A 138,712-nucleotide genomic window follows, 5' to 3' on the forward strand; every position below is an offset into this window, starting at 1 on the left:
CTTGAGGCACTTTTCTTTCAAAATATTAAATTTCTACTTGAGACTTGTCCCTTTCCATTCCCTGCTTCAGGCCTCATGTCAAGTGTTCCTGATACTAAAGCTGTCAGCTGCAAGAGCCCCACGGTTTCCATGAGGGGACACTCTCAGCTTCCAGGCCAGGTCTCTCCCTTGGGTGCCCTTGGTTTTCTGCTGTTTCCAACTTGGCTCAAAAAGGCTCGGTGACTATAACCAGTCCACATCTTCCACATGCAGGGCAAGACTACATAACAGAGCTTTTCCCAAATCCTGTTCCGTGGGTGCTTAGAACAATAAGGTTTCCATGGCCTTTGTCTCCATTAAAAGCAGTAGGCCTTTAGTTTTAGAAACTATGGCCAAGAGAAGAGTGGGACCAGAGAGGAGGATGGAAGAAGAGGAACGTGACAGGGCTAAGAAAGTGCCACATGTCCAGCTTGGAGTATTGGAAGCCCCTTGCTGGTGGAGGCAGAGACAAAAAGTACTAGAATGATTCAAGGTAGATTTGTGTGGTTCTGAACTCAAACAGGGCCGTTTGGAATCTCTGTTTCAGGGTGTGTGAAGAGGCCACCTTATCCTGCTGCTTAGAACCCAACACTGTTGTTGACCCTCCAAGGAGTGGAAGCTTCCAAGACATGACAATGGCTTTTTGGCAGAAGATTAGGCAGCTTAGTAGTGTTACTCTTGAGGTTCCATAATTTATTCCCCATGTCACTCAATGAAGTAAGCCATTTTGATGACCATGAGTTTGCAGAATAAAAATGGAAATCCTGAGAACCCTGCCCATACCCTCTCATGACACAGATACACAGAATCTCAGCAGGGCAACCTAAGAGACCACCTGGCTTAGGCTCCATTGCCACTTTTCACTCCTCACTAGCATGGCTTGATCACTGAATTCCACCCAAGCCAAACTCGTATGTCTTCTGCACCTCAAATCAGCCTGAGGCCTCTGCACATGGTGGTAACTGCATAATTGGGACTACAATTTCAGCAGAACTGACTTAAACAACATTGTCAAGAGCTGTAGCACAAGCAAGGTTTACAAATAAGACAATAGCCATTGGGGTTTAGGTTTGGATTCCGTTGTGTGACCTGAGGAGACACTCCCCTCTGTGTGTGCATACTGGTACAGCCTCCTTCCTCACCTCTCCTAGGACTTTCTGAGTCCTGCCCTCACTGCTATTTAATGCAAGTTTCAGACTGTGGCAACTCCTCTAAGGACACTTCCCATCCTAACAACCATCAGCAATACTTCCGAGGGCTGCTCCCTGTGGTCCATACAGGCTGGAAAAGCCACTGTCTCTGGGCTCTGGGAAGCTGTGCTGCCAGTTCTAACCATTCGGTCATGCCACTGCTCTCCTAAGGATGGGCTCTTCATCCTCAAGATCCCCAACAGCAGATGGTAGCAGCAAGGTCTCCGACAGGATTGTTCCCCAGGTTTCTAGTTCACGCATCCATCTGACCCTTCAAGGTAACCCTAGGCCTCTTCTCCAGGAGTGTTCAGTGACATGAGAAAGGAGAAGAAAAGGACACCCTAGCAGCCTTCACAGCCTGGTCGCTGCTCTGTGCTCTACCCTGGGATATGCTTTATGCCATGGAGTGTAATAAGAAAAAACAGCAAATTGTTTCAATGTTGAAGTAGTAAGAGAGTGATTGAATTATAATTAATTTCACTATTTTTATTTGCTTTCATGTATATATTATTACTATGTATGTGCTATTAATATTAGATTTTAATTTATTATAATTAATCAAATTGTAATGCATCTATCCTATGCAATGCAGCAGTTAAAAAGAATGAAGGAAATCACTATGTGCTTTTGGAAAACCTCTCCCAGACATATTAATATATGGTTTATTACAAGAATCGGAGCATTCAGTTTGTGTATTACAATCTCATTTAATAGTTTAATGTGTGTGTGCTGATTGTTTATGTATATATGTGTGTGTGTGAGTGTGACTGTATATATATGTGCGTGCATGAGTATGTGCAGGGGTGTGTGTGTTTATGTGTCTGTATACATATGATTGTGTGAGGGTGTGTATATATGTGTGTGGTGTATGAGTGCACAGGTATGCATTTCTTTGCACGAGACACAGCTGGAAAGGAAATGCCCCTCACTACTAAGAATGGTTCTCTCTGAAGAGTGGGGGAAAGGGCTGAAGGAGCAGAAACTTCCACATTGATATTCACTTCTTACTTGTAAGTGTTCGGATCACATGTGACTTTTACTTACATCTTTGTGTTTTTCAGTATTTTCAAGGGTTAGGGTCCAACAAAACAAAGCAATCCACATATCTCTGCAGCACTGGCATGGAAGAAAAGAGTGAAAGTGATTGGGCCTGGATAGCTAAAGCCAAGGGTACAAGTCCAAGATAGATAAACAAGAACCCAGAAGCATACTTTCATTCATAGAGTGATCAAGGGAGGACAAAGGGGCTTTTGAGAAGGTTAAGCATGTGGAGAGTGGGAGACTGGGCTGGGTCACAGGAGGGTTTTGATCTCAAGCTGTTGGGGCTCCTGTCTGGAAGGAGGCTGGTCACCCTGGCCTCTGCCAGTCCCTCCAGCTGGGCTCCTGAAACCATAAATGGGAAGAGGTCTGAGGGGAGAAACCTAGGCTGGGCTGGGTTCCATCAGCAGAGGGCTTCACACAGGAACTTATTGTGGGTTTGGGGGCAGGGCCAGCAGTTGGGAGAGGACCAAGGGGTGGGTTACCCAGGGAAGAAGATTTTGTGACCATCTACTTGGAAGTGAGGAGTGGACACATTGCTCTCTAGGGCCGTGTCCGGCTCAAAGACTTCAAATGCAAGTGACTGGGAAACAAAAATCGCCACCACCATCTATGTCAAGCAAAGCTACCATCAAAATTGGCTTTCTGGTTTCAATTGGCCCCACACTGAGCCTCAGCAGTTCCTGTAGAAATGCTGTGTCCTGAAGAAGTAAGCTCATTTAGGTGACAACCCCATTCCCACAGGGCCCTTAACGCATTAATTTTCAATTTGCTGAATCTCTAAAATCTTTAGAAACTTTTTTCTATTTATCTGTGACGGAAGGTGGCACAAGAAAAAATTAGAGGCTGAAAATAAGGTTACCTGCTTGTAACTTAGGTCCTTTCAAGGGAAGGAAGAAGCAAGGGTCCCCAAAATCTGGGAAGCAAATCAACCAGAGGTGTGGCCTGTTCCACTCCTCATTGTCCTAGACCTCTCCTGACTGTCCTGGTCATTCCTACCGTGCAACCTGGCCCAGCCCTTTTCTCTCTGCTCTTCTCACTCTATGCCTGACCCGAGACAAGTATTAATTAAACAAATATTTATCTACGCTCCTAACAGGTGCCAGCCACTGTGTGAGAGGCAGACTACTGAAGTAGACAGAGAAATAAGGATTTACAGAACTTGCTGGGCACAGTGGCACACGCCCGTAATCCCAGCAGCTCAGGATGCTGCAGCAGGAGGATTGTGAGTTCAAAACCAGCCTCAGCAACATAGCAAAGCCCTAAGCAACTTAGTGAGGCCCAGTCTGCAAATTAACAAAGGGCTGCAGATGGAACTCGGTAGTTAAGCACCCCTGGATTCAAACCCAATATTTACAAAAAGGATTACAGAACTTGGTGATAATAAAACATGATTGGGGAAGCCCAGTACTGTGGGACTAACCCAGCTAAGCAAACGGAGAGGCCAGAGGAGGTGTCCAGAAGGAGATGGCACACAAAATGAAGGCCTCCCCTGCAATCAAAGACCTCAAATAGACGAGAGGCAGCAGTTACCGCAAGTTATATGTGTCCTTCCTTTCTAGCGTACTGTTCACAGCCTGTCAGCAGCAAGAATCTTGGGAGTTTGGGAGTGGTAGTAAGGAAAGGATGATATAGCTAATGCATAAAGTCAAAAGTGTCTAAGATTAGCTCACCAGACCTTCCTTCCTACAGGAATTTCCTACAGCGATGTCAGTGACCCTGCAGGCCCAGTCTCCATTTAAACCTACTGATTACATCAACCGCAGCCTCTTGCTCCCACCCCAGACAATTCTGCAAAATGTAGAACAGCTCTGATAGAAACAGTGTCATTGGTCTATGGAAAACAGCTTCATATTTAGAATTCACTCATCTTGGTTCATGATCGTAATAAGTCAGCAGGTGAACCAAAGTGACCTCACCTCAGCAGTTCTTCATTCTCCATGAGGAGTGGGCAGAACTTGAAGCTAACAGAATGAAAGCAAGGGCTAAGCCTGGAAACCCTGGCTGCACTCCCATCCATGGAAAGAGCTCCATAGCATCCCACGGCTTGGAGAATTGCTAGAAAGCTGTGGCCCAGGAATTCCACAAAGGAGAATATAGGATGGACCCATTGCAGAAAAATCACACCTTAAGCTCTGAGTTTATTATCTTGGGCTTTGGGGACCTGGAAGAACTGAAAATTCTCTTTTTTGTACTCTTCCTAGCCATGCACCTCATCACCCTAGCAGGACACACAACTATAGTGCTCATCACCCTCATTGACACCTGCCTCCAGACCCCCATGTATTTCTTCCTCCGGAACCTGTCAACCATTGAAATTGGTTATATATTAGTCATTGTCCCCAACATGCTGGCCAATTTCCTGTCCAGGAACCAGCGGATTCCCTTCCTGGGCTGTGCCTTGCAAATGCACCTCTTCATCGCCCTGGGTGGAGCAGAGTGTTTCCTGCTGGCTGTGATGGCCTATGACCGCTTTGTGGCCATCTGCAACCCACTGCGCTACACACTCATCATCACGAGGGCTCTCTGCCTGCAGATGCTGCTTCTCGCATGTATCAGTGGCTTTGCACTCTCACTCACCCTTACCACACTAATATTCCTCCTGCCCTTTTGTCAGTCCCATGTGATCAATCATTTCTTCTGTGACATTCCTGCTGTGCTCTTCCTGGCCTGCTCTGACACGCGGGCCAATGAGATTGCAGTCTTTCTTGTCTGCATGCTCATCCTACTGATTCCCTTCCTGCTGATTCTGCTCTCCTATGGATTCATTATTGCTGCCATCCTCAGAATCCACTCTGCTGAAGGCAGGAGCAAAGCCTTCTCCACCTGTGCTGGCCACCTCTTGGTGTCTCTTCTGCACTATGGCTGTGCAATATTCATTTACATTCGCCCCAAGTCCTGCTACACCCCAGAACAGGACAAAATTGTGTCCTTAATCTACACCAATGTAACCCCCATGCTCTACCCTATGATCTATAGCCTGAGGAACAAGGAAGTCAAGGGTGCCCTGAAGAGACTCCTGGAGAGCCCCAACCGATGAAGCAACAGCCCATCAAGTGGAAGGGGATGGTGTGGACTACCAGGATTAACATAGCCCCTTTTCAAGCATCCAGTCATCCCCCTATGCGCCTATGTGGGATTCTCCATTGTTCTCACTGTCCCATTTTCTGTGGTCAGAAACAAGGGACAGAGCCTAAGGTTTTCTGAGACATAGCAGTACTGCAGTTTGTAGATGTTTTTCTGCCCCCTCATGCAGGATTCCATTCATCATCTAGAGCACTGTCAAAGATGTGGACGCTGGCAAGCAGAAGGTCACAGGAGGACCCAAACAAAACTTCTTTGGCCACAGAGCCAGGAGAGATAGAAATCGAAGGAGCTCCCAGAACCAAATAAGGTAAAGTGAAGCAGAAAGGCAAAACCAGCTCAGTCATGGAATTTCTGCATCACCAGAAAATGACCTCAAGATTACTTGAAATACAATGGTGCAAATCGAAGCAGCAGTAGCTATGCCATCACCATCCTAGGCAATTTCAGGATTGCCCTCACTTCTACTTCTGAGCCAGCTGACTCGACTGCCCCTCCCATGTGGCCTCATGTGCATCATTTAGTGCTGAAATGGCTTTTCTGCCTGCTTACTGTCCTAGAAGCCCCTTGAAAGTGAGAACTATGATTGTCGGTCACCCCAGTGTATGCCACTTAAATAAATGCTTAATAAATGATCATTGAACTGAACTATCAATCCCTATGAGTGATTCAGGGACAAGGGTCAGGTGTTCTGATCCAAAAAAAGAGTTTATTGACTCTACTCCACTCCACAGATTGGACTAGGTGTCTTGAATTCCTGTGTTTCCCTCCACCATAGTACTTAGCAGAAAATACTTCTTGAATAAATGAATGAGCACCTCAGGTACACCTGGTACTGGGCTTGATGCTGGGTATACAGAAAATGTTAACACAAGATCTCTGTTCTCAAGGAGCTCACAGATTAATCTGAGTTACTAGACACTAACATGATTCATTTTAGTACAATAATTACTTTTTATTCCTTCACAGAAAGGGATGAATCATCCATATCACCAAATCTGGGAAGTCCTACATGCTGTTAAAAGGGTCAAGAAACATGGAGCCTAGGTCCTAGATGGGTCTTTCATCTAGAAAATAAAACACTACCAAGGCACCTTCCTCTGGACTTTGTTTTCAGTCAACAAAAATTTCCTTATGGATTGAACCAAAAAAATTCCTAAATCAGGCACGAAACAAAATGCCATAAACATCAGCAGTTTCCAACTTTCTTGCTCTCCCCAATTTACCACTCCTACTACTTCCACCATCATACCTAACTGATGACCCTGCCCTCAGAGCCACCGCTCAGGATAGAGCAGGGCAATGCTGCAGCCTGGGGTGGACAGGGGTAGCAAAAGGGGCACTAATGTGAAGTGCTTTCAGGGAAATTAGATGACAATTTCGGGTTGATCAAAGGAAGTCCAAGTGTTAGCCAAATTAAATCCGTGTGACTTTGGAGGGAGAAAAATAAAATGAGAGAACAAGAAAAGAAAAAAAGAAATGCGAGAACAAGATAGAGATCAAAACAGTTGCTGCCTAGTGCTGACAACACCCCACTTCAGCTCCACATGGTCTGGGCTTCAGGGCCATGAGAAGCCCTGGTAGTATGCAGTGGACACTCCTTCCTTTGAGCAAGTTTAGGTGGGTGTTCCTCCTTCTGTCACCTCAAGAAATATTAGCTCCCTCTGCTAACATCCCTAAATCCTCCCCCAATTTTAAAATGAGCCAGTAAAATTTTGTCAACTATTGAAGATTTATGAAGGGTAATTTTTTTCTCTTGGTACTGGGGATTGAACCCAGGGGGTCTTAACCACTGAACCATATTCTCAGCCCTTGTTTTTTATTGTTGGGGGGGACCAGGGATTGAACTCAGGGCACTTGACCACTGAGCCACATGCCCAACCCTATTTCATATTTTATTTAGAGACAGGGTCTCACTGATTTGCTGAGTGCCTCACTTTGGCTGATGCTGACTTTGAACTCACACTCCTCCTGCCTCAACCTCTCGAGTCACTGGAATTACAGGTGTCCGCCACTGTGCCTGTCTCCTTTTTTATATTTTATTCAGGGACAGGGTCTTTCTGAGTTACTGAAGCTGACTTTGAACTCGTGATGCTTCTGCCTCAGACTCTTGAGCTGCTGGGATTGCAGGCATGTGCCACAGCACCCAGCAAGGGAAGATTTTTTAAAATATTTTCTCTACTTTTGTCTAGATATCTGATTTTCATAACAAAAAGTTTTGAAAGTTAAAGACTATTGACTAGTCCCTTTTGCTCAGGCAGTCCACTTGCATAGAATACCCTTGCCTTCTCTCTCTTTCTCTCTCTCTCTCTCTCTCTCTCTCTCTCACACACACACACACACACACACACACACACACACACACACACTCACACCCAGTCTTTTGAGAAGGACAGACTGAGAGTCAGGTGGTCTGGCAGCAGTTAGTAGGAATAGGCCCCCTCCAGTCAGAAGCATGGCATAGATTGGGCTGTGGGGTGAGAAGGGAATGGACACCATCAAAAGAGCCATCAATGGCAGGTGGCCTCCTGGTCTGGATGGAAGCACCTGGAACACCAGCTGGGCTGCTCAAAGCAGAGTGCACCCCACCCCCACTATTCCCAGATGAGTGGGTCCTGGCCCCTCAGAGCAGCTTTTCACTGCCCCCAAACTGTGAGAGGAGGGTTCAGAGAAGACCAAGGATGCAAGACCCACAGTGTGGTGGTGGGGGGCTTCCCACCAGGATCCCACCCGTGTCCTGGGTCCAGCACAAGAGCCCTCAGGAGGCTGGAGGCCTTCAGTGGCCTCCAAGAGGAAGGGCAAGGCCGGGCCCACCAGCCCTGGTAGGTAGGGCTGGCCCCTCCCGTGGTCCATATTGTGTGGGCCAATGCCAGTCCCATCCCCCTCCCAAGAGGGACAGTCGCACTCAGGCATTATTTCTAAGAAAGGGACCCAGGAATGTGTGCAAAAGAGGGGAGACACTGTTCTCAACAAACAGGTGAGAAATAGTCCCAACCTGAGCTCGGGTGGCCTAGGGAGGGTGAATAAGACACATTGAGAGGAATTGATTAGATGAAAGTCGAGATGAGCGATGAGGAGGCTGTGGAAATGCCTGTCACCAAGACAGAGAATGATGAAGGAGAAGGAAACATTTAGGGAGTGGGTAACAATGAGTTTCGTTAGGTGTTGGTCAACCCTCTAGGTGTGCAGATGCAACCAACGTCAGGTCAAAAGTATTGAAAAAAATCATATCTGTACTAAACATGTACAGATTTTTTTTTATTATTCCCTAAGCAACACAGTTGCTGTTTCTATAGTATTTTTATTGTATTCAAAATCATAAGTAATCCGGAGATCATTTAAAATATACAGGAGGAGAAGCACAGGTTACAGTCAAATATGATGCCATTTTAATATGAGGATTTTAGTATCTTGGGGGGGCCTGAGAACCCATCCCCTATGGAAAGTGCGGCATGATTACATTGGTTTGAAGCTGAGGAATTCAAGATCTTGAGGATCTGGTAAAAAACTAACTGCTTATTGATCACTTTTCTTGAATTTATACACCCTGACCCTGCTACCTCTTAGGCTTAATCATTTCAGACTCTGCCTGATGTGTTTCAAAATGTATTTATTACATTCTGAACAAGTCACCTCTGATTTCAAAACACGAAAGATGTGATTGCCAGAATGTTTAGGTTAGGACTTGTGCTGTGGAGAGGAGGAGCCATCTTTTGCTGAGTACTTCCTGTTGAGAGTGAGGGGTTCAAACAACAGTATACTGAGTACTTGGAATGGATGAAAGGAAAACATCTCATTGTGTAATGTTGATGAAATGCTGATGAAGCAAACTACTGCTCTCTAGAGGAATGACTTTCAAGACAGAAGTTAGGAAGCAACTCAAAGCCACAGAGACAGAGCTGTGCAGCAGTGGCCCCACACTGTCTAACCTTGGCCCCAAGCTTCAGTGACTTCAGAGACTTCATCATAGCATAGTATTCCTCATTGCATTAAGAAGAGATGCCAATTAAAAAAACTATCAGAGGAAAAATTCGGCCCCCAATGAATTGTACAGGATAACTAAAACTTCCGTCAAGTATTTCACTTGGGAACTAATTAAAAGTTTTTCTCAACAATTAAATAACTTTCTTGATGTGTTTTTTATTTGTTTGTTTGCTTGCAAATGTAACACATGTTCATTATTTTTAGAAAAAGAAGGAAGAAAATATAGGCAAATTTGGAAAATAAAATAAAAATCAACCAATCTCACCACTAAAGATAACCACAATGAAAAAGTTGTGTATTTCTGGAAAAATGAGCTAATTCCTGTTTAGTGTGCAGAACAGTGACTGGAACATAATAACCACTAATAAATGTTACTGGTTATTATCATTATTCCTTGGCAAGTAGGCTTAGGAAAGCCTTTCTCCATTCAAAAATTTAATAAAGTCCATCTGAACTTTTTTTTTGTATTTTTAGTTTAATTTGTATGTATCAGGTGAACACACTTGAATTATAAACAATTCATATGATATGGAAATGTTGCTGTATATGATATTCTTTCACACATTTCTTTCCTATGGTTCTACTGAGAGATATAGCAACAGCTTAAAAAGCCAGTGCCCATTTGGCCACTCCTGTTTCCACTCATTTATTTCATTTCACCCATGCACGTCACTTGGAGCTCAGATTTGCGCCCCAAAGGGTAAGGGACTGAGGCATTTATGAAGTGACAATTGGCCAATTCAGTGGAGGGTTGTGTTCAGGGATGCAAACTCTCCTGTACTCCCAAGTCACCAGGCTCAGTGAGGCACAGAAACAAGGGAGATGTGCCAGGAGCTAGAGAAAGGGTAGTGTCCCTTTACATGGTCCTGGTCCTGCAGACGCTTTGAGAGGTTTGTTGTTACCAGAAACTGACCAAGCTTCTCATCTCGAAGTTGCCTTTCCAGAGGTTGGTGAGAGAGAGAGACCAGGATTTCAAGACCAATGAGGTTTCAGAGTGCAGCCATTGGTACCCTTCAGGTAAGGGGACAGGCTTGGTAGTATGGGGGAGGACTGCATGGCTTCTCCAGGAAGGAAGTTAATAGCGTGGCTCTTGTCAACAGGAGGCTAGTGAAGCGTACCTAGTGGTTTATTTGAAGATACTAATCTGTGTGCCATCCACGCCAAGAGTCACCACCATGACCAAAGACATCTTGGTGGCTCGCCAAAAACGGGGAGAGAGAGCTTAAGTGAAGGCAGTTTTTATGTCATTTTGTAGTGAATTCTGTAAAATACTTTGCTTTAATTTGTGACTTTTTTAAGAAATTGTTTATAATATGTTGCATTTGTGCTTCAGTCATTCCATCTTTCGCTCAGGATGAATGCTCAGTCTGTTCACAGACTTCAGTGATGCTCATGAGTGACAAGTTGCCCATGTGCAGAAGGGATGGGTGATACTTCTTGCTTCTCACAATGCGTGTTTCTGTATGTTGGCTTGTTGGGACTAGAATCAACAGATGGCAATAAAAGTGGTCACGTCTTAATCCAAGTGTTTAACAATTGGAGCTCTTAAGTCTGACTGTACGTCACTATAATATATAAAAGAGCTATTATAGGAGCTGTGGGTGCACGCGCGTATGCGGAGCCGCAGCTATAGCTCCAGCTCCAGCCCGCTGGGCACCCGGGGGCGCGCACGTCGCTCCCCGCCCGCCGCCCGCCGCCCGCCGCCCGCTGCCCTCCGCCCTCGGTCGGTTCTCTCGTTCGTCCGCAGTCGCCTGTGGAGCTACCCGCCCTTGTTTCCAAGCTTGCGACTCACGGACAGGCGTTCTCTGCTCAAAGAGGCCAGACTAGGAGTCGTCTTCTGAGGTGCCTCCCCGCATTTTATTTTGAGACAGGATCTTGCCAAATTTTGGAGGCTGGCCTCAAACTTGTGATCTTCCTGCTTCAACCTCCTGAGTAGCTGGGATTACAGCTTTTCATCTGGGAAGTTCAAGTTACTTTGTAGAACTTCGTCACACGGGCCGTGCATTTTGCAGCACATTTGTAAGTTATGGCGGCCATCAGGAAGAAATTGGTGATTGTTGGTCATGGAGCATGTGGCAAGACATGCTTGCTCATAGTTTTCAGCAAGGACCAGTTCCCAGAAGTACATGTGCCCACAGTGTTTGAGAACTATGTGGCAGATATTGAGGTAGATGGAAAGCAGGTAGAGTTGGCTTTGTGCGACACAGGCAGGAAGATCATGATCGCCTGAGGCCCCTCTCCTACCCAGACACTGATGTTATACTGATGTGTTTCTCCATCGACAGCCCTGATAGTTTAGAAAACATCCCAGAAAAAAACGGACCCCAGAAGTCAAGCATTTCTGTCCCAACGTACCCATCATCCTGGTTGGGAATAAGAAGGATCTTCGTAATGATGAGCACACAAGGCGGGAGTTAATCAAGATGAAGCAGGAGCCAGTAAAACCTGAAGAAGGCAGAGAGACGGCAAACAGGATTGGTGCCTTTGGGTACATGGAGTGTTCAGCAAAGACCAAAGATGGAGTGAGGGAGGTTTTTGAAATGGCCATGAGAGCTGCTCTTCAAGCCAGATGTGGGAAGAAAAAATCTGGGTGCCTTGTGTTGTGAAAACTTGCTGCAGGCACAGCCCTCATGCGGTTAATTTTGAAGTGCTGTTTATTAATCTTAGTGTATGATTTCTGGCCTTTTTCATTTTTCTATAATTTACCTAAGATTACAAATCAGAAGTCATCTTGCTACCAGTATTAAGAAGCCAACCATGATTATTAATAATGTCCAACCCGTCTGATCTGCCAGGGTCCTTCTGACACTGCTCTAACAGCCCTCTCTGCACTCCACCTGACACACCAGGCGCTAATTCAAGGAATTTCTTAACTTCTTGCTTCTTTCTAGAAAGAGAAATAGTAACTTTTGTGAATTAGGCTGTAACTACTTTATAACTAACATGTCCTGCCTATTATCTGTCAGCTGCTTTACTTCTCAGCAGATTTCATTTCCTAGCTCTGGGGTGGGCATCCAGTTTTTTGAAATGTACCCAGCCAGGAAGGCCCTAGTCCATGCAGCTGTGGCAGAGTTACAGTTCTGTGGTTTCATGTTAGTTACCTTATAGTTACTGTGTAATTAGTGCCACTTAATGTATGTTACCAAAAATAAATGTATCTATTCCAGACTAGATTTAGTATTTTTTGTATAATTGGATTTCCTAATACTGATATTTGTCATCCCACAGAAAAGTGTATTGGTATTTTTTAAAAAGAAAGTGTATTTGGAAATAAAGTCAGATGGAAAATTCATTTTTAAAATTCCCATTTTGTCACTTTCTGTGATTAAAAAAAAAAAAAGGCCACATCACCCTTTTTCGACCCCTCATATCCCAGTACCCTCCTCCAGAGCTGGGCTAAGGAAATAGGGATTTGGTTTCATGCCTGAGGCAATTAGACTGCAGGGACTGGCTCCTTTCTTCTCACTGTATCCAGGTTCCCTCCCAAAAGAGCCACTTGTTCTCATGGGCGGCACTCAGTTTTTCTCTTCTCTCCACCTGACTAAACTTTTTTTCTGTACCAGTTACTTTTTCCAACTAATAGAATAAAGGCAGTTTAAAAAAAAAAAAACTGCCAGGTTCACTTTTTTCTTTAGGAAACTGTAAGATACACTGTGTGAACATTTTTAAATTAAGTTTGTTTTACATTCCACGTGGTGGGAAGTCTTGTCTTATGGCGTGTGTAATTTAGAGTCCAGTTGGTTTTCATCTAACTAGAGGCTGCACTTGTTTTCACAGTAGTAAAATGCTAGGCACAACATACCTCGCAGAAGTCCTCATTCTACCACATGTTCACTAACCCTCTAGCTGATAACACAAACACTAACTGGGTGATTTTATTTATAAAGACTCTAAAATAAACTAACAAGTTATTCATCTTCTATGTCAGTCTCACCTCAATAACAAGAAAAATGAAAAGGAAAGACTTTTTTCAGGCATACAAAAGCTAAGATAATTTGTAGTGAGCAGAAAACCTGCAGCACTACACAAAATGTTAAAGGTGATACCAGAGGGAAACTTGGACCTAAACAAAGCAATAAAGAGTTCCAATATGGAAAATCTGTAAATAAATGTAAATTTTTTTCTCATTTTAATTTTTCTTTAAAACTCCATAGACCATTTAAAGCAAGAATAACAATATGTTGTGGGGTTTATAATTGGAAGTGTTGTTAGAATGTTCTTATATTATATGTGAAATTGTTTAAAATTATTTGGAGGCCATTAACAATGAAATAAAATGTATATTGCAAACCCCAGATGCAATAAAAGGCATAGTAAGATACAATGAAATGCTTTTTAAAAATAGCCTAGGACTGGGGATATAGCTCAGTTGGTAGAGTGCTTGCCTTGCAAGCATAAGGCCCTGGGTTCAATCCCCAGCACCGCAAAAAAAAAAAAAAAATAACCTAAAAGAGGTCATGAAATGGTGGACAAATAATAAAGAACAAAAGGGAAAAATACGAAATAATAAGCAATATAGTAAATTCAAACTTGACCGTGTTACTAATTGCATTAACTGTAAATGGTCTAAATGCTTTAATTAAAAAGCAAATTGTCAGACTGAAGAAAAAGCAAAACAAAACTATATGCTAAGCATCAGAAATTCACTTTAAAAGGCTGGGGATCAAGCAACAATAGGTGTTGGCGAGGATGTGGGGGAAAAGGTACACTCATACATTGCTGGTGGGGCTGCAAATTAGTGCAGCCACTCTGGAAAGCAGTGTGGAGATTCCTTAGAAAACTTGGAATGGACCCTCCATTTGACCCAGCTATCCCACTCCTTGGCCTATACCCAAAGGACTTAAAATCAGCATACTACAGAGATACAGCCACATCAATGTTCATAGCGGCTCAATTCACAATAGCCAGACTGTGGAACCAACCTAGATGCCCTTCAATTGATGAGTGGATAAAGAAACTGTGGTATATATATACAATGGAATATTACTCAGCTATAAAGAATAATAAAATTATGGCATTTGCAGGCAAATGGATGAAATTGAAGAATATCATGTTAAGTGAGATAAGCCAATCTCAAAAATCCAAAAGAGGAATGATCTCACTGATAAGCGGATGATGACACTTATTGGGGGATGGGAGGGGGACAAGAATGGAGGAAGGAGGGACTGTATAGAGGGAAAAGAGAGGTGGGAGGGGTGGGGGGAAGGGAAAAAATAACAAAATGAATCAAACAACATTACTCTATATAAATGTATGAATATGCAAATGGTATGCTGTTACTCCATGTACAAACTGAAACAACATGTATCCCATTTGTTTACAATAAAAATAAACTTAAAAAAAGGCTGGGGATATAATCCTGTGATAGAGTTCTTGCCTAGCATATACAAGGCCCTGTGTTCCATCCCCAGTACTGCAAACAAAAATAAAAAGGAAGAAAGAAAGAAAGAAAGAAAAGAAACTCATTCTAAATATAAAGACATAGGTATGGTAAAAGGAAAGAGATGGACTATGCAAACTCTAATCATAAGAAAGCTTGAGTGGCTATATTAATAGTCAAAGTACATTTCAGGACAAAAAAATAGGATGGAGGATATTTGCTAAAGATAAAAAAGTCAATTCATGAAGAAAACAGTAACTTTAAATATGTATGCACTACATACAACAGAGTTTCAAAATACATGGATCAAAACTCACAGAAAAGACAGAAGAAATAGATACACAATCACAGACACTTTTCACTTAGTAATAATATTGATAGGTTAGTATTGCAGAAAATCACATATAGAACAACAAATTAAAAATTCACCATGTAAGTAAGAACAAAATGAATAAAATTAAAATAGACAAAGAATACAGAATCATCCATGAATCTGCAAGTTTTTGGTTTTTTGTTTTGTTTTTTGTTTTTGGTGTTTTTTATTTTGGGGTGCTGGGGCTTGAACCCAGATGGCCTTGTGCATGGGAGGCAAGCACTCTGCGAACTGAGCTATATTCCCAGCCTCCAAAAGTTTTATTAATGCCAACAAAATTGATATAAAGAGTAACCAGCAAGCCAGGTGCAGTGACACATGCCTGTCATCCTAGCAGCTCAGGAGGCTGAGGCAGAGGATTGAGAGTTCAAAGCCAGCCTCAGCAAAAGCGAGGCACTAAGCAACTCAGTGAGACCCTGTCTGTAAATTTAAAAATACAAAATAGGGCTGGGGATGTTGCTCAGTGGTCAAGTGCCCCTGAGTTCAATCCCTGGTACCCCCACCAAAAAAAAAAAAAAAAGAGTAACCAGCAAATATTAGAAATAATATTTATAAATAAGTCTGCCAATTTAGATGAAATGAACAAATTCCTTGAATGACACAAATGGCCAAAACTGACCTATGAAAAAGTAAAAAATAAAACCTGAGTAGCCCTAAATCTAAGAAAGATGTTGAACATGCTTAGATCCACATGACTTTACGAAAAATATTATCTACTCTTTAAAGGAGAAATATTATCAATCCTATACAAATTCTTTCAGAAAGTAGAGGAGGGGTAAACACTTCCCAAATCATTTTATGAGGCTAGTATTACATAATACATTACAAGAAAATAAGACCACAGACCATCTGGATATAAAGTTCAGTGGGAGAACACTTGTCTAGCATACACAAGGCCATGGGTTCAATTCCCAGCACCACAAAGAAGGCTCCAAACCAAGATCCCTCATGAAATCGTAGTATATGCAAAAAATCTTAATAAATTTAGCAACCTGAATCCAGCAATTTATAAATAGGTTGATGTATCATTACCAAATGTAATTTATTCCCAAAATTAGAGATTAATTTTGTATTTAAAAAATCAAGTCAGGCATGGTGGCATACACCTATAATCCCAGTGGCTTGAAGGCTTAGGCAGGAGGATCATGAATTCAAAGCCAACCTCAACAACTTAGAACATAGCAAGGCCCTGTCTCTAAATAAAATAAAAAATATAAAGGGCTGAGGATGTGGCTCAGTGGTTAAAAGCTCTTAGGTTCAATCCCTGGTGCCAAAAATAAATAAATAAATATCATGAACAATGTTAAGGAAATAAAGGAAAAATATAATCATTTCAATACATGTAGAAAAAGCATTTGACAACATTCTATCAATATTCGTGGTTTTTTAAAAATTCTTAGAAATCAAGGAACAGAAGGGAACTTTCTAGACATAATAAAGGGAATCTGCAAAAATCTCACAATTAACTTCACACTTAGTGAAAGGCAGAATTTCCTCCCCAAATTGGGGAACAAAGCATGTATGATCACTTCCAGCACTTGTATTCAATGTTGTTCTAGAGATCCTAGACAATGCACTAGATAAGAAGGAAAATAAAATTTTTACAGTTTGGAAAAAATAAATAGAACCATCTTTTCTCTGGGAGACGACATGTCCATGTATGTAAAATTCTTTTTTTTTTCCTAATGAGGATTGAACTCAGAGGCACTTAACCACTGAGCCACATCCTCAGTCCTTTTTTGCATTTTATTTAGAGACAGGGTCTCACTGAGTTGCTTAGGGCCTCCCATTGCTAAGGCTGGCATTGAACTCATGATCCTCCTGTCTCAGCCTCCTGAGCCGCTGGGATTACAGGTGTGTGCCACTGTTCCTGGCGCATATGAAATTCTTAAGTAATCTGCAAAAGAAGAAAAAAAGTGAAATTTTAAAAACCAGTAATACTTACAATAGTATCCCCAAACATAAACCACTTAGGGAAGCATTTGATAAAATATGGGCAAAACCTTTACAGTGAAAACTACAAACTGTTGAAAAGAGAAACTGAAAAACACTTACAGAAATGAAGAAAAATATAGTTTGCATAGATTGAAAGACCCAGTCTTAAAGTGCTCACACTCATCACATTATCTATAGATGAGTGCAATCCCCCAAATCTTGATCCTATAGAAATTAACAAGGTGATTCCAAAATGGATAGGTCAACCACACTTGAAAATGAAGAATAAAACTTGGAAAATATAAGAATGGCTAAAAGAGGATATAGATAAGATGGAAAACTCGTACATGACTAGCAGAAATGTAGATTGGTACAAACATATTGGAAAACAGTTCGTTGGTTTGTCTTATGAAGTTAAATTTACATACTTATCTTATGACCCAGCAATCCCACTTTGTCATTTACTTAAGAGAATTGAAAAAGACCTTTATATAAAATTCCATATCAGATTGATTGATAAGAACTGCAACTTGGAGATAACCCAAATTTCCATCAACAGGTGAATAAATACAAATGCAAAAGATGGTCGAAGGCTCCCACACAGCTCAGTCTCACTCCACAAGCAGCGCAGATTCTCCCTCAGGGCCATGTTCTGACTGTCGCTCTCTCCATCTCAGGGACTCACCTTTCTTGGTGTCTGCATGGGTTCCTTACCCATTGCCCCTCCTCACCGCTCTAGTGCCCTGTGAGCAACCCTGCTTGGGTGTTCATTGGGGCAGAAGGAGAATCTGCACACTTATTCCCCCACCCCAGGGAGACCTCCTCTCTTTGTTTTCCTGCAGGATTCTGTGCATGACTTCAGGGAGTAAATGAGAAGCACAATGAATGGAAGAAACACCTTTGGGATGGAGGATGCGAGAGATGAGCCAGATAAAGAATGCCCTGGGCAACTTGGAGAATGAGGCCTCAGATGAGAGATGAATACAGTGGGTAGAGGGGGTCCAGGTCCCAGGTGATTTCAATTTCTCAGATAAGTGGTGATTAAGAGGCAGCTCAAGTTAAGGAAGGGCCACCCTCTGGACACAAGCCCCTCTGAGGGTCTCCCTGAAGCACCTGTAACACTTCTACCTTAGGCCACTGATGAGCAATTCTACCTGACAGTTGTTGTTCTGCTTCTTGATATTTGCTACCTGGATTTTATACTCCAGTGTCCATAAACTCGAGTACACAAGTCAGCTGCTCAGACAGTTTTAAATTGTCTGGATTCCAGCTGTAATGTAGCTGGATTTCTGAACCAGCCCAGCAGAGGATCAAGCCCGGGGGTATGGTAAACACACTGGGTGCTGCTTCCTGGGGTGGGCACATGCTGGACTTGTGAACAGTTTTGACTGAGCCTCCCCATTTTACCATGAGTCCAACTCCTCTAACCACATGACAACCACTGTGCAAATTTGAGAGGACAGAAGCAAAGGTGACTCATAAGTGTTTGCCTTAGAATTATAGAATATGAGGGTTAGAAGGAACCATTAAAAACATTGTGCTAGTCACCTTTTCATCGCTGGAAAACAATATCTGAGAAAAACAACTTAGGATGAAAGATTTTTGCATTGCATTTTCAGAGGTTTCAGTCCATGGTTGGCTCATTCCAAGACAGAAACATCATGGTGGAAGGGTGTGGTAGAGGAAAGTTGCTCAGTGCATGGCAGCTATGAAGAAGAGAAAGAGGTAGAAGGAAAGAAAGGGGCTGGGGACAAGACCTACTCTTCGAGGGCATCCCCTGCTCCATGACCTACTTTCTTCAACCGTACCCCACTGCATACAGTTTCCACCACTTCCAAGTGCATTCGGCTATCAGTATGTTCATGAGGCATGTTAATAGCCACATGGTTCATTATACCTACTGGGTGAGTGAGCCTAAGAAAAGAACTTAGAGGAGGGAAGATTTATATTGGTTCACAGTTTCAAAGTTTTCAGTCTTTAGTCAGCTGACTCCAATGCTTTGCCTAAGGTGAGACAGAGCATCATGAAGAAAGAACATGATTGAACAAAGTTTCTCAGGTCATGGCAGCCAGGAAGCACAAAGAGAGAGGGGAGAATGTGTCAGGGACAAGATATAACTCTCCAAGGTATGCCACCACTGACCTACCTCCTCCAACTAGGTCACATCTCCTATAGTTTCCACCATCTTCCAATAATCCATTCAAATTATTAATCCATCAATGGATCAATTTGCCTATAAGAATTGATCATGAGTCTTCATGATCCAATAACTGCCCAAAAGCCCCACCACTGAACATTGTTTCATTGGTGACCAAATCTTCAGAACATTAGCTCTTAAGGGACAGTCTGGATCCAAACATCTTCATCTGAGGCTTGAATTCTTCCATCACAAGCCTTGACAAATGCTCCCACCATCTGTGCCTGATACCTAAAGAGATACCTGGAGAGCTTATTTGTTTCCCAAGGAATCATGCTGGCACAACAGAAAGGCCTTGGTGACATTGCTCTTTCTCTTTCAATGTTCATTTGCACACCTCAGGCTGAAACAGTAAGTCCACTTTCTGCCCTTTGTGTAGTCAACAAGCACCAACTCCAGCTCATCATCTTGTCTCAGCTTTCATCTGTTTCTCACCCTGACTGAAACTCTGGTATCTCCTAGAACACCACTGGCCCACCAGAAAAGGAAGCTGCTCATTTCCTACACCTTGGGGAGGTTGGATTGGCACTCCCCTGCTTCCACTGGGACTTCCAGACCAAGTTCCACTTCTCCTATGGAAACTCTCCTCTGAGATAGGACTGACTTCAGCGCTGCCTGGCTCTGAGACACCCTCACTCCCTCTTCGCCAAGCTCTTTCACATGAGAGCTAGATGCCTATATAAACAGCTCAGCTGAAGAGGTATTTACCACAAAAAGACAACCACATAGACACTGATGTCAGGCAACTAAGCAGTCTACAGAGCTAATACACCCCTTGCCAGCCTCTCCTGCAGCTGGAGGTGACCATGTGACATGGTTCTAGTAAGAGTTTTGTTTTGTTTCGTTTTGTTTTGTTTTTTGGTACAGGGGATTAAATCCAGAGCTTTACCACTGAGCCACATTCTTAGCCCTTTTTATCTTTTATCTTGAGTCAGGGTCTCACTAAGTTGCTGAGGCTAGCCTCAAACTTGTGAACTTCCTGCCTCAGTCTCCCATTACTGGGATTACAGGTGTGCACCACTGCACCTGGCACAACCTAATCAACTCTTAAAGTTCCCACCACCTCCAAATCCATTACAGTGGGAATCAAATTTCAACATGAGGAGAAGGGAGACAAGTCACATCCAAACAATAGTAGCAACCCAAGCATACTATGACAATATTGTGATTTTTTTCCTGATTAAAAAATATCTTTCTTTTAGTTTCATTATGGTCATAGAACATACTATGATTTCAATCCTTTTAAATTAGTTGAAACATGTTTTATGACCCAGAATATAGTCCACCATGATGAAGGGTGCATGTGCACTTGAAAAGAAGGTATATTCTATCATTGTTGTTGCTATTGGGTGGAGTATTCTACAAACTGTGAATGGGGCGAGTTGATTGACAGTGCTGGGCATAGTGGCATACACCTATAATCCCAGTGACTCAGAAGGCTGAGGATCACAAGTTTCAAGGCCAGCTTCAACAACTTAGTGATACCCAGTCTCAAAAAATAAAAATGTACCTCAGTCATACAGGACCCCTGGGTTCAATACTAGGTACCACAAGAAATAGTTGATTGATGGTGTTGTTCAGATCATCTGCATCTTCACTGATTTTCTGTCTACTTGTTTCATCAGTTAGAGAAAAGTGTTGACAACTCATTAGGGCATTATAAGCAAATGTTTCAGGAAGAAATCAATCTCTCTAGCTGTGTAGAGACTAGACTGAGGGGATGAGCAGAAAAGCAGGGAGATTAATGAGGAGCCTGTTGTAATGACTTGTGCAAGTATTGATGATGGTTTGGGTGAGTCCAGTGGTAGTATTCGGGGCATTATGAACTGGTTGGTTATGTATATACTTTGAAGATATAACAAACAGGACTGAGGAATTAGGACTTGAGATAATACCAAGGGTTCTGGCCTGAGCAACTGGGGGGATGGAGCTGCTCTCATTATGATGAGGAAGATAATGCAGAGCACGTTTGGATGGGTGGAAATAAAAGCAGATCATGTTTTGGGAGTTTGTGTGAACATTTTTATTGAAAAAAATAAGACAAGACACAGGCACAAGTTTCCTAAAAGCATCCAATGTTGATGGAGATGTCTCTTAACCTCAGGGTCTGCTCTTAGCTCAGTCCACTGATGCCACTGGATGTTAAAATGTATCCCCATGACACACTGGAATGACCTATGGGCATTTTGCATTTTAGAGGGAGTCTCTTGGGATAATCTCAATTTCATTTTATCATCAGCTCTTTGTTTGCCAGGTCTTTATCTGACAGAGTGGAAGGTATGTTTAACATATACTATGCACCCTGGGTGGTGCAGCTTAGGGTGAGTGGGTAGGGAATAGGGACCCTCCAATGAAACTCTGCTAACATCACTTACCTTAAACCACTCCTGGCAAGAATCTTGACATCAGCTTGATAATACGTAGAGCTCTTAGAATCAAAATTTCTGAACTTGAGATGTGGTAATACCATTGAATAATACATACTTTTTATAACTTTATTGAATAATACATAAATTATTTACACAAGCAATGACATGGAGATAATGTTACAATTAGTAGGAACTAGGAAGAAATCAAAATCCTACAAATTAGTTTATCTGTAAAAGGAATAGGTTAGAGAAGGTGATCACCAGGGTCCCTTCTGGCTTTATTAAGTGTTGATTCCAAATTCTAGCCTGTATATAAATATGATCAATAATTTGAACTCAGTATTTATTTTAAAGCATATATTTTAATGAATACATGTTTTAAGTTTTTTCAGGTTTACTATAAATTACATTATGCAATTACTCAATACTCTTATTACTGAATACGGAATAAAGCATATTGTCCTTGGAGATGTTAACTTGAAATATCTATTTTCCATCCAAATAGAGATATTTAGGTGGTAATTAGATATAAAAATCTGAAGTTTCCATATGGACTGGAGATAGATCTTTGGAAGTTATCAGCACATATAGATTCCAATTAAAGCCTGTAGCTTGGGGCTGGGAATGTAGCTCAATGATAGGGTGATTGCCTAGCATGCACAAGACCCTAGGTTCAACCCATAAATCATAAAAAAAATTTCACTACTTTATATGGGCTCACCAAGGGAGGGAGTCAGTGGATGTAGAGGGTAAGGCAACCTAACCACTGGCACCTAAGTCCTCCTTGCTATTTATATTCTAACTACCTATTTATCTAACTCCAACCCATCATCTCCATTTGGAAATAAATGTGTTCACCCAGGGATATTGTCAAACTCATGTTCATTCTTCTCTGGCCCCCCTTCAGCCCATTCTTAGTGTGGGAGCAGAGAAATGTTAAGATAAAGTCAGATAACGTCCCCAAAAATGATCAAAACCCTCTAATGGAGCTGGGGTTGTGGCTCAGTGATAGAGCACTTGCCTGGCATGTGTGAGGTCCTGGGTTGGATCCTCAGCACCGTAGATAAATAAAATAAAAGATCCATTGGCAACTAAAAAATATTTTTTTAAAAACCCTCTAATGGCTTTCGTTGCATCCAAACTACTTAAGACCTTGCAGCTCCTTACTGGTGGAGCTGTGACTCCCATTCTGGTGCACCTATCTAAGCCTTACACCCCACACCTGTTAAGAGAGATGCAGGTGGGGAGAAGGAAGGATGCGATTTTAAATATAGTGGCTGAAAAGTTTCTTTCCTTAATGCTATTGTCTAGTAATAAGCATTCGTCACAGCAGAGGTGGCTCAGTCCAGGCCGTCATTGTGCTTATCTCCACATGTTCATTCGGCAGGACTGTATTACAAAACAGTTTGTGCCATAGTCCATACAGATGCCCGTGACTTGCTTTTATCTCTTTCTATACTAGTACCAACCAACTGCCTTGCTCTTTCTCTAACTGCTGTGTAATAATATTCCATCAGAACAGTCATACCATTACCTACTTCATCCTTCCAAAGCTGGTGTGCATTTTCACCCTTCCAGTTTTTTAAAGTGAGGGTGTAATTAACATCCTGCCTCATGTGCATAAGCAAGAACTTCTCTGTGATAGACTCCCAGATGGATTTTACTACCACTCCCACTGACAGTATATGAGAGTCTCAGTGTCCAAATACAACCTTGCCAAACACTGGAGTGTCAATTATGCTAATCCTACCTTAAAATCTGCTCTGATACTAGTTAGAAAATCCTAAAAGCCAGAATCAAAAGGATCAAACTGATTCCAAGTAACATTAACAGCATTTCAGGACAAAACTCAAGATACTTTTAGAAACAGAGAAATAGCCAGAACTCAACATTCACAATGTCGCTGGGTGCAGTGGTGCACACCTCCAATCCCAGCACCCAAGAGGCTGAGGCAGGAGGATCACAAGTTCAAAGTCAGCCTCAGCAACTTAGTGAGGCCCTAAGCAAATCTGTCTCAAAGTAAAAAAATAAAAATAAAAAGGGCTGGGGATGGGACTCAGTGGTTAAGAGCCCCTGGGTTCAATCCGTGGTACCAAAAAAAATAAAATAAGCTCACAAAATAAGTCCAGCATTCAATGTAAAATTACTAAGTATGCCAAGAACCAGTAAAATCCAACCCACTCTGAGGGAAACCAATCAATATAAGGTATTGACTGGAAAGGAAGAAATCAAGCTGTCTTTCTTGACAGCCAACTGTGTATCTAGAAAATCCAACCAAATCTATGAAAGACCTATAAGACTAATTAGTGAGTTTAAGAAGGTTGCAGGAAGCCGGGCTCAGTGGCACATGCCTGTAATCCCAGTGGCTCAGGAGGCTGAGGCTGAGGCAGAAGGAGTGCAAGTTCAAAGCCAGCCTCAGCAAATTACTGGAGCCCTAAGCAACTCAGTGAGAACCTGTCTCTAAATAAAATATAAAAAAGTGCTGGGGATGTGGCTCAGTGGTTAAGTGCCTCTGGGTTCAATCTCCAGTACAGCAGGGGGTAAGGTTCAAGGATATTTTACAGGGAGCTAATCTCTCACCCCACACTCTGAACCAATCATTCCAGCACTTTTCTTCTATATCTGAAACTAGGCCAATAAGTTAAAAATTCCTACTCTCATATTTTAGGGGTTTTACATTTATTATATAAATGCAACTAAAATACTAAGAAAATATTCTTAGTACTAAGAATTTCTTAATACTAAGAAAATCTTGACAGGAGTTAAAACTGAATGATAAGACCCAATTGATTATTTTTCTTCTGTTTCCTAAATTGTCTTTGATTACTCTGTACTACTATAATATCTGAATCCCAGAACCTCCCTTAAAACCTGAGAACAATGGCAAGAATATCTGGAGGTTCTGGAACTTAAAAGAAACAAAGACATCGGAATAGCACCTCAGGTTTATTTTGTGGCATAACAAATATTTGGTTACTAAACAAAACAGATAGACCCTGAAGCCCAGGGGTCAAATATAAGAAAAACATTAGGCTCCCAAAGCAAAGTAACAAATACTGTAGGACTCATCAGCCGAGGGAAGGGTTTACTGCCTAAGATGGTGCTGAAGGTAAAGCTCAGTCCCACTATCCCTGCTGAGGCTTAGTGAAAAATGGGGGCATGAAGCACTGCAGGGTCTGCACCACCAGGGAAAGACAGTTAAGACAGAACGAAATGGAAGTCTGAAGTTGGCCAGGACCTTCAGCAGTTAATCATCTAAAAGAGAAAGAGAAAATCAAGTGAGGGAAGTCAGGGAGCAGGAGGGGCACTTTCCTTGTTCTTCCTCCCCACACAGGTGCAGAGCGCCACAACCTTTATTTAGACATCATTATATCTGCTGTCTACCACCTCCTACCTGATACCCTTAGGCCACCCTGGACAGCATCATTCTTCGTTCCCTGACTCCCTCTGGGCTGATTTTCCCCATCACCACCTCCTTCTGCCCAGGCCATGCCCTGCCCAAACCCTACAGCTACAGTTCCCTCCTGCCCCTCTCTCAGTCATCACCTGCCTGAGGCAACCCACTCCAACTGCCCCTGGCCTGTCCCCTAGTTGCCCGGACCACTGGGGGGGCACTGAAATAGGATATAACTGAATCAGTCGGTTACCTGGACCTCCAGCAGCTGGCGCGGCATCTCCGCCAGGCCCTGGCGCATGTGGAAGGACACCAACTGCAGCATCTGCCTCTCCTGCGACACCAGGCCCTCCAGGGTCACCTGGGCCACCAGGGTCACCAGGGTCATCAGGATCACCAGGATTCCCAGGACCACCTGGGCCACCAGGACCTCCTAGGCCACCAGGACCTCCTGGGCCGCCACGACCTCCAGGACCTCCAGGACCTCCAGGATCTTCAGGACCACCAGGACCTTCAAGACCGCCAGGGCCAACCGGCCCAACCTGGCCGGCAGCACCACCCACTGCAACCACTGCAACACCTGCACCTTCTTCCGCTGCCTGCATAGCCCCTCCTTCATCAGCCTTGGGGCCCCATCTAAATTATTCCCGCCTTTTCCACCGGAAGCTGCGTTTCTTAGCACGCAAAGCAACTCGGGATACCCAGAACGCCTGCGCAAACACACCGCTGGCAAGGCCTCCTGTCCCATAATTGGTTCGCACCAACACAACCTGGAAAAATCGCTATCTTTTCTAACCAATGAGTTCTCCCTCATGAAGCTCCGCCCTTCAGAGCAGGGGGCGGGGTAGACCTAGTGCGACTGCGCAAACAGATCCCCATAGGCTGTTTCTGCAAAGTGGGTACTACCTGCATAGTGAGTGGACTTCCAAATGGTGCTGTGTCCATTAGTACATAGCACCAGTTCCCTAGTGCACATGCCCAAACACTAACCCCTGAGACTGCTAAGCACATGACTGGTCCCCTTCAAGCTTACCCCAACCCAAGCATGCCCGGGAGTCCTGGAAGATGCTGCCTGATGCCTGCAGGGACAACCTTACCTATTACCACCCTGCTGACTGGTACCATGTCTTTCAGTTCTGTGAGTGAGGCAGGCTCCTCCAGGCCAAACTGGTCCTGTCTCCCACATGTGGTCCAGTCGTGGGGACACACGACCAGGTATGTAGAGCAGCCACTCCTGGAGTCTACCTGTCCCCATCCTGGGGAAGCACCTAGGCAAGTCCTTGGAGCTAGGGTGGGCCTTACTCCTTCAGCGTGACCAGAGGCTCATACAGGGAGAATCTACCACCTCTTGTGCACTGGTCTCTTTCTGTGTGTGGAAGGGGTCAAATCAACAGGAAAGGTACAGCTGGAGGTTAGTGGGGTGGGCACAGCATTGCCTGTGAGGCATGTGTCTGCAGGGGACACTATTACAACAGAAGGTAACTGACCAGGACCAGGACTAGGGTCTAGGGGCGGGGGGCAGGAGGAGTTCCTTAAAATACGAGGCTGTTGTCTAAAAACACAACAGGATGTTCAATGACAAAAAAGGTAGAAGTGAAAAATCCCCTGAAAACTTGAAACCTCTGTTCTCTAAAAGTTTTGAGACTGGTAATGGGCAAGATCAACAGCTTAAAGAAAAGACAGCTTTTACCAACAACCTGTTCAACAAAATCCTCATTGTCATCCTTGTCCTCATGCTCTTATTCATTTCTGCATCTTTATCCTCATCTTCTTTTTCTTGTTTTTTGGGTTTTTTTGTTTTGTTTTTGTTTCTGATGCTGGGGATTGAACCCAGGGCCTTGTGCATGCGAGGCAAGCACTCTACCAACTGAGCTATCTCCCCAGCCCCTTTTTCTTGTTTTTTTCAGTCACAAAAGTTCCATTATTTTTACATCACGTTTCTGTTGGGGGTTTACAGGACAATGTCATTCTAGATTTTTCTCCATCTCTCTCTCTCCCATCAGCTCATTGTTCCCAGTTTGTGTAGCATGTCCATGGAGAGGGAAGGATGCTGTCCTGGGCTAGAGTGTGGTGCTCAGAACAAAGGAAATGGTCAAAGGACTATTGAAATCAGTGCTATAGTGGGGAAAGTTCACTGTTGAAGACAAAGACAAAAGGGGCTCCCAATTGCAGAGGTTCAGGCATGGATCTTGATTTGTAAATAGCATGCTTCTGTAAACACAGCTCATTAGAGAAATGACCAATTCCAGAGTAGGGCAGAGAATGCACAAGATGAACTGGAATATCTTGTCCCAGAAAAATAAGGAAGTGCTCTACAAATAACAGGGACAAATTTAACAGGACTAAGGGACAAAAAAAAAAAAAAAAAAAAAAAAAAAAAAAAGAAAGAAAGAAAACACAAATCAAAGAAGAGGCACATTACTAATGACCTTACATAAATAGAAGTATGCGTGGAAACCAGGAACCATATATGATGTCCTTTATTTCCCTCTCCTCCTGTACCTCTGAGTCAATTAAGAATTAGGAGCAAACAAGATGCAGTGGCATATACCTGTAATCTCAGCAACTTGGGAGCCTGAGGCAGGAGGATCATGAGTTCAAAGCCAGCCTCAGCAACTTAGCAAGATCCTGTCTCAAAACAAACAAAAAAAAGAGCCGGGGTGGTTGGAGTTGTAGCTCAGTGGTAGAGTGCTTGCCTAGCATGTGTGAGGCACTGGGTTCTATTCTCAGTGCCACATATATATAAATAAATAAAATAAGATCCATCAACAACTTAAAAAGTATTTTAAAAAAGAACTTTGCAAGCACAAGGCCCTGGGTTGAATCTCCAGCACCAAAAAAAAAAAAAAAAAAAAAAAACCTTGGTGGATACAATTCTCAATTATTCTCAATTTTGTCATTCTGTTATCAAACATATTAATAAAATACTCTAAAAAAGCAACCTGTGCCATGAATAGTGGCACACACTTGTAATCCCAGGAGCTCGAAAGGCTGAGGCAAGAAGATCACAAGTTCCAGGCCAGCCTCAGCAACTGATTGATCCTGTCTCAAAATAAATAAATAAAAAGGGCTAGGGATGTAGCTCAGTGGTTAAGCACCTCTGGGTTCAATCCCCTGGTACAAAATATCTTTCGTCCATAGGACACTACTGCACTCAAGAGGATCATTCTCTCCCAGTACCCTCACCTGAGAGGCTCACCCTTAGGCTCAAGGGTTTTGGAAGATGAGGAGGACAGGAGTGAGGGGTGGAGGCAGGAGGGACGAGAAGGAAAACTGGCAGGAAGATCCATTATTATTTTTGGTGCTCCCATATGCTTATCCAGCAACCTCCTTGCTTGGAGGTTCTAGCAGGGAAGCGCATCTATTTGCATACCCTTGAGTGAAGAACAAGGGTAGGTCATCCTCTTTGAGCACACAGCTTCAAGAGGGATGCACATGGAAAAATGGGAAAGAGGACACCCACCTAGGCAGCTAGATCAGCCGAATCAACCCTGGAGAGCATGGGATGACAGATGTCACAGTCAGATTGTTCTCACGCCCTCCAATGACAAATTTAGGTGCATCCTCCTGAAAAAACCCCAAGGTCTTTGATAGTTCACCTTTCTAAGAGGATGTCTCAGGTTTACTATGAGCACCTCATACTTGAAATAAGCCATTACTCCAGAGAGCCCTGGTTTCCCTCAGTGGGAACACTTCAAGACCACAGTCTTGATGCCACCTGCTATGGGGTTATCATTGCTTCCAGGCCATTTCAGGAGATAAAGAAAGGAAATCTATATTTTTTAGAAAGATAAAAATAAAATGAGTTCACAGTGACAGTTCCAATTCAGATTTAACACCTTGGATTTGTTGCTTGCTATAGTTTCCTATTCTCTGCAGGTGTTTCCAAACCTTTTTTTTTTCCTTTAAACTTGTTCATTTATTCTGTCATAAGTGTCCCATGACACCAGCATCTTCAGTTTTTCTCATGACACCTTCCTTGATCATAGCACCCTTTCTCCTTGTGTTGTTTTTGCTTTGGCTTTGGTATTCTGTATACTACTTGTTCAGCAATGCTTTTTTAGGGTGGACACACAGCCATGCACCGTGTCCATACCCCCTACATGCAGGGAAAAGCTTTTTTCCAGGTGTAGTAGACGTCTGTGCACGGTGGCTCTGCCAGGCTGAGAAACCAAATCTCCCTTCACCAGGCCTGGGCATTCAGCCAGTCCCCGTGCTTCCTGACTGGCAGTTGTTTCTCTGGGGAACAGTAACAGCCATCAATTACCTGCCCCTACAGGTACACACACTCCCACTTGAGGGGCTTTGCCTCTGCATGAAACAGAGAAAGTAGCCTCGGCCCAAGAGCAAAAGAGCTGCCAGTCTTCTGGTTGATACCAACCCTGGCTGTCTGGGGAAAGGGCAGAGTGGTATCACTCAGCTTCACCAGAGGAAGTCAGACAATCCCCCACTCTCCACCTCCAATTCTTCTGCCCTTCTAGTTAGTGGAACAGAACCAAGAGTCCATTAAAAGGTCATCTGTCAAACAGCTTTAGGAGATGTAAATGTTGGTCTTTATTTCTGGGTCTTCATTTTCATTTTCATGGGAGACTTATAGGAAGCTAAATAGGGCTTTTAGATGACTTTTTTGGTTTTGGTACTGGGAACTGAACCCAGGGCCTCACACATACTAGGCAAGTGTACTACCACTGAGTTATATCACCAGCCCTTTTGATTTTTACTTTGAGACAGGGTCTCACTAAGTTGCTGAGGCTGGCCTCCAACTTGGCATCCTCCTGCCTCAGCCTCCTGAGCAGCTGGGATTACTGGTATGTCACCACCAATGCCCAACTGACATTTTTCAATACCAGCTTTATTGAGGTTAATCAATATACTATACAACTCACCCATCTGAAGTGTACAATTCAATAGCATATTCATAGATAATTGCCAACTATCACCATGATCAATTTCAGAACATGCTCATCACCCCAAAAATAAACACTGTATCCATTAGCAGTCACTCCATTTGCCCCCAAATCCTCTGGCACTAGGCAATCACCAACTTTCCTTACACAACATTTGAAACCTCTACAGAAATAACAACCTAATGGAAAATCGTTTGGGGAACCACCTCAACTAGAGTGGCTTTCACAGTTCTCCCTTTTATCTTGGGTCGGGCCCTGCCCTAGGTGCATTCCATTGCCTCTTCAGTAGCTCTGCAGCATACAGACGGCAAGTATCCGGCCTGTTTTCAACTGAGGGACCAAGGCTCAGAGAGGTTAAGGGAGGGGCAGTGTGGGACGTGTCCATGTGGTCTCAGATTGTGTCTTCTTGCCTATTCAATGTTTATAAGAAGTCCCCCCCAAAGTAGTCATCCCAATGCCTAAAATTGGTTTTCAGTGCTATAGTTTCTATCGTATTAATGTAGTAAATTCCACCAACCACCCTTTATGGTGACAGGTGATGTCCACAAAAATATTAACAGAGCAATACTGATGAACTGTGAGAAAAGCTCATGCCATCAGTAAATATGCACGATCACTCTGTGCTGAGCACTGTTCTAGGGATTTTGCCACACTAGGATGGATGAGGCCTCTAATGGGGGAGAGCAGAAACAAAACAGAAAAACAGGTCAGTTTAACTGTCTGGCAGAGAATTAAACCAGGGCAATGTGATCTAGGATGGAAACTTCAGATGAAGGAGGTGATGTTTACACTCAGAGCTGAATGACGAAAAGTAGGCAGTCATACAAAGATTAGGGGGAAGAGTCTTCCTGGCAGAGAGGACAACAGGTACAAAGGCCTTAAGACACAGAAGTGTTGTTGTGTTTGAGGAAAGGGGAAAAAAAGGACAGCATGGTATGACTGGGCCAGCAGGAGAGGGACATGAATTGAGGTCAAAATAGCATAAGGCTAGGAATGGAACCTAGGTCTCAAGAGTAAGAGAAAGCTACTCAGGAGGCTGAGGCAAGAGGATGGCAAGTTCAAGGCCAGTCTCGGCAACTTAGCAGACCTTGTCTCAAAATTTAAAAAATAATAAAAAGGGGCTGTGGATGTGGCTCAGTGGTAGAACAACCCTGGGTTCAACCTTCTAGTACCAAAAAGAGGAGTAACACAAAGCCACTGGATTATTAAGCAAAGTAGAAATACAGGTTTACCAGATCACCCTGGTCACTGTGTAAGGAACAGACTGGAGAGCCTGCAGTGTCATGTGAAATCTGTGAGGGCTTCACCATAATAGTCCAGGAAAAAGATGAAGGGACTCAGGAGGATCTCACACTGAGCCTGGCTGAAGCCAAAGTGGACTTCGAAGCCCTCCCCTAAATCTGATCTTCCCTTTCCCTTGTCCCAGTCTTGGCAGATGGCCCAGCATACCCAGATGCGTAAACCAGAAGTCCAGGAGTCACCCTGAATTCCTCGTCCTCCCCTCCACAGCCAGTTGTCATTCATCTTGTTGGCTGCAGCTCCATACTCAGGCCTCTCATGTTGCTCTGGCCTGAGTCTCCCTTCCAACAAAGTCACCTTTGCAGATTGGCACAGAGCTCAGCTCTTTCCCCTATTGTCACGACTTTAATGACTGTCTGCCCATCTCCTTGACACTTGTATCCCTATAGAGAGGACACTGACACAAAGGGAGAACATGTAACAACAGGGAGTGACTGGGGAAGAAAACCTTTTCGTTACTGGTGAGTCCACTACTACATTCATCCAAAGACAGCAGGATGCACGCTTGGAGTTTTTGCTGCATTTCACACATTGTACATAACTTTGTCCCCTGGCCTTTCCACACCAACATACTACAGAGGACAGCCCGTGTGCAAGATGTTCAAAATGCTGGCTCTACCGGCCACTGGTAGCCACAGACCATGGTGCCACAAGAACCTCTCTAATGCACAAGATGTTGTCTTAGGGTGAGGAAGGCTAAGGATGCTTTCCAAGGGCTTGCTTCATCTCACCAAACATCCCCCTCATACGGACTGCCACCACAAGGCCCATCACACCTTTTCAGCAAGGCCTTATACACACAACTGCATCTGTTGCTATTGTGATACCATTTTTGCTTACTATTTGTGCCCATGTTGTTTGGCTACTAGTACAGAGGAATACTCTTGTACTCTGCTTACTGGTCATCTGGATTTCCCTTGGACTTTGGCAAGAGAGGAGGGGACACATGCCTAAGCAACAGGGTAATGACATGGGTACTAGGTGGAACATATTTCTAGCTATCTGGATGTATGGGCCTCAGCTAATAAGGCAGGCTGGTTCCCTCATGGGAGGAACACAAACAGTTGTTCCAAAAGCTCAACCTAAGTAAGGCTAGATAGATAAGAAGAAAGTAAAATGCCCTATGTCTGGGCAAATACTGGGATTCAAAACCCTTGGTGTCTAATGTGTGGCTAAACCTGCACAGCACTAAGGGGTGTCAGGTAACAAGGGCACTCAGCCTCTGAGAAAAGTACTGAGTCCCAACCAATGCCTGGTCCCATTCTGATTCTGACTCAACCCGTCCAGGGGGCCCAGGCCAGGGTGTTTTTCAAGCTTGCAGGTAACTGCTGTGCAACCCATGCTGAAAAGTTCCTCAGTGCCCCTGGGTCTCACCTTCTTTCTAAGCCCCTTTCACAAGAGGGTGCTCATCAGGGAGGGGCTCCTACACACCTCCGTTCACCTTCCCAAGAGGCATGAAACCCATCCTTACACAGTTAGTGGCAACCACCCCGGGCACAGATGGTCCTACTGCAACCTACCTTACCTGCCTCTCCCAGCCATACCTGCTGGCCCTGGCCATGGTGTCCACCTGGAGACAAGATGTCCCCATAGCTGATCCACACCAAATTCTACAGCCTGGTGGCTACCCCCACCCTGGGGACCAAGTCCTGCTAGCAGACCTGCAGGTCTTAGAGTTACCTGCCTTTGGGCTGATTTGCCCTAATCTATGAGCTCTGAATCAGATATTCCCATACTGGGTTGAATGGTGACTCCAAAAAGGTTAAGTACAAGTCCAAATTCCAGTAACTTGTGAACATAACCTTACTTGGGAAAGGGGTCTTTACAGGTGTAGTGAAAGTAGGGATGTCAAGATGAGGAGATCATCCTGGATTATCCAGATGGACCCCACCTACAATATCTGGTATACTTAAAACAGAAAACACAGAGGATACCATGTGACATGGAGGCAGAGATGGGAGCAATGGGTGTACAAGCCAAGAAATGTCATCAACTACCAGAAGCTAGGAGACAGGCCCAGAACCTATTCCCAGAGTTCCAGAAAAAACAGCTTGACTTCAGGCATCTGGCTTCCAAGAAATGAAAGAATGAGTTTTGTTGTTTTAATGCCACCAAGTTTGTGGTGATTTGTTACAGTAACCACCGGAAACTCATGCCCCACTCCAAAATAAAATGAAACAAAATAGTGCTCTTATAGAAAAATTATAGGAGTAGGATTTAAGTGCAGTACCCATGAGCAGAGAACCTGTCTATGCCTTTAACATTTCCCCAAAGTACTGTGTAATAGACATGTGTGCTTTAGGAAAGTCCATCCCCTGTAGATGCTGAGAAAGTTCCCAGCTCAGGCTAAGTTTTAAAAGATATTTTTAGTTGTTAAACAGATCTTTTATTTTATATATTTCTATGTGGTGCTGAGTATCAAACCCAGGGCCTCACACATGCCAGGCAAGTGCTCTACCACTGAGCCACAACTCCAGCCCCTCAGGTTAATTTTTTAAAGTCCTAATATCCTAGTTCTAGCCATTCTTCTCACTGTCAAAGAGCAGAATACCCTGTGAAAAAGCCCAGGAATAGAACTACATCTTGTTCCTAACCAGGGAGCTTGGAGGGCTCTTGGAAGGAGGGCCCAGGCCTGAGGAGTGAGTGATGCACAGATTCTGAAGTCTTTCTCAATTTCCAACTTCCTGTCCTTTACTAGAATTGCAGAGTTAGTTCCTATGGCTTTGACATCCTAGAAAATATCCAGAACCTTACAAAACAAATGTTCTTCCTCATCTGCCAATCATTGTCAACTGGCTTCCATCTGTAAGGCCAAGGAATCTGGGGCTGATGTAGGACATGGCATCAGACACTTCTAGAATGTGATGAACCACAACCACCATCATTTACACTGGGGAATAACTGCTTGGCAAAGACAAGAGCACACTTTGGTGTTAGAAAGTATATGAAAGTATATGTGTGTGAAGCATCCATCAGACCACAAAGTGCTCACAACTTCAAACCCAAAACAGTGAAAGGGGGAAAAGGATAATGTGACAATGTAAAATAAAAAAACATTCAAGGCCAGAACACAACAGTGGCAAAATCAAAGGGGAAAAGAAACATGCACTTTCTGTCACAGACAAGAGCTAATCTTGCTAATGACAAAAGAGCTCCTAAAACATGAGGAACAAAAAGTGAAAATCCAGTAGGAAAACTGATAAAAGACATGCACAGCCCATTCACAGAAGAGGAATTTTAAAAGGTCCATAACCTTTGGAAAATATGCTTAAGCTCACTCTTAGTGGAGAGCAGCATGCCCAGCAGGTGGCAGAAACACAAAGGACTGCCCAACCACTCCCTGGCCAAGACACACGTGATTAGTACACAAGCATTTTCACCACACCAGAAAAAACCCACACGCCACCAACAGCAACTGGTTAAACCAACCCTGGTACAGCTGCAAAGTGGAGTATCACAAGGCCCAGGAAGAGAGGCTGGAGCACAGAGTCAGCAAGTCAGTAGCCAATGTAAGGAAAAGTGGTTCTCCCTGAGAGCCCCTGGCCCACTCTAACCTCTCTGCAGTGATGGGAAAGGAAGGAGGGATTAGCTACCAGAGACAAGCAGTTCAGGCAGATAGGACAGAAGGAAAAGGGCAGAGAATAAGGCCTGACTCAGGCTCCATCTTCCCTCAAAGAGGTGAACCTGCAGAACAAATGGCTTCAGCAATAGCTCTGCAGCTAGCTCTTAGGACCTGGTCTTTATCCATCAAGCCCTTGATTCTGAATTAGGCAGGGGGGAGAGGAAAGCACATGTTGCATTGTCCTGGGCATGGCATCTGCAGGCAGTCTTGCATCCACTGGCCCTACTCAATGCACTCCATGACGTGTATCTGTAGGGTGTCCATATCAGGAGCCTGATACTGGCACTTGGGACAACAGAAGTCAGGTGGTTCCTCAGGGGGGCTTCTCCTCTGGTTGGACAGGGCCAAGTGAAAGGAGTGGTGAGCTGAGAAAAGAAAAGAGGCACTGGGAAGTGGGTTTTGTGTACAAGCTGGGTACCACTCAGAGGCAAGGGGAGGTTGACAAGGTACCAAGACCTAATAGGACTGCCATGTTTAACCATTAGGATCAACACCACTGTGTGACCAGGAGCCAGCACTACCACTGCATTCCTCCCTTGGCCTAAAGGAGCCCACCTTCAGGGCTCCGGAGAACAGCAGGCATGCCTTCTTCTGGGGCGGTGCACTGCCCTCCCCACCCACCTCCTGCAGCCCAATGCTCACTCACTCACCTGGGGTAGGGGGTAAAGGGGGCTGGGAGGCCTCTACATGCCGCTTCCTCATATCCTCAATCCTTTGAAAACAGAAACCGTCCAATCAATGCATGCCATTTTTGAGGCTCCTACCTGGACCAGCAGGAAATGCCATTGGAAGGACAGGGCAGAGGGAGAGGAGAGGGAAGTACAGGGAACCTAATCTGAAAGCCAGGAGTCATTAGTGTCCCGCAATTACTACTGGTCACCACCGAGTGCTACACCCACTCCTCACGTGGCCACTCTCGGGGGCCTACCTGGCTGATTCTTGGCAGCTGGCCTTCAGCTTGCTATACTCCCGCTGCAGCTGCTCCAGCTGCTCCTGTAGATGCTCTTTCTTCTCGGCCAGCTTCTCCCGGGCCTGCCTCTCAGCCTGGAAGTCTGCCTTGTAGATATCCGCCTGGCCAATTCAAGAGAGGGACATGCCCACTACCCACTGGGCACATCAAGATAGGCCTGCAGTAACAAAGCAAAGCCTCCTCCTCCTGCCCTCTGTGAACCTCTAGCAACACAGAGGGAGCAGATCCATCAGCAAGTAACCCCAAGGGTACTAAAAGGTCAAGGAAGACTGCAAGAAGGAGAGACCTCACCTGGGCCTTCAGGACTGGTACAGTCTCCATCACAATCTTGTGCTGCTCGGCCTCCTCCTTTAGTTTGTCAATCACTTCCTGCTTGGCCACCAGGGCCTCCTCAGCCTGCTGGAGCTGCTGCCTGAGATCCTCCAGTTGCATTCCCTAGAGATTGGCAAGGGGCACTGACAGGGCCTCCCAGCCCAGGGCAGGGCAGAGCCATAACCAACATAGGCCACTGCTCTGAATGAGAATTGAGAAGGACAAAAGGGAGCCCTAGTTGGTCAAAGCCAGAACAATGCCAGCTCCTTAGACTTCAGGGCCAAACACAAGTGTATGCAAACAGGAGGCTGCATCCATATGTAAGATCTCAGGACTGAGGAGAACTCAGGTCATCTGGTTCAGCCTCCCACCAAGGCACTCATTCCCTTCACAGAATCCTCCAGTCCTTCAAGGACAAGAGCCACCCTCCCTCCTGAGGCTGCCCACTCTACATACTCCCAACTACATACCCACCATGTGCACACCTAAGCCTCAACCCATCAGTCCTTCCACTCGGCCACCTGATCAAAGGTCTGCTCATCCCAGACACCCCTCCCCATAAACACATACACACGCACACACACAAGAGAGTGCATGCACACACACACACTCTCTCTCTCCCTGCCAGGACTTCACTCTGGAGATTAAGTGGCCATTTTTGTAACCTAACTTTTCCTCAGGTGACCTGGTTTCAGGCTTAATCCTTATAAATCTCCTCAGGGTACATCTGTGGTTGACAATATCCTTCTTAAAATGTGATTGCTAAAACTGCACCCAGTTTAGGTCTTGTGAGGACAAACTAGAAAAGAGCTTTGGTTCTCTTTCCACGCTGAGATAGAGTCATTACTAGAGCTTATCCTGACCCAGGGAAAATTTAGCCAGGAACCACACAGCCCAGGTGAGGGCTGAATGTGTCCTAGCCCCATGGAGAGAGCAACCGTGGCTCTGGCCCAGCCCACCCTGGGGCCTGGCAATGAGCCCCATCTCCCTGAACTGTCATAGCAGCCTGATGAAGGTCTAGGGAAAGTCAAGTGTCCCTCCCAAAATCTAATTCTTTCAGGTCTCAAGAATTGTAATCTTCTCTGTCCTCAGGGAGACAGGAAGCAGGGAGACCTCTCCAGACAGCCCAGGCTGGCCATACTCACTCGCTTTCGCTCGCTGCTCACCATGCTACTCTTGATGTGGTTGTCATATTCTTGGAAGAGCTGGTGATAGGCTACCTGCAATTGGGCAAGTTTCCTCCTGCAAAAAAAGGAGTTGTCACTGAAGAAACCACCTTTTCCCAGCCCAGTCATGACTTCCCTGCCTCCAGCTCTACCCTCTACATTCTTGTCATATCACAAACCTGGAATGGGGCCTTCCAAGAGTACCTCTGGACTTCTAAGGTAATCAACTCTGAGGCAGGCTTTGCTGACAACAAACATCTACTGCAACTGACTCAGTTACTCAATAGTTCCTGCCAGTTTCCTTAAAGCCAACAATTTTAAATGTTTGTAATAAGGATTAGGGGTGTAGCTCAGTGGTAGAGTGCCTTTCTAGCATGTGCAAGGCCCTGGGTTCCATCCCCAGTATTGCAAAACAATAAAAAATAGGTAAAATGTTCGTCATAAAGTGGAACTATCCTGTATTCTTCAAAATTGTCAACTTCATGAAAAGCAGAGAAAGGCAGAGAGGACATTCCAGACTAAAGGAGACTCAAAAGGTGTACGGGCATGCCAAGGAAAGGAACATGGGATCCTGGACCAGATGGCAGTAGAAGGGCTAACAAGAACATGTGGAGGATACAAAGGGAAATATGAATGTGGACTGGACCAAAGATAATATTCTTGCCTTGGCCAGGCGTGGTGGTGCACACCTATAATCCCACTGAGTCAGGAGGCTGAGGCAGGAGAATGGCAAGTCTGAAGCCAGCCTCAGCAAATTAGCAAGACCCTGTGTCAAAATAAAAAATATGGGAGTTTCAACATGGCGGCCTAGAGGGTGGCTGCATTTCATGTTGCTCCAGGACTCAGGATTCAAAAGAGGAGATATTGAGACACTTGGGACCAACTCAAAGCAGCCGGGTGACTCTCACCCCCTGGGGAGGCATCCCGGATGGGACGGTGGTCCCGGAACGCAGGGAACTTTGTGAAGTAGAGCTGCCGGCGAGACGCCCCTCCCCCCGCTGGAGCAGTGAGCTCGGACAACTGGGAGCCCCGTAAAGGAGGCCGCTCGGCACAGCCCTGGGACTCGGAGCAACCACTGGGGCTCCGGCGGCTACCCAGGGGAGGAGTGGCGAGGAGAGCTGTGTGGACTCAGGACACCGGAGCCTGCCCTGAGGAGGAGGAGGAGGAGCGCGGCCACTTGGATTCGGAGTGACTGCACCGGAGCTACAGGCGGTTGCCAGAGGAGGGGCTGCGTGGCGAGCTGTTTGGACTCAGACCACTTCTGAACACCGGGGCCTGCACGGAGGAGGAGGAGGAGGAGGAGGAGGAGGAGGAGGAGGAGGAGGAGGAGGAGGAGGAGGAGCGCGGCGGGTCATGTGGACTCGCAGTGACTGCATTAGCGCTCCAGGCGGCTGCTCAGAGGAGAAGGCGAGTGGTGAGTTGTTTGGACTTAAAGTGACAGCTCCTGAACACAGGGGGGCTGCCTGGAGGAGGAGCGTGGTGGGTCGCTTGGTCTTGAGTGGACACACCAGAGCTCCGGGCGGTTACCCAGAGGACCCGTGCAGCGGGTCACGTGGATTCAGAGCCACTCAGAGCAACCGCTCCTGAACACCCGGGGGGTTATCTGGAGAAGGAGGATGAACGGGGAGGGTCACTTCGACTCGGAGTGATTGATTGCCCAGGGCTACGGGTGGTTGGTGGGAGGTGGAGGCACGCAGTGAGTTTCTTGGACTCCTAGTGACCGCACCGGAATACTGGGCGGCTGTCTGGAGGAAGAGGCATGTGGCGGGTCTCTGGGACTCAGAGCGATTGTACAGGGCCACAGGTGGCTGCTCAGAGGAGGGGACGCATAGCCAGGCGATTAGGTGCAGAGCAGGGTCCCAGGATCTAGGAGGCTTCTTGGTGGAAGAGCGGCACAGAGACAGGCTTAGGGCGGAGCGAAGGTTCCAGGCCTGCGGGCAGATTCTCTGAGGAGGGGCAGCCTAAGGAGATTCATCTGCGAAGGGTGAGGCTCCCAGGCCCAGGAGGTAGGGCCGGGCCCCTGGGAACTTTGCAGAGGAAGGCAGCCCAGCCCAGGCGGTAGCTGTAAATTGAGGGGAACCTCTAGGAGGGAACTGACCAGCGAGACCTCCCCACCGGGTGAGTCTTCCCTGCTGGGTGAGGTTTCCCCACAAGGACGGTAAAACCAGAGACACAGGCCCAAACAGGCCTTGCCTCAGCCCACAGCCTAGTTGCCTTTGGATGACCATTGGTCAACAAGTGGAGGCACCTCTGCCCACTAGCAGGAATTATACCCCACCTGAAGGCCACCACTCCTAGAGAGGCAGCTTCCTTGTGGAGCACCGCATTATCAACTTCCTCCAAGACTTCAGCCTACTGAAGGCTAAGGGGGGATATATATAGAAATCTTCAGGGACATTGTAAGTCAATAGAGGAAATCTGCAATATCTCAGCGGTCCTCTGATACCTGAACAATATGAGAAAACAAGGAAAGAAAATGCTGCAAACAAACCTAGATGTTACATCAATAAAACCCAATGACAGCATGGCAGAAGAAATAACAGAAAAGGAGTTCAGAATGTACATAATTAAAATGATCAGAGAAGCAAACGATGAGATGAAAGAGCAAATGCAAGCATTGAATGATCGCACCAATCGACAGTTAAAAGAGCAAATACAGGAAGCAAAAGATCATTTCAATAAAGAGTTAGAGATATTGAAAAAAAACCAAACAGAAATCCTTGACATGAAGGAAACAATAAACCAAATTAAGAACTCCATAGAAAGCATATCCAATAGGATACAACACCTGGAAGACAGAACCTCAGACATTGAAGACAAAATATTTAACCTTGAAAACAAAGTTGAACAAACAGAGAAGATGGTAAGAAATCATGAACAGAATCTACAAGAACTATGGGATATCATGAAAAGGCCAAATTTAAGAATTATTGGGATTGAGGAAGGCCTAGAGAAACAAGCCAAAGGAATGAACAACCTATTCAATGAAATAATATCAGAAAATTTCCCAAATCAGAAGAATGAAATGGAAAATCAAGTTCAAGAGGCTTATAGGACTCCAAATACACAAAATTACAACAGACCCACACCAAGGCACATTATAATGAAAATACCTAACATACAAAATAAAGACGGAATTTTAAAGGCTGTGAGAGAAAAGAACCAAATTACATTCAGGGGGAAACCAATACGGATATCAGCAGATTTTTCAATCCAGACCCTAAAGGCTAGAAGGGCCTGGAACAACATTTTTCAAGCCCGGAAAGAAAATGGATGCCAACCAAGAATCTTATACCCAGCAAAACTTACCTTCAAATTTGACGATGAAATAAAATCCTTCCATGATAAACAAAAGCTAAAAGAATTTACAAAAAGAAAGCCAGCATTACAGAACATTCTCAGCAAAATATTCCATGAGGAAGAGATGAAAAACAAAGAAGCAAATCAGCAAAGGGAGGAATTATCCTAAAGGAATTGTCAAATAAAGGAGGAAACAAGTTGTGTCAAACAAATAAATAAATAAAATTTAAAAAATGAACCAAATGACCGGGAAACCAAATCATTTCTCTATAATAACCCTGAATGTTAATGGCCTGAATTCATCAATCAAAAGACATAGACTGGCAGATTGGATTAAAAAGAAAGATCCAACAATATGTTGCCTGCAAGAGACTCACCTCATAGAAAAAGATACCCATAGACTAAAGGTGAAAGGATGGGGAAAAACATACCATGCACATGGACTCAGCAAAAAAGCTGGAGTATCCATCCTCATTTCCGATAATGTGGACTTCAAGCCAAAGTTAGTCAGAAGGGATAAAGAAGGTCATTTCATACTGCTTAAGGGAAGCATAAATCAGCAAGATATAACAATCATAAACGTCTATGCCCCAAACAGTGGCTCATCCATGTATGTCAAACAAATCCTTCTCAATTTCAGAAACCAAATAGACCATAACACAATAATACTAGGTGATTTTAACACGCCTCTCTCACCACTGGACAGATCTTCCAGACAAAAATTGAACAAAGAAACCATAGATCTCAATAACACAATCAATAATTTAGACTTAACGGACATTTATAGAATATACCATCCAACCAAGAGCAAATAAAATACACTTTCTTCTCAGCAGCACATGGATCCTTCTCTAAAATAGACCATACATTATGTCACAAAGCTAATGTTAGCAAATACAAGAAGATAGAGACACTACCATGTATTCTATCAGATCATAATGGATTGAAGTTAGAAATAAGTGAAAGAGTAAAACACAGAAACTATTCCAACATCTGGAGATTAAACAATATGCTATTATATGATGAATGGATAACAGAAGATATTAGGAAGGAAATTAAAAAATTCTTAGAGGTAAATGAGAACAAAGAAACATCATATCAAAATCTCTGGGACACTATGAAAGCAGTACTTAGAGGGAAATTTATTTCATGGAGCGCATTTAATAAAAGAAGTAAAACTCAACAAATAAACGACCTAACACTACAGCTCAAAGCCCTAGAAAAAGAAGAACAGAACAGCACCAAAAGTAGTAGAAGACAGGAAATAGTTAAACTCAGAGCTGAAATCAATGAAATTGAAACAAAAGAAACAATACAAAAAATTGAAAAAATAAATAGTTGGTTCTTCGAAAAAATAAACAAAATTGATAAACCTTTAGCCACACTAACAAAGAGAAGACGAGAGAAAACCCAAATCATTAAAATTCGGAATGAACAAGGAAATATCACAACAGACAGGATTGAAATACAAAACATAATTAGAAGCTATTTTGAAAATCTATACTCCAACAAAATAGAAAATTTCGAAGGCATCAACAGGTTTCTAGAGACATATGAATTGCCTAAACTGAACGAGGAGGACATAAACAATTTAAATAGACCAATTTCAAGTACTGAAATAGAAGAAGTCATCAAAAGCCTACCAACAAAGAAAAGTCCGGGACCAGATGGGTTCTCAGCCGAGTTCTACAAAACCTTTAAAGAAGAGCTCATTCCAATACTTCTCAAAGTATTCCATAAAATAGAAGAGGAGGGAACCCTCCCAAACTCATTCTATGAAGCCAATATCACACTGATACCTAAACCAGACAGAGACTCATCAAGGAAAGAAAATTTTAGACCAATATCCTTAATGAACATCAACGCAAAAATTCTCAACAAAATTTTAGCAAATCACATACAAAAACATATTAAAAAGATAGTGCACCATGATCAAGTGGGTTTCATCCCAGGGATGCAAGGTTGGTTCAACATCAGGAAATCAATAAATGTCATTCACCATATCAATAGAATTAAAGTCAAGAATCACATGATTATTTCAATAGATGCAGAAAAAGCATTTGATAAAATACAGCAACCCTTCATGCTCAAAACACTAGAAAAAACAGGGATAGTGGGAACATTCCTTAACATTGTAAAGGCCATTTATGCTAAGCCCATGGCTAATATCATTCTAAATGGTGAAAAACTGAAAGCATTCCCCCTAAAAACTGGAACAAGGCAGGGATGCCCTCTTTCACCACTTCTATTCAACATCGTTCTTGAGACTCTGGCCAGAGCAATTAGACAAACCAAAGAAATTAAAGGGATACGAATTGGAAAAGAAGAACTCAAACTATCCCTGTTCGCTGATGACACGATTATATATTTAGAGGAACCTGGAAATTCCACCAGAAAACTCTTAGAACTCATAAGTGAATTCAGTAAAGTAGCAGGTTACAAGATCAATGCTCATGAATCCAACGCATTTTTATACATAAGTGATGAATCTTCAGAAAGAGAAATTAGGAAAACTACCCCATTCACAATAGCCTCGAAAAAAATAAAATACTTGGGAATCAATCTCACAAAAGAGGTGAAAGACCTGTACAATGAGAACTATACAACACTAAAGAAAGAAATTAAAGAACACCTTAGAAGATGGAAAGATCTTCCATGTTCTTGGATAGGAAGAATTAATATTGTCAAAATGGCCATACTACCTAAAGTGCTATACAAATTCAATGCAATTCCAAATAAAATCCCAATGATGTACCTTACAGAAATAGAGCAAGCAATTATGAAATTCATCTGGAAGAATAAGAAACCCAGAATAGCTAAAGCAATCCTTAGCAGGAAGAGTGAAACAGGGGGTATTGCAATACCAGATCTTCAACTCTACTACAAAGCAATAGTAACAAAAACGGCATGGTATTGGTACCAAAATAGAAAGGTAGATCAATGGTACAGAATAGAGGACACGGACACAAACCCAAATAAATACAATTTTCTCATACTAGACAAAGGTGCCAAAAATATGCAATGGAGAAAAGATAGCCTCTTCAACAAATGGTGCTTGAGAATTGGAAATCCATATGCAACAGAATGAAACTAAACCCATATCTCTCAGCATGCACGAAACTAAACTCAAAATGGATTAAGGACCTCAGAATCAGACCAGAGACCCTGCAGATTATAGAAGAAAAAGTAGGTCCAAATTTTCACCTTGTTGGTCTAGGATCAGACTTCCTTAACAGGACTCCCATAGCACAAGAAATAAAAGCTAGAATCAACCACTGGGATAGATTCAAACTAAAAAGCTTTCTCTCAGCAAAGGAAACTATCAGCAATGCGAAGAAAGAGCCTACAGAATGGGAGAATATCTTTGCTAATCATACTTCAGATAGAGCACTAATCTCCAGAATCTATAAAGAACTCAAAAAACTCTACTCCAAGAATTCAAATAATCCAGTCGACAAATGGGCTAAGGAAATGAATAGACACTTCACAGAAGAAGATCTACAAGCAATCAACAAACATATGGAAAAATGTTCAACATCTCTAGTAATAAGAGAAATGCAAATCAAAACCACCCTAAGATTCCATCTCACCCCAATTAGAATGGCGATTATCAAGAATACGAGCAACAACAGGTGTTGGCGAGGATGTGGGGAGAAAGGTACACTCATACATTGCTGGTGGGGCTGCAAATTAGTGCAGCCACTCTGGAAAGCAGTGTGGAGATTCCTTAGAAAACTTGGAATGGAACCACCATTTGACCCAGCTATCCCACTCCTTGGCCTATACCCAAAGGACTTAAAATCAGCATACTACAGAGATACAGCCACATCAATGTTCATAGCTGCTCAATTCACAATAGCCAGACTGTGGAACCAACCTAGATGCCCTTCAATTGACGAGTGGATAAAGAAACTGTGGTATATATATACAATGGAATATTACTCAGCCATAAAGAATGATAAAATTATGGCATTTGCAGGCAAATGGATGAAATTGGAGAATATCATGCTAAGTGAGATAAGCCAATCTCAAAAAGCCAAAGGACGAATGATATCGCTAATAAGTGGAGGATGACACATAATGGGGGGGAGGGAAGGGTTAGTGTTAGGGTTAGAGTTAGGGTTAGGGAGGGGGGCAAGTATGGAGGAAGGAAGGACTGTATAGAGGGTAAAGAGGGGTGGGAGGGGTGGGGGGAAGGGAAAAAATAACAGAATGAATCAAACAACATTACTCTATGTAAATTTATGATTACACAAATGGTATGCCTTTACGCCATGTACAAACAGAGAAACAACATGTATCCCATTTGTTTACAATAAAAAAAAAATATGAAAAAGGACTGGGGATGTAGATCAGTGATAAAGCACCCTTGGGTTCAATCCCCATTACCAAAGGAAAAAAAATTCTTGTCTCAGAGATTATTTGACTGTGGTAACAGTGGACTCCACTATTACCAAAGCTAAGGGAGAAAGTCAAACCTCACCCACAGCCAGTCTCCTGATAAGGGTTCTCCAGAAGGCAGAAAAAGCCACAGACCCACTGGTAATCTCCAGTACCACCCCTCCACACCCACTCACTTCTCCTCCGAGGCAGCCTGGCGCTCCATGCGCAGGGCGGCCTCCACACTCTGGCTCTGCATGCGCAGCTGGTCCACCTGCACACTGTGCTGCTGCTGCAGTGCCTCCCGCTCACTCTCCAGCTGCCTGGCCTGCTCACTGGCCGCCCGCACCCTGGCACAGAGAGAAAGAACACACTGAGGGGACAGCAAGCAAGACAGCACGGGCAAGGGGTCAGGTTCCAAACACCCTCGGACTACAAGTTGACTCTGGGTGGCAGAGTGGAGGCACTGCCACGAAAAATGGGAAAAAGACTAGGGGTGAGGTGGGGAGCAGATGATAAGCAACTCCACCTGAGATGCACTTGCTTCAGTGCAAGGGCCCAGCAGGCAACCAAGTGCAGATGGCAAGGAGACCAGAAGCCAAGGGAGGAGGTAAACTGAGAAGATGGGTCACTGCATCCCAAGCTGTCCACTACAACAATGTGAGAGGAACCCCAGGAAGGTGCTGGGACCTCAACAAGAGCAGTCTCAGGGGAGGGGTGTAGGACAGACTATTCTAGAAAAAACAAGGAGACTGCCCACCTGGGAATGCAAACACTGAGCTCAACAGCAGACCAGGGCTCAGCTCCAGCCCTGCTGCTGCCCACAGCTCAGCTAGAGTCCCAGCTGTTTACAGGCTCAGTTCCCACACCTAGATCATAGGGAGTTGTAGGACAGGACAGGACATCAATGGCCCTGGTAGGGAATCCCTCTCTCCATCTATTTTAACAGCTCAGGCTGTCTCACCTGGATCACCCCATAATCCCCAATCCTCTGATCTGAGCCTCACAGCTCCCTTAATCTCCAGTTTCCAGGCTCCAGCCTCATTATCCTGCTGCCTCAGGGCCTTTAATAGCTGATACTCTGGCACAGTAGCATGTGTCTATAATCACAGCAATTTGGAAGACTGAGGCAGGAGGATCTGAAGTACAAGGCCAGCCTCAGCAACTTGCCTCAGCAACTTAGCAAGACCCTGTCTCAAAATAAAAGATAAAAAGGGCTGGAGATTTAGCTCAAACCCCAGTATCTCAAAAAAATAAATAAATAGCCCCCACTGCAGGCACAATGGTGGGTGTTTCTGTGTGGTCCTGTGGTGGCCTCCAGCTGCAGGTCACCAGAACTCTGACAAGGCAGGCCTAAACTGCTAGGCCCTCTCCACTTCTGCCTTTGCTCATGCTTCCTACTCACCACCACCAACTCTCTCTGTGAAATGGAGCTCAGTTCCCCTCTTCTGCAGGAAGGTTTCCCTGACAACTGCCCCATGTGCACAATGACCACCTTAATACTGTGCTAAGAGGGCTGGGGCTACCGGTAGGCTGCACCCATGTGTATGAGAACCACAGCACCATCCCTGCACTTTGACCCAATGATCCCACTTACGATGACCAAACTCACTTTGCAAAGGAGTGATAGGCAGGCCTGAGGCTGCTAGTTTGAAAGGTTGACCCTCAACTGGTGCAAGTTCCCTGCACTGTGCGGATACTTTCCCTGCTGATAAGGGTGGTTCCTGTGCCCAAACTGTTTGTAGAAACAATATGCACTAGGTTAAGCATGCACTCATTCTGCCAGGAGTTGGGAATTTTAGTGTGTGCCTGGCAGAGGGTGCCAACGTGAGTAGCCCCCAGCAGAAACCCAGGGTGCTGTCTCTATCAGGCAGACATGGGAAGTGTGAGGGAAGAGTAGGGAGAGTCTGAGGCAGGCTTCTCCAGTCTTCACCCATGGATCCTATATTAGGGGATCCCACCATGCACCCTTCCCCTGTGATAAACCTCAGCCTGGAAGGCAACTATGTGCTGGGTCCTTGGAGTGCTTCCAGAGAATCACCTATCAGAGTGTGGCATTAGGGGCCCATGAAAAGCCTCCAAAGGAAATAATACAAACTCCAGCAAAGGGTCGGAAAGCCTAGAAGCTACAGCTGGGACCCAGGTCTTTGATACGTGGATCAGAGCTGTCATAAAGCTGCCACAACAGGCATCCGTCCTCTCATAGAGGAATCCCCGGAGGCTTCTACACCCTCCTCATTTGAAACCATGGAAGTGGCCTCCAGGACTGGCTTTCCCTCCCTACTCACCTGCCCTCCAAAGCCTGCCGTTCCTTGGTGGCAGCCTCCAAGCGACTCTGGCTCTCTTGGAGCTCCCCCAGCAAGGATGTCACCTGGGCTTTCACAGAGGCCTTGTCCTCAGCCATCTGCTATAGGAGAAAAGGTCACCTCCTGTTAGTGCTACTTTCTGTTCAGCTTCCCAAGCCCCGAGGCAACCTGAGTGACTGAGGCATGTGCACCCTGAGAGCTCCTCTCCTGCCCTCATTACCCTCCAAACCCAGACACCCCAGGGCCTCATGAGCACGATGGCCACCTGACCTTTCCCCAGTGGCCCACCTTGACCCTTGCTGCTGGCTGAGATGTATTTCCCAGGCTCCCCCCATGCCTCCCCAACTCATCTCATCCCTCACCTCCAGCAGCTACCCAACCCTAGCAAGGCACTGAGGCAATGTGAAGGGATGGAGTCCCACGAGTCCATGCCTCCTAGTCCTTCCCTCCTCATTCCTGTGGATAGGGCAACACAAGATCTCAGAGACACAGGAGTAGAGAAGTGCCTGGAGTCTTGGGTGGCTCCTGACAGCTCAGCTATTGCCCTGGCCACCAGACCATAAGGGCTGAACCTGGAGGCCATGTGGTTGTGGCCCCAGCAGGTAAGCTCTTATCTTTGAGAGTCAATGCTAAAGGAGGCAAAACTCAAACAGCAACAAAAACACAAGCCTAGTCTGCAGGCCTACAGCCCCTAGAAGGTGGGAGGATTCACAAAGCAAGAGTGGATACTGAATCTTTTTAAATACCAAGAAGAAAAACTCTGTGCACCAGGAACAGTGGTACATGCCTGTAATCCCAGCAACTTGGGAAGCTGATGCAGAAGGAAGGCAAGTTCAAGGCCAGCCTCAGCAACTTAGCAAGACTACAGATAAAAAATGAAAAGATCTGGGGATGTAGTTTGGTGAGGGGAGGGTCTCTGCAAATACTCTATTCAAACCCTGCATTTAAGAAACTTAACCCAACTAGGAAAGCTGAGGTAGGAGGATATTCAAGGAGTTCAAGGCTAGACTGGGCAACTTAGTGAGACCCTGTCTCAAAATAAAATACAATAAAATGACTAGGAATATAGCTCAATGGTGCACTGGATTCAATTCTGAGAAAGAGACAGACAGACACACAGACAGACAGACACACTTGACCAAACTTTAATAGGACTTTCAGCAACCTAAGGCCATGCTAATAAGATGCACCAAGCTGCTTCCAAGACCCTGTCTGGAAATGCTCAGAGCTGTTAAAAGAACTGTCTAGTCTGGCCAACACCTAACATAGGCCACTGACCTTTCTTGGACCTTTTACTAAAAGAACTATCGACTATGAGTCAGTCCTTCCTCTGTCTATGTGAGTGGTCTGTGTATCTCCTACAACCTAGCAGTGTCTACCGCAAAGACTTGAGAGCTATTCCTTTCAAATGGAATCATCAAAAGAGATGATTCCACAATCTCCCAGTCTCTCTGGGAGAACAGAATCCTAACTTTGTTACCTGCCAGGTCACAGACACACTGGCCTCATCACCTGGGCACTGACACCCTTTATCATTTTTCACTTGAACTCTTCTCCCAACCTGACACTCTAATTCATTCATAGTCTGCCCCCCTCTCCCTTTCAGTGCTAGGGTTGGAAGCCCAGGCCTCATGCCTGCTAAGTACACTGCTACCACCATTCTCTCTTTAAAATACTGGTCACCTATGGAGCTCAGCTCTTTTCCCTACTGACAACAGTTACTAAACAAAATATGTTCTCACAGCTACAAGGAATGCCCACCTTTGTTTGACACAGGTGTTCTTATAAAAAGAAAATAAATACACAGAAAGAAGGTCACATGATGACAGAGGCAGAGACTAGAGAGATGCAGCTACCAGCCAAGGAGCACCAACAACTGCCAGGAGCCACCAGACACTGGGAGAGGACCTCAAATGGGTTCTCCCTCGCAGTCCTCAGAAGGAATCCACCCTGAACACACCTTGATCTCAGACCTCTAGCCTCCAGAACTGGGGAACAACAGATCTGTTGTTTAAGCCAAGCCCCCAGTGTATGGTACTTTGCTTCCATGGCCCTAGCAAACTCTTTACACCTCCACATATGACAAACAAGCACCTTGAGCCAGGAGCTCCCAGTAGTGAGGCCCACAGCACATGCCTTTCCTCCAGGGCTGGAAGCCTGCCTGCAGCAAGTGCCCCCACTCCCATCTCCTCACCTTGCCCCTCCCAGGCAGCACACACCCTGCTCAACTATTGTCACCAGGGTCCTGAGACCAGCCAAGAGAGAAAGGCCCTCAAACACCCACCTCAGCCCACATGAAGCATGCCATCCTTTGGGGACAGTACACTGAAGGGCCAATTTACAGATCCACAAAGGGGCCAAAGCCTGAATCTCCCAAAGGTGCGTCTGGGCCCTGCCTAGCTCCTAGAGGATGACCTCTAAGCCCCTTGGACATCCTGCCTGATGGGCATGTCTGTTCACCTGGGGCTTAGGGCCCCAACCAGGCGGTCTATGCTGATGCCTTGATGCAGGTGGGGGCCTTGGCCCACATGGTACCAGCTGGACTTTTGGGTGGCTGGCACTTGAACCACCCAGGTCACCCACTAGGGTGCTCAGTGCCTTCAAGACTGACACACTGGCCTCATAACCTGGACACGGACACTCTTTTTCATTTTTCACTTGGGTCCTTCCCCCCACCTGACACTCTAATTCATTCATTCTTGGTCCCTAGACACCAGGGACCAAGTGAGCTTCCTGGCTGACTATACTCTTTGCACACTGTTCCACAATGCTGATGAGAGAAGCAGGCACCGTCTGCAATGCTCCCTGGGAGGCCACCTAGAAGCTCACACTGGCCTTGCCTGGCCCCTACCCTATGTACCCTGAACCTCAGCTGATTTTAATTTGTATCCTTTCACTGTAATAAGCTGTAGCTGTGAGTATGATGGTTTTTTTCAGGTGAGTCCTGCAAATCAAGTCTGAGTGTGCTCTGGGGGACCCCTGACCATGGGCTCCTTGTGGGAATACTGGTGTCCCTATACTTTTCAGAACACAGGTGAAGAAGTTAGGTGCACACCTGTAATCCCAGCAACTCAGGAAGCTTGAGACAGGAGAATTGCAAGTTTGAGGCCAGCCTCATCAACTTAGTGAGATGCTGTCTCAAAATAAAAATAAAAAGGGCTGGGGATGTGGCTCAGTGGTTAAGTGTCCCTGGATTCAAGCCCTGGTACCAACGAGCAAACCAAAAACAGAACACAGGTGGAACTAGAGCCCCAAGCTCCCAGAGAAGAGCCTGCCCTGCCTGCCACCTACCTGCTGACATAACTTCAGATGCTCCACCTCCTGCAGGGCCTCCTCTCTCTGCCTTCTCAGGTCCAGCTTCTCCAGGCTCAGTCTCTCCACCAACTTCCTGGCCTCCTGAAATTTGCACATGAGGAACTCCTTCTCCTCCCTCTGGCTGACTTGGAAATGTAGCAGCTCCTCACAGCGCTCCCGTAGCATCTGGTTGCTCTGCCGGATGGCATCTGGGGGCACAAGAGACAGCAAAGGGGAGGTGAGTCCTGGGAGTTAGGCAGTCTGAAGCACCAACCCTTGTCGGGCTCACATGGGCATGAGGTCCACAAGGCCCAAGGCCTGAAGCTGGGCTAACCATCACAGCACCCTGCATAATACCAGGTGGCCTCTCCCTGAGATAGATAGCTTCTAAACACTCCCCCTCACTTCTTTAAACACTTCCAAAATCAACTACTAATGATATGCCCATAAGTTTCTGCAATACCATACTAAAGACGTGAGTTTCACTTTAAAGGACACAGCAAAAGCTACTTTCTTGGTAAGTGACTCTGGAATTCATTTGTATTCTGTTCGGTTCAAGGCATGCCAACCCTAGAGCAATCTCTCCCCATTCCCTCTCCCTGATCCCTGGCACCCCCTCATCTGCTCTTAGTCTCTGCTGGAAAAATCACATCAATGGAATTGCACACAAAGTAAGTGCAATTTTTTATATGAAGTTTCTCCCCAAATATTACAGGCAAAAGCTACACCCTCCTCTGCCTCTCTGCTGGCTCTCACAGCCTCCTCCATGGACATAATCAGGAGCATCATGGGGGGCAGACACATCCAGAGCCCCTAGAGGTTTCACTTGTCACCCACCAAACTCAGGTCTGTCTTTACAGGTGGAGGCAATGCAGCCTAGAGGCCTCTGCCCACTGCTGGAGCCCAAGCAAAGCTGTAGCACTGAACACATGAACTGAAAAGGAGCTGGGGCACCATGTTACAGCATGGTCCCTACAACACAGCTGGCCTACAATACTCTCAACCCCAGGTCCATTCTTGACAGAGAACTCTCTGGGAAAAAGCAGAAGTCCCTAACCTGGTCACACACTCTATGTGTGTAACTATTCTGAAAGCCTCAACACAATGGGTCTTACCTGGGGACAATTATATCGCCCAGGAGACATTTAGCAGTGGCAACCAGTCGGCCAGGAAAGTGCAAAACATCCCTAGAATGCCCGGGACAGTCACACCACAAAGAATTCCCTATCCCCAGATGTCAATGATGCTGGGGTAGAGGACACTGTCCTAAAAGAGTCAGTTCTTATTGATCCTCTGTGCTCAAAGCAGGGCCTCTCCAACGCAGCCTCAACATCAAGGAGACCAGCACTGGACCTCCTCCACCACGGAAGGAAAGGCAATTCATCCTGACAGAAGAGGGGATCTGAAGGACATATATTCTGACATATTCAGGTTTGGTTCCTGCTTACAGGCAGTCAGCCAGCACTACCCTCTGAGGCCCCCAATGCTCGTGACTTGTCAGCACAGTCATGTTATGTCACCACAAAACATACCATCTGTGATGTCCAGCAAAGGAGGTGAGGTAGTGGGAATGTGGCTGAGGCCACCACTCAGGATGTGCTACCCTGGCCAAGAGCCACCACCTTGAGTCACCAGCTAGCTAGAATATGGATGGCCAACTGAAGACACAACTGAGGCACCAGCTCAGAAATGATTCGTTCAAGGGAAGGGTAATGTCCTCCAGAATACAGTATATACGGAGGTCAGAGTCCCCAATAAGAACCAAGGAATGAAGCAAAAGGGGCTGTACTTGCAGTGACTCCCCTGGAAGGCAAGGGTGTGCATGAGTCAAGAGCATGGACTGGGTAGCTCACTAATACTTATTTTGCATTTCAAAGGTTCATGTGCATTTCCTACATTCCAATGCCTTATCTTTGGAGACAAGATCTATCTTTTTCTGTATCCCAAATTCCTGTATCAATACCAGGAGACCACTGTACTGAAAACAGATGCAGATGGGTTAGTGGGCTTGTGACCCATTCTTTTTCATTCTACCCCATCCAGAATTTGTAGAAAACATAGGTGGAGCCCCAGCTAGGAAGCAGGTCTCTGTGCCAATAGAGGAGCAGCCTCCAAGATGCTCCATGTGCATAGATTCAAAGATGATTCTGTCTTCAGTAAGAATAATGCACAGAACCAGGCATGGTGACACACACCTGTAATCCCAGCTACTCAGGAGGCTAAGGCAGGAGGATGGCAAGTTCTAGGCCAGTCTGGGCAACTTAGGGAGACTCTATCTCAAAATAAAAATTAAAAAGGGCTAAGCTTGTAGTTCAGTGGTAGAACACTCCCAGGTTCAATCCCCAAAACCAGAAAAAATAAAAACAGATTTGGGAACCAGAGTGAAAACAAAAGGTGCTGGGTGCCCCACCAATCCCAGTACCTCCCCCTCCTCCAGCAATTCTGGGCCAGACCATTTCAAAGTCCCTACAAGCAAGTGTCCTTATTAACTAGAGGCCACCTGGGTACTTAGGGCCCACTCAAACCAAAGGACTAGCAGGCCAGAGGAGGAAGACCACCCCCCAAAACCATGTGGCATGATCATGAGCTAAAAGAAAAAGGATAAGGAGAGGGGAGACGAGGATGTTCCACTTGGTGGGGGGCATGTGGGGATGTGCATCTGCTCCCTGAATGTCAGTGGAGTTGAGCAGCACAAGGACGAGCAGAACTGTCATGGAGACATGGATGCTGACCCAGGAAAACACTGGTGCACAACCACACTAGAGGACAGGCGGCCTTCTGCTGACGCCTTCAGAGGACTGCCTCAGTTGCTCCAGAGAGCCACTGTCCCAGTCAGAAGCCAAGCCTCACCCACAGTATCTGGTACTACCCACTTCCAGGATGGACAATAGTTAATGATTTATCACTGCACGGATATAGAGGCCTGGCCAAGTCTGGCTCGACTACGAAAGGTCACTCCAGCTCCAGGGCTCCCTGTACCCACAGCCCACTTCTCTCTCTGCCAAACCCTGCTTCTTTCCCTGTCCTTTTCTTTTCCAATATCAGTCCTCAGAACACTCTAAATACATTTCCTTAGCCAGGTGTGGCTGGCATGCACCGATAATCCTAGCAGTTAGGGAGGCTGAGGTAGGAGGATCACGAGTTCAAACCCAACCTCAGCAACTTAGTGAGGCCCTAAGCAACTTAGCAAGACCCTGTCTGTAAATAAAAAATAGATAGGGCTAGGTATATGGCTCAGTGGTTAAGAGCCCCTGGATTCAATCCCTGGTACCAAAAAAAAAAAAAAAAAAAAAAAAAAAAAAACATTTCCTGCACACTAATCTGTACCTGAGTGTACTTCCAACAAATCCCAACTAAAACCAAGTCAGAGGGTAACTAAGTTTGAAATGCTAGCCTGCTCTCAGGAACATACCCATCAAGACCCAGCAAACACAAAGGTGCAGATGAGAGGAATAAGCCCTCCACTCCACCCTACCACCCCCACCACTGGACTCACCTCGAAGCTCTTGATTCTCCTCCAGACAGCGCTGGAGGGTCTCAGGGATACCCTGCTCTGAATGCAGATGTAGCATGGCCGGCTTTCCCAGAGAAGACTCTTCACCCAGCACGTCCTGGTCCCCTGCTGGGCCACCACTGGGCTGCACCATCTCACACAGCTGATTCTTCCAGAGATGCCTGCTCATCCAACAAGTCAGTGTCTAGAAGAGAAAAGTATGCATCACATGAGAGCATGCAGAATTCTCTTACCCAGAAGGACAAGGAGTCTACTCTGTGCAGAAGCCCTGGGCCCACATTTGCAGCTGAATGCCAACCACTTCATCTACTGTAACCAGATGCTGAAATGGGGTTTTGGTGTAAGAGGTAGCAAACACTCCCACACCAATGGGAGGGGATTAAGACTGGGGATATAGATCAATGACACAGTGCTTACCTAGCATGCACAAGGCCCATTACCACAAAAAAAAAAAAATCCAAAGGGAGAGGATTATTTGTAGAGGACACATGCCAGTATTCTGGGAATCCTACCCTACCCCTCCCCACACTTCTAAGCAGAAGTGGAGGATCACAGTCCCTCATCCTCACCTAGTGTGATGAGTTGAACAGCCCCAAAAAGGATATGACCACGGCCAGGCACAACAGAGCATGCCTATAATCCCAGCAGCTTGGAAGGCTGAGTTGGGAGGATGGCCAGTCTCAGCAACTTGGCAAGACCCTAAGAAACTTAGCAAGACCCTGTCAAAATAAAAAAAGGGCTGGGGATGTGGCTCAGTAGTAAAGCACCCCTGAGTTCAATCTTTGGTACAAAAAATATTATGACCATAGCCTAACCCCTGAAATCTATTAATGTGACTTTATTTAGAAAACAGGTCTTTGCAGAAGTAGTTTAATCAAGGATCTCAAGATATCATCCTGGGTTATGTGGGTGGACCCTGACTCAGTAACAAGTGTCCCGTAAGAGAAGAGAAAGTAGAAAATAAAGAGAAACACACAGAGAGGAGGCCATATAGAGATGGGAGTGATGTGAGAACAAGCCAAGGAACAACCGGGCCACCAGCAGCTAGAAAAGACAAGGGAGGATCCTCTCCTAGGATCTGCAGAGGGAGTCTGGCCTTGTTCGCCCTCTGATTTTGAACTTCCAGCCTCCAAAAATGAAAGATTAAATTTCTGTTGTTTTAAGTCACCTAGCTTGTTATTTCTATGGCAGCCACAGAAACTCATACATATAAGAGGGGCTTCAAGAAGGCCTCCCTAGAGTTGGGAGGATAGGGGTAAGAAAAACTTCTGGTATCTGACATGTACTGAGAAATCTGTGTCAGTACCTGAGATAGCAGAGCAGAGTGAGCTGCTTTGGTTCATAGATGTAGACCATGAGGAGAAGCACCAGATCCACCATTCTAGATCCACCCAAGACTGACTACCAGAAGTGGAGGCCAACCCCAATGTAAGTTTCCAGCAGCAAGCCTGAGGCTAGGAAGGTTGACTTTAACACTGATTAAATTTGGCTGTTTTGCTGGGCCTGATGGTACGCATCTATAATCTCAGCAGCTCAGGAGGCTGAGACAGGAGGATCCCAAGTTTGAGGCCAGCCTCAGCAAGTTAGACCCTGTCTCAAAATAAAAAATAAGAAGAACTGGGGATGTAGCTCAGTGGCAAAGGGCCCCTGGGTTCAATTCCAAAAAAAAAAAAAAATCAAAAAAAAATTTTTTGGTTGTTTTGATTGTTAGCACTGATAACATCCCACCTATAACCCACTGACCCAAACACAGCAGCTGACCTGACTTCTTCATCTTCCTTCATGTACTTTCTTTTTTCAGCTTCCATAACAGCCCACTCTCTTGGTGTCCTTCCCACCTCAAAGGCTGATCCTGCTCAGGCTCTTTCACTGAGTTCTCATCATTTCATATGGAGGTACCCAGAGCTGTGCTGGAACCACTTCTCTTCTCTAACTACACTCACTCCTATAGTCATTCCATCCAGCGTCATAGCTTTAACCCAATATTAATGTGAATAATACCCCAAAACAGACCTCTTTCCTGAATTCCAGAATCACGTATCAAACTTGATATACCTATTTGAATGTCTAGTAGTCCTCTCAAAACTAAGTTCTTGGAACTAAGAATATATGTCAGTGGTACAGCACTTGCCTAGCATCCATGAGACCCCGAGTCTGATTCCCAGCATCACAAAAAATAAATAAATAAGTATAAATAAAGGGGAAACCAGGCATGGTGATGCACACCTAAAATCCCAGTGACTTGGGTGGCTGAGGCAGCAGGCCAGCTTGAGAAACTTAGTGAGAGATCCCCTCTCAAAATAAAAAATAAATAAAACATTAAAAGGTCAGGGATGTAGCTCAGTGGTAAAGCACCCTGGGTTAGATCCCCAGTACCAAATAAATAAATAAGTAAATGGGGAACTCCTAAGTATATACCCAAGAGAAATTAAAATACATCCACATATGAATGTTCATAGTGGCATTACTCAAAGCAGCCAAAGAGTGAAAACAACCCAAATTTCCATCAACTGATTAATAAACAAAATTTAGTACAGCCACATGCTACAACATGAATAAATCTTCCAAACATTATGGTAAGAAAAAGAAAAGTTACAAAAGAGCACATATTGTATGATTCCATTTATCAGAAATCTACAAAATAGACAAATCCACACAGACAAAAAGCAGTTTCCAGGCTACTTAAGGAGATGAGGTGAGTGAGGCCAGAAGGGTGCTTAAAGGGTCCAGGGCTCCTTTATAGGGTGATGAAAATGTTCTTGAATTAGTAGTGAATATGCTAAAAACTGTCAAACTGTGCACTGGTCAATTGTTTAGTGTGCAAATTATATCTCAAAAAAACTGTTATTGAAAATGATGGTAATGGAAGAGGATTGTCAGGAGTATAGATTAAACACAATTAGTCACTAGTTGATAACTGCTGAAAGGTGGGAAATGGGTACATGGAATTTACTAATCTTTCTACTTGTTTACATTTTAATAAAATGTTCATAGTACCATTGTCTCTCACACCTGGACTACTGCAATAACTTCTTAACACATCATCCTGCTTCTAGTCTTGGCCCCTACAGTGCACTGTCCTCACAGTGGCTATAACGATCTGCCTAAAAGGTAATTCAGGCTGGTGTGGTGGTGTACACTTGTAAACCCAGATACTGTAGAGGTACTCAAGAGGCCGAGGCAGGAGGATAGCAAGTGCAAGGCTAGTCTGAGCAACTTAGCAAGACCCTGTCTCAAAACAAAAAGTAAAATGAGCTTGGGATGTAGCTCAGTGGTAGAGTGCCTCTGGGTTCAATCCCCAGTACCCAAAACAGGCACACAGATCACTCCTCTACCATGAACCCTACCTTGGTTCCCCTTTGTAGCCAAAGGCCTACAAGGTCCTATACCATCTGGTCTCCCCATTCCTCCTTCTGCCCCTCCTCTGAGTTTCTAGAATATATCAAGACGGCCCATTCGTTCTCAGGTCACAGAAACGGTGTGAGGGAGGGCAGGTAGTCAGTTATCGTTTTGCAAGTGAGCAAAGTGAGGCGCATGGAGTAAGTCACAGCTGCCAAGCTATACTCCAGTCCTTTTTAAAGATTTCAAGTGCACTCGAATTTGATGAACAGGAAATGTCTCTGGACTAGAAGAGTTCTCGCACTAGGGATATAGTGAGACAGACTGCTGCAGCGGTGGGAGGAGCAGAACCAGTCCCACTCGCCGCCCAAGTAACCTGGGTCCTGGTGTTCTAGAAGCGCGCGGCCGGAACCGATAGGGCCCAAAAGGAGTGGGAAGCCTGGACATCAGGAGGCATTTCAGAGGCAGCAGAACACCCGCCGATGGAACCCTGTCTTGGGAGAAGAGGGCCACACCTGTCACCAAAGTCGGTCAGACGTGAGAAGGGCTGAAGCAGCGGGTTGCGAGAATTCCAGGGCCCGGACTCTAGGAGAAAGTCCCCGATCGGGCGGCCGCCTTTCCCTTCCCGGCTGTGGAAATCCCCGCTTCCGGCTTCCGGCGTCGTTGCCGTGAGATCCGGAAGTAAAACACACAATCCCTGACCCCCAAGAGTGCAGGAGGCCGGCAAGAGATGCAAGGCCAAGGGAAGGCCGCTTCCTGCTCGAGGGAAGCCCGAACCCGCAAGCCTAAGCTAGGAGGCAGAACACTGCCCAGGGATAAGCACCACCCTCTTCTTTTTGGGGCGTCACCGTGTACACCACCCCTAGTCTGAAGGCAGCGCATTCAGACGCTGGGCGTTTCTCTGCACCCCCGACACGGGAGGGGCCAGGACCAGGCAGCAAAAGGCCCCGCCCAGGAGCCAGAAGGGTGCCGGGGGGCGTGGCCACGCTGCCGGCGGAAGTAGAAAACCAGACTGTAGGCTGAGGCCGGTCTGGCAGTAGGGACGCGGGGAAACTGCATGGGGCTGCCCCCGTGCCCACGAAGCATCTTGATCTTGGGCAGCGACGACAGCAGGCTGTGGGTGGATCGGCCTCCTGTGCAGGTGTCCGAGGGGCGGGGCTGTTCGCGCGCAGGGCTGGTCAGGGATGCGCGCGCACTTATCCTCGCCCCTCCTCTCCCTCTGGAGATGGGCCGGCAAGGCCCCGCCCCGCGCGCCTCGCCTGAGGCCGGTCAGCTCAGCCTAGGCGCCCGCCCCCGCTGGTTAAATGGGCCGACGGGGCTCGATCCCCGGAAACGACCGTACACTCCGGGGCTGCGAGCGCTGCGGGCGACGGCGACGAGGCGCAGGTAACGGGGCGGGCAAGCGCCGCACCGGCAGAGGGGCGTGCTGCCCGCGGCTGCACCACGCGGCCTTTTAATACGCGCTATTTTTCTAGATGGTCTTAACTGATCCCTTTGTAACCCGCACGTCCCCCATTGGAACCTTGAAGGCAAGACCCTGAGAGAGTAGAAGACTTGCCAGAATCGCCCTGCTTGGCTAAACTCCATCATCTGCACCATCTAACGCGCTCCAGTTCATTGTGGAGTTTCTGGCAAAGTCCGCAACGAGATGGTCCCGAGCATGTAATGCGATGCTCTAGCAGGATTTTTATCCGGTGGCCCAGAATTAATGCTCTAGCTGAAATCCATTCATGCTTTGAGTAATTTTGTAATGTACACCCTGAAAAAAGGCAGCATGAGAGAGTAAGACTGGAACCCAGAGGCAGCAGTGTCTAACCCACCGACCCTGCTGCCCCACCCCCACCCCGCCCATTCCCAGAGAGTGGTTTCATTAATCTACCAAGAGCACGGTAAGGACCCAAAGGACCCCTCAAGAAGGAGACCAACTTGTCAGAGCTCTTCTGTTCTACCTTGTCAAGGAGGCTTTCTTTCACCAGAGAGCACCATGGCAGAGCAGGTGGCCCTGAGTCGGACCCAGGTGTGCGGGATCCTGCGGGAAGAGCTGTACCAGGGTGACGCTTTCCACCAGGCTGAGACACACATATTCATCATCATGGGTGCATCGGTGAGTCTCCCCCAGGCCCCAGAACTGAAAAGTCAGACTTCAAGTGTGGCATTGTGCAAAGCACTTCCCACTCTGTGCCTCAGCTTTCCTGATTGAGAGTTGTGGGGCTGCATGGGCTTGAATAGATTGAGTTCTACCTGTTTCCCCTGCCCGTTTGCCACTACCATCCCTGCACTACCTGGTATACACATACTTTTGAGATGTTTCTAAAATCTGATCACCCATTCAGTGTAGACAGAAGTCCTAGAGTTGCCAGGTCTTAAGGGACCATGTTGTTGAACTTCTTCCTTCTCAGTGGGAAAAACTGAGATGCAAACAGGGAATGCTATTCATTCTGTATTTTTTTCAAACCAGTTTTTGACTTGACAAATGTCACAAGGTCAGTTCCAGAAGTAAGATCTGGAGCCCCATCTCTGCGTCTTCTCTCTCTACCAATGAAGTTCCCTGGTCACAAATACTGGGTCTTTGAAAACTTCCTCTTTGCCACAACTTCAAAAGCCTCCCAAGGAGCTCTGCCCACCCCACCTGGCCCCAGTTGTCTAGCTGGCACAACTGCCATTTTGCTCTGATAGGAAAGGCCAAAGAATAGAAGCAAAGGCAGAGGTATTACATATTGACAGTACATGGTGGGGCAGGAAAAGGAGGGGTGGCCTGTGGATCTGTTGCCCCTAACAAGAGCACCCTCCCTTGTGTGCTATGTGGCAGCAAGACAAGTAGAAGGACTGACTGGACCAAGGTTTGATGGCAAAAGTGGTTTCAGTTGTTTGCTTTTAAGCCTAGATGTGCCCAAAATTCTGCTCAAAAGTGTGTGACTATCTTCACCCTTAACTTACTGTGTAATCTTGAACTTACTGTGTACTCCATCAGTACACAGTTAGCTCTTGACAAGGCAGGCTCAGCACCATGCATGTAGTGAGCCCCTCCATGCTGGAGCAAATCTATAGTTCTTTATTCACTGCCACCTGCTTTTCAAACCTGCTCCCTGCTGCCACCATTGTATTTCTTTCTTCCCCCTCTGATAGTGGGGATTGAACTGAAGAGCACTCTACCTCTGAGCTACACCCTAGCCCTTTTGGTTTTTTTTTTTTTTTTTTTTTCTTTTACTTTTTTTTTTTTTTTTTTTTTTTTTTTTGCGGAACTGGGGATCAAACTCAGGGCCTTGTGCTTGTGAGGCAAGCACTCTACCAGTTGAGCTATCTCCCCAGCCCACCCTTTTGGTTTTGAGATAGGATTTTGCTAAGTTACTGAGATCCTCCTGCCTTAGTCTCGCCAGTACCTGAGATTACAGGTATGCACCACCATGTCCAGCCCATCTTTGTATTTCTGATCATAACTTAGAAAAGAATGAGGAGGAGAGCAAGAGAAAAGGGCATTGCCACTGGAAAAGCAAGTACAGGCCACCCCAAGCACTGTCACCTGGTAACACCAAGGTCCCCAGGAGATACCTAGTTGGGGCACACAGTGGGATGGGCTTGGCCTTAGCCCTGGTCCCATTTGAGGAGCCATACCTGTGTCAGCCACAAACCTTAACACCTAGGACTCTGACCATAGGCCCTCATTTCAAGGATCAGACTGGAGCAGAAAGTAACTAAGGATGATTTCCCTTCCCCATTCCTACCCCATGTTCTCACAAACCTAGGCCAATAGTGACCCAGACCACAATGATGGATCATAACTCCAGGCCCTCGGCTCTTGGGTACCTCACTGAGAGCATCCAAGCTTGCTGTATGACTAGAGCAAGTGTGTGTGTGTGTGTCTGTCTCTGTGTCTCCCCGTCTCCCTCAGTATTTCACCTAGCAAACCAGGTCTTCACCTTCTTAGGCTGATTATGTGAGTTCCTGCTGGCCTTGGGTTAGGCAACTGTGTCTGACTGCAATCAGTAGGGTTCCCCTTTGCTCTCCTGTGCTCTGGGAGTGAGAACAAGAGGCTTCTGGAACAGAAATGGTAAGTGCTGGCTCCAGCAGAGGGGAGTGGAGAAGACAGGGATCTTCTGAAGTGCCCCATTGTTTCTCCCCCCACCTACAGAGAAGGCCTGGAGTACATGCAGGGGCTTCTATGCCCAGACAGCACCCAGAGCAGCTCCCATCCTCAAGCCTCCTTCCATACCTGGCAGCTCACTTGCTGTGGGACGTAGGCTGAGTACCAGCTGTTCTGAGAAACCAGTAGCAGTCAAGTACCTCTTCCAAACCACAACAGCCACAGCCCCTTCCTCATGGAGCCTGTAGACTGGGGAGCTAGAGACCCAAAGAGAGTAAGCAGACCAAGAAGAGTCCAGAGGGGCTCACAAGAAAGAAGCCACAAATGGGCCCCGTGTCCCCTGCCCCTTCAGCACACGGGTCCCATGAAGAGGACCTGGAGAGTGAGGCCTTCAGGTGAGGGCCGAGGGTGCCTCCCAGTAAAAGGAAGAGCAAGCACCCATAGCCCTAAATCAGGAACAAGCCCAGTATGACCTAGAAACCAAAAGGAGGCCAGCAGCTGGGCAAGCAGGACACCCCAAGGCCAGCTGGGTCCAAATGGCCATCCTCTGCCACTTCCTCTCTGGCAGGCTTACCCAACCCTCACCCACATGCCCAGCTTCCTTCCTGGGAGTGTTCTGACACTGCCTCAGTTACCAAGTGGGCTTTCAGCCACTCAAGGTTTCCCCGCTTGGGGACTTTGGCAAAGCTGGAGAGTGACACTTCCTTCACCCATAGGGGCAAGGGAAAGAGTATCCCACTAGGAGTCCACATGGGTGGCAGGGCCCTCTCCTCCCTGTGCCTCATTTTCCCCACCTGGACTGTGATGACCATGGCATGATGTGTGACCCTGCTGCCCCAGCCCTTCCCTCTTCTTGGGACACTTCAGGGCTGGCTGCCCCCCTTGGGCCGATAAGATTCTTGCCGTATCATGATGACGATGATGTTGGCATTCTGCCAAAGGCCTGGTGACTCAAGAGCCCCAGAGTGTAGGAGGGAGGCCCTTTTGTTAGTTTTTCCTGCCTGAACCTACCTTCGCAGCCCCAGGTTCCCTCACCCCAGTGGTAAGGAGCCAGCTGGGCCTCCACCAAAGCCCAGGGCTCCACCTTGGGAAACTAAGTGTATCCTTGATGCCAGCTATTCTTTGGGACAGGATGGCTTACTCCTGTTGGGCCTCCACCCTAAAACCCTCACACCAGAACAAAGGGTTGCAGTGATTTGGGTTTATAAAACAGGAGGTTGAGGCCAAGTGGCAGCCCAGGTCCCTTTGCCCTATCCTGCTTCTACTGAGGTGCAGTTTGTCCTTGGGTAGACCCCTTCCCCACAATGATTCTTGGGCAAAGCAAGGGGGTGGCAAACCTGAGAGGCTTCACCTGCTGTAATTGTGCCCACCCCCACACGTGTTTAGGTTTTATGTCTCCCTGTATTCCTTGCTCCAGAACAGCAGAGAGGACAGGGCCACCCCAGCCCTGAAGAGAGTGGCTGCCCACCACCCCCACTATTCTTGGTCCTACCTCAGCTCTCCTTTGGGTGACTTGGAGCCAGCAGATTGTCAGTTGCAGGGACTGAGCTGAAACAAGGCAAGCAGGTTCTATCTCTAGTTAATCCCAAAGGGAACACAAAAAGAAACAGCTCTGGATGCAGAGCAACTGTGACTCAGCAAACCAATCCCCTGCCTCCAATACGTGGCCTGGAGTCTGTCCTGATTCCTCCCAGTTGGTTGGAATTTTATCATAAGCAAACATTGCACTTACAGCATTTTGCAGGCTGGGATTCCTACTGTTTATTTCAGGGTCTAGTTCCCAGCAAGCTGGCCCTTTCTGGAGCATGTGGAGTCGACATCAAACCATGCAGACATGTGCGGTGTCCCTCCCAGCCCCACTGAGGGGAGAAAGCCAGAGGCAGGCATTGACAATGCACTGAGAAACTGAGAGTCATGTTGGGGGAGCCCCTGCCGCAGGGTTGGGGAGTCATCTGAGCTAGATCTTGAGGAACCAGAAAGGGCAACCATAGGATATGGTAGGTTAGAAGCTTCACCCAGCAGAGATCCAAATGGCTTTGGAGAACAATGAGTAGGCCCTTGGGTGGCCAAACTTGGCATCAGATGGGGGATTGATGGGTGTGCAGATGCATGAGGAGGTCCACCAGGCAGTCAGAGTCCAGCTGGCAGCAGTTCTGGGACATTATCCTGAAGACAGTCATCGCAGCATTGTGGGCCAGGGAGGCCACCTAGCCCAAGATCCCAGAGGTTCATATGGGTTTGTTTTGTTTTTGTATGGTTTTGGTTTGGGGTTTTTTTGTCGTTGTTTTGGTTTGGTTTGGTTTGGTTTTAGTACCAGAGGTTGAACTCAAGGCTGCTTTTCCACTGACCTACATCGCCAGCCCTTTCTGTTGTTTTGAGACAGGGTCTCACTAAGTTGCTGAGGCCAGCCTCAAACTTGCAATCCTTCTGCTTCAGTCTCCCAAGTAGCTTGGATTACAGGCATGCACCACTATGCCCAGCAGTATTTTTATTTTTTTTTTTAAATCAAGATACAATGCAGCAGGGCTGGAGTTGTGGCTCAGTGGTAGAGCACTTGCCTGGCATGTGTGAGGCCCTGGGTTCAATACTCAGCACCACATATAAATGAATAAAAGATCCATTGACAAGTAAAAAAAAAATTTTTAAAGATACAATGCAGGGAAGGTTTCTACAACTTAATTTTTCATGAATATTCAAGTCATTTATTCCCGGAGATGGATTTTCTCTCTGGGTTGAGTTGAGATCTGGGTTGGGCCAGTGCTTTGTGCCTGTGCCACCCACTCACCTCTTCCCACAGAGTGGCAGTGCCTCATGAAATGTGGGTTCACAGCCCAGACCTTCCCACACTCTTGATTATAGGGTCTGAGATGAAAGGGCAGGTGCCTTGTTCCATTCTTCTTTAAGAGTGTACTGGTCATTTCTGCCCCTTCCTCTTCTATCTTGTTAGTCGGGTTACAAAATTAAAGCTTGTTGGGCTGTCGATGGTAACTAGGTGACTGAACTGGATGAGCAGATGGACTTGGAGAGGAGAGATGTTGTGATTCTTCCTGGTGCTTCTGCTGCCCAAGAGCATGAGGTGTTCACTTGGTGATTTTAATGGAGTTGTATCATTTTCTCTGTAGTGCGCCTGAACATTTATATCTAGTTCTTTTTCTTTTTCTTTTTCTGGCAGTACTGAGAATTGAGTGCTCTACTACTGAGCCACATCCCCAGCTCTTTATTTTTTATTTTGAGACAGGGTCACACTGAGTTGCCCAGTGTGGTCTCCAATTTGCAGTCCTTCCTCAGCCCTCTGAGCAGCTGGGATTACAAGCACGCACCACCATGGCTGGCTCTGTTTCTAGGTTTTTTATAGCATTTACTTTTGTGGTGTGCACCTGTAATCCTAGTGACTTAGGAGGCTGAGGCAGGAGGATGGAAAGTTCCAGGCCACCTTGGGCAACTTAGGGAAGCTGTGTCCCAAAATAAAAAAATAAGGGCTGGGGTACTGGGGCTGTAGCTCAGTGGCATAGTGTTTGTCTAGCACATGTGAGGCACTGAGTTTGATCCTTAGTGCCATATAAAATAAATAAATAATAAAATAAAGACATTCTGTCCCCCTACAACTGCAAAAAATGTTTAACAAAAGGGCTGGGGATGTAGCTCAATGGTAGAGCACCCCGGTGTCAATCCCTATACCAAAATAACATTTACTTTTGAAAGTGGTACTGCTTTAAATTGCTTTTTGTCCCCTCCAACTTCTCGTTGCTAGTAAATATTGAAGGCAAGTGACGTGAGCCTATTAATATTTTATAATGTTTTATTGAAATAAATGTTGAAAAGAATACAGGCCATAAGGGGACAGCCTGATGACTGTTCACAAACTTGACACACCCACATACCTTCTACCACATCGAAAAACAGAATGTGATCTGCATTCTAGAAGCACCACCTTACAGTCACTGCACCCCCAGGGTAATTTCTAACCCACTCCCCACCCTCTGTTCAGTGATTATTTTGTCACTCTTTTGAGAACACATGACAGTGCACAGATGACATATCCATCTGCCCAAAAAAGTTCTTGGGTGCCTCTTCCCAACCACCCCACCCCCTGTTCCAGGAAACCACTGATTTAATTCCTGTAATAATAGACTAGAGTTGCCCATTCTAGGACTTTATTTAAGTGAACTCAAGGGTTTAATCTCTTGCGTCTGGGTTCTTTGGCTCAGCATAATATTTTTTGTGACTGGTCAGTGTTGCATGGATCTGTAACATGTTCCTTTGTTGCTGAGTAATATGCCTTTGTCTGTTCACCTGCTGATTCATTTGGGGTGTTTTCAGTTTGGGTCTGTTTTGAGTCAGACTGCTATGAACATTCATGCACAGATTTCTGTGTGGTCTCCTGCTTCCATTCCTCTGGGCAGTACCATGGAGTGGAATAGCTTCTCTTGATGAGAGGCCACTAAGCTGCCTTAGGAAGTGCCCAACCATCTCATGTCTCCATCCACCTCTGAGTTCCACACCGACCCTAGGTGTTATCAGGCTTCTGGACTACAGTCATTCCAGCTAGTGTGAAGTGGTATATCATTTGCAGTTTTTTTTGACAACTAACAATCTTGAATATTTTTTAATGTTTTGTAGCCATTCATTTCTCTTCCTTGTGAAGCATCTGGCCAAGACGCTTACCCATTTTTAATTGGGTTGTTTTCTTATTGTGTTGTAGGAGCTGCTTGTATATTCTGGATACAGATAAGTTGGGTGAATACTGTCTCTCAGTCTGTGGCTTGTGTTTTTTGTTTGTTTGTTTGTTTTGTTGTGGTGCTAGGGATCCAACCCTGGGACTTGTGCATGCAACGCATGCATTCTGCCACTGAACCACCCCTTGCCCCTCCATGTTCTTAATAGCATCTTTTGATGAGACGGTTTTTGATTTCGGTGAAGTCTTAATTGTTCAATTTTTATGGTTATTGCTTTCCTAAGAAATCTTTGCCTGCTCCTATTGATTTTTTTTAACCTAGCAACCTTGCTAAACTCTCATTAATCCCAAAATTTTATCTGCAGATCAATTTCAGGTGGGTTTTTAATAGATAAACCATCATGACAAATAATGGCAGTTTTATTTCTTCCTTTCCAAACCTAAAGCCATTTTCATTTCCTTGCCTTGTTGAACTGTCTGGTTCAGCATTGGCTAAAGAACCAGTAGCAGATATTCTTTTCTTGTTCCTGGTTGTTTGCAGGGAGTTATTTCAACGTTTCCCATTCGTATTGTGTGTAGGGTGTTTCATAGATGCCCTTTATCAAGTTAAGGGAGTTCCCATTTGTTCTACTTTGCTAAGAATTTTCATCATGAATATATAATACTCTGAAACTCTACCTACATTTCTTGAGTTTAGCAAGGTTGCTAGATTTTAAAAATCAATACATAGGAGTAAGCAAAGATTTCTTAGAGTTTTTTCCTTTATTCTCTTAATGAAATTCTCACTGATTTTTGTTTTCATATCACACCAATCTTTTATTTCCCAGATAAACCCACCTTGGTTCTTTTGTGTTACATCTTTTAACATCACAGGATTCGGTTTGCTGATGTTTTCTGTAGGATTCTCACATCTGCATGTGTGCATGTGAAGGGGCTTCCCACATGCCTGTCTCATCAGATCTCAGTGCCAAGGTTCTGCAAGAACCTGAAAGTGGCTTCAGGAGTGTTCCCCTTCCTGTGTCTGTAGAATAAAATTCTCTCTTCCTAATTTGATAGAACCCACTGGCAATGCCAGGCGTTATCTTGGTGGAAAGGTCACTCCCCGCTAAGTTCCCTTGCTCCATTTTGTAGGTTGAACTTCTGTAGAATGTGTCCATCTCATCTAAGTTGTTAGTAATGGAATGAAGTTGTTTATAAAACTCTCTTCTGTGCTTCCCAGGTAGAGTTTTGTCCCATTGTATCCCCAGTTATTTGTGCCTGTTGAAAAAGCCACGGTGGCACAGGGGTTTTTGGCTTTTAGTAGTCTTTTTCAAACACCAAATTCTGGCTTCATCGATCTTTTCCTTTCCTTAGTTTTCCATTTCATGAACTTTTCTTTTTTACCATTTCTTTCCTTATTTGGGGGGAGGGCTATCCTTTTTTGCTCTCCTTATTTGCTATGCTTTTCCTGACTTCATAAATTGAATAGGTAGCTTATTGTTTTCGCTGATACCAGGTTTAAGGTCACATCTCACCGGTTTGCTCTGTGGCACCTTCATCATCTTTCAGTTCTAATGAATTGAATTTCCGGGAATGCAGGAAATACACTCATGCCTTCCAGATCAAGGATGCAGGGCTGCAGCAGGCTCAAATCTCAGGGCTTCTGTGGCAGTGTATGGGGACAAGATAGATAAGCTTGTGGCTGAGTGGTGACCCTGAGTGAGTGCTCACATCACCAAGAGGAATGATGATCTAGGTCATGTTCCTAGCTTCTCCTGACCACACCTGTTCTCTTTGTCACAGGGCGACTTGGCCAAGAAGAAGATCTACCCCACCATCTGGTAAGTGCATTCCCTGCTGACCCCAGGGCCTCCCCACCAGGGAAAGGCCTGGTCCTGCCCTCTCTGGCCTGGCCTGGCCTGGCCACAGCTGTACTCTGCCCTCAGGTGGCTGTTCCGAGATGGCCTTCTACCCGAAGACACCTTCATTGTGGGCTATGCTCGCTCCCGTCTTACAGTGGATGACATCCGTAAGCAGAGTGAGCCCTTCTTCAGAGTGAGTGGCTTCAGGGTCCCCCAACCTTGTTCTGCCTTCTTCCCCAGCCCCAGGTGGCCCAGTGGGAAACCCCCCATCCCATCTGTAGGACAGCTTCCCTTCCTCCTTCCTCGCTTGACTGGCAGAGAGAGAGAACTGCCTCAGGACAGCTGCCTGGCACTCAAGCCCTAGCGCCTCACATCCTTGAGGGCCCCCAAACCATCCACTTGTCAGCCACCCAAAAGTTTGCCTGTCCACCCTTGCTGCTTCCTCCATTCTAGGAAGAACTTGGCACAGAGAGGGAAAAGGGTCCCTCTAGCCTGAAAACCCATTTCCCAGCCCCCCTCTGACTTAGATTTACTCGGTCTACCCTGCTGTGCTCTGGGGCCATACTGGGATATGCCACGAACTAGAAAAAGGATTCCCCCCTCATGGGCACCTTGTCCCCACAGGAAATCCTACAGATGAACGTTTTTCTTAGCAAGATGTAGTTTGGTGTGCTGATTTTGGTAAAAGGTCTTTCTCCATTGTATTTCTCCCAGGTCATATTTTTTTGAAATAGAACTTCTGTCTCAGGGCAAAAGGACGCTAGGGATATACAGGGGTGCTTATACAGGTTATATGCCCCGTCTGCACAGTAGTCCTGCCTACCTCAGCCTCCCTCCCATGAATTCACAAACCTGGCGGGGTAGACTGAACACTGTGTAGGGCAAGGACCACTGACTTCTCAGGGAGCCCTCCCAGGCCTCCACAGAAGCCCATCCTGGCTGTAGGAAAAAAGAGACAAGTGTTCACAAGACCCTCTGCTTACCTGGGACAGAGCAGACATGGACTCTGAGGAAGGTGGAAGAAAGGGGCTGACATCACGTCTATCTGTCTTCCCATCTCTCCCAGGCCACCCCAGAGGAGAGGCCCAAGCTGGAGGAGTTCTTTGCCCGCAACTCCTATGTGGCTGGCCAGTATGATGACCCAGCCTCCTTCAAGCACCTCAACAGCCATATGAACGCCCTTCACCAAGGGCCACAGGCCAACCGGCTCTTCTACTTGGCCTTGCCACCCACCGTTTATGAGGCTGTCACCAAGAACATCCATGAGACCTGCATGAGCCAGACGTAAGGACTGTCCTTTGCCCTTCCTCCCTGTCCCCTTTGTTTGACCTGCCTTGATCTGGCCTGCCCTGGCCACAGATCCAGCATTGGCCTGGGAAGCCAGGGTGAGGGGGGATGTCCCATTTGTTTATACGTGAATTAGCTCTCCAAATAAAAGGAAAGGCTATAAATACACTAGTTTTCTAACAGTCTTTATTAAAAATGCTGCCTCATGTTTGCGTGCAAGGTCAAAGTTCTTTGTTACAGATCAAATGGTCCCTAGCAGTAGTTCCCTGTAGAACCACAAGATGGCAGTGTTGCTCCATGAAATGCTCGCTGCCACTTAACTTTTTCTTTTGCATTTCACGTTTTCCCAGAGTCCCTACCATGCCCACAAGGTGGCAGTGTTGCTCCACAATAAACTACTTCTGACCCGCCACAGTCTCTTTCCTGGCTTTCAATGAGGAAAATCGTGTTCACACTGCAGGGATAGAAAAGGATCTTTCCTCTTTTTAAAACAAATGGGCACGAGCTTCTAATCCCAGTGACTCAGGATCTTGAGACAGGAAGATGGCAAGTTCATTGTCAATGTCGGCAAGTTAGCTTATAAGTTCGAGGCCAGCCTGGGCAATTTAGCAAGACCTTGTTTCAAAATAAAAAATTAAAAAACTAGGGATGTAGCTCAGTGGTAGAACACCCTTGGGTTTTAATCCCCAATACCAAAAAAAAAAAAAAGACAGTGGAGAAGCTCTTACCTTGATGACATCCCTTCCTCCTGCTCCCCCACTAGCCACTGGGTCACTCTTGACCCACTGAACACCCAGTGTGGGGCCAGACAGGAACAGTGCCATCTAGAAATATGCCAGCAGTGCCACCGTAGGACCCACAGTGGTTAGGCTGAAAGCTGTTCAGTCACCAGGAAGGTGTTGGGAAGGCTTCTGACATGTTGAGCCCAGTATTAAGAACTAGGGGGACAGAAAATGTTCTCAGGTGTGACAGGGCTCTGTGCTGAGAAAGGAGGGCAAGGGCCAGCCTAGCAGAACTTCCCCGAGTCACCTAGGAATACAGGACAGAGGCCCTGCTCCCTGGATACAGGGTCAGGGTGACATGGCTATGGGCTCCTGGCAGAGGCTGGAACCGCATTATTGTGGAGAAGCCCTTCGGGAGAGACCTACAGAGCTCTGACCAGCTGTCCAACCACATCTCATCCCTGTTCCGTGAGGACCAGATCTACCGCATCGACCACTACCTGGGCAAGGAGATGGTCCAGAACCTCATGGTGCTAAGGTGGGGACGAGTCCTGGCCTAGGGACTGGGTGGAAGGGAATAAGGGAATAAGCCCATGGTGGGTGCTTGGGGAATCTCACCTGTCCTGCTGTTGCCCCAAGGACAAATTCCTCAAGAATGTAGGTGAGGGTGGTAGGCCCCAGGCCTGGGTGTAGTCCAGCTGACCACTCAGATTTGACCGCTGTGCTGCAGAAGCCAAAGACAATTCCACTTGGGGACTCTTCCACCTCCCCACAGATTTGCCAACAGGATCTTTGGCCCCATCTGGAACCGGGACAATATTGCCTGTGTGATCCTCACCTTCAAGGAGCCCTTTGGCACTGAGGGCCGTGGGGGCTACTTTGATGAATTTGGGATTATCCGGTAAGAACCTGTCTCTTGCTCCCAGGAGGCCAGCATAGGGCATGGAGTACAAATCCAGCCATCCTGCAGGCTACTCCTCCCTGTTCTGGTGATTCTTCCTCACAATCTGAAGTCCAAAAATCTGACTGTCTGAGCTGCCACATGTGGCTAGAGGGGTAGGACCCCCACCCAGCCAAACATCCCAGGGGGTTCTTGCTTTAAAGGGGCCTGGAAGACATTGGGGAGCAGGAAGCAAGTCTCACAGCCTGTCACTGGAAAGCCTTGTTTGGGGACCCTGGGCTCCTGAGAACCTAGCCAACAGGGAGGGGGGACAAAGTGAGCCCATTCCTCATCCCTTCGTTCCATCCTAAACGTGCTGCTTGACCAGAGCTTTGGCCTCTTCTGTCTCCAGTGATGTGATGCAGAACCACCTCCTGCAGATGCTGTGTCTGGTGGCCATGGAGAAGCCTGCCTCCACTGACTCAGATGATGTCCGTGATGAGAAGGTGGGTGGAGGTGCCAGGTCCCCAGTGGCCATCTCACACCTGCCGTCCTGCACCCCATCTTGTTACCCAAGGGCCCACTCTCGCTGCCTTTCTCCCAGGTCAAAGTATTGAAATGTATCTCAGAGGTGCAGGCTGACAACGTGGTCCTGGGCCAGTATGTGGGGAACCCCAGTGGAGAGGGTGAGGCCACCAAAGGGTACCTGGATGACCCCACAGTGCCCCGTGGGTCCACCACTGCTACCTTTGCAGCTGTCGTCCTCTATGTGGAGAATGAGCGGTGGGATGGTAGGTTACACCTCTGGGGGCTGGTAAGTCAGGGCTGGGCTTTCCCTCGTGGAGACCCTTCTCGTGGGGCCAGACACACTCACTGCTCAACAGTAGGGGATACTGGAGGGAGAGGCCTGGTGGGTGTGGGACATGGTGCCCTGGCCATACACCACATACACATTTGCATGCACATATTAGAGTGGAGTTGTCACTCATTTGTACGTGTGGCCCCACACTACTGGGAGAGCCAGTCCTGAGACCAGCCCTGCCCCCACCCAGGGGTGCCCTTCATCCTACGCTGTGGCAAAGCCCTGAATGAGCGCAAGGCCGAGGTGAGGCTGCAGTTCCGCGACGTGGCTGGCGACATCTTCCACCAGCAGTGTAAGCGCAACGAGCTAGTGATCCGAGTGCAGCCAAATGAAGCTGTGTATACCAAGATGATGACCAAGAAGCCTGGCATGTTCTTCAACCCTGAGGAGTCAGAGCTGGACCTGACTTATGGCAACAGATACAAGGTGCCCACAGGGATAAGGTGGTCAGGAAAGGCCTCAAGGGGATGGCCTGGGTGGCCATACACCATGGTGTCAACCAAACCCCCTCTCCCCACAGAACGTGAAGCTTCCTGATGCCTATGAGCGCCTCATCCTGGATGTCTTCTGTGGGAGCCAGATGCACTTTGTACGCAGGTGAGGATCCCCAGAAGCTCAGCCCTAGCCGCATCATTGGGGATGGGATGCCAGGCAGTGGGGCGGCCTTCTCCCTCCGTCCCTGTGTGCCCCACTCCCCACCAAAGCTACACTTGATCCCCTCAGTGATGAGCTCCGGGAGGCTTGGCGGATCTTCACACCACTGCTGCACAAGATTGAGCGTGAAAAGCCCCAACCCATCCCCTACACATATGGCAGGTGAGGAAAGGACAGGGACTAGGGGAGCAGAGACGAGCCGGGAACATCAAGGTCACGGGTTCCTCACCTCTTGTCCTCTACCTGCCCTGTTTCTAGCCGAGGCCCTGTGGAGGCGGATGAGCTGATGAAGAGAGTGGGCTTCCAGTATGAGGGCACCTACAAGTGGGTGAACCCCCACAAGCTTTGAGCCCCAGGCACCCACTCCATCTGCCCTCTGCCCCCTTTGTCCTTCCTATCACCCTGCCTCACCTCAGGAGGACTAACCCCACACCAGGAAGACTTCGGGACCATAGCCTCACATTCCTCAACCCCAGGCTTGGGCCACCACCATCTTCCCCTTGCTGCTGCTGCTGCTGCTGTTGCCGCCACTGCTGCCACCACCACCATCAGTACCCCTCCCTGGGCCCAGCTACATTCCTCAACCATCAAGCACCCATGACATGCACCATGACTGTCCTGGGCCAATACAGGCCCTGTCTGAGCCACCAATCTCTCCATGGGACCTGAGGCACCTTCACTCCAGCCTCCACAGAAGGAAGAAGAGTGGCCCATCAGTCTGTCATGGAACTCCTCAGGACAAAAGTTAGGGATAGTGGAGAGGAGCCATGGGCCTCAGTGGGGCAGTGGCCAAATCACTCCCCAGTGGCTATGAGCATGCTCCTCTGAACTTGAGGAAGTGGTCAAGTGCATCTATGTGAGATCCCATGGCCATACTAGCCTCAGTACCAGTTAACATTCCTGGTCACCAGCTGGAAGGAACCTAATGCTGCCCAGCAGTGTCTTGTTCCCCCAGATGTCCCTTCTTACAAATTCTACACTCCATGCAGAAGCATCAACTGAGACCCCCCACTCAACCCCTGCCATTAAATCCTCAAACAGTCCCACCTGTGCCCTTGTCATTTCCTCCACTTACCCATTCCCTGTGTTCCCCACTATGCCTCCCCTAGTACCAGCTCCATGCCTCCCTGAGGGGCCTCCTCACCTCAGGCATCTCCCATAACGGTGTAGCCAGGAACCTGGGCCTGGACCCGTCCAACTCGCCCTATATCTGTTCCCATCAGTCTGCTCCACTTCATGGGTATCATTGAAACCAGCTTGAGGTACAAGGACAGGTCACAAACTGGGTGTTTGCAACAACATAAATGCATTCTCTCACCGTTCTGAGGCCAGAAGTCTACGGTCAAGGTATGGGCAGGGATGTGCTGGAGGCTACCTCTTCAGCTGCATGGGCTCCTGGTATTCCTTGGCTTGTGGCAGCCTCCATGGTCACAAGGCCTTATTCCCTGTGTGTCTGTCTCCCTCCTATAAGGAACAGTCTCATATTGGAATGGGGGCCACTTACTGCAGTATGATCTCTTCCTTCTTCAACTAAGTATACCTACAAACACTCTAATAAGGTCATAATCTTAGGCTCCGAGTGAACATGAATTTGGTTCAACCCAGTACTCTTCCCCAACAAGGACAGCATCCCCTTAGCACAGCCCCTGTCCTGCCCCTTCCCCTCTGGGCTGAGCACTGGGGAGATGGACAGGAACTGGCACCCTGGGCCCTGAACTCATGACCTGCATTCTGGTAGATGAGGCTGAAGGTATAGTGATCAGAGGGCAGGACAAAGCAACAGCCCAGAGACTGACCCAGTGAGGAAGAGTGTACTCCAGGTAGAAGTGAGGATCTTGGCCATGTTCCAGTAGAGGGGAGACTGGACAAGGCCTGTGACATCAGGGCAGATTCTTCAGGCTGTCAGCAGGAGGCTGGTAGGAATGAAGCCAGCTTAGATTCAGCACTTGTATCCCCACCAACCCCACTTGGGAAGATGGGATTTCAATATGTTGCCCAAGCTGATCCTGAACTCCTGGATTGCAGCCATCCTCCTGCTTCGGACTTCCAAGACATTTCTTAGACTGTCACTGAGAACCAGCTGCCCTCACTCCTGCACACTTGCCCTATGCTAGGATGGTAACAGGCTGGTTAGGGTAAGCACAGCAGGAAGGGCTTCTGCCCAAGACCTGTAGAACAAACACGTAAAGCACTATGTCAGCTCGTACATGGGCTCACTCCCGTCCTCAAGCTCGGCACTGCAATTTTTGCTCTCCCTTTCCATTCTGTAAGAGTTGATGCCTCTTACAGAATGGAAGGAGAGAGATTACCAAGTTCACCTGGAGCCTGACAAGGGAACACGGGATCTTGATAGGGGACAGGGAAATGTCATTGGGCTCTTAAGTGTCCTTCCTAACAGGTCCTTACAAAACCTGCGTGGGTTGGAGTCCAGGTTCTGGTTACAGTGGCAGGCCTTGATCCTCTGTCCCCCTGTTCTCTGTGGTCTACTGCAGAAGGAACCTCAGGGGACCACAGCAAAGGCTGAGACCCAGAAACTGTTGAGGCCTGGGACCTGGCAGGGCAAATGTGTGTGAGCAACAAGCCACTGCCTTCCACATTCTTTCACCTCCACTGGGTCTCAAGAATGTCACTGGGCCCACTGTGCTAGAAAGAGCATGGTACAAGTACCCTGCTATGATTTATATATGAGGTGTCCTCCAAAAGCTCCTATGTGAGACAGTGCAAGAGGGTTAAGAGAGCTGGGTATGGTGGCACACACCTGTAATCCCAGCGGCTCAAGAGACTGAGGCAGGAGATTGTGAGTTCGAAGCCAGCCTCAGCAACAGCGAGGCACTAAGCAATTCACTGAGACCCTGTCTCTAAATAGAATACAAAATAACGGCTGGGGATGTGGCTCAGAGGATAAGCACCCCAGGGTTCAATTCCCAGTACCAAAAAAAAAAAAGGATTCAGAGAAGAGAGAAGAAATAACTGTGTTGTGAGAGCCGTGAGCCCTAACCCAATCAGTGCATTGATCCCTGATGGGATGAACTGAGTGGTAACTGAAGGTGGGTAGGGTGTGGCTGGAGGGGGTTCACTGGGGTCCTGGCTCTGGGGTATATATTTGTATCTGGCCGGTGGAGTCTCTCTCTGCTTCCTGATCACCATGATCTGAGCTGCTTCCCTCCACCACACTCTCCCACCATGATGTCCTGCCTCATCTCCAGTCCTAAGGAAAGGAGCCAGCTGTCTATGGACGGAGCCCTCTGAAACCATGAGCCCCCACGTAAACTTGTCCTCCCCTAAACTTGTTCTGGTCAGCTCTTTTAGTCACAGTGGTGAAAAAGCTGACTGAAACACTGTTTATAAATAAGAAGTTAAAAGGACTGGGGATGTGGCTCAGTGGTTGAGCACCCCTGGGTTCAATCTCCAGTACAAAAAAAAAAAAAAAGCAACTGTTTAAAAGAGAAAGAAACAATACCTGTACACATGCAAATCTTAATCTCACATAGATTAGAAATCTAAAAATGAAGGACGAAGCTATAAATGTTTTACAAGACACATGAGAGTATCTGCATTACTAAGACGAAGCAAGCGGCTACAGGGACACTTGCCTTAGAATTGTGCTTCCACAGGCCCATCTCTGGGCCACCCCGATCTGCTTTCTGTCACCACAGATTAGTTTGCATTTTCTAGACTTCCACATAAACGGAATGATACAGTAGACACTCTTTTTCTATCTGGCCTATTTCAGTCAGCACAATTATTTTGGGATTGTTCCAGGACGTTGCTGTGTGGCTGTCGCCTCCCCTTCTGCTACGGAGTAGTATTCCTTTGCGTGGGTGTGCCACACTTTATCATTCACCCTTGGAAGGACATTTGGGTTTCCAGGTGGAGATAAAACTACCGTGGGTTGAAAACGCACAAAGACGTGAACCCCAGGTTGAGATGGCAGACTGAACATCGCCTCTAATTTCACACCCGGCAAAGCAAGTCTGGGGAGGAAAAGGACATGAGAGAGGACGGCAGGGGAGGAGGCAACAGCAGCCACGTTTTGGGAGGTGGGCAAATGGCGCCCAGAAAGTCAGAGCTGGCAGACGGGGCGCTCAGGGCCCAGAAGGGGAGCTGGGTGAGGGGGCACTCAGGTGTAGAGAACTAAGCTCTGGGAGTGCTGGGTACCAGGGCGACCTGCGCTCCCGTCACTAGAGCACTGCCCGTTCCATGGCCTCTGAAACCCCTCAGTCCCAGGCAGATCTCCCTGCCTCTGTGTCTCTGGGCGACTCGCCGCCTCCATTCTGGCAGAAACCAGGAACTCCGTTCTCTGGAGAAGGCAAAACAAGGCACCAGTATATGTACGAACTGTGTGGCACCAGGTCCGACTGGAACAGGGTGACTCTGGGAACATGTGCGGCCTGCATGTGCAGAGCAGGGATCCCTGCCTCTGCTCATGGGACGCTGCAGCCATCCCTGCCCTTCAAGTGGGCGTGACAGCGTCCACACGGCATTAACACTGTGGACTCCCCAGGCATGCAGCTGACCAGGTCTCCCTCAGTGGAGCCCACTAGTTCCCCAGGCTGAAGGACAGGAGTTGCCAGGTTAAAAAGGCCCACCACAGCCAAGAGCGGTGGCACGTGCCTATAATCCCGGCTCCTCAGGAGACTGAGGCAGAAAGATCCCAAGTTGGAGGCCAGCCTGGGCACCTGTCCAAAGGAATATATGCAGAGAGCAGATCAGTGTTACCAGGGTTGGGGGACAGGGGAAAGGAGTGACTGCTACTGGGGTCACAGTTTCTTTGGGGAACAATGGGAAACATTTTGGAACTAGACAGTGCTAATGTATGCATAAACTTGTGCATACACTAAAAAACACTGAATTGTACACATTTTAAAGAATGAATTTTATGGCTGAGGGTGTAGGTCAGTGTACTTGCCTAGCATGAAAGGTCCTGGGTTCAATCCTCAGTACCAGAAGAAAAGAAAAGAGAATTTTATAGAATATATATCTCAAATTTTTAAGAGAATGAAAATTTTACATATAATTCATTGCACTGGCTCTGGGCCTCCATCCAGAGCATATGGTTAACATTAAATAAAGAAGAAATTAACAGCTTTTCTTTAATGAATCTTTATTACTTGTGTTTTTCAAACATACCTTTTTTCTCCTTTTTGGACAGCACTGGGATGGAACCCAGGGCTCTGTGCATGCTAGGCAGTCTAGCAGCCCCCGCCACCCATATGTACTTTTTCATTTTGATGGAGCAATTTTTGCATGAAATTAAATAGTCTTCTAAATAAATATGCAGGATATTCGTTGGATCTATTTAAAAAAAAAAGATTCCACTTCACACCCATGAGCATGGCCATAAGCAGAAGGATGGGCAATAACCAGTGGCGGTGAGGATGTGGAGATATCCAAACACTCACAGTTAGTGGTGTGATTATAAAATGGCTCAGTCCCTATGGAAAACAGACTTGCAGTTGCTCAAAACGTTAAACATTGAATTACCATAGGACCAGTAGTTGGATCCTGCATAGCTACCCACAAGAAAGGAAAACACATGTCCACATGAAGGCTTGGACCCCAGTATTCAGAGCAGTACTTGTACTAGAAGAAAATCGGAACCAACAGAAAAGTCCATCATTGGTGAACAGATAACGAAATGTGTACTCATCCAATGGTCTACCACGAGGCAAACATAGTAGGCAAATATACAGGGAGAGAGGCAGAGAGAGAGAATGCTACAACATGGATGAGCCTCAAAAACATACTAAGTGAGGGAAGCTGGTCATAAATGACCACCTACTGCATGACTCCATTTATATGAATTCTATCCTTTTTGAAATGTCCAGAAAAGGCAAATTTACATGAGACAGAAAACAGACCAGTGTTTGCCTACATCTGGAGAAGTGGTAGGGAGTGAATACTAACTTCACGGGGTGATGGAAATGTTCTGAAATTGAATTAAGGTCATAGTTGCACTACTCTATAGATTTAGTAAAAATCATTGAATTTTATGTGTACTTATTGGATGAATTTTGTGGTATGAAAATTTTCTTCCTTTCCTTTCCTTTCTTTTCTTTTTCCTTTTCCTTTCCTTTCCTTCCCTTCCCTTCCATTCCCTCCCGCCTGGTGCTGGGGATGGAACTCAGAGGCACTCTACCACTGAGCTACATTCCCAGACCTTTTCATTTTTTATTTTGAGACAGGGTCTCACTAAATCATTGAGACTGGCTCAAACTTGCCATTCTTGTGGGCTAGGGATACAGCTCAGTTGGTAGAGTGCTTGCCTTGCAAGCACAAGGCCCTGGGTTCAATCCCCAGCACCACAAAAAAAAAAAAAAAAAAACTTGCCATTCTCCCACCTCAGCCCCCAAAGTCACTGGGATTACTGGTGGGTGCCAGCACGCCTGGCTGCAAGTTATATTGGTCAATGAGTTTAAAAAGGAAAAGAAATGATTCAACAAACCAGACTGATAGAGAGCTACAAGTACCTGGCAAGCTCTCTCCAGAGACCCATGAGCTTATCAAACACACCAGAAGACTGAATGATGTAACACCCTTCCTCAAGGCCATAAAAGGTGGGGTACCCTGAGACTGGACACAGCAGCACCCTGAGTCCAGCACGTGGTCACTCATCACCAGCCTTGCCCAGGAGAATCACCACAGCAACAAACCTCCAAATCCCTGTCCTCAGGCCTCAGCAGAGCATGGCATCTCCTTGCCCTGATGACCATACCACTCAAGCTGACACTGTGAACCTGCTTTCAGTCAGGATCTTGGCCTAGAATAAGTTCCTGGGCCCTGACCAGGTTCTTTAGCTTGTTCCTGATCTTATCTGACCACCTACAGTGCCCCTTTGCACTCCATCTGCTCTCTGCTTTTGCTCTCAGTTCAGTCTCCTGAACCCTGTGGTTGCCTTAAACCTTTCTTAGTCTTTCTGTGACCTGTATATATAATTGTGTAAAATAGGATATGTGACTTGAACGTTATAGATATTAGAAATTGAGAGTGAGAAAAGAACCTGCAATGGCCCAGTTAATGACTGCCAGGTGACCTACAAAAAATTCACTGATGAAATGGTGTAGTTTGGTCTCTTGTTAATGACATAGCTCACTCCCCACAGTGGGGCACACTTGTATGCAGATGTATACATATAAAATCAGTAGAATGCATTGGACATAACTTTCCTACCTTGTCCCTCCCTTGTGGTGACATGTTCCTCCCACCTCTCAAATTCCCACCAGCCAGTGCAGGGTATACATATAACCTGGTTTCCCACCCTTCTCTCTCTTTAATGCCAATGCTCTACTTCTCAGACCTTCAGAGGGCCTGGCCTGGTGTCTCGTTGCTTGTTTTTCATCTTTTTTAACATGTTACCTCTTTTTCTTCTGTCCTTCGACATCATGGACAGAAGCTAGACAGACCCTCCTGCTAGACCCTACCCCAGGCAAGGTAACTCAGACCTTCAACTTCCTAGCATAGACCTGCAAAGTACTGAGCTGGATGAGAATTTGAAGCTAGCCTGACCCTTCAGACTAAGTCCCAGGAAGAGGAAGCTTGGCTTCCCACACCCACACCCAGGGAACTCTCGGGACAACGCTGGGGTGCTGGCTCTAGCAATATGACAAGACAAAAGAACACTGAAATCCCACTCTCCCCTTCCCTTAATTCAAACCTGGTCCACTGCCAGTGGCTGAGCCATAGATGGCAGCAAGGGGGTGGTCTGCACATGCCCCTTCCCACCCCATGTAGTAGAAAGTAGAGGGCAGGACAGGAGGAAAGAAAAGAGAAAGAGGCTCAAATAGGGTGGGGCTTTATCCTCTAAGTTCTTTAAGTTCAAGCATCCAGAGGAGATCATCTTTCTTATACTACAGAAGGAGAAACTCAGAAACTGTAGCTCTAAGACTTGTTCAGACTAGCCCAGGGCCACACCTGGACACCCAGGACCAGAGATGAGGCCCCTCTGCAGGTCTCTTGCTTCCTAGAGCTTCGCCCTTTGCTTCACTACAACACTTCAAGGAATCTCTGCAGAAACAAGAAGCTAACTAAATTCCAGCTTGCCACAGGAAGGTATTTACAAGGCCAAATGTTCAGAGAAAACTAAAACCCAGTGACATAAATCAGCCCCCCCCATACACTTGCCTTTACCCTGAGGTATTTGCCCACAAATTTTTCCTTGACAGGGGAAAAAATTGTGCAGGTTGACTTCAAACTTGTGATCCTCCTACTTCAGCTGCCCAAGCAGATGGGATTGCAGGTGTGCATCAGTGTGCTAAGGCTTAATAAGTTTTCAACGTTTTTGTTTTTTGCAGTGCTAATTTAAACCCACTGCCTTGCACATGCTAGACAAGTGGTCTACTGTGCCGGATACAGCAGTGCACAGCTGTAATTCTGGTGATTTGAAAGGCTGAAGCAGGAGGATTACAAACTCAAGGCCAGCTTCAGCATGTTACCCTGATCCTGTCTCAAAAGAAAATAAAAGACAGGACTGGGGATGTGGCTTGGTGGTAAAGTGCTCCTGAGTTCAATCCTCAGTACCCAAAAATAATAATAATAATAAGCTGGGTATGGTGATGTACACCTATAATCCCAGCAATTTGGGAGATTGAGGTAGGAGGATTGCAAGTTCGAGGCCAGCCTCAACAATTTAGCGAGACCCTAGCAACTTAGTGAGACCCAGTCTCAAAAAAAAATAAAAAGTGCTGGGGGTGAGGCTCAGTGGTTAAGCATCCCTGGGTTCAATCTCTAGTACCAAAAAGGAGGAGGAGGAGGGGGAGAGTTAAAAGAGCTGGGGGTGTGGTTAGTGGGAAAATGCTCTGGATTCAATCCTCAGTAGTGTCAGAAAAAAGTCTGTGTTTTAGTCGACAATAATGTGCCAATGTATTTTTCCTAGTTATGATACTGCACTACAGTTATATATATTACAGTGGGGAAAGCTGGGAGAAGGGGACACAAAAACACTGTTTTTGCAACTTCTATGTGTATAATTATTTCAAAGTGAAAAAAATGAAAGAATTAGGACATTACAGCCAGGCACAGTGGTGCATGCCTGTTATCCCAGTGATTAGGGAGGCTGAGGCGGGTGGTTCACAAATTGGAGGCCAGCCTGGGCAACTTAGTGAGGCCCTGTCTCAAAGTAAAAAACAAAGAGGTGGGGATGTACCTCAATAGTAGAGCACCACTAGGTTCTATCCCCAGTACCCCAAAATAAACAAGAAAATAAAAGTCAAGGTATGGGGATACCACTCAGTGGTATAAAGCACATGTTTAGCACATGCAGAGCTTGATCCCCAGCACCAACAACAAAAGGTAGAAGTAAAATGCCAGAACCACCACGTTATGTTATATATATTTTACTCCAATACAAATACATATAGTATTATTTTATGTTTCTGCACACTCAACATCCTATGGTGTGTGTCAATGTGTAACTTGCTTTTTTTCTAATTGTGCCCTCAATGTCATTCTCCTTTTCCCAAGCCTCAGGAGTCCTGACATCCTTTGGCCAAGAACTGGAAAATATTGTTTGTTGAGGACTCAGTCTCTGCTGTGTTTGAGGGAGGCTTCAGCCGTCTCTCTTTGAGTTCATATCCATCATATGTTCTCCTAAGCAGGTACCCCCCAGGCTTTATTCAAGTGTTTGCATGTATTTTTTTATTTTTTTCTGCTCCACAAAATTGTCAAAAAAAATGCCTGGAGTGTCCTAACAGATCAAGAAACACCAGTCACAGCCTCCCAACTCCCATTTTGTGTTGTCTGCTATTTGGGAATTGCTGGAGCTGCCCTGAGCCAGCAATGTTGAATGACAGATGACAGTGTCCCCAAGACTGTCAACCTTCATGGGGATTGAAGAGTCCCCAACAGAAAAACCTGGAGTCTGGACAGAGCATATGTGTTCTATCTACCACCCTGGTCACCACAAAGCAAGGTGGAGAGGGTGAAGAGCTGTGGGGTTCAAGTGTAACTCCTCTCTGTGTGCACATCAGAAAACAGTCCCAGGGTTTGGGTTGCTGCTTAGTGGTGGAGCATATGCTTAGCATATCATAGGTCCTGGGTTTAATCCCAGGCACCAATAAGAAGTCCCAGAGAAAATAAGGAACTTGTGCAAGGCACATAACTTTGAGGCACAACACTTGTGTGGTGTCCTTAGGGAAGGGGGAGTTGTCTCTGTACTCTCAGAGTACTCATTAGACCAACTTTTCCTTGTGTGCTCCAGGCAAGGTATAAACACCCTTGTCTAAGAACTACTGGTCTGACAGATGCCCTGGGACTGGCTGTTGGTTCAGGGATGTGAGTAACTGAGAGCTACTTCTACTGGGCCCCACTGAGGAGGGCATAGTACCCAAGGTTTGGTACCAGAGAATATGAGAGGCCACCAAATTTGGTGACAAAACCCAAATACAAATCCCTGACCATCACAGAAGACCGACTGCTAAAATAGATCCCCTTGATCATGTTTGTAGAAGTGTATATGAGAGAGTGTTGTGTATGTTAACCTAGAATCTGCTGGATTCTAACCGCAGCAGTGCCATGCTTGGCTCTATAAATTGTATTGTGGATTACTTCCTAAGCGGGGAGGTCCTGTAAGTTTGATCACTGGGTCAAGGGTCAAGGGTATTGTTCGATTCTGCCCAGCTGCTGCCTTCCAGCCATATGGGAACAGCTGACAGAGTGATCCCAGTCCTCCCAGCGCAGTAGGGAGCAGTTGAGGACAGAGTTCAGGCTGGAGGAGTAGGCAAGAGTTTTCAAATGTGTCGAAATAGCGTTTCAGACGCCCGGTGAAGCAGAAGGAACGCGCTTCTAGACAGAACGCAGACTGAAAGGAAAGGTGTCCAAGGCTTACCCCTGATTGGCTCTGGCTTGTCGGATTCTGGTTTTCCCCTCATGTGCCTCTGGACCTTCCACGTTCCTAAGTGGCACATTAGAACAATTTCTAATCTCCAGATCATCAGTGCAGCCCTTCCCAGGCCTCGGGTAGCCGACAGCCTCAGGGAACAAGCGCCAGTCCACCAACCCAGAAAGGTTACTTCTCCCACCCAAGGAGTGTCCGAAGGGACGTGGCGTACGCAGGACGGGGGCGGGGTAGACTCAGGCTCCTCCCACTCGGCGGCCTAGGAGGTGGAGCCTGCACCGGACTGTGGCTGCCTCACGGCGCGGCCCCCGGCGGGCGGCGCCTGCAAGCTCTGGCCCCTCCCCCGGCCGCCATTGCGGGGCCTGCCGGGTTGTTCTGCGCAGCTCGCTCACCTCGCTGCGTCGAGCTGGGCACCCGCCCGACAGGGCATTCCCTGACCGGGCCCACACCTCCCCACGGCCAGGCAAGTCCCCGGCCAGCCCGGTCGCCGTCCCAGCCTCGGGAGAAATGGCCTTAGCCCCGAGGTTCCCTCGGGAGTAACCCGAGTCTGAGACATCCACTTCTGCGCCCCAGTCCCGGAGGCTTCTGTCGGCCCGATCGTTTGCAAACGGTTTCCCGACGCCCTACCTGGCCACGCAGGGCTTCTCTCCACATTCCCGAGTGGTTTGAGGAACAACATAACATCGATTGCGTTGCCCCCCAGCAGGAGCCTGGGACAAGCTTGCCCTTGGCCCCTGCCCAAACCTGCTCTTCTCCTTTGTTCCCCCCAGAGCGCACTGTCCTCCAACAGTGCACCTGCCGGCGGTCCCAACCCAGCGGGAGAAGTGGACATGAGGTTGGCAGGTGGGTGGCTTCCACGGCGAACGGGAGGAAGGCCCAGGTGTCCCGACATCTATGTCAGGAAGGGCCCGGGTGAACCACTGGGGTTGGTTGAGAAAATGGAGGACTATGAACAAACATTTATTCGGTAACCTTGAGAAAATCCTTTCACCTCTGAGGGCTTCAGCTTCCCAAACTATGAGGTAGAATTTATATACTCAGTTCCATCCAACTCAGATAACAGGCCGGCTGCAGTTTGGAAAATGAGTTGTGACAGAAGCTCCAGAGAACATGGCAGGAGGGTGGAGATGGGTGGAGAATACAGATGGAGAGGAAAACTGGCAAAGCTGCCTGTAGGGTTGGATATGAACCCAAATGGTATCAGCTGCACAACTAAGATAAAGAAGCCTTGTGAAAGGACACACTGGGTTATGACAGAAAGTAGAAACCAAGAAGTGGACTTCAGATCTGCTAAGGTCACAGCTTGATGGACTTACCAAGTGGGGCTGGGCAGTAAGGAAGGGACTGGGAAGATGCAGGTTCAACAGAGCGCAGGATTAGAGCAAGACAACAAGGAGTCATAGCCCCATGTGGTTAATTCAAGGCCTGGGTGTAGATAAAATCACCAAAAAAAAAAGTACAGGCAGAAACAAGAAGGCAGTCGGAGACAGACAGTTGCTTCTGTCCAGCTTTATCCCTCTTTTTCTTGTGGTACTGAGGATTTGAATTCACAGCTTGATTCATTCTACACAAGCACCATACCACTGAGCTATACCCCAGCCATTCTGTCCAGCTTAAGGGGAGGGTAGAGGAAGACCACCTAACCAAGGGGGAAAAGCAGCTTATGGGTCAGAAGAGTATGCTCTCCTGGAAGCCAGTGGGGAATTATTTTCATCAGGAGGGCATGGACAGCTTACTGAGAAGTCAAGGAAGATCAGAGCCAATGGATGACCAGGGGAATGACATCATGAAAGTTATGGGTAGCCTTAGCCACAAGATATTTGGTTGGGGTGGAGCAAGGCCAAATTGGAGCAGGCTGTGGAGAGAGTGGGAGATGATGATGGAAAGGCAGAGTATAGTTGACTTTTGGGGGGACAGACTGGGGATTGGACCCAGGGCATCACACGTTAGGTGAGCACTGTACCACTGAGCTATATCCTTAGGTCCTGTAGTTGACTTTTAAAGTTTGATGGGGTAAGGAAGGCAAGGGCAAACAGCGTGGGGATGAGGTTTTTCATCTTTGCAGTCTTAAGATTGGCAATGTTGAAATATGGGAAGGTGGGGAGAAGGATCCCTGTTACAAGAACTCTGAGAAGGGAGGGTTACTGAGGATCTAGTTTGCAGCAGGTGAAATGACTGGTCTTCAAAAGGAGTAGGAACCCTCCATCAGAACAGGAGGAAAGGGGCTGGACATGTGGCTCAGTGGCAGAAATCTCACCTAGCATGTACAGGTCCCTGGGTTTGATCCTCAGCATCACACACACACACACACACAAAAGAACCAGAAAAGGAGGGGCAGATGGGTGGGGCACAACCACCTTGGTAGTCTCAAAGCCATACATTGGTGGTCTCAAAGGCAGGAAGCTGAGGGAGGTCCTGGAGGAGAACCCCTGCAGCCCTCTGGAATACTGAATTCTGAAAAGCCCCTCCAAACCTGCCAGGGCAGCCTGGGGTTTGAACTCAGTTTCCTCCTTCCACCTGCCAGGGAGCTTGAGTCTCCCTCTTGGGCCTGCTGGATGGGGTCAGCTCCCACCTGCCTGTCCTCCGGTCACTTCTTCCCAAGCAGAAGGGGAGATCCCATCATGAGGGGCCGTGAGATCATTCCAGAGGTCACTGGCATCTGAGGTGGGCCTACCCTGTGTCTGTCCTGCCTCCAGGCCCGCTCCGCATCGTGGCCCTAGTTGTCACTGTGGGTCTCACCTGGATCGTAGGCAGCATCCTCCTGGGTGGGCCTGGCAGTGGATTTCCTCGCATCCAGCAATTCTTCAACAGTGAGTGTGGGACCCCCGCTTGCCTCACTGCAGAGGCCCCCAGGGTAGCCTCCTGGGCTTGGGACAGATGCCCAGGGTGGGATGGAGGTGGCTCGGGTTGTCCACTGGCTGCCCTCAGCCTACTTCCTGGACCAGATGCCACCTTCCCCCTACCGGCTGGGAGCTCCAGCTAGGAAAGCAACACCCACTACTTCCAATCGTGTGCCCAGTGGAGTTCATAGGGTCAGACTAAGGGGTGAGAAAGCTTGCACTGGAAATTGGGAATGACACCCTGGTTAATGCCTGCAGGCTGTCTGCTGGGCTCTGAGATGGGGAGGGGACTCTACACCTGTGACTGGTGATACATCACCTGACTACTCTTTACAATTCCAGTTCTCCCTCTTCAGTGTTCCATATGAATATCACTTAGACATGGGCAGAGAGCATGCCAATGGCAACCTGCTTAGTCCCTGGCCCCTGAGCCTCACTGCCCTGTGCAGGCTCCTGGAGGCCTCCATGCTAACAGAAATAATTCTCTGTACCTACAGGCCCAGAAAGCTCTGTGACTGCAGGTAAGGCTCCTGCCACCTCACTGCTTCTCCCCTCTTCCTGCTCCTCAAACTGCCTTTGTGACACACCTGCCTACCCCTAATTTCCCAGCAATTCTGCTCTCCATCCCTTCTTCCCCAAACTAGCTGTCATAGCCTGCTGGACTGTGAACCTAGTAAACAACTTGCCTGCTGCTAGAAAGCAGTGGTGAGACAGGCATAGAATAAACATTCCCATTCCAAAAAGGATAAATTTAGAGGAAAAAAAAAGGATCACTGATCCCAAGAAAACCCAAAACCCCGCACAGCAAGTTCTCATGGACTAAGAATTCTCTATGGCCTGATATTCTCTGAGCATGCTGGCATGACCCCATCCTCTGGAACAAGACATGCTCTCACCTTCTGGTTCTGCACCCTCTCTGGCTTCTGCATCCCTGGCTCTGCCTTCAAAATCACCCTTCCTTCCTTTTATCTCAACTCTGTCCCTTTCAGTCCAGGCTGTCAGTGTTTCTGCTGGTATAAAATACTAACAAAAACATTTGTGGTCTCATGTGCAATTAGGGTCCAAGTTGTAAGACAAAAGAGTTCTCCACAGATCCTACCTGGATAACCCCATTTCAAGTCCAGATTTCTGAAAGGATGAAGTGTACCGACAGGCTACACACCTCATCTCTTTAGCAAATGCTTGGCCAGCCACGCCCTTGAAATTCTCTCTAGAGGATACTTTCTCATTTCGCAATATGATTAGGCTGATATCCCAAATCTTTATACTCTGGTTCCTTCATGGTTGACAATTCTTTCCTCAATTTCTCTCTCTGTTTGTACACTTCAGTGTAAGCAACAAGGAGAAACCAGGCCACATCTTCAACTTTGCTGGAAATCACCCCAGCTAAATATCCAAGTGCAACACTTATAAGTTTTCTTTTCCACAAGACACTAGACCACAAGACAAGCAAGTTCTTTGCCACTTGATGACAAGGATGGCCTTTCCTCTAATGCTTAGTGACGTGTTCCTTATTTCCTTCTGAGACTTCACCAAAAGTACGTTTTTTTTGTGTGTGTGTGTGGTTTTTTTTTTTTTTTTTTTTTTTTTTTTTTTTTTTTTTTTTGGGAGCTGGGGATCGAACCCAGGACCTTGTGCTTACAAGGCAAGCACTCTACGGACCGAGCTATCTCTCCAGCCCCCCAAAAGTTCGTTTTTTAAAAGAAATTTTGGTGCTGGGGATTGAACCCAGGGCCTCACACCTGCTAGGAAAGCATTCTACCACTGAGCTACATCCACAGCCCTTTTTAAAATTTTATTTTGAGACAGTGTCTCTCTAAGTTTCCCAGTCTGGCCTAGAACTTGTGACCCTCCTGCCACAACCTCCAGAGTAGCTGAGATTATAGGCATGTACCACCATGCCCAGGCCACTCATATTTCCAGCAACATTCTGTTAGTGATAATGTATATATACTCTTAAGACAATAGAAGCTTTTATAACTCTCCTGTCTTTTTGAACCTCCACCAGAATCATCTTTATAATCCATATTTCTTTCTTTTTTTTGGGGGGGGTGAGAATTGAAACAGGGCACTTTACCACTGAGCTACATCCTCAGCCTTTTTAATTTTTTTATTTTGAGACAGGGTCTCACTAAGTTACTTGGACCCTTGCCGAATTGCTGAGGCTGGCCTCAAACTTATGATCCTCCTGCCTCAGCATCCTGAGTCTCTGGGATTACAGGCATGTGACACCACACACAGTTTATAATCCATAATTCTACCAACAATCTCTTAAAGGCAATCTAGGCCCTTTCTCCAATGTACCTCAAAATTCTACATCCTCTACCCACCACCCAGCTCCAAAGCCATTTCCACATTTTTAGGTATTTGCCACAGAAGCACTCTCCTTCCTGGTACCAAAATCTACATCAATTTCCTGGGACTGCCATAACAAAGTATCACAAAGTGGGTGACTTAAATGACAGAAATGTATTTTCTTAGAGTTCTGGAAGCCAAAATCATGTTATCAACAAGGCTTGTGGCTATGTCACTCTAATCTCTGCCACCATCATCATATAGCCACCTCCCTCACTGTGTCTTTGTTTTTGTTCTCCTTCTAAGGATACCAGTCATGTTGCATTAAGGACTCAACCTACTCCAGTATGAACTCATCTTAACTAATTTATCTGTAAAGACCTTTTTTCCAAACAAGGCCCCTTTCTGAGGTACTGGGAGTCAGGACTTCAACTTATCTTTTGTGGGGACATAGCTCAACCCAAACAGGCTGTCTGCCCAGCCTCACCCCATGGAAATCAAACTAGCAGAGCCTATGCTTTCCTCACCTGCTGTAGTTGTACCACTTTGGTCTAGCTCTGTACCCTGTCTGTGTGTTTGGCCCCCAGCCCAACTTTCTCCACCCCTGCTTTGTTTCTGGCTGTGTAAGGACTCTTGACCTCCTTTCTTTTCTCCCACCAGTAGCAAAAAAGCCTCCTTGGGTCCCTATCACCTTGCCAGTAAAACACAGTATCCGTGGAAGTGTCCCTGACCTTGGCCCGGGCCATTCCCCCCCACTGAGTTCCCTGCTATATGGCCACTCATTCGACCCAGTGGCTGGTCCTGACCTGCCCACTCAGATCTCAGGTGACATTAGGGCCAGGCCCATGGGTCATACCTGCTGTCCCTGCTCAGAACCACGGGCCAGGAAGTACAAGTGTGGCCTACCCCAGCCATGTCCTGAGGAGCACCTGGCCTTCCGCATGGTCAGCGGGGCTGCCAACGTCATTGGACCCAAGATCTGCCTCGAGGACAAGATGTGAGCTCCTTGAGATACTCGGGGGTTGGGAAGTGGGCTGGTGGAATTGAGACTGGTTCCACAAGGGCTGAGGGTTGTGCAAGGAAGAACAGAGCAGATGTGCCCACTGGAGGTCTTCCGTCCTGTTAGGCTCATGAGCAGTGTCAAGGACAACGTGGGCCGTGGGCTGAACATTGCCCTGGTGAATGGTGAGTTCCCCTTGCTCTGGGGTCAGAGTTCAGACCAAAGAGGTGGGAGCCATGCCATGATTTGCACTCTGCCTTTCCTCCCTAGGCAGCTTCTGGGTGTTTGCCCTGACCCTTCTCTCTAGGAACTCAGGGAGGTCTGGAAAGGGATCTGTGTGAGCTGAAGACTCCACAGAGGAAGTGACCCAGTGAACAAAAACATGTAGCAGTGAAGAACTAGAAGGATCTAGGAAGTTGGAGGGTGCTTCTTGGGAGCCCCTGGAGGGCCTCAAATGCAAGGCAGAGACTGCAGTTGTGAGTGGGCTGCAACTATCAACAAGGGGATAAGTAGGATGGTGTCTGAAAAACTTCCAGACAGGTTGCACCCAGCTGCCACCTCCCCATCCACTGTGTCTGAGTGTGTTTTGAGGGCCACACTGGTAGAGTGGAGTGACTGGCAGCTCACCCAGAAAGACACCCTTCCTCCTCTCCATGCAGGCGTCAGCGGTGAGCTCATTGAGGCCCGTGCCTTCGACATGTGGGCTGGAGGTGAGTGGCAGTCAAAGATGGAAAGTGATTGGGTGACTTTTCCCTGTGTCCACGTGCTCAGGCTTTTCAAGCACTTGCCTGGGTCCCCAAAAGGCAGCAGTAAGGGAGAGATCATCATCTCTGTCCAGAGGCTGTGTTTTGTAATAGGATGGCCCCAACTTTGTTACCAGTTTGCCCCTGTACATACTGGTGGGGCATACATGGATGGGGCACATCCATGGCCCAGTCCCTATGGGTTTTATCATTTGGAGAACAGGGGTTGGTGGGGAGCAGTTGCTCAGTGGGGTCTGCCTTCCCTCATCCTCCAGATGTCAATGATCTGTTGAAGTTCATTCGGCCACTGCATGAAGGTACCTTGGTGTTTGTGGCATCCTATGACGACCCAGCCACCAAGTAAGTGAGTGCCAAGGCCAGTCTCGGTGTTGCCCCTCTGCAGTGACAGCTCACAACTCACATTTCTTCTTCTGTGTGCTAGGATGAATGAAGAGACCAGGAAGCTTTTCAGTGAGCTGGGCAGCAGGAATGCCAAGGAGCTAGCTTTCCGCGACAGCTGGGTGTTTGTGGGGGCCAAGGGCGTGCAGAACAACAGCCCCTTTGAGCAGGTACAGCAGAGAACTCAGCACCTCTGCCTTCCAGCCCTGGAAGCCTGGCTAACCCATCTCTCCATACCACAGCCTACCCTGAATTTTTTTCCAGCAAGACTCTGAGCAAACAGAGCAGCTCTGTCCCCCTTCTGCCCCTGGGTGGCCCTGGCCTGCTCACCCTCTGCACAGGGAGGGGCAGTAACTTTGACCTTCCCTATCCTATGTGCATTGCACCCTAAAGGGTCTTTAAATGGCAAAGTTTGCACAGTGGCAAGACTCACAGCTAAGAAACCATCCTCCCAACACCTTCCCGATGCTCAGTACTGTCTTAGTTCTCTCAAAACCCAGTATCCCCAATCCACACCACACACCCTTGCTACCCTCTTGGGTCCACACATTTCAGGCCCTATGCTGTGGGAGGTTCTAAGCCCAGCAAAAGCCATGGCACCCCAAAGGTCTGCTCTTTTTTATATATCTTAGTTGTAGATGGATAAAACACCTTTGTTTTATTTGTTTCCATGCGGTGCTGAGGATCAAACCCAGTGCCTCATACGTGCGAGACAGTCGCCCCACCACTGAGCCACAACCCTAGGTCCAAGGTCTGATCTTTATGACACAAATTTCTATAAGGTTCTGGCTGACAAAAAGACAGCTCAAGCTGTCCCCTCCGCAGAGAAAAAAATGCCCCCATGACCTTGCTCTCGCTGAAGCTTCTGATAACTCTTTATGGTGGGGTACACACATACTCCTTCCCCTCCAAGCCCATGTAAGTGCACAGAAATTCACTCCCACTCTGCCTGCCTGCGAAGGAATAGGTCAGTACTGCTGTGGTCATTTTTTCCTGGGGCAGAGGGAAGGAGCCAGTGCCTAAAGAGTACACAGGTGGTGGACAACAGGAGGGCCTAGGCCCTGGCCCACTTCTGTCTCCTGTCCCTAAGGCCAGACCATGACTTCTTGCTCCCTCCATCTCACAGCATGTGAAGAACAGTAAGCACACCAACAAGTATGAGGGCTGGCCTGAGGCGCTGGAGATGGAAGGCTGCATCCCACGGAGAAGTGTGGCCAGCTAGCACAGCCAAGCACCAAGACCAAGCTGAGGGAGGCTGCATGGTGCCAGCGCAGGGTCGAGGTCTTGCCCCATGCCCAAGCAGGAGGCTCCCCAGCCCCAACACAGCAGGGCTCTGAGGCAGTGACCATATGGCCCCAAGGTGATGGGGACTGTGGAGCTGGCCGTTGTACTTTGTCATAGAAGCCCAGGTACCCATCTCCTTCTCCTAAAGCTGGCCCCACAGTCAGCCCCCACTCTGCCCTTTCTTCCTCCACTCCTGGCCTCTCCTTCCCCATTCCCAAGAGCCCCTGGCTGCAAAGGCTCTCGGTGCTCATCTTCTCACTGTAGCAGCCACTTCACAGGTTGGGGCATCTTCCAGAACCTCTCCCTTCTAGACCCGCTCACTATATTGTGGCCCAAACTTGCTTCCAGTGTGATTTGCTTTCAGTGAGCCAAACCTAGTGACCACTTTCACATGCCTGACTGCCTCCAGCCTCACTCTCAGCAGGAGAGGGTCTGCTTGGAGCAGACTGTCCTTGGGTAAAGCCAGAGCCTGGTCACAGCCCCTAATGCAGCACATGGCAATGTGTGGTTTGTCAAAGGGCCCATCTTCTATATGACCTCTTAATAAATTGATGGCCCCCAATGGAATGAAATGCATTCAGATGTTGTCCTCAGTGGAGAGTCAGGGGTGGTGTTGTGTGTATGGAGGGGATAAGTCCTAGAGACTCAGCTAACCTGTCCCCACAGCCTTAGCAGACAGCCTTTGTCTATAGGGTCCCTGCCATTGACAGCCCCCCTCCCAGTGACTAAGATGTGACTCGTGGTGAGCAGATTAGCTCCCCAAAGAGTGTCACCTGTAGCCTTGACTGGAGACATGGTTCTGTCTTCTGGGGCCCAAGGAAACTCAACAACTCCCTCCCACCCAGTATGCCCCTGGAGGAACAAGTATGAGAACTGAAACCACCAAGGTGCTGACATATCTAATATGGGGGTGCAGAGGCAGTCTGAGTTCCAAAAAACAAGAAATGGGGACTTAGACTTCCCAATGGGAGGAATCAGAGCATTATGGTAATTTGAGAAACAAGTCAGGCATTCTTGAGGTGGCTATGTCAGGGGGCAATGGACTTAGGAATCCTGCTGTGGGGACAGACTTTCTGAGCCTTCAACTCCTAGGCATTAAGTGCTGACAGATGCAGGGCAAGTACTGAGTGCAAAGCAGACCTTAACAATGAAAGTCGAGGGCAGGCAGATATCAAGTTAGAGGCATGGAAGTGTCCAAGAGAAAAGTCCCACCAGGGAGAAAGTGGTTGTTATGCCAGGACTGTAGAGATCAAGGCAGAGAAAGGAGGGCTCAGCCTGTATGCAGATGGCAATCATAGCAGCCAACACCCAGCCCTGAGCCTGTGCCAAGATTGTAATCGTGTATTCCTTTTTTCCAGGAAACATTTCTTAGAGCTATTTTAAGTTCACAGCAAAACTGAGCAAAAACTATAGAGTGCTTCCCCCTATCCTCCATTTGTTAAAATCAATGAACCTACATTGGTTTACATTAGGGTCTACTCTTGGCATTGTGCATTCAGAGTTTTGATAAAATTGTGTAATAACATGTGTCCATCACTACAGTATCAAATGTGTATTCATTTCTGAAAAAAAATTTTTTACAGTACTGGGAATTGAACCCAGGGGTGCTTTACACTGAGCTACATCCCCAGCCCTTTTTATCTTTTATTCTGAGACAGAGTCTTGCTAAGTCTTTGAGGCTGGCCTCTAACAACTTATAGTCCTACTGCCTCAGCCTCCCAAGTCACTGGGATTACAGCCACATGCCACCATGCTTGGTATATTTCTTAAATCTCTTATTATAGGAAATTTCGAACATCTCCAAAAGTAGAAAGAATAATATGCTCAACTCCAATGCATCCTTTATGGGGCTTCCACAGTATCAATACATGGCTAATGTCTCATCTGCACACCTGGACTCCCATATGTTGAAGCAAACCCTACAGTGTTTGGCCATTATCCCCACTGTACAGAAAAAGGTAAAGGAGCATGTGAGCTTAAAGAGTTACAATGGAACCTGGAGGTTAGAAGTTAGATGTGTACAATCCCACAGGTTAGTAGCTTGCCCCAAGATGAAACTGAACCTCACTGAGTGTATTCAGTGTAAGGCTGGGAGGGTTACAGACCTCACTGTGCCTCCTAACGTGCTGTGATTGTCCAATTTTCCTCCATTTGTCCATCTGTTCACCAAGTGCCTGTGTAGGACCAGCCACTGTGCTGCAGACTAGGAACATGAGAGCCAGAGTGCTGGTTCCTCCCTCCTCAGGGGGCTGTACCCCACTGGGGTGTTGCCCATGTAACAGATGTAAACAGCAGGCCACTTTATTCCCCAGTTGACCCAACATGGGCCAGGAAGCTGAAGCTGGGGAGCACAATCTGGCTGAGTTTCCTGCAGTCTTCTGCCAGGGTATCATGCTCCCACCACCCCAGGTCAGCCCTTTAGCAGTTCTGGCATTTTCAGTTCAAGTGCCAGAATCCAAACCAAAACTGATGTATGGGGAAAAAATGAGGATGGGATTTATTGTACCTTTAATGGGCCCCCAAACTCCTGGGTGGGTCTAGCTCCAATAATGTCATTCGGACATGGGTTCTTTCCATTCCTTGGCTCTGCTTTTCTGTTTTTGCTTCATTTTCCAATATGCTGTCTTCCCAGGTAGTGAGAAGGAGGGCAACAGTAAAGGTCCCAGTATAGCAACCCCAGCAAAACAGCTCCTACCTTCCCAGTAGTTTCAAGTACCAGTCCCTAGGGACTAACTCCTTAGTCCTGATTGGATTATGGGCTTAGCCTGCCATCAAAATGAGTGGTTCTAACTGGCTACAACTGGGCATGTGCTCACCCCAGGAATCAGTGTTAGGGTCATCACATTCAAACCATGTGTACTGTACTGAAAGCGGTGGAGTGATGGTTCTTTCAGAGAAAACTTAGGTGCTAGGACTTTATGCTAGGCAGGCAAAAACAACACCTGTGACTACACATCCCTGTATCACATCCTTGTACATATGCTTGTATATGACTTCCATGCCTGTTTATTTATCACATATTTCTGGGGGAGCCTGCCTGGAGAGTAGGAGCTAAACTTGCCTCTCAGGGTCACCACTATGGCCCTAATATATAATACAGTGGTGGATCTCACATCTGAAGTGCATTTATGTTGTTCTGGTTGTTGCTAACATTTGTTCCAGCTGGTCTCTCAGTTCAGATGACTTTTCTTTTGGAACTAGATATCCTTGTTCCAGCCTAGCCATCTCACATATCCCAGCTGCAAGTACAACCTGCTTCTGTCAGGACCCCTGACATCACTTGAGAAGGATAGTATGAATGTTCCAGGAAGCCAAGTACATGCACATATGTGGTGTAGTTACTGATCCTCTATGGCTGAAGAACAGCCTAGAGTTATGGCTGAAAATGTCTGTTTTGTTTTTTTTCTTGTTTTGTTTTTGTTTTTTATGGTGCTGGGGATTGAACCCAGGGCCTTGTGCTTGACAGGCAAGCAGTCTACAAACTGAGCTATATCCCCAGCCCTGAAAATGTTTTTAATGGTTCATATATCAAAGCCCTTTGAGCATGCATAGCCAACATGTGAACACTTGCTTATATATAATATACACATATTAAATTTCATAAAACATTTTTTGTAGTGCTGGGAATCCAAACTGAGTCTGACATAGGCTAATCAAGTGCTCTACCACTGAGCTACACCTCTAGCCCAAAATACAGTTCAAAATAAATTTCTGTGCAAATGAATTTATTAAAATTACGATTATTGGAAAATTAGGTACTTAAAGGGCTTTGCACCTCCTAGGGGCAAGTACTGTGGGGACCACTGCTTCCATCGCAGCCAAGACAAAAGCTCGTTTTATTATTTCTTTTCTTTTCTTTTCTTTTCTTTTCTTTTTTTTGGTAGCAGAACCCAGGGGCGCTTAACCACTGAGTAACATCCCCAGCCCTTTTGATTTAGACAGTCTCACTGCGTTGCTGAGGGCTTCGCTAAGTTGCTGAGGCTGGCTTTGAACTCCATCCTCCTGCCTCAGCCTCTCGAGCCGCCGCAATACAGGCGTGCGCCACTGCGCCCAGCTCTGCCATCCCTTTTTATTCCTTTTCTGTAGTCACCGGACCTTACTAGTGCCAGAATGAGTGGCGACAACCACAGAAAGCCGTAAATCACCGTACCCGGTTACAATCACATGTAACTCAGGAAGCAGTCTGTTCACCACTCCCGTGACGGTTCGTCGCTTTCAGAAACGTCACATCCGGTTGGAATCAATCATGGCCGCCAGAGGTGAGCGGACCGCCGCGGGAGGGCGGGGATCTGACGCGCGGGCGGGGCCTCTGTGAGGAGGGGCGGAGCCCTCGGTGGGCGGGGCGGCGCCCTGGCGGGCTGAGCTCGCGGGCATCCGCCGCCCGGCAAGCGCTGGTGCTGACCTGTGCGGCCACGGCGGCAGGTGAGAGCCTTTGGCTGGGAAAAGATAGGCGGGAGGCGACTTCTGGCCGCGATCGGCCGCTTGCCACCCTGACCCGGCTAGACCCAGCAGGGAAAGGCCACCGCGCATTTGCGAGGCCTGGCGGGGCCCCGGAGTGATGTGAAGGCCCCTAACCAGAGACCGCCCAGCAAGTTGTGCACCCTTCCTTTTCTGTCCGCCTCCACCTCCAGTTTTCACCCGAGCTCTGCTGGTGCTTCACCTGACAACTTCCAGACTCACAGGTGGGGAGGACCACGGGTCAGCACTGCCAATTACCCTGACCCCCAAACATTCAACCGCTGTGGAAAAAGCATCAGGGCTGGCATTGCCTTCCCTGCCTTGGGGTGCGTCTCTTCAAACTCTTCCAGCCCCTCAAGCAGAAACCGTGTGGGATCGGGGCCAAACTCTTGCAGTGACTCAAGGCCGCCAGCCCTGCTGAAGGGATGGGGCGTGGGGTGAATGGCCCTTAGCCTATGGCTTTGGAACTGGTTTATACCACCCTGGTGCCTGCTTATTTTCCCCTCCACTTGACTTCTACCCAACTCTCGTTTTCCTGCCTCGCACCCCCAGCAGTGAAACACAAGGTTGAACCAAGGCCTCCAGGGTAAGTGACCTAAACTCCAAGCCAGCAAGGGCCATGTCATCCTGTGGAGGGGGAGGGGAGATTTTCCCAGGGAAAAACCTTTTGCTGAACCTGCCCTCTATTCCCACCTTCCCCTCTCCTCAGTTTAAGATGTGGGTGGGGAAAGAGCCAAAGACTAACTAGGATCCAGAGAGGTCATAGCCTCTGAGATGCTACAGGGCACAAAGTAACGGACTGCTGTGAATTATAAACACTGTGTGCCCATCCTGGTTGCCCCAGTTCTAGCAGATGATGTGATACTAGTGTGGTGACTGACCAAATTAAGAAGAGGAGGGAGGCAGACCTCCTCCTTTCACCAGGAGGTACCCCACCCTCTGGAAATACATCCCATTGGGAGTTTCAGTCTCTGGTAGGGACATATTTTGGGGAGGCCCAAGACTGAGCACAGCAGATCATATGTAATCCAGCAGCTCTAGGAGCTCAAATTCTGGGACTGCCTGAGAAGTGGGAGCTCTTACAGAAGAAGTCCAAGTGGACATGTGGTTCTCTCTTACCTACTTCTGCTGCCCCTTCTGGCAACTTCCCTGGGAAGAGGAGACCTGCTTCCTATCAGGATTCCCATCCCATCACTTTAGGGCAAGTACAGCAAACCAGGTAGCCACAGCAGCAGTGTTTTCCCAACTACATGCCAGTTGAAGATTTCAGCCCCTGAGATCTTTGGTACAGTGGTCACCCACTGCCCACATCACTTTGCCACCACTTTGTGCCTGGCAAATGACACTCATATCCCCCAACCTACTCTCCCATATCTGGACCAACCCATCAACACCCTTTTTTCTCATCCAGCTTGTCTCCTTTTCACCCTCAGGATGGCTTTCAAAAATTTCAACCCCACTGTGATATCAGAGAAGCCATGCTATATCTGCATTTTTTTTTTTTTTTGGTACCAGGGATTGAACCCAGGGGCACTTAACCAGTGAGCCACACCCCAAGTTTGTTGGTTTTTTTTTTGTTGTTGTTGTTTTTGTTTTTTTGTTTTTTTTTTTTTTTGTTTTTTTTTTTTTTTTTTTTGAGACAGGGTCTCACTAATTTCACTAAGTTGCTGAGGCTGGCTTTGAACTTGGGATCCTCTTGCCTCAGCTTCCTGAGCCACTGGGATTACAGGTGTGTGCCACCGTGCCCAGCTTATATCTGCATCTTGAAACCAGTGTTAAACAGGCTAATGGTGACAGGACTGGAAGTGGCTCTCCTGAATCTCTTGGTAACAGGACATCTCTGCACAGGTGGACAAACCCAAGGAAATCAGCAGGTATCAGCAGGTGAATGGGAACTCCTGCCTTTAGGTGGCACCTCTGGATGAGGAATGGGAAGCTTGAGACAGCTGTGCTGGGGGAGGGGAAAGCCAAATAGCACTCAACAGCAAGCACTAGGCATTGCCTTTCCATTCCTGAGCTTGGGATGAGGGGTCCTGCTGAGTCTTCCAGTAGTGGACTTCCAGATCCCCATGCTCCTAGGCTTACATCTGCTCACTTTCACCAGCCACCTCTCTGTATTCCATCCCTCTTCAGGGAGAGCCCTGCCATCAGGAAGGCAGCACAGGACCAGGACCTACTGATGGACCCTTCTCAGGACAACCCAACAGCAGCGGTGCTCTCCTAAACTGCAGAAGACCTGGGCACACCTTCTGGAAGAGCCATGATGTTCAGGAGGGGCAGGGGCAGGGGCAGCTCTCAGCAGTGGCCTGGCCTGGGAGGGGAGTGTGGCTGCACAGGCCACCTAGGCATGCTCAGAGCTGCCCTGCTGCTCATCTGCCTACCATGGGGGGCCCAAGGGGTGGCCAATGCCAACTTCAGCACTGCTCTGGGCCACGCTGTGCCACTGACGGGGGGTCGCTACTTGAGCATTGGGGATGGCTCTGTGATGGAGTTTGAGTTTCCTGAGGAGAGTGAGGGCATCATCGTGATCTCAAGCCAATACCCAGGCCAGGCAAATGGAACGGGGCCCGGCCCCACACTGAAGGTCACATCCCTGGACACAGAGGTGCTGACCATCAAGAATGTGAGTGCCATAACCTGGGGTGGTGGGGGTGGCTTCGTGGTAAGCATCCACTCAGGTCTAGCTGGACTGGCTCCACTCCACATCCAGCTCATGGACCCCCATGAGACCTCACCCATGCTGATTGAGGAGCGGAGAGATTTCTGCATCAAGGTGTCACCTGCAGAAGATACCCCTGCTACCCTCAGCACCAGCCTGGCCCACTTCTCGGAGAACCCAATACTCTACATGCTCTTGCCTCTTATCTTTGTCAACAAGTGTTCATTTGGTTGCAAAGTGGAACTTGAAGTTCTGAAGGGGCTCCTGCAGAGCCCTCAGCCCATGCTTCTGGGCCTCTTGGGCCAGTTTCTGGTCATGCCCTTGTATGCTTTCCTGATGGCCAAAGTCTTCATGCTGCCCAAGGCCCTGGCTCTGGGCCTCATCATTACCTGCTCATCACCTGGAGGTGGGGGGAGCTACCTCTTCAGCCTCCTTCTTGGAGGGGACGTCACCCTGGCCATCTCCATGACTTTCATCTCAACCGTAGCTGCCACTGGTTTCCTGCCGCTGTCCTCAGCCATCTATAGCCACCTGCTCAGCATCCACGAAACTCTCCATGTGCCCATCTCCAAAATCCTGGGGACCCTGCTGTTCATTGCCATCCCCATAGCAGCAGGAGTGGTGATCAAGTCCAAGCTCCCCAAGTTCTCCCAGCTGCTGCTTCAGGTCATCAAGCCCTTCAGCTTTGTGCTCCTCCTGGGGGGCCTCTTCCTGGCCTACCGCATGGGGGTATTCATCCTGGCCGGAGTCAGGTTACCCATCGTACTGGTGGGCCTCACGGTGCCCCTGTTTGGCCTCTTGGTGGGCTACTGCCTGGCCACGTGCCTGAAGCTGCCAGTGGCTCAGCGGCGGACGGTTAGCATTGAGGTAGGGGTGCAAAACAGCCTACTAGCTTTGGCCATGCTACAGCTCTCCCTCCGCCGCCTCCAAGCAGACTATGCCTCCCAGGCCCCCTTCATTGTGGCCCTGAGTGGTACCTCTGAGATGCTGGCCTTGGTCATTGGCCACTTCATCTATAGCAACCTATTCCCAGTTCCATGAAGCCCCTGGGGCAAGCTTTCATCACCCAACCATCACACTCCATCCCCTGTCCCCACAGTTCTTGTGTACCAAAGGCCTTTAGTTCTCATGCACTATGCACTCAGACAAATCCAAGCTTATTTTTTTTACTGGTTTTTTATTCTCCAGCTTTCAGTGCCAAAGAGGCCACGCTGAGTTAGGTAGGTGGGCAGTGCCCAGAAAATATATTTCAATAAAAGACAGAAGCAAGCTTGAGTCCCTTCTAGTCTTTGTCCCTTGGGACCTGGGGGTGGGGGAAAGATAAGTGTGCCTGGGTAAGTGTGGGCCAGGGTGAGGGTGAGCTTGAGTGCCACGGTGACCCTTGCACAGGCTTTCTCTATCAGCCCTTGCCATTTAGCCCCTCCCCAAGTGAGGTTCTAGAATGAAGGGTAGGAGGATGGGGCAGAGGAATGGCTTCCCTACCTGCTCCCCAGCTCAGCTGGGTTTTTTGCAGCCAGACTAGAAAGGAGGCAGAAGAACATAGGGCAAATATGGTCAGCTTGGCAGGACTGGGCCAGTTCTGTTACTGAGAGAGACAATCCGGATTTGCACTGACCTGCTCCACCAGCAGGCTGGGAATTTACAGCAGGCCGGGTCACCCGTGCAGGCGAGTGGACTTCCTGGTCCTTACTTCTCCCGAGCCCCAGCTCGTACCTCCTCCCCATCCTGACGGGATGGGCGCACCAACTCCCTGCACAGTTGCAGTGAGGGGACCTGACAGCCCGGGAGGTCCCCGTGCCTTTGCGAGTCTGGTCCCCAAGGCGACTCCTCTTCGCGGGGCGGAGCGGGGCGCGGGCCCGGGGCGGGACCTAGGGGCGTGGGCGAGGCGCGCGGGCGCGCCCCTCTCACGGCTTCCGGCGGCGGCGGGCGGTTCCGGCGCGCGCCCGGGGCGGCGGCGCGCAACGGGGGGCCGTTGGGGTGCGCGCTGGCCCTAGTGGACGCCGCCGCGGCCGCCATGCAGCTGACGGTGAAGGCGCTCCAGGGCCGTGAGTGCAGCCTGCAGGTAGGGTCACCAGGCCCGGACCACCATCCCCGGCTTGTGCAGTCACAGCCTCCTGGCACAGGGACGGGCAGGGGCCGAGGACGGGGACGGGGCGGCCGGACCAACTGGGCCAGGGAGGCCGGGAGAATTGCCCTCTGGAGGGGACGCGAGGTTTTCGCCGCTCAGGGGCCACGGGCTCAACCCCTGCCTCCCACCCTCGGCCCGGTCAGGTGCCGGAGGACGAGCTGGTGTCCACACTGAAGCAGCTGGTCTCCGAAAAGCTGAACGTCCCCGTGCGCCAGCAGCGACTGCTGTTCAAGGGCAAGGCCCTAGCAGGTAACAGGGAGAGGAGACACCCAGGGAGCCCCGCAGGAAGTTGAGGGATGGGGTGTACAGGCCAAGCCCGGCAGCAGCGTGATGGATCTGGGCGCTGGCTCCCAGCGCCGAGGGCCGCTGGAGCCTCGGGAAACTGAATCAACCACAGCCAGATGCCGAGGCGCTCCGCTCCGGCTGCGCGAGGCGGCATCGTTTCCGGGGCCACCTCCACGGCAGTGGGTAAGGAACCCCACGGATCTCTCTTTGGCAGATGGGAAACGACTGTCAGATTACAGCATTGGGCCCAATTCCAAGCTCAACCTAGTGGTTAAACCTCCGGAGAAGGTGTTACTTGAAGAAGGCGCCGCCCGGAGACTGGCCGACTCCGCACCTCCGCCTGTCTGGCAGTTGATCTCCAAAGTCCTGGCCCGCCACTTCAGTGTAGCAGATGCTAGCAGGGTATTAGAACAACTGCAGAGGGTGAGAAGCGACATCCAGTCCCAGCTGGCCCCAGTCCCTGCCTCTGTCACAGCATACCCCTCCCCACAGGCACCCCCTGAATCCTCTTGGCCTTCTCTCCTCAGGATTATGACAGGTCCCTGAGCCGCCTGACACTGGATGACATCGAGCGCTTGGCCAGCCGCTTCCTGCACCCTGAAGTGACTGAGGCTATGGAGAAGGGGTTCTCCAAGTAGCATTCTCGGATTATGGGGAGGAGCCCAAGGCTAGGCCACAGCTGCATGTTGCATTAAATGTGTTCTCCTGTTGCAGTTTGGCTCATAATAACAATATTAATAACAATAATAGCGGCTGGTATGTACCAGGCTCTTGCTAGGTGCTAGGCACTACTCAGAGCACTTGACCAGGGTTCTCTCCCACCCCGCAGTAAAGCTGAGACAGCACAGTGGAGGCACCTAGCAATGACATGGAAGAGCCCGAATATGAGTCCAGCCAGCTTGTAGAAGTGCCTCAATGTGAGAAGGAGAGATGGGCTTTAGCATTTCACATTTAGCCCACGGAGAATAAGCCCTTGAGTGATGTGCTCCCAAGCCTGAAAGGGTAAGCAGTTGGCCCCTGCTGCCCAGTCCTGTCACCTGACCTCTGTGGAGTGTGGCATAGCCCTCAACAAATCTCCACAGGAGGACAAGTGACAACCAGCCCTGGGCCTCAGCTGCTGCAGCCAATGTGCTCTTGATGAAGGAAAAGCAGGAACCTGGGAATCAGAAAGTCACTCCCATTCTGTGGCGTGACTTGGAACAAGTTTCTGTGCTACTTTGGTCCCTGACCATTGAGTCTGTGCAGACCTGAACCAAGTTCCTTGCTCCCTACCGCAGCCCAGGGTGGAAAGTCCCTACAGTGATCTTCCACCTTGTACTCAATAAACAAACTGAAGCCAAAAGTGAAGCTATAGCCAAGCATGGGGCAGAGATGGTATGCCCTGGCCCTTGGTGACACAGCTCTTCTCTGGGGCATCCTGTCTGCTTGGCTCCTCCTGGAGGTGGGTGGTTCTCACCCACTAGTGCAGACAGGTCACTTAGCAAGTCAGTGTCACAGCTAGGACTCCAGCTCTGTCCCTGCACCTAGTGCTCACCCACAGCATGAAGACGATGCTTCCTGCGCCACCTGTGTACAGGGGCTTACACTTTGCACACACCTCATTGCCTGAGAGGAAACCTCAGGGTGCTGGGGAGGGCTAGAAGTATGGACTCAGTAGCAGTGATTCCTCTTTCATCCTGCACTGTGCATGGTGCTAGAGGTCATGTAAGTACCTACCTTCTCCTTGGAGGAGGCCCCCAGGGGTGGTAGAGATTGGAAGGCAGCCATATGTACTTGGTTCTTCCACTTTCACCAAGGGAGCTACTCTCTATGGGTTAAGGTTGGACCTGCCTTTCCTGCCAATAGGCCCTGCTGCCTGGTCCTTATGGGGTGAATTCTGGATCCCCATACTGGAAAGATGAATAGAGGCCTGAGGTCAAAGAACAGACAACAGCCTCTGGCCCTTCCTGAGAGCTGGAGACATCACATAGCAGGTATCTGCTTAGGAACATCTGTGGTCTGCCGGCTTAACATGATAAGCTTACCAATACTCTCATTTATTTTGAGTCAGGGAATGTATTTTGAAAATTCACACTAAAGGTGCATGTCAGACTTATCCAAAAGGAACTGTATTAACTAGGCTGGTTTTGGTTTCCAATAATTGTTTTAACAATAAAGGAAACTTAATGTCTTAGGAAACTGAAAAGTCCTGGTCCCGGCAGTGGAGGAACAATTTGACCAGATGTCTACTTTCTCTCTGCCTCCCTGTGCATCCTCCAGTATCTGCTTCATTCCAGGCCACCACCTCTGGGGATCAAAAGGTGGCTGCCTGCAGCTTCGGTGGAATGCTTTGTTCACTGCCGGTGAGGAGCACCTTCTCTCTGTAGTTTAGCTTCTGTCTCAGATGTCCCCAGCAAATAAATGCTATTGTTTATTGGTCAGAACTGGGTCTTGTGTCCAATTATTTTGGCCAGGGTGGAGAGTGGTGGCTGGTTCCCTGGAGCTGGGTATGAGACTCCTCTGGAGTTAGTAATGAGGTTGTTGGCAATGCTGGGGGAAGAAAGCCACTATATGGTGGGCCTAGCAGTGAGAGAAGATGAGGAAGTGGCCATGGTGACTGGGGACCCCTCTGAGACAAGTTTCCATCCTAAAATGGTGCCACTGCCCCCTGCCCAATACCATGAGACCCAACACCTGCCCCTTGGAGAGGGATCTCAATCCCTGAGCCCCAGGAATGTGTGATCAGGGTAACACCAGGAAATAGAAGCATGAGTAAAGGGCCTAGCTGAAGTGGCCTCACCAAGACAGAAGTAATCTCTCAGATGGAATAAGATGTTTGGGAGGCCATTTCTTAAGAGACCAAAGGAGGATCAGACTCAAGAAGAGCAGTATTTGAAGTGGGGCTTATTGAGTCAGAGGTGCCCAGGTAACAACTAAATGAGAAGGTCAGGATGAACTTGTGAATTCTTTCACATCAAAAGAACAGGGGAGGGGGCTGGGGATATAGCTCAGTGGGTAGAGTGCTTGCCTTGCAAGCATAAGGCCCTGGGTTCGATCCCCAGCACCGCAAAAAAAAAAAAAAAAAAAAAAGAACAGGGGAAACTGGGTACGGTGGTCGTATTCCCAGCAGCTCAGGAGGCTGAGGCAGGAGGATCATGAATTCAAAGCCAGCCTCAGCAATGGTGAGGTGCTAAGCAACTCAGTGAGACCCTGTCTCTAAATAAAACACAAAATAGTGCTGGGGACAGGCTCAGTGGTCGAGTACCCCTGAGTTCAATCCCCAGTACCAAAAAACGAAAAAGGACAGGTGCATGACAAAGTGACACAGGAGCAACACTGAAAAAATATCAAACCTTTAGGATAAGTGTGGTGGCACATGCCTACAATCCCAGGGATTCAGAAGACTGAGGCAAGAGGATTACAAGTTCAAGGCCAGCCTCAGCAATTTAGTGAGACCCTGTTTTAAAATTTAAAAAATAATTTTAAAGAACAGGGATGTAGCTCAGTGGTAAAGTGCTCCTGGGTTCAGTCCCCACTACCATATATATATATATCTCCATCCTTGGAGAGGAGTCATGAAGGTTCTGAACCTTCCTTCATGCCCCCTCCCTGTAATGACATCCTACTTTCTGGTACTACAAGATGTTCTAGGTGGCTTGGCATGGTCACACACGCCTGTAATCCCAGCAACTCAGGGGGCTGATACGGGAGGATTACAAGTTTGAGCCAGTCTCAGAAAGTTAGCAAGGTCCTAAGCAACTTAATGAGACCTTTTCTCAAATTTTAAAAAATAAAATCAAATTTTAAAATGGCTGAGGATGTAGCTTAGTGGCAGTGGCAAAGCACCCCTGGGCTAAATCCCTAGTACCAAAACAAATAAACAACAACAAAAACTCAAAAAACAAACTCCAGGCTCATCTTGTAGTTACTCTAGTTATTCCTGTCCAAACCCAAGAATTGGCCATTTCCTCAAAGAGCCCTGGTTCCTTTTAGTGGGGACTGGTATTTAGAAACTAAGATGTATGTGCAGGATATTCTTATTGCTACTGGGGTGTCATTGATTCCTGGACTCTTTGCACAGACAGAGCTTGGAAACACATATATTTTTAAGAAATCACAAGTTCATACTGAAACCTCCAATTACAATCCAGCATCAGAGTTCTTTCACACCTTCCCTCATCCCACAGTGAGAATTCTGGTTTCTGACAACATCAGTATATTTACTCATTTTCTCTACCAGATAGAGTCTATCTTAAAAGTACACTCAAAATGGCTTCACACTCACTTCATCCTTATCATTATCAACTATGAATATGCTGCACGTAAAGTCAATTCTTTTTGTCTTTAGAATATATCCCACAAAGGGACTACAGTCAGAGCTGAGCTTGAACCTTCTCTGTGTGGTTTCATCAAAAAGGCTCATTTGATTTTTGCTCTCATTTAATTATAGCATTTTATTTATTTTCACTCTTTAAAATTTACTTTTTGAACATGCAAAATATTTGCATACTTCAGAAGTCAAAAGTACATTAAAAAGAGATAATCTAAGAAATCCCCTTATCCATCTCAACTCCCTATAAATGACCATTTTGATTATGGTTTATCCTTTTTTTTCAATAAACCTGTATGCCTGTATGTCCTTTGCACTCTACTTTTTTCACATAAGGATACATTCTAGAAATCATTTTGCTTTTATTAGAAATTTTCTTTCATTTTTGTTGCTGCATAGGACTAACATGTGAATATATTGTAGCTTATTATATGTATCTCTTGTTGAGGGACATATGCATTGTATCCAATAGTTTTGTTATCAATTATGTTACAGAAATTTTGTGTATATGTTTCATTTTGTGGAGCAACTTACATGCAGTAGTACTGATTCAGAGCTGATTCAGGTGGACATCTGTCTACCTTAGCACTGATTCATTCAACAAGTTACAAATCGCCTACAGCATACGTTGCACTGTCCTAAGTGCTGGGGATATATAAATAACTGAACAAAAGATAAGGCACCAGGGACAATATCAACATTAAAGAACTAAGCAAAACAAAAATACCATTTCAGATCATTAGAAAGTCTATGCAGCAAATTGAAACCAGGTGTGGCAGCACACTTCTGTAATCCCAGCTACTTGGAAGGCTGAGGCAGGAGAATCACAATTTGGAGGCTGGCCTGGGCAACTTTGTGAGACCCTGTCTCAAATAAAAATAAAAAGGATTGGGGATGTAGCTTGGTGATTAAGCACTCCTGGGTTCAATTGTCAGTACTGATAAGAAGAAGAAGAGAAGAAAGAGGAGGGGGGGAGAAGAAGCAGAGGAGGAGGAGAAAGGAAGAAAGAGAAAGGAAGGGAAAGAAAGAAAAAGAGAGAGAGAGAAAGAAAGGAAAGAAAGAAAGAAAAAAGAAAGAGAGAAAGAAAGAAAAAGGAAGGAAGGAATGGAGATAGAGAAAAAGGGAGGGAGTAAGAAAGGAAGGAAAAGAAGAAAGGAAAGAAAAACACACAACCACCCTCAGAAATTTCATGTCAGGCTGGGGATATAGCTCAGTTGGTGGAGTGCTTGCCTTGCAAGCATCAAGGCCCTGGGTTTGCTCTCCAGCACCACAAAAAAAAAAAAAAAAAAAAAAAAAAAAAAAAAAAAAATCATGTCATTTATTTTTGGTCCTGCGGATTATACTTAGGGGTTCTTAACCACTGAGTCGCATCCCCAGCCCTCCTGCTCCCTCTTTTAAATTTGAGACAGGGTCTTGCTAAGTTCACAGCCTTGTTACGTTGCTGAGGCTGGCTTTGAACTTGCAATCCTCCTGCCTCTGCCTCCCAAGCCACTGGGATTACAGGCGTGCACCACCATGCTAGGTAAAAAGTCTTTGATTGTAAATGTCACCTTACGTCCCCTTTTAAGTAAAACTGAGTGGAAAACACAAAAATGTAAGTTAAAATCACCCACTATCCCATCACTCAGAGATTCTGAATACTTACACGTTGGCATATTTTCCTAGGATTTGTATGCATACACTGTATTATGTAGTAAATTGGTATTTTGGTTATTCTAGTTTTGCACTGGTTTTTCACATATTAGACCTATTCTCACTGCGGGTACTTTGGTTGAAATCCTTGTCGCTTCCCATCTCTGCACAGGCAGGATTCCCCTGCATACAGCCCACTCTAAAACACTCCTTCCAAGAAGCAAATTAGATCGGTTCATCATCACCCGTAAAGCCCTTTTGTGTGAGACCAAGGGAATGGGGTATCCCTAGGGAGGATACCTGACCGGTCGTCCTATCTACTCTCTGCAAATCTCTGCAGGGATGTCATGCCACATGTCTTGACACTAGCCCTGGAAAACAGCCAGGGCAGGAACCTGGCCACAGGCCTGGTTGCCTCACCCCAAACCGCCAGGAAAACTAAAGTAGGACCAATTTGCATCGGCACACTGAGCTCTTAAGGGTACTACTGAAAGGGGCGGGGCTTCGTGAGGGAGCGCTCATTGGCTGGGCAGTCAAAGGTGTCTCCGGGAATGCTGGGTAGGGCCAGTTGGGTGAGAAGCAGTAAGACGCCCATTGTAGTCACTTGTTTGCCTGTTTGGGCAGCCACTTTGGGGAGCTCAAGTCGCCTCCTGCTCTGATGCATGAAGTTTTGTGAGGGAACCTCAGTCTACCAGGCCCGAGGGCAGCACAGACCATACACCTGGTGGCCTTGCTAGGGGAATGTTCGCGCAGGCGCCCTGGGATCAAGTCACGTGCGAAAGGGCAGAGTTTTTGGAAGGGCCCTCAGTCTCCACTGCTGACGGGATCAACGAGGGTCCCTGGCAGAGTCGTCAAGGCAGGAACTGGCCACGCCCCCGGCGTACTGGCCGGCAGCCGGTTTGCGCAGGCGCACGTGGGGTGGTGTCAAGAGTTAGGGGCGGAGTTTCAGGAAGGAACGGCTGAATCTCGGAAGCCGGAGGAGAGGGCGGGCTGTTGGTCTTGCGCTCGGATCGTGGAGTGGAAGGCGGAGCAGCGGCGGACATGCAGGCCCCAAACAGAGGTACAAGCAACGCGGCGGCGGGCCGTACCGGCTGCCTGCGTCCCCGCAGCTGCACCTGCGGTACTGACATAGTGGTAGCTGCAGCCCGTGGATCTTACAGTACTGTCCCAGTTTCCGGCACAGGCGCCTCTGGAAACAGAAGGTCTCTAATCCGACCTCATATGTTGTATCCTACCCGGGACGGCAGGGAACTAGCGGGGGACTGCCTGTGGCGGGGATAGAGGTGGCTTGGGAGAAAGAGAAGAAGGGCCAGGGGAAACCAGCTATTGGGGGTATTTGGGCGGAGGGGCAGTCTGGGCATGAGAGCGGGTGCGATGGCCGAAGGGAGTGAACAGGGTGAGGCTGCGGTGGGTTAGGCCCAGGGATCGCTGAGGCGTGCGGAAATAGGTCTGAAGGGGTTTAGATTAGGGAGGCCTGAGATGGGGGTGTGGAGGGACCAAGAGGCTCGACATACATACACGCCGATATTGGATGGTGCCTTTACTCAGTCTCCACCAGTGCCCTCAGGGTGCCTTTCCCGAGCCCTTTGGAGGCAGAAATCGCCCATGGATCCCTGTCTCCAGATGTTGAGCCACACCAAGGGGTCATCGAGAAGGAGCTTACAGTGAGGGGCAACGTCCTGGCCATGTAAGTTACAGAAGGGTCTGATGGGCGGTTGCCAAGGGGCTGGGCCAATCTCGACTGCAGATACTCCATTGGAGACATGGAGGCAACAAGGTTTAGTTCGAAGGAGGGGGAAGGGTGCACAGGGCCACTCTGCCTAAGGAGTTCTTTAACAACAGGGCCCCCAAAGTGTTATGCTTGAGACGTGAGGTGTCCCCCAAAAGCTCATGTATGATATAATGCAAGAATGTTCAGAGGTGAAATGATTACATTATATTTTTTTATTTTTTATTTTTGTTTGCGGTGCTGGGGATTGAACCCAGGGCCTTGTGCTTGTGAGGCAAGCACTCTACGAACTGAGCTATCTCCCCAGCCTGAAATGATTACATTATGAGTGATGTAAACATTTCTGTTTAAGTCAGCTTTTCATCACTGAACAAAAGACCTGACAAGTTCATTTTGGCCATGGTTTCAGAGGTTGGGTCCATGCTCTGCTGACTCCATTGCTCTGTGCCTGAGGTGAGGCAGCACATCATGGCAGAGGGGCATGGCAGAAGAAAGCAGCTCAGGATAGCACAGCAGGAAGCAGACACAGAGACAGACAGACAAAGCTCTGCTCACCAGGCACAAAAGATAAACCCCAAAGGCACATCCCCAGTGACCCACCTCCTTCAGCCACACCCCACCTGCCTACAATTAGCACCCAGTGAGTCTATACTCCGCTAACCAGGCACAATTCTCATTATCTACTCATTGCATCTCACAATATTCTTGCACTGTCTCACAGATGAGCTTCTGGGGGACACCACATATTCAAACCATAACACAAGAGTTTCTTGTAATAGATGCCTGAGGAACACAGCAAGAAAGCCAAGGAGTTACCACTTCCAACTCAATTTTCTTTTTCCCTCACTTTTTAGCAAATGGACAGCTGAAGATGCTCGCCTCCTCCGAATTTCCATCATCAACTGTCTTGAACACCTTTCCCTGGTGTTGCGGACCATGCAGCACTTTGGGCCCCCCATTTCCCGCTAAGCCTGTGCTTGGCTAAGGGATCCAGTTTAACCTTATGACCCCTTTCTAGGCAGTATGTGGTTGCGTAGGGCAGTGATTCCCGAAGTACTTGCTACTTAAGTGTTAGGGTCTAAAAATTTACCTGGACTGGCCCTTGGGCACTAGGAGTCCTCTTATTTGGAGTTTTACATGTTTGTTAATGCAGAAAATAAAACTGAGCTAGTCAAGTGCATCTGAGTTTTTTTTCAGCCTCTGCGTCTCCACATTTTCTTGCCTTTTGTCCTTGTGTTCAAGGGTAAGTCCTGGGATTCAGATAATACTACAAGGTAATTGAAGACAATTTCAGAAAAAGAAGATAAAAACGAATTGTGTCCTCTCATTCAGGGCTAACTACAATCAACATCTTGGGAGCTCTTCTTAGGTCTAGAGTTCTGTTCATATTAAATATATAGCAATAACATACAATGCATAATTTTCACAATATAGTATTCTTTCCTGAGTTGTTTTCACATAACCTTTTCTGATTTCTAACAGTTTTTCCAAAATGTTATCAAAAAAACAAGATGCATTTTTTAAAATATTTTTTAGATGTCAATGGACCTTTATTTTATTTATTTATTTTTATGTGGTGCTGAGAATCAAACCCAATGCCTCACACATGCTAGGCAAGCGCTCTACCACTGAGCCACAACCCCAGCCCCCCTGAGATGCATTTTAATGTAACTGTTGCACATGTACATCATTTCCCACTCCCTTCCCTCCTTTTTTTTTTCTTTTAGCACTGTGGATTGAATCCAGACACACTACCACTGAGCCACATTCCACAACCCTTTTTATTTTTTTTATTTTTTGAGACAGTATCACTGAGTTGCTGAGGCTGACCTTGAACTTGCAATTCTCCTGCCTTAGCCTTCCAAGTTGCTGGGAATTACAGGCATGCACCATCATGCCAAGCCTTCTATTTCCCACCTTTAATAAATAATAGTTTCTATGAGCTTATGCATATAAATGTTTGAGTGGTGGGTTATCCCCTTTAGATAGGTTCCAAGAATTATAATTACTGTGTTTTTTAAAATATTTTTTAGTTGTAGATGGACACAATATCTTTATTTTTCTGTAGTGCTGAGGATCTAACCGAGTTCCTCGCAACTGCTAGGCAAGTGCTCTGCCACTGAGCCATTACCCCAGCCCCAAATATACTGAGTTTAATATTAATTTTTCAATTAATTGTTTAAGGCTTTCAACTTAATGGTACAAAAGTTCTCTCCAGAATGTGAACCCACCCATGAGAATCCTGGCTGCTCAAATCCGAAGCGCCACTGACCCACCCAAAACCAAACACCGTCAAAGCCCCCCGCACCCCGCAGAAAAACCCTGTGTTTGTGTTTGAATGAGAATAGCCGCACAGAAACATTCGAGTAGGGGTTTTGTGGCTTCCCTGCCTTGTGAGGAAAAGGGCTGGGACAACCGGCTCAAGTGTTCGGGGGTGGCGTTGGCGTTAGCTCCTGGTGAGGTACGTCGCTACCTCTGCTACTTCTAGGCTGCCAGTCAGTCCCGTGGCCCTTTTGCCCACGCCATCTGTCTCTCCCCATAGATAATCGCGTCTTCTGAGAATAGAGGAGCTGTACCTCCTCTTCTCCACTTTGGCTTCCAGTGATTGAGTTCCCTCCTCAACATGGGCTGCGTTTCCCCATCTCTTTGTACCCCTGGTGGTGGTTTCTCTCTCTCTCTCTGCGGTCCTGGGGATGGAAGCAGGGCGTGCACGTGGTAGGTAGGCAAGCGCCTTGCCACTGAGCCCCAGCCCCAGCCCTGTGTGCCCAGTAGGCATGTGGTCGAATTGTCTTTGGCTAACTGTGGTTTAGAGAGGTCCCACTCGGGTACTGTAAAGTCCACCCATTTCCCGTGCACTGTCCTGTGAATCGTAGCAGGTGCTGACAGTCACCACCAGCACCACAGTGTGGTTGGCGCTGTGGACCGACTGCTCGCGTTACTCGGTGGCTTTTCAACTGAGTCGGGACACAACACTCCTCTGTTCCAAACCCTCCAGGGGCTTCCCCCTCGCTCCGAGTCAGAGCCAAAGCCTCGGGCTGGGGATGTAGAACACTTGCCCAGCATGCGCGAGGCCCTGGGCTTGACCGCTAGCACCTGAATCAAAGCGGGCGGGGGTGGGGGGATGGAAACGGTGCAGGTCCCTTGCAGTGGCCTGCAGTAGTGCAGGGCGACCTGGCCTGTGTCTTGTCCGGCCTCTTCCCCTCCCGCTCCCCCTCTGGCTCGCTCTCCTCCTACCACCCGGGCCCCTCGCCCTTGGCAAAGCACGCCAGACCCTCTCCCGCCTGGGGGCCTTTGCCTGTCTGTAGCTGGCTTGCCCAGCATTCCACCTGGCTCACCAAAATGCCACCCTCAACGAGGCTTTCCTGGCCACCCTGTGTGAAAGTGCACCCTCCCTTCTCCCCACAGGCATCATTCTTAACAGGAGGGGCCATCAGGTGTAGGTAGGGCACCGGGAGGGGAGTCACAGCTCCAACAGGAAGGAGCTCCCTGGCCGTGAGGCGTGTGGTGCGGCCAGTCCACTGGAGGGCTGTAAGCAGGGCGCGAACTCGCCTGGTCTCCCCACGGCACCCTCTGCCTCCCACACTGAGGAGGAGCCGAAGGGGGCCGGGATGGAAGCAGAGAGACTGGCGGCTGGGCAAGACGCAATGGCACCTTCCATCTGGGCGTGGGAGAAAAGAGGAGACTGGGGGTCTCTTGACGCTGGAGCCACGGAGATTAGCCGATGGACTGGCTGTGGCCTCGGCCCCCCCCCCCCCCAGTCCTCAGAAGAGTCGCCCTCTCTCCCGTCACGGGGGTCCAGCTCGCCCAGACCCCGACGGGTCTACCCGCCCGGCCCAGAGACAAGCCCGCACGCCGACCCCATTTCCCCAACATTTAATTAGCAAAGACCACGACTTGAACAAAGAAACTCATGCAATACCAGAGGAGAGGTTTGGGGGCTCTGGGACCCGAGACGGGGCCAGATTCCTCACAGGAGGCAGAAGACGGCGAAGCAGTAAGGCACTGCCGCCTGGGCCTCTCAGGTGGGGCGAGCCAGGGCACCACGGGGTTGCAGGGGTGCGCCGCCAGGCTGAGGGGCTCCGGGGCGGGTGCAGACGACGCCGAGGAAGTCTGGCAATGGGGTCTGGAGAAGGAGCGCTCCCGAGTCCCCGGGGCCAGCTCAGGCCCCGGCGCGAGCCTTGTTACCGTTCTCCAGGTGCTCAGAGGGAACAGGGACCTGTGGGAGTGTAGTCTGGCTCTGGAGACGTTTGGAGGGGGACACTGTGGCCTGGCTTGGCACAGCCAATCTGAAGCAGCTTCAGGTGCATTGGCCCACCCCAAGTGCTGCTGGTACCCTCTTCTTGGGACAGGTGGGCCAGCCACAGCAAGGATGCGGTGCCAAAGGCTAGGTCAAGGCTGGCAATGTCAAAAAGGAGCCAGAATGGGTGAGAGAGTCCAAAACAAATCAAAGAGAGGAAGGTGAGTGAGATTGGCAACACCCCTTGGGGACACATACTTACAGATGGAGATGGAGGTGGAATCGAATTTAATAAATAGGTGGTTGGGGCATAAATAGCAAGGAGGGCAGGGCTATCCCAAAACATGGGCACAAGGGCAGGAAGGAAGGGGTATTGCTGCTGCTGGGGGGGTTGGTCTCCTCACTCCCTCCCCATGCAGGGCCCAAAGCAAGGCACTAATGAAGGGGGCCCAGGTGTGCTGGGGGCATCTTGGCTGAATGACCTTCCCCACAACACCTGATCTGGGGCTCTGCCCTGGACACCCAGGCTGGAGCCAGCCACACCCCTCGATGGGGGTGGTGGACAGCTTGGCTCAGGACTGAGGAGCCCCCTCCCACCAATTCCACCACCACCCTCAGCTGTTGCTGGACACGAGGCTGATGATCTGTTCCAGCTTCTGGCGCAACTTGTGCTTCCGACAAGAGGCATCCCTGTCCAGGGAGGCGAGAATCTGGAGGAGAAGGGTCCCCTGGAGCTGGGCTTGAGGGGAGGGCCCAGCCCTTCCTGTCAAAGCCCCCACTTCCCAACTGGGCTCTTCCCTCCTGCAGACTCAGCCCAGCCACACCCTGCAGCCCTGTGGGCAGCTCACGGTTCAACTCTCTCCCCTCTGAATAAACCCACTGGCTTCACCTCGACCCTCAGCCCTTCCAGTTACGGAGCCGACTTCTCTCCACGGCCAGCAGGCAGCCCTTCTCAAGAGTGGTCTGCACTCACTGTACCGACTGCCCCTTCCCACGGCCTTCTAGTCCCCAACCTCCTCCACCCAAACCTCTCTTGCTAGGTCTCCGTGATCTCACTGCCAGACCCAGGGAGCGCGCTGTAGCTCCATCCACCTTGACCAGCAGCAGCACCCTGCAGAGCAGGCCACTCCCTGCTGCTTGACCCGAGGGGGTCCTTCCTCAGGCTGCAGGACTCCTTGAGACGCCCTTGGCTTCCCTCCCACCCTGCTGCCAGAGCCCCTTCTCCTCTCTGATCTCTGAGTAGCCCAGGGCTGCACGCTGGGGCCACACCTGGCTCTGAACCCACTCTGACTTCTCCCGCGGGGGAGCCCACCCACGGTCAGGGCTTTAAATGCCCTCTACAGGCTCACAAAGGTGCCTCTGCAGCCCAGACTTTCCCCCGACTCCAGACCCGATATGCAGTCGCCTACTTGTCAGGTCGAGTGTCTTGGCTCTCTGCTTCAGCCCTCCCAGTCAATCCACGCTCCCTGGGTGCCATTCCTCCCACCCATCCTGAGAGTGCTCTGAGGTTCCCCCAAGGGCTTTCCCACTTTCCACAGCAGGCCTGAGTGGTGCTGAAGAACTCCTGGTCTCTGTCCCCTAAACCTATCATAGGACTGTTCTACCCACGGTCTTTCCAACCTATGTTTATGGCAATGGAGCCTGTCCTGCCAACTGCTTGCCAAAAAACCCCACAATCATCCTTGGCCCCTCTCTTCCTCTCCTGGCCCACATCCAATCCTTGAACCAAGAATAAATCTTGAGTCCACAGACTTATGCCCCACCCCTACTAACATCTCCAATTACAAAGCCCACAAGCCCTATAAATGGCCAGCCCCACCCACTTCTAGCCCCACTCTACACCCCTCAGGCCATCCACATGTTAGGCAAAAACTGTACCACTGTCCATCCCTTTTAATTTTGAGACAAGGCCTCACTAATTTAGAAGCTGGTCTTAAACTTGTGATCCTCCTGCCTCAGCCTCTGAGTAGCTGAGATCACAGACACACATCATAGCACCTGGCTCAGCCCCTCAACTTTTGCCCAATGGGAACTCTGTGCTCTAGCCAATGGCTTCTCATCTGTGCTCCCCAAATCCCAGCCTCTACAGAGAGTATCATCTGTGCTGACTCTCTGCCTCCTTGCAGTACACCCCCATCAGCCCCCTGCCTGTGCCCCTGGCTGCGCCTTCAGGGTCAACTAACTAGGGGCCTAAGGGGTGCACAACACACCTCCTGGCGGTACTTGGTGACATAGAAGTAGAGCTCGCTGAGTGCACTCAGGACATTAAAGTCATTGGCATGGAGGCGGGACTGCTCCACCAGGTAGGCATCCATGTCTTGGTCACTGATGGAAGACATCTTTGCAATGTCTCGGTAGTACCTGTTGGGACCCTGAGTAGGTTAATCAAGCAGATGTCACAAATTCCAAAACCCCTACCCTTGCTGCCCAGTCAGCCTCTGGGGCTTTTTCCAACAGCTGGCTTGCCTCAGACAGGCTACCCAGGGTGGGACAATTCTGTCACCCACAGTGGTCTCCTCTTGGGGCCCACCTCTCCACCCAGCTCTTGTAGTTGGGAATGTCCTTGGCATAGAGTAGCTTGTTGGAAGGTGAGTCCTTGCCCAAGCGGTGCTCTGATGTGGAACAGGAGTCCATGAAGGTCTGGGCCACCACTGACAGGCAGGCATCTGTGATGCTGTTCTTGTGGATGTCAAACACGAACTGAGGGTTCTTGATCACATTCACCCAAAAGCGCAGGGGAAGGCTGAACAGAAGGACATACATCCAAGGCTCCTAGTGACCCCATGGGCCCCCTACCACCACTGCCTCCCTTCATACTTATTCCTGTCTGGCCAGCTCACGTCTTGTCCTGAGGTGGCAAGAGACATGTGTTTAGGGTAAATGGCATTTGAAGTATCAGCTAGACCTCAGGCAGTGAGAAATCAGAGGAAATGCCCCTTCTGTCCTCAGTAGGTCTCAACTCCCTCTGCAGCTTTCACTTTTACCACTACTACCACCTGTAGCCATCAGCATCTCTACCCTAAGCAAGGCCCTGGAGGGCAAAGGGCCATGTCCCTGAAGTGGCCTCACTGCCCACATCCCTCTCACCCAAAGAACCTGGCAACATCCACCTACAGAGTCACTCAACTCCAGGCCAAGCCACCATCTTGTCCTGCCCCTGCTGATCATCTTGCCTCCATGGGGCCTAGGTCTTGGCAAAGCCACCAGCCTCTTCCAGCCACCCATCCCAAGGGGGCCAGTGGCAGCCAGGCATGGGACAGTACCAGTTACTCTTCCAGGTGTGGCGCACATCAGGATCGCTGATCTGGCGCTGGTCAGCCTGCTCATCCAGGAAGTCAAACATGTACTTGATGGCCAGGGGCAGGGCCGAGCCCCGGTGGGCCGTGCTGAACACAGTTTCAAATAGGTCATCCACAAACTTCTGCAGTGTGCCCTGTGGGGAAAAGTGAGGACACAAGCTATGAGGGACCCAGGTCAGAATGTCCCTGAAGCCTGGCAAACTGGCAGAAAGTGTTGGCAAAGAGAGGGGCTTTCCTACAAGACCCAACCTCAACCTCAGGTTTAGAGTTCTTATTCCAAAGCCCTGAGAAAGTGGCCGGGGCTGGAGGGTATTTGTGCAGAGACTGAGATGACACAGGGCAGATGCGTACCTTAGTGGCCAGCAGCCGTGTTAGATAGATCTCTGAGACCATCTTGCTGCCACGGTCCCCCTCTCGGTGGTCGGCATGGTCATGATTCTTTACCAGGTGCCACAGTTTGGTGCCCGTCTCCTGGTCAGGTGTGATCATGGGTGCCCGTGAGCGGAGGCTATCAGGGCTGCTAGCAGTGCGGAGCAAGCTCTCTGGGGCAGAGAACAGGTGTGACCCTTAGGCCACTAGGGCCAGTGACCTTGTCCAACTTTCTTTCCCAGGAGCCCAGTAGCCTGTGGCGGACTTGGCTGCTCTTGCTGACCCACCCTACTTTGAGGCTTTACAGAATGGGAAAACACCCAAGGGCATGACTTGGTAAGGCCTCCAGGGCCAAGCCAACTGCTTGGGGCTTCCCAAGATGGTTTATGCAGCCTCGAAGGACACAGGACCAGCAAAAGCCACCATGCATGCTAAGGACACTTACCATAGCGACTGAGGGAGCGGGTGAAGGTGAAGGAGTTGGCCATGTTATAGGCAGACACTTGTTTGGGTACCAGTGCTACTAAGGAACCATCTGTCACCTGGAGGTCCCAGAGACAGAGAAGGGGCAGTATGGGAAGCCAAAGACCACTCCCTACCCAGACCCTTTAGTGTGCAAATGGGTGGCGCTCGGGGCCCCATGAGGTGGGCTCATGAGTACAGGCAGAAGGGCAGGGAGGAGCCAGGACCACAGCTCCTGTGTCCTGCTGTGATTCAGAGCAGGGCCCTGGCTCCCATGTGGCCCTGGGGGTGAACAGGCTCCCAGTCTCTCACCTGGTAGTGGGCCAGGGAGTTGACCCTCTTCCAGTCACACTCGATTTTGGTAGTAACGTCCTCATCCTGGAGGATGATGCGGGCCATGCGGCCCTGACGCCATTCTGTGGGCCACAGTTAGCCCTTAAGAGCATTCCCCCGAGACTCTGGGCCTACTTCTTTCAGGGAACTGAACTCCAATGGGGAGTATGACAGCCCCCTTGGCATGTGCAGGTGGGAGCCAGGAGGAGAAGGACCGAGCCTCACCCAGATCCATGTCCTCAGCCTTCGGGCGCTGGGAGTAGGGGATGCCCTTGTACACAGTGTCCAGCAGCTTGTCTTTGGCCTGGGTTATGCTGTCACAGTTGAGAACCTTCACTGGGACCTGGGAGCTACCCTCACTCTCCGGGCACACACAGTGCAGGGTCTAAGTGTAAAGGGGACCAGAGGAGCATCAGTCTGGGCGAGGCCTCTCCCCATCCCCATATCTCCTGCCCCTCTGGTCCCTGCTCCTCACCAGTGTCTTGTAGTCAATCTGCTGTCGGATGAGCTTGTCCTCACTCAAAGAGTAGCGTGCCTCACCTGTTATGGCATCGATGGGACCCTTCTCCATCTGCTGCTTGATGGCACAGTAGAGCAAGAAGAGTGGCTCCCCAGCACACTCCTGCAGTTGGAGTCAGGTGCACTGCTTGCTGCCTGACTAAAAGCCAGGTGTCCCCAACAGTACCTCCCCTGCTGCCCAGCCCACCGAGCACACCTTCAGAAACTTATGCAGCAGAAATGTGAACCAGTTGGTAAGCATCTTCTCAGCGACTGACTCTGTCCTAGGGCAGGAGAAGAGTGCTCAGGATCTGACCCAGTAAGGGTAGGGCCCTGGCAGGGAGCAGGGCCAAGTGTGTAACCTAGACACGAATGGGGCCAGCCAGGGGCGAGATGGGGGCTGGGACCAGGCAGGACAGTACAGACCTGCGCAGCAGCAGCTTTGGGTGGTTCTTGCTCTCAAGGTTTTTCTCTATGAGGTCCGCCAGCAGTTGCTTGAGCAGCCCAGTGGCATAGTCGAGCCGGCTCTGCAGGGCCACCATGGTGAGTGAAGCCACAGTGCCACGGTCACGCATGGAAAAGCTGCTCTGGGCCTCCAGCGTGTGGATGAAGGTGAGCACGAAGGCACGGTTGTGCAGCAGCTGCCCAAAGAGGCGCAGAGCCTTCTCGACATTTGGGGGGGTCTGTGGGGAACAGGGAGTCTCAGAGGGTAGGGATGGCCCTGGGGGAGACAAGGCGTGGACAGGCTAGGAATGGCTCACATCCAACTCCTTGAGCACTGGGTGGGCCTCAATGCCTGGGAAGAGCACGCGCACAGCATAGGTCCGATAGTCCAGGAAAGGGATCTGCACCCCATCCATGTGGTTTGTTAGCTCGTTGATGTCTGTCTGCAGCTCTGCAAAAGCTGGAGAAAGGTGGGCCAAAGAGTGATATGAGCAGGTGAAGGCAGGCCCAGCTCCCACAGCCTGCGTCACACCCTCTGCCTCAAGCACCTTCCTTGCACTCCAAGGCCACACGGGACTCCAGGTTGTCCATCTGTAGCTGGAGCCGCTTAAGTGTGCGGTCTGCATCCTGAGTCTTGCGCTTGTAGGCGACCAGCACAGCAGTGATGGCCAGGAGCAGGAGCCCACCCCCCACTGCCAGCCCCACCATGGCTGGCAGGGTCAGTGCCCGCTCAGCTGTGATGTGTAGGGTACCCAGCCAAAACTCCAGGCCACCTACCAGCACCTGTGGGGACAGGTCCAGGGTGAGCCGACCCACCACCCCCAATCCGGCCTGCCCTGTGGCCTCCCCATCTCCCACCCACCATGACAGGCTGCCGGCCTGTCTGGCTGGGCGAGTCACAGAGGAGTTGTGTGTCTGAGACAGTGAGTGCACAAGGCTGGCCTCCGATGAGCACTGTGTAGTTGAGGCGGGAGCTGCCGGCTGCTGCTGGAATCAGGTTCTTGCCCTGGCGGTGGAGCACACAGCACAGTCAGCCCAGGGCTCTCGGGATCCCTATCCCTTCCTTTCTCTCCCCACCCCTCCTTGCCCCACCAGCACCTTCAGGACTACGTGGGAGCCGGGTTTGACATCCAGGACGCCAGAGGGCCCAAGTGGCTCAAAGCTGGGGTCAGGGTAGTAGGTGAAGGAGGAGCGGTTGAGGGAGCGGGCTGTCTGCACATGGTCTAGCAGGAAGCCAAACTCATCAGGGTGCTCGCCTTGGGCCCGTGGCTGGGGCTGCCCAAGGAAGATGCCAGGGGCCTTACACAGCATGGCAGTGTCATTGATCACCTGGCATGTCTGTAGGAACACAGGTAGGCAGCCCAGTGCATGAAGCCAGGAGCAGCAGAGGCAGGGCAGGGCAAAGGCAGCTGGTACTCACATTGGTAGTCTCAATGCCACGGTACTTGGCCCGGACCCGGGGCTCCTGGACGGTCAACAGGTGAGTCCCACTCACAGTGATGGCAGTGCTTCCACTGGGACAGGGGTAAGGGACCTCAGGTTCCTCCCCACCCAGCCCTGGAGAGTTATCAAGGCTGCCATGACAGCCCAGGGCCTTCCTGACCCTGCATCACCCAGCAGGCGCCAGGTACTGTGTCATCAGTACAACTCTGCCCCCTTCACAGGGGGAGGCTCAGGCTCAAAAGGAGACATCACTTGATGGCCAAGGCCCCACTTACCAGGTGAGGCCCTAGGGAAGCAGCTCAGGGACCCAACCCAGTCTCTAACCCCCTCCTCCCCAGAGTCTCACTTAATAATGCTCCAGGTAGGCTCAAGACGAGTGACGGTGGGGTCCTGAGTGTAGGTATAGATGACTCCAGGGCTGGATATGTTGGCACGGTCAATGGCAAGGGTGATGGGGGCCTGGCTGGGGCCCAGGGTGGAGACAGGCGAGATACACACGATGGCCTCTGCATCTCTTCTACAGGGACAAGCAAGCAAGCAGGGTGCTTGAAGCAGGTGACTGGGGGTTTTCAGATAACCTGCCCCCACAGTCCCCCGCCAATGCTCAGCCCACCTCACAAACTGGCACTCGCCATCTCTCACGGTCACTGTGACCCTGCTGCCAGCATCCAGAGAGCTGCCAGAGATGGTGAGCCGCGTGCCCCCTGAAGCTGGGCCCCGAGTGGGACTTACACGGTCAAATGTCGGGGTCTGGGGAAGAAGCAGCCTTGAGAGGAGGGAGGAGCCAGCCTGGTGCAGGGGCTGTTCCGCATCCCCCTTGGATGGTGAAGGGAAAGAGCTGGGAAGGGGAAGGGGGCGGTGGGCCACACACCACAAAACTGTAGAGCTGCTCAGACTGTGTACGGAAGTCAGCAGAACAGTCGCCTACACAGAGCTCAGCAGGCCCGGGCTGTGGGCTGGGCACCAGTGACTCCTCCATCTCACAAACAATCCTAGAGATCAGGGAAGGTCAGGGCCAACCGTGGCAGATGGGGCAGGGCACCCTCATGGCCACACTCACCTCTCAGCACTGACGTACTCAGTGGGGATGGAGTTGCAACGTACGCCAGCCACTCGCAGGCCCACCTCTCTGGAGGCAAGACCCAGATTCTCGCCCACAATGGTGACCCGGGTGCCTCCCTCCTTGGGCCCCATGAGCGGGTGGATCTGCAGTGTGGGATAGGAGGTGAGGGTCAGCAGACTCACAGGTGCCCAGCAGGAGGCATGCAACTGATGGAGGACGCTGACCTGGGTGATGCGTGGGTGGGTACACCGGGTGCCCTTCTGGCTTGGGTGCATCCAGTTGGTCTTGGGGGCCGGGCAATGGGCCCGCAGCTGGCACCTGTTCTCTGAGATGCACCAGCCACAGTTGAAGCGAGGGTCAGCCTTGAGGCAGAGGCCGCAGTTGGGCCGCTGGGCCCAGCACTTATACAGGAGGGCTGTGGACACAGGGGGCACTGCTGACAGAGTGGCAGTGGCAGGGATGCAAGGAGCACTAAGGCCCGCAGACCTGGCCCTGGCAGTGCCAACCATGCTCTGGATGCAGGCAGGCTCTTCAGTCCCAGGTCACCCCTTACCTCGGAAGCTGGGAGGTTTGTCGATAGGGAAATCTCCATCCCAGACCACAGAGAAGTCCAGCTCAGTGTCACCATACTCATCACCGTCATAAGAGTACTGGGGAAATCGGACTCACATGACCCCAGGTAGGATAAGCAGACCCTCCCCCGAACTTTTGCCAAACATCCCCTTCCCCAAACTCAGAAGTTTCCCTGCCAGGGCCACTTGAAGCTTCCAGACCAGGAAGCTGGCCATGGACAGGAATCACCCCGTCCTCAGCTTGCCCTTGTGAGGGGAGGCCCCGGAAGGGCCTTACCGAGGCGTTCTGACACTGCACGCTGCTGCTGTTGAAGCGCACGGCTGGCACTCGCTGCTGCCGCCCCTGCACCCGGACCACACACTCATAGTTCTTCTGGCCCGACTGGGGCTGTGGCAGGTTCTTAGCCCGCAGGGTGAGAGGCTGCATGACACCCACAGGGATCAGGAGGTCTCCACGAGGCAAGATCTCAGGGCAGCCCTGGGGGGAAAGCACCTGCCAGTGGCACCCTGGGCCCCTACCCTTCTCCAGGCCCAAAGAAACTAAAGAGATCATCCAATGCAGAAGAGCCAGAGGCTACCCGCGAAGCCCAGCCCCTCACAAGACACATGGCACCCGCCTCACCTCGGGGCTGTGGACCCTGCCCTCCTGGAAGGAGCACTCGTGGGGGTGGCTGGTACACACGTGGCGGTACTTACACCAGTGGCAGGGATAGGGGCTGCCAACACAGGACATGCACCTGGGGGTGGGGAGTGGCTTCAGAAATGGCAGAGAAGGCCATGCCACCCTGCACTGCCTTCCCACAGGACACACTGGGAAATAAAGGAAGAACACAGCCAGGTGCCAAAGGCCCATACCTCGAGTCAGCAGCAAAGCAACAGAGGGACAGGTATCAAGAAGACCTGACAGCTATAACCCCGGAGGCCCCCAGAAACAGCCACCCTGCAGACCTGGCCTATCCCAGAGCCCCCTTCTGTCCCCAGGGACAGGTACTAGGCTAGGTACTCACGATTGGAGGACACTGCAGTTGTAGAAGACAAAATCAGTCCCAGCAAACCTCACACCAGTCTCCTTGGAGAGCAGCTGCAGCCGCACAGTACGGGTGGCCCCTGCAGCAAGCCCAGGGGCACCATCAACTAGCAAGGGGCAACGAGCCACTCCACCCCACCCCATCCCAAGCAGCCCCAGCCCACTGACCGTGCCCCCTGGTAAGAGCCTGGAGCTCCTGGAGGGAGGGTGAGGAGCAGTGCAGCTCGCCAGAGGGCAACAGGACAGCCTCACTCTCTGTCACCTCCTCGAAGGCACAGCTCACACCCGCACTGAGGTCTGGCACGTTGCGCATGGCTATGGTCAGCTGGGAGAGGCAGAGGGCTCAGAGCAGGGTGCAGCCCCCCAGTTCAGCACACATGGGCCCAAGCACCCCCCATGCCACTCACCTGCACCCCAGGTGATGTCACTGACACGTTGTTGGGCCTGACCCGCACCTGTACACACCTGCTCAGCTCCTCTGCAAAGCCATGTGGGGCCGAGGCACTGGGACAAGCACCTTCACGGCAGCACCTGCATGGGGACAGGCCAGAGGTCCCACCACTGCGCCAAGAGGGCCTTGGTAGGAGTATAGTAAGAAACTGGGGGAACAGGAGGATGACTGCCCAGCTTGCAGTGCCAGGCAACAGCAAGCCTCAGTTTCATCCCCTGGGATACAAAGGACGTCACTCAGGGTGGAGGTTGCACTCATTAGCTGGAGAAAGTGGAGGGAGGGAGGGCAGGGAAGCTGCCAGGGTGCTGCCAGGGCACAGCCAGGGAGAAGCCTCCCCCAGAGCACAGCCCCAGCAAAGCTACCACCCCGCCCCCCTGCACCTGCCGCCCTCACCTGTGCTGTAGCACGCACCAACCACAGTGTGGGTCCCCTGAGCCCAGGCAGGCCGCACAGCTCAGGTACTGCTCGCATGTCTCCACTGGGAGCTGGCTCACCTGAGGACAGCCACATCAGCACCCAGCCTACCCCTGCCCCACCCCCCACCACCCCCCACCGCGGGCCCACCTGCTTCTCACTCAGGAGGTAGATGTGCTGGTAGTCGGGGCTGAAGAGCAGGTCTCTGAGTATGGGGCTACCATCCACCACAGGGACTGTCTCATACAGGTGGGCATCCTGGGAGCCATCAACCCGTACCTGAGCCACAGAACAAGGCAGAGGAATGACGGGTCAGTCAGAGACCCCTCAGCCCCCTGCACCCAGGGTACCCTTTTCTTGAGCCAGGACTTTCTATGTTGTGGCTGAGCTGAAGCCAGGGCCTGCTCCAGCTCAGTGCTTGGCCTGCAGGCCTGTGGTTCCCATGGCCACAACCCTATGCCAGGGAAAGCAGGGTGGACACTCCTCCCAGAGTCTGCCAGAAAATGCTCCCAAGAGACAGAAAGGCCTGGTGGATGGGGGAGTAGGGGTGATCATCAAATAGTATGGCATTTTTTTAGGGTGATGCAAATGTCCTGGAATGAGACAGTGGTGGTGGCTGCACAACTCTGCAAATATGCTAAAAACCATGGAATTATATGCTTTAAAGGGGTGAATCAAATGGTTCATGAGTCATTACAGCAGGGTATTGTGGTGCACCTTGCAATCCCAATGACTCAGGAGGCTGAGGCAGGAGAATTGTAAGTCCAAGGCCAGCCTGGGCAATACAGACACCCCATCTCAAAATAATAAAACAACAAGGGCTGGGGATGCCAGGTATGGTGGTGTACACCTGTAATCCCAGTGACTTAGGAGGCCGAGACAGGAGGATTGCAAGTTCGAGGCCAGCCTCAGCAACTTAGCGAGACCCTCAGCAACTTAGTGAGACCCTGTCTCAAAATAAAAAAAATAAAAGAACTGGGGGTGTGGCTCAGTGGTAAAGTGCCCCTGGTTCAATCCCCAGTACAAAAAAGACAAGAAAATTTTAAAAAAGAGAGACAGAGAGAAGGAGGTTGGGGATGTAGCTCAATGATAGAGCACCTCTATCCCCAGCACTGCAAAATAAAAGGGTGGGGGCCCAGTGTCCATGAATAAAAGAATGTGGGAATAGGGATCTAGAAAACCCTTTCCAGGAAGGCACTGTCTCGGGTGAGAACAAAAGGATGAAGCAGTGTTAGGCAGAGAGGGAGCAGGAGGCCTGCAGGCAGAGAGCTGCAGCAATGACAGCTTAGCCTCAGCTCCTGCTCCCGTGGCAGGGAAAGGGAAGCCCCACAATAGGTGTGGTCTCTGTCCTCAGAGCCCCAGAAAGCTGGAAATTCAGGCCAGAGTGGGTGCTGGCACTAGTGAGGACAGGTGCTTGAGGGATCACCCAAAGAGCAGGGCTGGACTCCTGGGGCCTAGCCTGGCTAGTCGCCATGCCCTAATCCACGGTTTCCCAGAGCTCAAGTGTGCATTCCCACCCAGACTTCTTGTCCCATAGCTGAAAGACTGCCCCCCACCCCACATGCCAAGGATTCCAGGGCCCACCTTCTTCAGACTGCCGCTGCGTGTGCCAATGAAGACCACAGAGTGCTGGTGGTAGGTGTAGGCAGCCACACTGGCCATGCCATCAGTGCTGTCAGCCAGCAGGGGCAGCCCCTCAATCACATTCAGGCCGCCCAATGGTTGGTTCAACACCAACCCACAAAAGTTTCCATTGATCTGCATGGGCTGGTGAAACAGGAGGGACGCATGAAAGTCCAACCTGGACAGAGGGCATCAGATCTCATGTCCTGCCAGGGCACAGGATCTGGAAGTCAATGCTCTCCAGCCAGGTCCCCAAAGGAAACTGGGACTGAGAAGGGAGAACATGGAGGGCAGAAGCCTGGGCCTGCAAGAGAGGGACAGGCAGCTGGGCACAGTGGCGCACGCCTGCAATCTCAGCAGCTCAGGAGGCTGAGGCAGGAAGATTACAAGGTTTGAGGCCAGCCTCAGGATCTTAGCAGGGCCCTATCTGAAAATAAAATGGGCTGGGGATGTAGCTCAGTGTTAGAGTACCCATGGGTTCAATCCCTAATACCACACACAGAAAAAGAGGAGGGCAGACTGGGAGACTTCACCGACTCGAGAAGGAGCAAGAGGAATAAGCTAGGAATGGATGGAGGGACAGAAGAGGAAGGTGGTAGTCTATGAGCAGAGGACACCCAGGAAAGGAGTGGTAGTAAGAAGGAGGGCAGAGAGAAGAGAGGGTAGGAGGTCTCTGAAAGGAAGAAATGGGTGTCAGGGCTCAGGTGGCACTCCCAGGGCCATGCCAAGCCCGGAACTGGACATCCAGCCCAGGAAATGGGCAGAAGGCCAGCAGAGTTGCCAAGCCCAGCCTGGGAACACTGTGGGGTGGGCAAGGGGCTCACGGTGTTGATGCAGGGCAGCTCCTTATTCAGCAGCCAGGGCAGGGCCAGTGTGCCCTCCCCACGATAGCAGGACTGGATGCGGCGCCGGATGTGGGCATTGATGTTGCTGAGGGTAAAGAGGCAGAGGATGGTCTGCCGAGGTGGGCTGGCCCTGTTCTTCTGGCCCTGAGAGAAGATGGTGAAGAGGACATCCTCATCAGCTGGCACACCCAGGGCCTGGGCCAGCAGCAAGCCAGGTTTGGCTAGGTGGGCACTCTGCACCAAGCGGTACTCCACACCACGCCAGGAGCAGCCAATGGGGAACTCCACATATGAGTAGAACTCCGAGTCCCCTGCACACATGCGCACAATTTTGGACGTGAAGAATTTCTCGCCTGCTGTGTCCAACAGAGTCTGCTGAGTGTCTAGCTGCAGTGTCAAGAAGTACACAAAGGAGGCGCTAACGAAGCCATATATGTAGTAGATGTCAAAGGCAGGGTACAATGACAGTGTGTCTGAGGGGATCTTGATCTGAGAGGAGACAAATTCGTCCTGGTACACCTGGGGAGCAGGGTGAAGTGCAAGCATGAGAGGAAGCCCAGAGCCCACTACCCATCCCATCCGCACCTTCCAGCCCTGCTCCAACGACACCATCTACCAGGGGCCTCCCTTGTGATTCCCCACTTGCCCTGGCTGGACAATCACAGGAACCCAGGCCAGAAAGGCCTCAGAGGGAGAGTAACTAGATTCCCTACAGATGGGGTCCCCACAGTAGGCTCAGCCTGTCCTCCCTTCCTTGGCAGCTTGTCTGCCGCTCTGACAGTGAGTGGCCAAAAATTCCCCTCCTGGACTAAGGGCTCTCTCAAGAACCAGGACTGAGTAAAGAAAAGAGGGGACAGGGACTGGACTCATGAGAGGCTGGGGAAGGAGGACTGAGTGGACAGGCACAGTTCACCCACCAGACTGAACATGTCAGCACTGTCCTCGTCGCCAATGAGCTTGCGGGAGCTCAAGGTGGGAAAGTACTCCGACTTGCCATCCACAGCAGTGCCCACGAACAGCTTGCTAGGCCCCTGGCCCTGCTCCACAATGACACCAGCCATGGAGTCAGGCTCCTGGGCCCCCGACAGGTAGTGCTCCTTTCGGTGGTGAGGCTCACCCAGCTTGAAGAGGTCATCCAGGCGAAGGAACTGGCAGATGCCCTGCCAGATGCTGCCACAGGCCACTAGGCGACGGGCCGCATAGTCTATGAGCAGCAGCTTGTTCACATTGTCCACGGGCACCAGGCGGTGGGCACACACACGCATGCTGGGGGGTGGGTAGCAGCGAGCATTGTCCTCAACAGGCCCAGTGACGTGGGCCCGCAACTCAGTCAGGTTGGGGGCCAACTTGAAGACCCGGTTCACTGCACCCACAAAAACCTCCCCAGTCACTCGGTGCACAGCCAGGTGGGTGAGTGTGGTGTCTGTCACCACAAAGGCACGGAAGGGCCTGCTGCTGCCCAGACCCTCCCCCACAGTGAGGAAGAACAGCAGCAGGAGGCAAACAGTGGGCATGGCCAGCAGCTGCGCCAGGGACGGGCCTGAGGAGAGATGGCAAATGGGAGTCAGAGGCCCAGGCTGCCTGCCTTCCTCCTGGCCTGCCTGGCCCAGGGCCACAGGAGGCCAGGGGCATTCACCACCACCATGCCAGAACCCCAGATGGTGACCATGGCTGGGAAAGAGGAGAGGCCTCCAGCAGGGCACATGAGTGAGCAGCAGCGCAGGCAGGCTTGGGGGCAATCAATCATTCCCAACCCCCCACCCCACTCCCACACTGGAAAGGAGCCAGGAGGCCTTGCCTCAGCTGGGCCACACCCAAGGGGGCAGCACAGTCAGATGCTTGGGAAGACAGGGTGGGAGGCCCTCCAGGAACTGAGACCACATCCCAGAGCTGCGGGCAGCCAGCCCCACAGGAGGGCAACTGTAGGGAAGCCCCAGGCCCCAGAGAACCCACTGCCTGAACTGGGGAAAGGAAACAAGGAGGGAACAATCACAAGCCGGGGAAAGGGGGAGTGATGCTACCCCAGAACGGCACTGCCACCAGGAGCCTCTGGGTAATCAAGGCCTGAGGCTGGCTTTGGAGCCACCACATCTCCTGCTCCTGGCCCCAGCTGCCTCCTCCGCCCACCCCAGGGCCTCAGCTGGCTGTCCAGGAGCCTGTTGTCTGGCCTCCTTACTGCAACACAAAGCAAGTCTCATTGGTCCCCACAGCCACGCGTCGAGACAGACATTAAGTCAAGCTTTGCTCAGGCACAGCCAGACAGATACCCAGGCAGCCCTGCAGGGCTCTCCCTGCAGATCCAGAGGTTAGCTGGGAAAGGAGAGGTGCAGGGGGCTCCAACCCACCCGTGACAGTCCCAGGAGACTTCCAGATGGGAAGAAACATCCCCAAATACAGTTGAGGCCTTGGGGAGATGGGCCAGGGGCCATAGGGCCAGTGCCAGGGCTGGCACTTCGCCCCTAGGCCACACCCAGCCGGCCCAGGGCTGAAAAGGCAGCAAAACAGTGTAGTGGTCACCAGTGGGGCAGAGCACAGTGATTCTCTCCCAGGGCCGAATCCCCAAGGGAAACGGGGGGGGGGGGGGGGGCGGGGGTACTAAGCATGGAGGTGCAGGGAGCCAAACCAAGGAGGCACTGAAGAGAGAAAGGGAAAACTGCAATTGCTAGAACAAGGAGCAGGCCCAGCTTTAAATCACAAAGTTTCAGATCCCATTGATCATCTCTCTGGGGTTCTTTTGTCAGGTTTGCATCCTGAACCCCTGAACCCGGGAGAAGAAAGGAAGGCAAAAAAGAGACTGCATCCTGCCCTCGCCTCCTCTATACTCTGCAGGAAGACAAGTCCAGGAACAGACCCCAGACAGGTGGGGAAGGAGTCCTGGAGAGTCAGGATTTGCAGCCCAAGACCCCGCCCCAGCCCCCACCTGTAAAGTGGTAACCTCGGGCATCACAGGTACCCAGCCCTTCTGCTGAAGCCCTGCGTGCTGAGAACCCGATGATGGGGACAGCCGCACGCACAGACGCGGGTCCAGCGCCCGTTCCCCAGTGCGCCCCAACCGTGTTATCCCAGCTAGCCCAGCCCACTGCAGGAGCACCCCTCAGCAGACTCACGAAGACCTCGGTCGCTGGAGGTGCGGCAGCAATGCTCGCAAGGGCCGCCAATCGGCTACAAAGACTCTATCCGGCAAGGGGGGTGGGTTTGGGTTGGCCGTCCGTACCCGTTCGAAAGGCAGGGGCAGGGCCTGACCCCCGAGAGGCCGAGCAGGACCCCCAGGCTGCACGAACCCCTGCCACGAGAAGGCTGTCCCTGCACCGGCGACAGGGATGGCGGCCTACCTGTCCCTCCGCCGTCGCCAGCTCCGGGTGGCCGTCCGCCGGCCACGTGGACGCGCCCCGTGTCCCACAGCAGCCCCGTTCGCGCGCCCCCGCCGCCTCGCCCCGCGCCCAGAGCGCACCGCCGCCGCCGCCCACACACTGGGCCGGCCCGTGGCCGCCGGGCCTTTTAAACCTGGACTGTACCACCGCGCCGGGCGGGGGCGCCCAGGGAGGGCCGGCCGAGGGCGCTAGAGCAGCGGGGCACGCGGGAGGCGGGCCGCTTCTCCCCGGGACTGGGAGCCCCGCAGCGCAGCACCGGCCCCCCATCACCCGCCAGACACCTGGCCCCGAGAACCGACCCCCTTCATTCAGTGGCCGCGTCCGAGGCGCGCGCCTCCCAGCCCCCCTCCAGCTCCTCGCCTCCTGCCTCGGGCAACCTGGAACTCGCGCGTGCCCGCGCCACACCCCCTCGGCCCTGGGGCGCGCGCCCGCCCCGCCCTGGCGCCGGGGGCCGCGCCCTGGGCCACCTGCTGCGGGTGCAACGTCTCCCTTGTCCTGGCCAGTCGGATGCACTCCAACGGAGAACTCGTGGTCCTAGCTCGGGACCCCCGACCGTCATAACCCGGAGTGCCTGTGGTTAATAACACTCAAATGCCCAGCACGGGGACTCTAAGCTTACAGCCTCTTAACACCTGGCTCCTTCGGCCAGCCACCTCGACCTTGCGTGGGGCAGGGGGTATTCCCTTACTTTCCTTTTCCTTTCTCTTCAAGCAGCTTTATGAGACTTGAGTCACCTATCATATAAGTCACTCATTGATTGCATACAATTCGGTGACTTAAAGTAAATTCACAGAGTTGTGCAACCATCACCACTATCTAATTCCAGAACATTTTTATCACCCCAAAAAGAATCCTGTACCCTAAAGAAGTCACTTCCCACAAGCCTGGCTACCACTAGTCTATTTCTTACTATGGACTTGCCTCTTCTTCACATCTCAGATAAATGGAACTATACAATATGAATATGTCTGAGTTCTTAATGTTTCCAAGGTTTATTGCTATCATAATATGGGTCAGGATTTTAGTTCTTTTTAATTTTTAAAAAAATTTTTACAGACTGCATTTTGATTCATTGTATACAAATGGGATACATCTTTTCATTTCTATGGTTGTACATGCTGTAGAGCCACACCATTGTGTAATCATACATGTACATTTATTTTTAATGCCAAATAATATTCCATTGCATGGATATTTACATTCTATTAATCTATTCATCAATCAGTAAAGATTTGAATTGTTTCCACCTTTTGGCTGTTATGCATATTTTTCTTAGAAACACCTGTGTATGACTTTTTGTTCTGAACATGTATTCACTTGCTTGGGGCATATACCTAGGAGTGGTATTACTGGGTCACATGATAACTACATTTTTGACATTTGCACTTAAGTTTTGGAACTCAGAATTATGAATTCTCCAAATCTGATGTTTTTCAAGAATGTTGTGGGTATTGAGGGTCCCTTGTATTTCCATATGAATTTTAGGATAAACCTGACAGTTTCTGCAGAAAACCCAACTGGGACTTTGGTGGGGGTTGAATTGAATATGTGCACCACATTCAAGAATACTGCCATCTTGGTTTTTGAGCTGCTGCTTCAACGTTTGAGGGAACCATAGAGGGAAGGATGGTATGCGAAAAATGTGAAAAGAAACTCAGTTCTGTTATCACTGCAGATTCATGGAAAGATGGTGCAAGGAATACCACAGAAAGTGGTGGGAGAAAGCTGAATTAAAACAAAGCTTTGACTTCAAAAAAAGAAAGATCTGATCCATATGGAAAGAATAAGTTCTCCACTTGTAGCATTGGTAAAAGTTCTGTACACCAACTAGGTTCTCATTACTGTGCCAGGGCTGTGCCTACAAAAAGGGCATCTGTGCAATGTGTAGAAAAAAGGTTTTGGATACAAAAAACTACAAGCAAACATCTTTGTAGATGTATTGATGAAGTTACTGACTTTCTGTGATTTTCCTTTCTGCTTTGAATTTTCAAGACATAACATAGATGTTCAACTTAAAAATAACCTATTTCAGGACCAATGCTTAAGTTTTAGTGAGGAAAGTTGATCAGTATTCATTCGTTTGCTCTCAATAAGTTCTAAATGCAACAATGTAACTAATATTTTGCTTTAAGTGGTTATTTTTCTTATGAGCATTTTTTTTGAACTGAAGTAAGTAGTAAATTTAATGAAAAAGTATTTCTGAGTTCTGTATGCACTTTTTACTTAACATTATTTTATCTTATCCTCTCCATCTATTTTTACTTATAGATATCACAAAAGTGAGGAGATTATTGATATTTTGCTTTGAACTTGGCATCCAGAATGAGAATTCTTACCTCCTTCCCTTACTGGTGGCATAGTTCTTGGAGTCAGCAGTCCCTTAATGAACTGCAGTTTCAGAGGATATTTAAATGTTTGAGGCCATTATTGCTGAATGCTTAGTCTGGATTCGAATCAAAACAACCCTCACACATGGGAGACAAGCATTCTACCACTGAACCACAACCCCAGCCCATGGATTTGTGATTTAAAAAAAAAAATTGTTCTAGAAGCCAAAGTGCCAGTTCCTTTCATATGTGAATAAGAATACGAGGATTTCATTGTGTTCAAATGAATTCACTGGATTTCAGAAAAACATATCACACATATTGATTGCCTTGAATTCAAATTGTCATGAAAGCTATGAGAACAGTGTTCATCCATGTTGATGTGTATTGAAAATGAATCCCCCTCTCCTTTGGGAAAGCTCTTTGAAGCAAGTAACAAACTTTTTTTTAACCTCCTTCCCACCCCTCAAAGAAATAAAAAGAACAGAGCAAACATCTTGACTCTTTTTTATAATGTAGATAACTAAGAGATTACTTTGAGGTTTCAAATAAATATCTTTCTTATACAAGTTCAGAACTTCTCCTTTTAAAATTCGCAGCCTATTATAGGCGACCAAAAGGATATTTCCTATTTCCAATTGCAGTATGTATAAAGTTGTGTCACTATAAAATATGTAGAATATTATAGATAATGTCATAATGTACATGGTAAAGACATTGCTTTTATTGTCTTAAAATTACTGTGTATTTAAAGTTTTAACTGTACAAGATTTTTTGAGTAGTATTTTTAAGATACATTATTATTTGCATATATCCAGAAAGATTACAAGAATAATGAAAAATAAATATCTAGGGCTGGGGTTTTAGAGCATTTGCCTAGCACGTGTGAGGCACTGGGTGCAATCCTCAGCACCACATAAAAATAAATAAAAAGGTTAAAAAAAAAGATCAAACCTCAGACTTTAAAGAATAAATAAATAAACAAATATCTCTGAGAGCAAGGGGAAAAAAGAATATTACCATCTTTTTTTTTAACATTACAAAAACTGCTTTTACTTTTTCAGGGTAACACTTTTATAGAATTTTTTTTTCTTTTTTTATTGTAAACAAATGGGATACATGTTGTTTCTCTGTTTGTACATGGAGTCAAGGCATTCCATTTGTGTAATCATAAATTTACATAGGGTAATGTCTGATTCATTGTTATTTTTTCCCTTCCCCCACCACCCCTCCCACCCCTCTTTTCCCTCTATACAGTCCTTCCTTCCTCCATTCTTACCACCCTCCTTATCCTTAACCCTAAACCTAACCCTAACCCTAACGCTAACCCCTCCCACCCCCCATTATGTGTCATCATCCGCTTATCAGCGAGATCATTCGTCCTTTGGTGTTTTTGAAATTGGCTTATCTCACTTAGCATGATATTCTCCAAATTCATCCATTTGCCTGCAAATGCCATAATTTTATCATTCTTTATGGTGGAGTAATATTCCATTGTATATATATGAATATTACCATCTTAACGAAAGTATGTCTTCCAATCCACGAATGCAGGTTGTTGTCATAGTTAATTGTGTCACTTTGTGAAGGTATTTTGGCCAGGAGATGGAACCCCAGGGGTGCTTTGCCACACTGATCAATATCCCCCACCTTTCTATTTGTTTGTTTATTGCTGTTTTTGTACTGGGGATTGAACTCAGAGGTGCTTAACCACTGACCCACATCCCCAGACCTTTTTATATTTAATTTATTTATTTGTTTTTTAGTTGTAAATGGACACAATATCTTTATTTTGTTTATTTTTATGTTGTGCTGAGGATCAAACCTAGTGCCTCACAGTGACAGGCAAGTGCTCAATCACTGAGCGACAGCCCTCAGCCCCCTTTTTATATTTTATTTAGAGCCAGGATCTCACTAAGTTTCTTAGGGCCTTGCTAAGTTGCTGAGGCTGACCTCCAACTTGTGATCCTCCGGTTCAGTTTCCCAAGTTGCTAGGGTCAACGGATCAGCCTGTGAAAGTATTTTGTAGCTGTGGTCAATGTCTATAGTCAGGTCATTCGGGAGAGCGTTCTTTGTTTGAGCCTTACTATCCTTTCACACATAATAAAATTCTCCTGTAGCCGGGTTGGGCACATTGGTGCATGCCTGTAATCCCAGTGATTTGGGAGGCTGAGGAAGGAGAATAGTAAGTTTGAAGCCAGGCTCAGCAACCTAGTGAGGCCCTAAGCAATTTAGTTAGACCCTGTCTCAAAATAAAAAATTTAAAAGGACAACTGGCTGTGGTGGTGGTGCATGCCTGTAATCCCAGCGGCTCAGGAGGCTGAGGCAAGAAGATTGTGAGTTCAAAGCCAGCCTCAGCAAAAGTTAGGCACTAAGCAACTCAGTGAGACCCTGTCCCTAAATAAAAAATACAAAATAGAGCTGGGGATGTGACTCAGTAACTAAGTACCCCTGAGTTCAATCCCTGGCACCAAAAAAATTAATTAATTAATTAATTAAAAAATAAAATTAAATAAAAATAAGAAGGGCTGGGGATGTGACTCAGAGGTAAAGTGCCCTTGCTTGGGGAAAAACATCATCAATCAGTTGACTTTATTTATTTGTCTATTTAGTACTGAAGATTGAACCCAGAGATGTTCTACCACTGAGCTACGACCCCAGCCCTTTTTATTTTTTATTTTGAGACAGGGTCTCACTAAGTTTCCCAGGCTGGCCTCAAACTTGCCATCCTCCTGCCTGAGCCTCCCAACTCACTGGGATTCCAGTTGCCCACCACATCCAGCATGCTCCGTACCCACAAGCTCTTTCTTCTTTTGGATCTCTCTTGCTTCCCCTATTTCAATATCTATTGTCGCACCCCAACAGCCAGGAGCCAGCAATGGGACCTTTGGGCATCCTGCACTGGTCCCAGTCACAGGTAGGGGACTCTCACAACATCTCCCCCTGAAAAATGCTGCTGCCCCAGGTTTCTGTATTCCTGTGACTGTTGAGGACATTCACATCAAGCAGTAGAGGCCATGGGTGAGACCAGCAGAGGCACAGAAAAGGCCCACCCAGGAAGGGACAATTGACCTCCATCTGGAAAGGTCAGGAATGGGGGATGCAGGGATCAAGCAGCTGCTTGGCCACAAAGGTAATTTTGAGACAGAGTCGCCCTAAGGTTGGCTTTGAACTTGCAATCCTCCTGCCTCAGCCTCCAGAGTTTCTGAGATCATAAGCTTGTGCCACTGCACCTAGCAAGTTCCTACTTCTTAATACCAGCACAATGGCAATTCAATTTCAACATGAAATTTGAAGGGGACATTCAAACAATAGCAGTCTTCTTTAATTTCTTTCAACAGTATTTTGTAGTTTTCAGTGTACAAGTCTTGCAGATGTTTTTTTGTTTTTTTGTTTTCGTACTAGGGATCAAACTCAGAGGCACTCAACCACTGAGGCACATTCCCAGCCCTATTTTGTATTTTATTTACAGACAGGGTCTGAGTTGCTTAGCACCTCGCTTTTGCTGAGGCTGGCCTTGAACTTGTTTTCCTCCTGCCTCAGCCTCCCAAGTGACTGGGATTACAGGTGTGCGTCACCATGCCTGGTGTTGCAGTTTTTTAAAAACATATTTTGTATTTGTTTTATGGAATTGATTCCTAAGCATTTTGTTCTTTTTTGACACTCTTGTAAATGGAATTGTTGTCTTAATTTCATTTTGGATGGGTCATTGCTAGGGTATGAAAACATAATTGATTCTTAAAATTTTTATTTTACTTGTTTATGTATTTATTTTTGGTACTGGGTGTTGAACCCAGGGCACTTTATACCACTGAGCTATATATCCCCAGTCCTTTTTATTTTTTATTTTTTATTTTTGAGACAGGATCTCTCTAAGTTGCTTAGGTTCTTACTAAATTGCTGAGGCTGGCTTTGAACTTGTAATCCTCCAGCCTCAGCCTCCGGAGTCACTGGGATTACAAGCATGCACCACCACACTGGGCTGACAATTGATTTTTATATGATCTTTTATCCTGAAGCCTTGCCAAACTTGTTTATTTGCTATAATAGTCTTTTACAGGGCTCCTTAGAATTTTCTATACACAAGATCATGTCATCTGAGAATAGAGGTCATTTGATTTCTTCCTTTCTGATCTGTGTGCCTTTTATTTCCTTTGTTGCCTAATTGTTCTGGCTAGGACCATTGTTGGATAGAAGTGGCTGCTTTCTTTTTCTTTTTACTTTTGTATTTTGAAATGATTTGTTTTGCTTGACTGATTTTTCTCCTGGTTGAGAAAAATTCCTGTTTCTTTATAAAGCTATTTTTTAGATGTCGATAGACCTTTATTTTATTCATTCATTTAAATGTGATGCTGAGAATTGAACCCAGTGCCTCACATATGCTAGGCAAGTGCTCTGCCACTGAGCCACAATCGCAGCCACTATTTCCCTATTTCTTTGCATGTGTGGTGATTTTTCTTACACGCTACACCATATGACTGTGATGTAGTTCAGTATTAAATTTTGTTGTCTTTCTTAAAAGAGTGTTGGAATGGCAGGCAGTAAAGGTACTTGTGAATCAGCTTGATCCTCTCAAGGCCTGTTTTCAGACTTTGTTAGGACAGGTCTAGGGAATCCTTTGTTCTAGGGTAACTATAACCTATTCCCAAGGTGTGACCCTTCTGGGTTTTCATTGACTGATTTTGTGGATTTTCATGCTGTGCATATGCAATTTAGTATTCAGCCTGAAATCCAAGGGGGCACCTGTGCAGAGGTTTATAACAAATGTGCAAGAGTTATTTTGGGGAAATTACAAAAAAGTAGAACTGCTTAGTCATGAACTCTGTGATCACTCAGCTTTCTCATGTAATTATCCCAAGGGCAAAATACTACCACCTACCCTGTCACATCCTGTTTCTCAGTCATGTCTTTTACATCTCATCCATTTGTTCAAACAGGAAGCCTAAGTGTCACCTTTCGATCTAGTTCCAGAGCGTCAAACAAAGTTACTCTTGACAACTCTTGAAATTTCTTCCTCCAGCTTCCCAAGTTCTCTTGGGACCCTAGGTTCATAGATTTGACTCTTTGCTTGGCCGCCCCACTGGACTAGCTAATAGGAATGTCAACATAATATGCCCACGAGTAGTTAATTGTTCACTCTAAACTTGCTTGTTACAGGTCCCCCATCTTAGTAGATTCCTCCTTTTGCTCAGGGCACAGTCTTGGAACTGTCCTTCACTCCTTTTTTTCCCTCTCAACACCATATCCTATCTGTCAGCAAATCTTGTGGCTTTCCCCAAAAAATCTACCCAGAAGGTAACCTTTTCTCCCAGCCTGTCCAAGCCACCAGCCTCTCACATCCTTTGTAACACCTAACTGCAGAAGATCTTCCTAAGTATGACCTAAAACCCAGAAGCAAATGACAGAAATAAACAGTTGGTAGATGAAGTCTATATTTTTAACACATAAAGAGAAATACATATTAAAAGCACAAAACCATGACACAGATGTACATAGCAGCATTGTGTACAATAGCCAAAAGATGGAATCACGCAAAATGCCCAGCAACAGAGGACTGGAGAAACATAATATGGTCAGTTATGAAAAGAAAGGTGACAGGGGTGTAGCTCAGAGGTAGAGCTCTTGTCTAGTTCAATACCCAGTACCACACACACATACATATAATAGAAATGAAATTCTGATCCATGCTACAATATGAACAAATCTCCGAAACATTATGCTCAGTGAAATAAATCAGATGTAGAAGGTCACATATTGTATGATTCTGTTTATGTAAAACTTCCAGAATAGTCAAATCCATAAAGACAGATTAGTAGCTACCAGGACTTGCAGTGAGGAAGAAGGGCAGAGACAGCTTAATGGATACAGGATCTCCTTTTGGGGTGACAAAAATGTTGTGGGAGCAGATAGAGAGGATAGTTGTACAACATCGTGAATATATGAAATTCCATTGAATTGTACATTTAAAAATGGTTAATGGCTAATGTTATGTGAAATTTTCCTTGAAAATTAAAAAAAATAAATTTTAAAAAGTAAAAGTAAACCAGGTATAGGGAGGCTGAGGCAGAAGGATTGTGAGTTCGAAGTCAGCCTCAGCAACTTAGCAAGACCCTAAGCAACTTCACAAGACCATCTCTAAATAAAATATAAAAAAAGGGCTGTGGATGTAGCTCAGTGGTTAAGCACCCTGGGTTCAATAATCCCTAATAAGAAAAAAAGTAAACCAGGTATGGTAGTACACACCTGTAATCCCAGCTACACAGGAAGCTGAGTTAGGAGGACCCCAAGTTCGAGACCAGCCTAGGCAACTTAGCAAGACCCTGTTTCAAAATAAAAATATAAAGGACTGGGGATGTGGCTCAGTGGCAGATCTCTTGCCTATTGTTGGGAAGGCCCTGATCAGTACCCAGTACTGCTGAAGAAGAAGAATGATGGTCTTCCATGATATGGAAATAGGTGTAGGCTATCCAGCTATATTGTAAGTGACACTATAGTAGCCAGGTACATGCAAGGTAAAAATTAGGCTACATTTTGTATAGAAAGGTAAGAGACAGGTTGCATATATTTTAATTTTGTTTAGTTGCCCATGGACCTTTATTTATTTGTCTGTTTGTTTATTTATTTATTTATTTATTTATATGCAGTGCTGAAGATTGAACCCAGGGCATCACACATACCAGGCAACTGCTCTACCACTGAGCCACAACCCCAGCCCAGGTTGTACATTTATGAGCTTGTCTTTGCAGAGAGAAACAGGAGGGAGAACCAGGAGAGGAATAAAAGTCCATCTCTCTTGGTTGGGGGAGGGTGGGAACTGGGTTGGGCCAGGACCCAGTATGAAGTGAAGCACCTTGCTGTCTGCTCTTTCATGATGATGTGTGAACCATGTGAATACACGGCCTCTGCTGGACAGTTCAAGGTAAGAGAAAAGAGTACTGTGTACCAAGTCCCTTTTTCTCCCAGCTTCCC

At 48.5% G+C, this 138,712-nt stretch overlaps 8 protein-coding genes and 2 pseudogenes across 21 annotated transcripts; 8 read left to right on the forward strand and 2 right to left on the reverse strand.

Annotated features, from left to right (window-relative positions):
- Positions 1-4,347: 4,347 nt before the first annotated feature.
- On the forward strand, positions 4,348-5,286 carry LOC306651809 (olfactory receptor 10V1-like; the record flags this gene model as incomplete). Its single annotated transcript, XM_079124678.1, has 1 exon — positions 4,348-5,286. The coding sequence occupies one exon, from the start codon at positions 4,348-4,350 to the stop codon at positions 5,284-5,286; it is 939 nt and encodes a 312-aa protein (XP_078980804.1).
- A 5,728-nt stretch (positions 5,287-11,014) lies between these two features.
- Positions 11,015-12,278, forward strand: LOC306650570 (transforming protein RhoA-like; annotated as a pseudogene). Its single transcript, XR_013766781.1, has 2 exons — positions 11,015-11,156; positions 11,339-12,278. The product of XR_013766781.1 is annotated as a transforming protein RhoA-like (transcript).
- A 17,515-nt stretch (positions 12,279-29,793) lies between these two features.
- IKBKG (inhibitor of nuclear factor kappa B kinase regulatory subunit gamma) lies at positions 29,794-58,013 on the reverse strand. 5 transcript variants are annotated; one of them, XM_079124779.1, is made up of 10 exons: positions 57,887-58,013; positions 54,015-54,216; positions 50,516-50,727; positions 47,207-47,322; positions 45,116-45,268; positions 37,239-37,314; positions 36,052-36,195; positions 35,719-35,861; positions 35,441-35,502; positions 29,794-35,155 (listed from the first exon to the last, which is right to left on the reverse strand). In XM_079124779.1, the coding sequence occupies exons 2-10, from the start codon at positions 54,199-54,201 to the stop codon at positions 35,013-35,015; spliced, it is 1,236 nt and encodes a 411-aa protein (XP_078980905.1). In that variant the 5' UTR covers positions 54,202-54,216; positions 57,887-58,013; the 3' UTR covers positions 29,794-35,012. The 5 variants fall into 5 exon arrangements, with proteins under 5 accessions (XP_078980905.1, XP_078980903.1, XP_078980904.1 ...); XM_079124777.1 differs by having other exon boundaries at positions 37,218-37,314; positions 57,887-58,012; XM_079124778.1 differs by having other exon boundaries at positions 47,207-47,325; positions 57,887-58,012.
- A 286-nt stretch (positions 58,014-58,299) lies between these two features.
- G6PD (glucose-6-phosphate dehydrogenase) lies at positions 58,300-73,413 on the forward strand. 4 transcript variants are annotated; one of them, XM_079124768.1, is made up of 13 exons: positions 58,300-58,512; positions 59,330-59,475; positions 67,910-67,947; positions 68,053-68,161; positions 69,035-69,252; positions 70,357-70,515; positions 70,753-70,878; positions 71,270-71,363; positions 71,462-71,648; positions 71,910-72,145; positions 72,240-72,316; positions 72,443-72,535; positions 72,632-73,413. In XM_079124768.1, the coding sequence occupies exons 2-13, from the start codon at positions 59,356-59,358 to the stop codon at positions 72,720-72,722; spliced, it is 1,548 nt and encodes a 515-aa protein (XP_078980894.1). In that variant the 5' UTR covers positions 58,300-58,512; positions 59,330-59,355; the 3' UTR covers positions 72,723-73,413. The 4 variants fall into 4 exon arrangements, with proteins under 4 accessions (XP_078980894.1, XP_078980893.1, XP_078980891.1 ...); XM_079124767.1 differs by having other exon boundaries at positions 58,301-58,512; positions 59,348-59,475; XM_079124765.1 differs by lacking the exon at positions 58,300-58,512 and adding an exon at positions 58,593-58,757.
- A 10,095-nt stretch (positions 73,414-83,508) lies between these two features.
- Positions 83,509-93,306, forward strand: FAM3A (FAM3 metabolism regulating signaling molecule A). 2 transcript variants are annotated; one of them, XM_079124785.1, is made up of 10 exons: positions 83,510-83,667; positions 83,975-84,047; positions 85,901-86,014; positions 86,542-86,565; positions 89,213-89,336; positions 89,466-89,524; positions 89,999-90,049; positions 90,358-90,442; positions 90,525-90,651; positions 91,608-93,306. In XM_079124785.1, the coding sequence occupies exons 2-10, from the start codon at positions 84,035-84,037 to the stop codon at positions 91,701-91,703; spliced, it is 693 nt and encodes a 230-aa protein (XP_078980911.1). In that variant the 5' UTR covers positions 83,510-83,667; positions 83,975-84,034; the 3' UTR covers positions 91,704-93,306. The 2 variants fall into 2 exon arrangements, with proteins under 2 accessions (XP_078980912.1, XP_078980911.1); XM_079124786.1 differs by lacking the exons at positions 89,213-89,336; positions 89,466-89,524 and having other exon boundaries at positions 83,509-83,667.
- Positions 93,307-97,958: 4,652 nt separating this feature from the next.
- SLC10A3 (solute carrier family 10 member 3) lies at positions 97,959-100,157 on the forward strand. Of its 2 annotated transcripts, none has more exons than XM_079124770.1 (2): positions 97,959-98,097; positions 98,357-100,157. In XM_079124770.1, the coding sequence occupies exon 2, from the start codon at positions 98,484-98,486 to the stop codon at positions 99,921-99,923; it is 1,440 nt and encodes a 479-aa protein (XP_078980896.1). In that variant the 5' UTR covers positions 97,959-98,097; positions 98,357-98,483; the 3' UTR covers positions 99,924-100,157. The 2 variants fall into 2 exon arrangements, with proteins under 2 accessions (XP_078980896.1, XP_078980895.1); XM_079124769.1 differs by having other exon boundaries at positions 97,968-98,107.
- Positions 100,158-100,785: 628 nt separating this feature from the next.
- UBL4A (ubiquitin like 4A) lies at positions 100,786-103,718 on the forward strand. Its single transcript, XM_079124790.1, has 4 exons — positions 100,786-100,944; positions 101,154-101,259; positions 101,510-101,718; positions 101,823-103,718. Exons 1-4 carry the CDS (start codon positions 100,897-100,899, stop codon positions 101,931-101,933), a joined length of 474 nt encoding a protein of 157 aa, XP_078980916.1. The 5' UTR covers positions 100,786-100,896; the 3' UTR covers positions 101,934-103,718.
- A 4,132-nt stretch (positions 103,719-107,850) lies between these two features.
- LAGE3 (L antigen family member 3) lies at positions 107,851-110,145 on the forward strand. The gene is made up of 3 exons (XM_079124789.1): positions 107,851-108,296; positions 108,785-108,923; positions 109,820-110,145. Exons 1-3 carry the CDS (start codon positions 108,278-108,280, stop codon positions 109,932-109,934), a joined length of 273 nt encoding a protein of 90 aa, XP_078980915.1. The 5' UTR covers positions 107,851-108,277; the 3' UTR covers positions 109,935-110,145.
- Positions 110,146-113,473: 3,328 nt separating this feature from the next.
- On the reverse strand, positions 113,474-129,695 carry PLXNA3 (plexin A3). Of its 3 annotated transcripts, none has more exons than XM_079124764.1 (34): positions 129,378-129,693; positions 128,391-128,530; positions 126,963-127,585; positions 126,025-126,564; positions 125,162-125,344; positions 123,728-123,856; positions 123,557-123,657; positions 123,120-123,243; positions 122,881-123,037; positions 122,693-122,792; positions 122,308-122,422; positions 121,963-122,163; positions 121,667-121,763; positions 121,338-121,528; positions 121,111-121,256; positions 120,922-121,042; positions 120,664-120,800; positions 120,397-120,567; positions 120,028-120,121; positions 119,706-119,945; positions 119,470-119,613; positions 119,156-119,390; positions 118,925-119,067; positions 118,590-118,846; positions 118,381-118,447; positions 118,141-118,287; positions 117,891-118,050; positions 117,645-117,748; positions 117,316-117,412; positions 116,853-117,043; positions 116,466-116,635; positions 115,803-115,945; positions 115,413-115,563; positions 113,474-113,912 (listed from the first exon to the last, which is right to left on the reverse strand). In XM_079124764.1, the coding sequence occupies exons 2-33, from the start codon at positions 128,428-128,430 to the stop codon at positions 115,460-115,462; spliced, it is 5,472 nt and encodes a 1,823-aa protein (XP_078980890.1). In that variant the 5' UTR covers positions 128,431-128,530; positions 129,378-129,693; the 3' UTR covers positions 113,474-113,912; positions 115,413-115,459. The 3 variants fall into 3 exon arrangements, 2 of the variants coding, with proteins under 2 accessions (XP_078980890.1, XP_078980889.1); XM_079124763.1 differs by having other exon boundaries at positions 115,733-115,945; positions 129,378-129,691; XR_013761228.1 differs by lacking the exons at positions 113,474-113,912; positions 115,413-115,563; positions 115,803-115,945 and having other exon boundaries at positions 116,498-116,635; positions 116,853-116,972; positions 129,378-129,695.
- Positions 129,696-130,956: 1,261 nt separating this feature from the next.
- Positions 130,957-132,409, forward strand: LOC306651515 (cysteine-rich PDZ-binding protein-like; annotated as a pseudogene). The gene has a single exon. The product of its transcript is annotated as a cysteine-rich PDZ-binding protein-like (transcript).
- The last annotated feature ends 6,303 nt before the right edge of the window (positions 132,410-138,712 follow it).

This window comes from Sciurus vulgaris (assembly GCF_902686455.1).
Source record: "Sciurus vulgaris genome assembly, chromosome: X".
Taxonomy (NCBI): Eukaryota; Metazoa; Chordata; class Mammalia; order Rodentia; family Sciuridae; genus Sciurus; species Sciurus vulgaris.

What these genes read in the sequence shown, in the direction of transcription:
- FAM3A (XM_079124785.1), top strand. An exon ending in ATCTGCCTCGAGGACAAGAT is followed by an intron (nt 89,337 to 89,465) that starts GTGAGCTCCTTG and finishes CCGTCCTGTTAG; the next exon opens with GCTCATGAGCAGTGTCAAGG. An exon ending in TATGACGACCCAGCCACCAA is followed by an intron (nt 90,443 to 90,524) that starts GTAAGTGAGTGC and finishes TCTGTGTGCTAG; the next exon opens with GATGAATGAAGAGACCAGGA.
- G6PD (XM_079124765.1), top strand. Translation starts at nt 58,676, where the DNA reads ATGGGCCGACGGGGCTCGATCCCCGGAAACGACCGTACACTCCGGGGC. An exon ending in GATGAATTTGGGATTATCCG is followed by an intron (nt 70,879 to 71,269) that starts GTAAGAACCTGT and finishes TTCTGTCTCCAG; the next exon opens with TGATGTGATGCAGAACCACC. An exon ending in ATGATGTCCGTGATGAGAAG is followed by an intron (nt 71,364 to 71,461) that starts GTGGGTGGAGGT and finishes CCTTTCTCCCAG; the next exon opens with GTCAAAGTATTGAAATGTAT.
- SLC10A3 (XM_079124770.1), top strand. Translation starts at nt 98,484, where the DNA reads ATGATGTTCAGGAGGGGCAGGGGCAGGGGCAGCTCTCAGCAGTGGCCT.
- LAGE3 (XM_079124789.1), top strand. An exon ending in AGGGGCAACGTCCTGGCCAT is followed by an intron (nt 108,924 to 109,819) that starts GTAAGTTACAGA and finishes CTCACTTTTTAG; the next exon opens with CAAATGGACAGCTGAAGATG.
- PLXNA3 (XM_079124763.1), bottom strand. Translation starts at nt 128,430, where the DNA reads ATGTTTCTTCCCATCTGGAAGTCTCCTGGGACTGTCACGG. An exon ending in CAAACCTCCCAGCTTCCGAG is followed by an intron (nt 121,529 to 121,666) that starts GTAAGGGGTGAC and finishes CTGTGTCCACAG; the next exon opens with CCCTCCTGTATAAGTGCTGG. An exon ending in CCCACCCACGCATCACCCAG is followed by an intron (nt 121,257 to 121,337) that starts GTCAGCGTCCTC and finishes CCCACACTGCAG; the next exon opens with ATCCACCCGCTCATGGGGCC.
- UBL4A (XM_079124790.1), top strand. Translation starts at nt 100,897, where the DNA reads ATGCAGCTGACGGTGAAGGCGCTCCAGGGCCGTGAGTGCAGCCTGCAG. An exon ending in CAAGGGCAAGGCCCTAGCAG is followed by an intron (nt 101,260 to 101,509) that starts GTAACAGGGAGA and finishes TCTCTTTGGCAG; the next exon opens with ATGGGAAACGACTGTCAGAT. An exon ending in TATTAGAACAACTGCAGAGG is followed by an intron (nt 101,719 to 101,822) that starts GTGAGAAGCGAC and finishes TTCTCTCCTCAG; the next exon opens with GATTATGACAGGTCCCTGAG.
- IKBKG (XM_079124775.1), bottom strand. Translation starts at nt 54,201, where the DNA reads ATGAGCAGGCATCTCTGGAAGAATCAGCTGTGTGAGATGGTGCAGCCC. An exon ending in ATCTGAAGTTATGTCAGCAG is followed by an intron (nt 47,326 to 50,515) that starts GTAGGTGGCAGG and finishes TTTCTCCTATAG; the next exon opens with CAGATGGCTGAGGACAAGGC. An exon ending in CAGGCTGCCTCGGAGGAGAA is followed by an intron (nt 37,315 to 45,115) that starts GTGAGTGGGTGT and finishes CTTTTTTTGCAG; the next exon opens with GAGGAAACTTGCCCAATTGC.